This window comes from Lichenostomus cassidix, chromosome 10, assembly GCF_008360975.1.
Source record: "Lichenostomus cassidix isolate B80296 chromosome 10, HeHo_3.0, whole genome shotgun sequence".
NCBI lineage: Eukaryota > Metazoa > Chordata > Aves > Passeriformes > Meliphagidae > Lichenostomus > Lichenostomus cassidix.
This window is the reverse complement of record NC_139491.1, coordinates 16155486-16256449: the sequence shown is the minus strand read 5'-3', so window position 1 is coordinate 16256449 and position 100964 is coordinate 16155486. Positions and strand designations below refer to the sequence as shown.

Here is a 100964-nt window from a genome sequence, read left to right as displayed (position 1 = left end):
TCTGTTAAATCTAAATGGCTTTTCTACTTACCTTTCTCAGCCTCTTCAGTGCAAAGGAAACATTTGAAGGAGCACAAGATGAAAGGATGTCCTCTGAAAAACCTTAGAGTTGCTTCTTTTTAGTGGGAAGACCAGACATAATTGTGTCTTCATTACATTGCCATGATGAAGAAGCACTTATAGGGAAGCAAGTCGCAGCCTGTCTGTTTAAACTGTTGCTGTGAATTAGAGGAGGTCACGCAATTTTAGTTTTGTGATGCTTGCATCCCTATGTGCTGTGGATTTCATATGGCCATGTTCCTCAGTTGCCTGTAAAGAAGAGCTCTTCCCTGTCTTAAGAGGTGAGAAAGACATTGAGAAATGTCACTCAGGTAAGAGGCTTATACTAAAGGTGCTCATTTGCTCATGCCCAGAGGTGAAGGATGAGATGAAGTAGCTTAGTATGGCATTGTATGAATATTTGGGATAATTTCTATAAGCCCTTTATGAAAGTGCACTGTTCCAGAAGGTGAAACCCTTTAACTCCAATCTTTGTTCTGGTTTTGGTGGGGTGAATTTTTTTTGTTTTTTTTGTCAAATCTTCCTGTGCTAACCACTGGCTGTTTCCAGTGAGCAATAAACCTGACTTTACCGTACCAGTAAATATAATAGCAGTAACAGATGCCTTGAAATCCCAGAGCCAACTTCAGCTTGTCTCTAAGGTTTCTGTGATTCCACCAGATTATTTTATTTATGTAATTATGATTGTAGAAGATACCCTAGTTGTAAGACATGTTGCTGGATCCTTTCTGGCAGCCCAGTGCCTATAGCAGAGCTGTACCTGCCAGAATTGCTTTCTGTTGAGATCCCAACCCTTGCATTTTGCAGGAGTTGGGCATTGGGCACAGCTGCCTTTTGCAGTGCTGGATGGCAGAACTTCAGCTGAGCCACAGGCTCCAGCACTGCTCCTGCATGCACTTTAACAGCATGACAAAGCTTTGGTGTTAGACAGGCTCAGCACGACCTGCTGCCCAGCCTGCAGGGACTGCTGTGCTGAAGCTGACACTAAAGATGGAGTTGAAGTCGTGGAGAAGGGGGATCACCCAGTTAAGCTTGTTAAAGGCAAATAGCTCACGCTGAGTGTTGGCAAAAGCAATGTCACAAACAGTGAAAAAGTGACTGCAGTGGTAAATGCTGACTTTCACACCCCTAATTAGCTGCTGTCAAAGCTGATTCAAGACAGTAATTCAGCTGTGCAGTCTTGGATCAGCTGGTCTGTGGGGGAAGGAGGAGAGTCAAACCTCCACAGATGATTTCTAATGGATAGGAAAAATTCTCTAGAGCCCTAAGTGTTGTTTGTGTGCCACGTGTGCTCCACCAGTGATGGAGGATGGCTGGGTAGGGAGTGAGGGCATTGTCAGGTGGGGTTCTGTAAGAGAAAATATCCACCTTTCTCCTCAGGTAGGTGATTAATGCTGTGCCCTGACAGACAGCACAGTGCACCTGAGAAATAATTTTGCATTTTTAAGATAAAACTTCTGATTTCTCTTCGAAAAGGTCACAAAACTATCCTACAGCTTTGTTGCTTTTTAACCCAGCTGTCTTTTTAGCAGAATGTTTGCTGGGGTATTTCCTCTGGTATAATCCAGAGGAATCTGAAACAAAACCATTAGTATGAAAACACTGATCAAACTGAGAGCTATTCTTAACCCACTGGGAACACTGAACATTTTTCAAGTCTGCATAAATCCTAAGCACAAATCTAATTCAATAGTGTGTTTCCTAAGACTTGTCCTAAATAGATCTATTGGAAAGGAACAGACACATCTAGTAAATGTAGATAAAGAGGTATGGAAGCCAGTTGGAATATTTCTGTATGTGACTTTTTTTAGCCATCTGTTTTGAAGATATCTTGCTAGGAATGAATGAGTTGAGGTTGTTTCAGGATTGGGACTGGGTGGAAGTTACGGAACAACAAACATGTCCAGCTGACAGGAATGATTTGTCACCCTTGGAACTTACTACATGGGCAGAGGAGACGAGCAGAGCACTTGAGAATTGCATGAATATGAACAAAAACAAAGGGAGATTTAATCCGTAGGACTTTTGTAAAGGTCAAAATGCAGCATGTTCTCAGGAAAGTTACTGGAGAAAAACTGATAAGGTAGTAAACCTAAATGCAGGCTAGCACTACCAGTATGGAACTAATCTGCTCCCCTTATTTATATTTCCACTCAGTGTTTGTGTTGTAAAGAAATACTATTTGAAGACTGAGTACCACTCATATTTCACTTCTGCCTGATAAGAACTATTTTTTCTAAAGGAAAACAGTCCTTGTTATGGCTTTGGCACATGACTTTTTGTCAGCTTCAGAATCTTGGAAAAATCGATGCTGGCAGGGACCCAGAGATCCCCATGTCCAGCCCCTTGCTGAAAGCAGGGTCAGCTACAGCAGCCTGCTCAGGATCATGTTCAGTTGGATTTTGAGCATCTTTGAAGGATGGAGACTACAACCTCTCTGGGCACCCTGTTCTAGTGCTTCCCCACCCTCAGAGGAAAAAAGAGGCATTTTTTTCCTCTTCCTTCTCCTGTGTCATCTTTTGTTTAAATGGAATTTCCCATTTTCATTCAGTGCCCATTTCCTCTTGTTCATTCTGGTTGCACTGAGAAGAATTTGGCTCCATCTTTGCTTCCTCAAATCACACCTTTGTTCCTTTATTCACTTTCATCTTTCAAACACAGAAGATGACTTTTCTGTGCTTTGCTTATATGTTTTGCAAATACCAGAAATGTGGTAATATGTCTCGCCCATTTTGGCTTTTTTAAAACCTACTACAAATATCTGTGTTCTGATCCTGTTTTCATTACATGCCAAGGGAATCTCAGAATGTCATAAGTGCCAAGTTAAAAACTTTTGATACCCATGTGAGTTGTAATGTCATCAGGCATCAGAAAACTAAGCAAGAGTTAAAAGCTGAAAAGTATATTGACAAAAATAATTTGGCAAGGCTGAAGTCTTGCTTCTTTGATAGATTACCAGTGCACAATAAGGGATCCAGTCATGATCCATACCTCTGCTCATTACACCTAAATTAACAAGACTTTTGATTGCACAGTCTGCAGGACTAAAGGATGTCAAGTCAAAGGATGAAAAGATTTGCAGTACGTAATTCCAAATGCATCACCCAGACTGACCTCAGTTTAAAAGTGAAAACAGGAGTTGTTTAATGTTTTTCTGAAGAATGACCCTGAACCCTGTTTGCAAAACCATTTGCTAGATAAACATGTATTATCATACATGTGATACAGCAATGCTGAAGAGAAGTTTTTTCCCAGAATACATCAGAAGAGTAAATTCTTTTTACCATGATCTTGAATATACACACCCATGGTTAACACAGGCCTGTGCTACCAGAATTTCTGGAAACTACAAAAGGAGACATAATAGGATGCAAGGGGAAAGGAGCAATCCAGTACACCACATAGAACCCTAGTTCTACAGTTTTCTTCTGCACCACATCCACTTCAATGTTACTGCAATATAAACTTTAACAAAATCCACTGACAGAGCAGGACTTGCTCAGGTATATGAAGCAGAAGACATTTCATGAGGAAACTGGTGATACTAAAGTACATCATAAAATGCAATTATTGACCTCCTAATTTAATGAAGCATTGCACCTCATTGGAACAAGTAGTTTGTGCAATAGAATGGATTAGGAAATAAGATACCTATTTATATCTCCCAGGAGCTTATAATGGTTCTAGGGGTAAAAATAAAACAAAAGAGCGAGGCCAGAATGAAGTCAAACTAACCGGGTGAAGAACGATTTTGGATTTTCTAATTCATGATGTATCTTGACCATATGGGCTTTTTTCCTCCCTCCTTTCCCCCACCCTTTCCAGTTTCTGAGTCTCTCTATACAAGCACCAGTAAGTGTTGTCAATAATGTAACAGAATTCTACTCTGTACACGTGAGAGGGAAGCACACAGCCAGACTCTGTCCCTGCTCAGTGTGTATGAAAGCAGATTTATAATTTATGCTGCTGCTGAATAAGTCCAGGCACCAGTGCATTGCAATGATTAATTTAACAAAGCTTACTTAGAAATGACACCACAAGTGATAGCTAATGGCAGGTTGTTTTACTCTTGTAAGTGCATATCAACTGTTAGTTTCAAGACAGAACAAAGGACTGAAAGTCTCTTTTTCCTAGTCAGTCTGACAGATAAAATGGGAGGTTGCATATTTCCAACTTTTCCCACATAATTGCTCAGGTGTGTGTCAGCTGCTTGAAGCAGCTTTGGCCTGTAAAGCAGGCAGTAACAGCTTCCCCCACCATGCACTATCAGGGATCAGGACAATCTTTAATCAAGGTGAATGCTTATCCTATTCACGAGCCCCTGGTGGTTACAGATAGCACCCAGCCAGGCTGCCAGTACCACCAGGCTTACTTGGTTTGTTTTGGAATGAACCCCAGCTTCACCCGTGGGACACAGGAGCCAGCCTCCATGGGCACCCTGGACAAATGTTTTGGAGAGCACTTTGCAACTGTAACTATGTACCTGTCAGCCACTCAATGCTGGGAGCTGTTGATGTTTCTTGGTGTAGCTTGGACTTACCCAACAGGTTCTTGAGGGAGGATTGGCCAAACAGTTTGGTTCATCAGCTCTGCAATGAACATACTTCCCAGACTGCCTTAAAACTGTCAGATCACTGGACCTGCCATGAAAACAAATGAACTCAATATAAAAATACTTTTAACCTGCAATTGAATGTTTTTGTCAGGGAAATTGCCGAATCCTCATTTCACATGAACAGATATGTGAGTCATAACAATTGAGCATGTTTATTGTACATGGCAGTTCTTTTCAAAACACACATGTTTAAACAGATGGCTTATGTTGACTATTAATGCAGTTCCTGCAATTAAGTTCAGTCAGAACGAAGTCGACAGAGACTGACATTCTGTTGACATCAAAGCTGCTGTATTGCATCTTCTCCCAATGAATGTTCAAATTTGGATCTGCTACTACAGCCTTACTGAAATGTCAACTGTGATAAGTTATGATGCAACTGAAGAGGGGAGATAAGGTACCTGGCGTCTTGCTAAATTACTTTTTGACAGGAATTTACTATTTGCATATTCATGCTGCTGTGTTTCAATGGTGAAAGTCCATGTTTGAGCAAATTACGATAAATAAACAGCAGTAGGAAGAAACTTGTCCCTCTGTCTCTATAGATGTGGTGGGCTCAAAACACAGGCAAGTGAACTTGCCTTATAGGGAGTCCAAGCACACAGTGGTGCTGTGCTCTGCTCACCATATTACCCACAAATGCTGCTGTCAGGTTCATAGTCCTGCAGGTGAATAACACAAAACAGGAATAGCTACACACCTGGTGAAACCCAAAGCTCTTGTACTGTAGTACTGTGTTGAGGCAGGATATTGCAATAGTGACAGGCAGAGGAGCGTGAGAGCAGCTCAGGTGACACAGCCCAGACTACAGAGCTGAGGCTGCTTTGGGGTTTTATGATCTGCAGCCTATTTAGCTGTGTTCAAAAGTGCCAGACAGGTTTCTCCTTTAAGATTTTTTTGCAGAGTTTTTGGAATTAATATAAACATCCATTCCTTCAGCAAATTGCTTTGTACTTTATCTGTGCACGATGTGAAAAAGTGTCTTCCCTTCTTTTGAGCTAGTTACTATCTTCATTTGATAATCTGCAGGTCTTTCAATGGAAGAAACACTGAGCAATTGTTCCCTACTCACTGTCTTTTGTCACCAATGATTTTACAAGTCTATTCTATTGTCTGATGTGTTTTGCAGCCTGAGGAATTCTAGGCTATTTTTATCACCTTTTCCTGTATTAACTCGTCAGTGTTTTACTTACCTATCTCATTTCCAGTTATTTTCAGTCACATGTCTGCTGCAGGTAATGTTTTGGCCCTGAGGATGGATTTGTATGGCTGCAATTCAGCCAAGAGGGTATCCAGCCCCTTGTGATCTACGTAGGAGTTGTTGACTGTGGCTTCTGAAGTGACACAGAAGAACAGGTGTAGCTAGGTTTAGTGAAGTAAACAGGAACAGTTTAACACACATATCATGTCTCTTAGATGCTGTTTATCTTTTCTCCTTCCTTGGTACTCTCCAAAAGCAAATTCCATCTTTACCACTTCTTCTATTGTATTGTTCACTTCAATTTAGTTGTGGGAAAACATTCATTCTACTAGTATCTTTAGAAAGAGATGTTTTCAAATGTCCTTTCATTGTTCAGTAGCAACTCTCTAAACATGCAGGGGAGTAGCTTTCATACAACACAGAGCTGTGTAGTAGCTGTGCTGTTTTTCATATCTGCACTAGCAGGGCTTGTGACACACATTCTTGAAAGGCCTCCAAGTGTCTCTGCATGATGCTGGACAAGGCTGAGGTTGAAACAGAACAAGGTCCCTTGTATTTCCAAGTCTGGCACATGTTCAGCATTGCAGGGCTGGCACTGCTCAGCAGTGAAACTGCCTCCATGCTAGAACACCACTGTCTGTTGGAGCAGAGAGCTCCTTTTCAGTCCCTCTCATGCAAATACCCAGACAGCCATATTCAACAATCTAATTAAGCCTGAACATTGATACATACAACCTAAACCACGACTAATTATCATTCTTTGAGTGGAATTCATTGCTGGAATTAAAAAAACCCACTGTATTTCTGGGAAAGAAAGAGGGACAGCTGTATATCTCATTACATAAATTCTGACCATTCATTTAAGTGAATATATTATAATAGAAATGAACTTTACAGAGTTATTATTTCAGCACTTGTGGATAGTAATCTGTAAAAATCAAACTTCCAAAACCCCCACATCACAACCAACCCCCCGCAAAAAACCCCATGACTCCAAAATTCCCCAAACTCCCCAAAAATCTAACCCAAACAGCACTTCACTGTAAACCCCCGAAAACCCATATGCACACTTTCACAAAGCCAGTGAAGTATCCTGGCAATAGTAGATTTTCTCTCTAAAAAGCTCTAGTTAGCATTTTAGCTGACCCAGAGCTCTAGGAAGGAAGCCTCAAACCCAAAGGGAGAACAGCCTGGATGCTTCTTCAGTAAGATGTAACTACAGTAACCACGAAGCACAGCTATTTGTCTTTACAGAAAGAGAGGAGCAAAGTTGTGCTTGATTAAATATTTGTGAAGCTGATTTAACATCCTTTCACCAGCTGAATGTATCATGCTCTAAACAGCTGTGTAAAAATAACCTATGGAAACAGATTATTTTTGTAACTTCCATTAAAAAATGGCTTCAGGGAAGTAGAGGTAATGAACAGGTACCGGATACATTAGGAAGCTGGTTACAATTGTAGCTTGTAAATCTGATTATTTAGGTTGCTTGATACTTCTTGTCATTGGAGCTGGATTTCAGTTATTGGTAACTTGGTCTAATCACAAGTTTTTGGTCTCATGTTTTCTAGCCTGGATGTTAACCTCAGACCGTATTTTAGTGAGAAAATGGTTTAATTTTTCTTGTTTCTGATCAAGCTGTGTGTGCATGAACTCTAAAGAGTAATTAAGCCTGATTGAGCCCATGCATGCAAACAGAGTCAGACTTTGCCCATCAAAGCTGCTCTGGGCCCAGCACAGAGCTTGTATTTTTTGTACTTACATTGATCCTGTGCTAGAACATAATGGATGCATGATAAGAAGGAGGAGTGAAGACCAAGAGGAGGGAGGGGTCACCTCAGGGAGCTGGCAGGACATGGCAGCCCTCTGCAGGAGTGGGTAATGACACTGGGAAGACAGTGGTGGCTGGGGGGGGACCAGCCCAGCTGGCCAAGGACTCAGCAGGAAAACAGCTCATGGAACTGTGCCTCTGAGAAGACAAATGAGGGAAGAGAGTCATACTAGCAGAAGAGGTGAAGCAGTGGAGATTTGGGAGGGACTGTAGCTGCACTTGTCAAGGTAAGAAAACCAACAAGAGCAGCAGTTTCTCAAGCAGCAGAACCAGTTTTTGGTTTTGAGGATAAAATATCTCAGGTTAACAGAATTTATTTTTAATGTGTATTTTCTGAAAGTTAAGTTTTAAAACAATCTATTTCAAAAGAATAATATTAACACGATTGCTCCCGTCACAGGAAGCATCCAGATATTTGCTGGAGCAGAATCTTCCCAAGTTATTTCTGAAGGATGTTGTGAGTGGGAAATGGTTGGTCAAAGGGCAGGGGATGATGGGGGAAGGCAGCTCAGGTAGTCACTTGGAGTCAGAGGAAACCTGATGAACACTGCTGGTTAGCAGTGAATGTCTGCAGGTTACATGCATTCATTTAAGAATTTCTCAAATTCAAATAATGGAACAAAGTGAAAGAAAAACGATTACCTTATGGCCACCTGTATTTCTTGAATTTTACTCCCTACTGTGTTAAACAAATGATATAATTTTGCCAGTACCTTATTTTCAGCTTCCTGTTTTTAAGCTTACTGGCATTTCCTCCTGTTCCAAAAAGGTAAAACTAATTTACTGAGAGATTATAGAGTAGTTGGTTTGTGTTGGTTTAGGCAATGATTCAGATTCTGTCTGACAGTAAAGACTAATCTCTACTTCCGTTTGGCTTGTGGATAAATGCAACAAACTTTCCACAGTCACACAGGTAAATAAGGATCTTTACAGATAAAGAAAAAAAAAATTAGAGTACTCCTCTTTGAAAAGTTGTATCATACTTCAAAACAGCAGCTCTCATTGCAACCTTGCGTCTGCTGAGCATCAATAGGATTCCTGCTCTGGGCTTCCATGTTCTGTACTGCCACCTATGAGGAATGAAGGTCTTGGCAGTGGCCTTGATAAACTGGTAGGCTATAAATCTTGAAACTCAGATAGAAGAAGATGTGAATGATGATGAGGTGTTTATTTTGTAATTTGTATTTGTTTTGTGGTTTGGTTTCCCCCCTCCCAACATTTGCTGCAAGTGAACAGATTTTGCTTTTTCTATCTAGTGGCAATCTGTCTGCATGTAACAAAGCACCAAGATTTTCCTTGCTTGTATGCAGAGTATGAACCATCATTCAGGGAAAGACACCTTGTGAGGCATCCTGGCCATGCTGGCAGCTGTGCCATACTGGAGTTGTCCTTTCTTCTCTGTTATTTGGCCTTGTCAACTGAGTGTGTAGCAAGAGGTGGTGCAAACAGGATACACATGCTCTTAAGTTACAAAGCAGTTCTTTGTTGCCTTATGCACATAGTTGAGAGTGACAAGTTCCCAGGCTAAGGAGAGCTGGCAAGGACCTGACAGCAACAGGGGAAAACCAGTGTTCCCTTGCTCCCTGTTACAGGCTCACCCTCAGAGCTGCCATCCTCAAATCCCTGTTTTTGATTTAGGGCTTTATGTCTTTCCAGGAAGCGACATTCTCCATCTCAACCATCTTGCTTTGTCTGTAAGATTATCTTTGTCATTTTGTCCAGCCCCAGATGACATATGGTCTCACAGCTCTTGCTCACAATTCGGCAATTTTCTCGGAAGTCTGAGTGAGGATTTTGCTGCTGTTCCTCAAAACAGAACCTCAGATTACAGAGATCTGAAACAAAAGGAGGAGAAAGGTAACAGAGGAGGTGCTGCCATAAACTCTATGTATCTTGTGACTGTGTGCTGAGCAGGTTGGTTGTTGTGGGAAATCTGGCACACGCTCTGTGCTGGCACAGAGCTAAGAGCCCATAGCTTGGATTAGGTAAGACAGCAGGGAAACCATTTTGGAGCATCATTAGTGAAGAAAAGAATTAATTCTCTCAATTGTCTAATATTGAGACAAGACCTATTTATCAGGATCTAAAAGAACCACCCTGGTACTGGACAGTTTCAGTTTGCACTAGAAAAAGAGTCATTCATAAGCATCTTCCAGGAAAGTGCTCATCCAGCATTCCTGATGGAGCAGAGAACAGAAAATTTTCATGGCTAAGCACTGCAATTTAAGGACAAATTTGAGCTCACAGTGAAGAAAAGGCAACCAGAGGATGTTACAAGCCTGTTAAGGATTGATGAGCATGTAAGAAGTCTCTGCCAGATATTTAAAACTCTAGTCTTATGTTATAAAAATTGATAACTCTTGTGATTTCTTTTTGCTTCTGTTTTGTTTTTTTTTCCTATGTGTAATTTATTTTTTATTTCTTTTATTGCTAAGTATATGACAGCACTGAAAATCTATGAATTGAAATGCTGTGCTTGAAGCAAGAGCAGATGAAGTAAAATCATCTGTCATAAACCCCAAATGGTGACCATGAAATTATAACGGATGTGAGACTGAGAAACTCAAGCTGCCTGGACATATTGAGAAAATGCCATGCTGGGACACAAGGCAGGGTAATTGTTTGGTTCATCAAGTAGCCAAAGACCCACAGCATGGGAGATCAGTCCTGACAAACTCCTGACCAGTGTGCAAGATACATAACAGTGAATGAATAGTTGTGATTTGCAGTAAAGATCATCATGTGCTCAAATACCAACCTTGGAGGAAGGAAAACATGATTCACTACAGTATTATATAAAAGAAGACAAATGAAGTGCCTTCTGAAAGGAAATTTAATTTAAGCTGTGCAGAGAGGATTTAAAGAACCCTTATCAAAGGCTTGGATGTATGCACTGCTATGTAATGCATTTTCAGAAAGAGCAAATCACAAAGAAAGTGGTGTGGCTAAACAGGAATGGGAGCCTTGTAAAAGTAAAGAAACATTTTCCAGAATAAAAATCAGACCAATATCATAAAAATTGAGAAGAGCATAAGCTCTGGTTTTAGAATTAACTTCCCCCCAAAAAGGGAGCCATAAGAACTAAGCTGTCTTCCTATCATCCTTCAGTTTGCTAGCCAAGCTCTTCTATTGTTCTCCTGTAAAATATGTTCACTGGTCCTCTGATCATGCTAGTGGATAAATTTGAATTCTTCTTTCTTGACAAGGGGTGACCTACTTTAATGAAGGTCTTTGTTTTTAGAAGTCCTAACTTGTGTTTCATGAGAAACTTGCAAAGGGCTGTCAAATATGAAGGCATAATCTAGTTCTGTGTGCTTTTTCATATTTTATTATTTTAAATGATAAGGGTAAATATTGGCATCACAAGAAGCACATAACATAGGCTCAACTACTATAAGCTTAAAATGAGTAATATTATAATCAAACCAAAATGACAGTTCAGATTAGATCATGTGTTCACTACTTTATGAAGTCATAAAGTTAGTACAGTGTGTAATCAAAGTGTGTGCCCAACAAAGAGAAGAATTGCTATTTGTTAATATTGCATCAGGTGTTTGAAATGAGAGTTGTTTCCCGTTGGTAAAGGCCTGTCTGTAACAGAGGACTTCAGCAACCTGGGATTGCCAGGGCCAGGGCTCACTGGACAAAGGGTATTGCCTCCAAGAGAGGATAAAGCCTCTTTAGCCAGGCTTAAGGAACTATAGAGATCTGAGCAGGGCCTTTGCTGTTTTCTGCTTCAACACTTTCTCCTGAAAATCTCATTGCAGTTGCAGAGCTATTGTTTACCTTCCTTCATTATTTGTTGCCTTTACCTGTATGAGCACAAAGCTTGACAAGGGTTTTGCATAAAGGTTCATCTCTGGACCTGCTCCAGGGCTAGCAACAGTAGGTCAATATGGCCAACTTGCAGATCACTCTGTTTTGATCTCAATTTAAACAACAGGATTATGAGCTGAGGTTTCCTTTTCAGCTAATTATGGACTGTCTCCACATGCCAGTACTGTCTGATCTTCTGAACTGGCTGACAGTCAAGTTAATTGTGCACTTTGGACACAATCTATGGGGCTCAGTCTTCTTCAAGCGGGAAATCTTAAAACTGGTCTTCATCCCTCTGTGCTACAAAAGAAAATCTCAGGAAGAATCCAGCTATTTTAGGTTAAGTAACTGGAAATATTCTTTTTTTTTTATTTTTAGTTCATCTGAGAACACGTAATAATTTATGTGCCAAATGTATTTTTCAAGATTATTCTTCTGTGTCCACTGAAGTTTTTGAGTTTCTGTGTAATCTGAACACATTTTCTATTACTAAAAAAGTACAAATCTAAACTGCTATAAATGTACCTTTCTAAATTGCCATGTCTTTACAGTATGTAAATGTGTTGTATTTTGGAGTTTGATCTATTTAAATCCCAGTCTAACATTCTGTGGTTACATATTCTTAGTGCTTTTTACATATTCAGTAAAAGCTAGTGTTATACAAAATATTTTTTAAGTGAAAAAATCTATTTCTATACAGCTTATTAGCATTAACTATGGAAGACAAAAATTGGAAAAACCTTTTTTTCCAGTCACAGCCTGAAAACCCCCTATATGATTGCATTGACTGATGCCTTTATTAATTATGATATGCTTTTATCCTTTCCTGACTACACTGATTCCCAGAAATAGTGGTGCTTCTGCACACAGTTTAACTCCCTTGTAAACACACCCATCTGCTCAGTGTTTTCCTTCCTGCATAACTTTTACCTCGGTGGTAAAAGCAGCTGACTGAGGGCATTAGGTAAGAAATACATCTGTTCCTGCAGATCATCTTGTTAAAATGAAATGGGAAATCAGGCGATGGTGATTCTCTCGGACGATCCTTATATCGACAAACCCCAGCTAAAGGTTAAGAATGTGACTGACAGGACACTTCAGTGACTGTACCTTAAATGCTTCAGAGTCAAAGGACATTTTTTTTTTTTACTTCTTGATATCTCTGCCTTGGAGAGTGTTATAATTTAAAGTGGCTTTTCTCAAAATTGTATATTCTCAAAGTCACTAAAATTCAATGCGGTTATTGGTCAAATTGTTGTGTCATAGAAATCATTATTTCACTGACTTCAAATATTTTTCTTGGTCTCAAGAGAAGTAGTGTCATCTTCAGAGGTGACCATTTTAATGGCAGAAATGCACACAGAATGTTCCTATGGAGTTTAGTACAGTGGAAGGATTGTTCCGAACTCTGACAGAGACTAGGGGTGGGCTCCTTTCATGCTGGTGACAAGTTTCAGAAGTAGGGTCCCACAAAATGCAGCTCGCCAAAGATGTTACACTGACCGGCTCTGTACTTAGTACACAAAAACCTCATGCACCCACTTTTATTCCATGGAATTTTCCAAGAGCAGCTCACTATCAGTTTCACAGGTCCCAGAGCCTCTACAAGGAAGAAATCTCACTGCAGAGCAGACAATTTCAACAACACAGTCACAGCTCCCCTGTTATTCTTGTGCTGCCATGCTACAATGCTGAATATAGAATCTGCTCTGCTGGTTGCTGTAATGGCAAGTGTTTGTTGTGCTCCCTGTTCTCATGAAGTGAACACAGACAAACTGCATGGATTTTGTGTTTTGTGGGCAATTGTACCCTTAGGCATGCCCAGCTGCATTGATCCTCATAGGAGAGTACTGTCTCACCAGAGAGTTTGCTAGCTTGCAAGCTGAGTTTTACTTGGAGGCTGTGCATCTCCACACTGACTTCAGCTTCTTCTAGAGGATCAGGAGCTATCTTCCATGTTTGGCAGCCCTTGATTTTTAGAGTGAGGAGTGTCTGTTCTATTATTATTAATTTTAATTCTGTGTAGATCTTATCCTGTGCATTTTAGTGGAGAGAAAATAAAAATTGAAATGACACAGACTGTCTGTAGGAGAAATGCTTCATGTTGGGACAAAACACCTGGGTATCTACCCAGGTCAGAATGTGGTATTATACAGAGGGGAGTAAGTTGAATAAGGGCAGCATGGACAGGCAGGCTAGAAGATGTCTTGGAGACTATTATTTAGAGCTCTCAGCTGGATCAAAAACATTTAGTTTGGTATTTTAAAGGATTTTTAAACTGAGATTAAACTAAAGAAAGGTTTGAACATGAGTGGTTTCTGATCTAGCAGTGGAATCCAGATGGATCCCTATGTCCATGCAGTTAACCCCTTTATGTGACTAGGATTTGGTATAATGTGTAAGGTGACAGGCAACTTGACGTGTGTCTGTAGTTCAGGATTACTACTTTGTTTTCTTTAATGCATAAACCAAGATATTTTTCATTCAAATAATCTGATTTGCACGGACTCCTGTGGCACCACATGTGAGTGCCTAATTCAGGTACATGTTTATTATTTAACAGAGTACTTCTTTTTTTTAGTAACACCAGAAAAAAATACATTTTGTTCACTGCTGTCAAAAATAAAGATGTAGAAACATGGTAAGCAGAGGCTCCTAATTTCTTTCTCATCTGCCAAGTACAACCTTTCACTTAAAAAACCCAATGACCTGTAAAAGGTAGTTGTCAAGCTATTATTTTATTAGGTATTATTAAATGGCTTCCTCCTGATAAGGGACAGCTTGCAATATGGACAGCAACTTAGAATACAGTTCGTATCCATAGGCTTCAGCCTTTCCAAGTCACGTATGCTGACTGTGCAGAGGGTTAATGTTTCATGAGAAAGGCAAGCTTCTGAAATCAGGCTAATCTATAAACAGCTTCATTATTGAATATTGGCATTAGGGCTGTGGAATATGCTGAAAATTAAGGGTTTGTGTTTTCCACTATTTTCTACAAAGAGTTAACATATAGTCTAGGCCAGGTTGCCTTTACTGCTTTCTAAGCAGCGTGCAAGAGGCTGTGGGGACAACCCACTTTGTACCTAAGAGGTCACAAAGACTGGGATACAGCTAGAACTGTCAAAAAATCAACCTGAGTAGGATGTTGCCAAAGAACTTGATTCTTTGGCACATCTTCCTCTCTGTTTTTATAGAAAGCTTTTTATTCATAAAATATCAAGTGAAGGACAAGGAAAAGGACGTGGCACTGATTTGTAGGAGAGCAATAATAAGGAGCCTTTCTGCTCAGAAGGTGACCATAACATTCCAGTGCTGCTTTCTCATTTGGCACAGTTGTATTACAGCCTTGAAAACCATGGGTTGAGCACAATCTGAGTGTCAAACTTGGCATCTACAACCATGTTATGAACTATCACTATTAGAGGCTCCAATGAAAGTGAAGCCAGGATTTCACTAGAGCAGTATCAATATTTACATGAATCTGCTGTTTGGGTGGTGGCAGTGTTGCACTGTCACATTGCCTGTGGGGACAAAAGTTGCAACTCTTGGCTACAGCTTTAAGTATCTGAATGTTAGAGAAAGCCAAAGAATACTCAAGTTCCAGGGAAGATTGGAAGGCCAAATATAGGAGTGAAATTGGAGGCACACTTTTGCTCTTAACATCAGGCTTGAGCTGCTTAGTACCTCTTATCAGTTGAAAAGAACGAAAGAATAAAGAATTTAAAGGCAGATATTATGTGTGTGAGTTGAAGTACAGTATTCAAATATATGTTGTGACCTTCCAGTGTCTCACTTGTGGAATAACTAATAACTTGCTACTTACATTTGGCTACACATACCTACTTCTTATGTGAGAATCCTGGTGTAATAAATACCCAGATTATGCATATAAAACAATAAAGTTGGAATGGTAAGTGTACTTATCTTCGATTGAAATACAATAAACTCTGAATTTAGATAAGCTTTAAAAATGCCATTGGAAAGTTAGTTCCTCATATGAAAATTAATTTCAACAATTAAGTGGCAACATAGAGACTATGTTTCTCTATAATGAGAGATTCCAGTAACCCCCAGCCTTTGCAGTCTTGCTGAGGTGTGTGGAAAGATGTATCCCCAAACCCAGCAACTTACCCTCTCCTGAGAGTGGCCTTGCAGGGTCTGGTGAAGGCGTGACCCACTGAGGAGAAGCCTGCATGAATTCAGCTTTGAATAGCAGATGTTGCATCCCTTGAAGCACCCAGCCACTGTGCAAGAGGTTGAAGAAGAAAAAGAACATATTTGAATTAAAAAGCGGCTCAGAAGGTTCTATAATTCGCTCATTTATGACTTAATGGGTTTTGCTTGAGGAGTCCAAAGTCCAAGTGAAAGTGCTAAGAACTGAAATTTTTAGGAAGGCAAATGGCTTGGCTTTGGATTAATAGACATTTGTGTGTTCTTTCACAACAAACAAATTCAAGTTCTTATCCAGGAATGAAATTACACTTATGATTTAAGATGAATGTGTTTGGTCCAGACTGGACTGCTATTGCTTCCTTCCCCACTTAAAGGCAGCATATTCATTAAAATAAACACGTTTTTATTTCAACCAATTTTCTGCATAACTAGTGGCTTTTTCATCTTCACAGCATAATCACTGAAGCAAAAAGCTATGATTCTCAGAAGTTCTGTCAAATAAAGCCCTCATAAAAATTAAGTTTGATTCTTCTTATGATACAGCTTAGCTGTTTTTTGAAGATTCCCTGGCTCAGGATAAAATACAGCAATGTAATTTATATTCCAAACCTCAGCTGGTATGACATGCATGTGATCAATACTGATAAGATAGACTAAGCCTCTTGGCTTAGAAATTTCATGCAGAAATGCAGATTCTATAATAAATCTCTTAGATGCAGATAAGGTGCAGTAAATAAAGGAAATGATTCTTCAAATTCCCTTGAAAACCACCTGTCACAGTCAGATTGGCCATGGAGCTGTCCTCATCTGTGGATGCAGCATTATTTCATACCATGTGGTATTTGCACTTTGCTGTCCTTGTTTTTTCTAATCACATGAAAGCTGTAAACATCTTTGGATCTAGGCGTTTAACAAAGGTCAGTAGGAATTCCACTTTTTAAATCTAGATTTCTCTGAATGTTTGTTTCTAGAAGCCCGTGAGGATGATTTTATGCAAGGTTTGTCTTGGAGGATGATAGGAAAGGGTACATGTTTTGTTATTTATTTAGAAACCGATGTGGCATTTTTATAGGAGAAAAATGTAATCATTGTGCTTGGATTTAGACAACATATCTGGCTAAAAATTATTCTGAGAAACAGAACTGGGGTTTCTGCAGACGACTGAAGTTATTTTTATGAATAAGACAGGCTTCCATTTGCATATCATTTAGTTCTTACATATTTGTGCATGGCAAGTCTTTTATATTTAATTGTTTGATCACAGAGAGAAAGGACACACAGTGAAATAGGATCACAGCTTTTTGCAGATGTCAGTTCTTCTCCACTGAGAACTGAGACTCTCCAGCTGTCACAAGGGAAAAGGGAAAGCAGATTGCCATGTGCTGGCATCTTCTTAGTGCATCAGACATCTTAATTTATCTTAATCTGTTGGGTTTTCTTACTGCTAATAAGATTAAGTGCTGCAAAAATTTCTAAGAATTATCTTAATTTTTAGCAGTTTTTAAACTATTCTGCTACTCTAGTTCTTGTCATGTAATTTCGGTGTTTATTTTAGTACTTGATGTAATTGTTTAAGCACTTTTTGTTTTCACTTCTTGTCTACAAGTGTATTTAGTGCTAATGAAATCTCCTGTGCATTACTTAGAAACAAGATTAAAAACAGTGAAAAATGAATTTTAACAAAAATTTAAAATAAAAAGAGAATTAAGCCTAAATCCAGTAGCAAATACTACTATTTCTACACCATACAAAACTTTTATTTAGAAAAGGAAAAATGGCAAGATCATGAATATTGATTTTTTCCATCTGTTAGGTCCAAAAAATATGTGCTTTAAGTATATAGTTACTTCTGAGACTGTAGCAATCCAAAGCTGTGACAAGGGAAATCCTCAGTAGCTGGAAGGAATGAAGCATCCCTCATAATCAGAGTTGACAAGGAACTGGCTGCTCAGAGAGGCTGTGCCATAACTGGTTTTTGGAGTATTTCAGAAGTTGCCCAAACACTTTTGGCTTTTGGCAACCTGATCTAAGTCCACACAAAGTCCTCTTATCTCTGTCGACTCTGTGATGAGAGTTGATGCAACATTACCTGGCTGATTTCCCAACTGCTAATAGGCATACTTTCTGTCTAGTGAGGTACAGTGGATAAAATTTGCCATCTGTTCACTTGCCAACAGTCAGATGGTAGGAGCTGAGATTTTATAATATTAATGCAGTAAAAGAGGAGAAGAAAGCTTGGCTATTGAGCTATCAACCTAGGTAACCACCTCAGATTAACATTAGGACTGTTGTGACTATTATTTATTTATGCTTGCAAGATTGTGCAACAGGCAACTCTAAACAAATATTTGTTGTTGCAGTTATTCATAAAACTGGAGCTTTAACTGATAATTGCAATGCAGACTTCTTGTCTTTTTTTAGGCTCCATATTTTTGGTAAAGGTTTCCTTAAGAAGTTTGATCAAATCTTGCCACATAAAATAGCAAACCCCCAAAGTTAAATGTCACAATGTTGCATTTATATTTTCTTTTTAGTAAATTAGTGCAGTGATGGAATCATCTGATCCTCTTATTTAAGAAGGTGCTACAATAATACAAAAAAAGCCTTTATACATCAATGAAGATTTTTTAAATGACATTCAGCTGAATAAAACTAATTATTCTATTCATATTTTTCAAACCAATCATTAAGAAAAATTGAGTAGAATGCCTGGGGTTTTCCTCAGGGCGAATGAACATTATCTGTGTATTCAATGAATGGTAAGCAAATATCAATATTTCTGTTTGTCCTGGATCTGTTCTCCTAGATACAAAATTCACACGTCATGTAACTGTGGATGAGGGGGTTTTGGGGTTGTTTCCCTCCCCTCCATCCCATTTTGGACTGTTTACCTTTCTCATTGAGAACACACAAGGAATGGTACCTACCAACATACAGAGCTGCATTGATGTCATTTTTGAGTGGTATTCTATCTGCAGGGGAGGCTCAGGCAGATTAATGAAGAATTGTTGGTAATAGAGGTGCAAAACCATGTGTCTTTGTTTTAAAGTAGTATTGCACTACTTAAACCACACGTATGGTTGATAAAATACCTATTAAAACTGCCATGTGCACAGGTTTTCCATTCTTAATTCTGTTTATTTTTCCTTTTACTTTTTAAAATCGATGTAGGATTTACTGAAATGGAATATCTGATACAAATGTGACTGGCTGGTGTTCTTTTCCAGGTCAAATCAAATTCCTCCAGGAGCAATTCTTTGATCCACTACATCATATACTTATGTTTTCTAGGAAAGCATAGAACCATTTAGGTTGGAAAGGACCTTTAAGATGGAGTCAAACCTTTTGCCCTGCACTGCCCAGGCCACCACTAAACCACTCCCTAAGAGCCACATCTACAGGTATTTTGAATACCTCCAGGGATGGATACTCCACCACTTCCCTGGGCAGCCTATTCCAATTCTGCATAACCCTTAGGTGAAGAAATTTTTCCTAATATCAAACCAAGACCTCCTCTGGGGCAACTTGAGGCCATTTCCTCAAACAAGATGATTTTATAAATTCACAGAGTTCTTTAAGTTCTTTAGAACAATACTTTAGTCAATCAGGATATTATTTAATCACATACTATTTTTGTGGTTTTCAACACCCTTTGTAGTTGTGATTAACTTTCTTTGATTTATTTTTACTATGCAGAAATTATCACCATTATGAGAAACGAAGTAGAAAATAGATATATCATCCTGGCTCTATTGTATAATGGTTACACAGAATATTTACTACCATTGATTTACACAACTGTCCTTAAATTGCCATCCACTAAGTGCATGAACTGGCCCTGATTAGCCAGTACTTTTGCTTAAGCGTTAGTTATTCAGCTGTGGTTTTATATACAGAAATTAAAATCTTTCAAAACTTCATTTAAAAAATCACAAATGAAAATTCATTACCTATTAGAATGGCAGCAGGAGCTCTATTCACAGTTTCCTGACATGTTTTTTTCCAATACCTCTTCCCAATGATGGGAACAGCTAACACTGTACAAAAAAAGTGAAGAAATAAATTGAACATAAATGTAGGCATATACATGTATATATGTATAGTAATTGAGGTACAAGTGCAGCATTTGCCTCTTAACACTGTGAAAAGGTGATAAAACCTTTTGTGCTGCTTGCTTGCTCTGGACTGCACTCTGTGGTTTACCACATATGGTTTGATAAACTGAAAATGCATTTGACACATGTATTTAGATGAGGGTGAATGTCCACAATTCAAATAAAGCCAAAAGTGTTCCTAGCAAAGCTCTCTGGATTTACCTCAACTGCAGCAAGAGGGAGCTTGCAAGCCTGCAATACAGGCTGTAACAGAACCAGAATAGTAACAATTGCTGATGGATCTTTCCTTAGTCAAACTTAATTCTTCTCCTTCAGCTATTTGTGGTTTTGTAACCTCTTGCACTAAGCTCCACAATATATTTGAATGCTGTTTAAAGCAGTATTTTTCTCACAGCGATTATATTTATGTGGTGTTGATGTATTTTCACATACTTTCCAGGTTGAATCCTATTGCTAATATTGATTTCTGTTCTCTGGGATACATTTTTAGGCTGAATGTGCCATTTTGAGCTAACAAGTGCTGTGCTTCCATGAATAATTGAGCTCCTACGAGTTCAGAATGACTTTACAGAACCAGTTTGAGATTAGTACCCAGAGATTTAAACATTTGTTGACATTGCTACCTGCAGGTTCACCACACGGAGTACCATATTCTTACCTACTTCCTCTGCAGGGCTATTACCTCTAAGAAAATCTAGGATTGGTGATTTTTTGTCACTTGTGTTCCCTTCCTCCGTGAGCTTCCTGAACTGCTAGGTTAACAGTTTAAAGTTTTTAAATAATAAATAGTTTTCTTAGGCACTGCAAGCACAAGCCAGGTTCTGTCAATCCCAGGTGAACTGAGGGGAACAATTTGCCGCGGGACGCTATGAGCACGACAGGTCCCACACGGGAGAGCGGGCGGTACCGGAGCGGCTTTTGGCGGGAAGCGCCTGAGGGGAGCTGAGGGCCGCCGGGCTGGGCGCCTTCCCCGCACTGCCGCCGGCCTGTGGTCCGACCCACACGGCTCTGCGGGGCTGCTGAGCAGCCGGGGCGCCGTGCCGCTGAGGGGATGCTGCCGGTGTCGGGACGGCGCGCACAGGTGAGGAGCCGGGGCGCGGTGCCGGTGCCGGGACGGTGCCCGCGGGCGAGGAGCCGGGGCGCGGTGCCGGTGACAGGAGGTGCCCGCGGGCGAGGAGCCGGGGCGCGGTGCCGGTGTCAGGAGGTGCCCGCGGCTGCTACTCCCTCACGCGGTCTCTTCACTCCCCGAAGCGCCGCGTCTGCGGCCGCACTGCAGTGGCGAACCCGCGCCGCACGGGGGCGCCCTGTGCTGCCGCGCCCGCCCTTCCCCGCCCCGCCCGTTCGTTCGGCCCCGCGGCTTCAAGCGGCAGCGGCCGGCCCGGGCTCCCCCGTCTCGGCCCGGGGTCCGTCCGTGCCGGCACCGCCGCCCCTCCGAGCCCTCCCCACGCCCCCCGCCTCCGCACCCCGGCAGGCGCCGGGCCACGCCCCGCCCCGTCAGCTGACTGCCGGGGGCGCGCCCGCGCTGGGTCACGCCGCGCTCGCCGCCCCCTCCCCTGCGCTCCGCTCCGCTCCGCTCCCCTCCCAGCCGGCGGCCGCGGCTGAGGGGCCGCCTACGCCATGGTGCTGGAGTCGGTGGTGGCGGATCTGCTGAACCGCTTCCTGGGCGACTATGTGGAGAACCTGAACAAGTCTCAGCTCAAGCTGGGCATATGGGGGGGTAAGGAGCCCCTTCCCTCTGCCGCCCCGTGTCCGCCGGGCCGCCGGAGTCAGCGGGGACGGGGAGCGGGTCTGGCTGGCTGCGGTTCCCCTGTGAGGGCTGCGCGGGCCATGGGACCGCCGACCCCTCTGAGGGGCGGGCGGCGGATTTGCGGCCCCCTGTGAGCAGCGGGCGAGTTCCGGGGCCGCGGCCCTCGGTGAGGGCTGCTCGGTGTGTGGCCCTCGGTGAGGGCCGGCCGGTCAGTGCGGCCGCAGACGTCCCCGCTCCCCTGGAGGGCCGTGGGTGGTTGAGTGCCCGCGGTCCCTCACACCCCTTCCCTCGGGCCGGGCTGCGGGGCGGGCACGGGCGCCCGGCGCTGGCCCCGCAGCGCTCGGAGGCAGGAAACCGCCGGCATCGATAAAGCCCCTGTTTATTCTGCTGTTCTTGTCTCGGGTGCTGGGGGGAAGCACGAGGGTGCTGTTGGGTGTGTGGGCGGGCTCATGGCGCAGTGCCCCGGCGGCGGGAGCGCTGGGTGCCCGTGCAGCTGGTGAGGAGCGTCGGGAGCCGTGTCTTGGAGTTAGCGGTGTAAATAAAGCCTGTTAACCACGGGACAGCGCAGTAACGTGGAGTAGATGTTCTCGGTGAACGTATCAAAACATTTCAGTTCGCTGCCCCGTAGTCATGCAAAACACCAGCTGAAGTAGTGCTTAGGGAAGCTGGCTGGTTTAGGTGCCTTCCATAGGTAGGTCATCACCTTATTTTTGCTCTTGTCATGGTTGTACGTATTTTAACATTTATGCAATATTAATACGTACACTTCAAATGGAATATAGCTCTAAGGAATCTGGCATTAAAGCACTAAGAGGTATATTATATAGGCTTTTCTCGGGTATAATTTTGTTCCAGTGTTTCATTTAGAAATCCCATTATGTTGCCTGCGTCAGGAAAAAAAAGTTAATATGTTTGTGAAAGCAGGCATGTGGTTTTGTGGCTCTGATTCATGATTTTCTATTACGTGAAATCATGAAAAACAAGGCACCATTTTCCAAGTCTACCCTATGTTGATAGAACTGTCATCGTCATTCCCAGCTAAGTGAATTATAAGAAAGACTTCCTATTATTGTGGGTGTATTTAATAGAGTAGAAACATGTAGACATCTAAGTTGGTGATGTTTTTGTCATCTGTTCCAACTGAAATTTTAGGTCTATAACCTGTGTTTAGTGGCTCTTACAAATTACAAATCATTGTGCTATTCTGTAACTGGAATAAGGTTTTCAGGTTTTATTTATAAGTACTCAGGAGAGTTGTGATTGTGTTCCTTATTCCAACATAAATAATACTTGCAGTCATTTTTTTCTGTACTTCTCTCTTCTAAACAGGTAATGTGGCACTTGACAATTTACAGATAAAGGAGAATGCATTAGTAAGTATCCTAATAACTTCAAAATTGTTTTTATGTTTTTATGGATCTAAAGGCTGAGAGGTAGGATAAAATGTTGCTCACTGTAGTCTCACAAAAGGAGTGTTCTTTTTTACTGGTCATGGGACGTAAGTTCTTGGTTAACTGCTTCTAATTTTGCTCATGTTGCTGGGACAGCGAAAGAAAAGAAACTGTGGTTGAAAAACAAGAAGTAACTTGCAGTAAGTTCCCATACTCTTGTCTGGAAAAACAAATTACTTGGCTGATTTTCATGTTCTTTAATTTGGCTAATGAACATCTGTACCACTGAGAGAATCTTGCTCCAATATTGAGTGTGTTTCAAACTTCCCTAAAGAGAACTGTTACTCTCCTGTGCATTGAAAACACATTGGATCTTTGTATGACCTAATCATTGGCTTCTCTTCATTATTCTAAAGTTTCATATGTTACTTCCCCAATTCATCCATTTCTGATAGCTTTGTTGTACTTCAAATCTATTGTTACAAATATCTTCATATTGTAGTAGATAAGACAGGAAGGAAGTGTTGCTTTGCACACGCCTTTCCTTCTTATAGGATTGATTTAGACTCCAGCAGTTTTGATGTAGAAAAATGCATAGTCATGTGTGTGAGTGACCAGTCTGAGAGTGTGCCAAGACCTAGTCAAAAACATAAACCAAAGGATGGTTCTGACAGCCTTACATCTGCAATGTGTTAGATTTCCATGCAAAAGTAATTAGAGGAAAGTCAGTAGAAAACACCACTTTTAGAGAAGCAGCCTACACTTTCTTCAAAAAGAAGGGATCAAAGGAATATGATATGGTCCAATTTTTCTCTTTTTCCCCCTAGTTTGCCTGTCTGCTGCTGCTGTCTGGGTTGTTTTTGTTTTCCTTCTGGCATTTTCCACTAGAAAAGAAGTAGCTTTTAATTTCTGTATGTAAATACAGTACTTTGCAAATGTAATTAAAATTTATTTATTTGATTTCTACTACTTCCTCTGTGTAATGCTTTATTTTTTTAATTTGCAGAGTGAACTGGATGTACCTTTTAGAATAAAAGTTGGTCAGATAGGTAAGTTTTAGTTCCAATACAAGTATGGAAATGGAAATTTTAGTACAGGCTTTATGGTCAGTCCTGCCCCTGAATTTCTTTTATCAAGCTTTCTTAAGTGTAGTTATACTCACTGTTGGAACCAGCATAGAAATTCAACATGACTGCAGTGAATGTTATCTGGCAAGTCCTGTTTGTGTAACTTTGCAGGCTGGTATGAAAAACACGTCTGAGAGGTTCTTCCTGGGTGCATGCATGATCAAGGGAGCTGTTCAGTATGGACAGAATATGTGTTTTTCTTTAAAGGACTGACAGGGACCTCAAAGAATTTAAGTTAAATTGCTGGAATGGACAAATATGCCAAATGTTTAGGAGCTCTTAGATTTTTTTTTTAAATTCCTTTCCCTGGTAGTCAGCATTACTTTTTCACATGAAACATTTGTAGGAGATATATATGTATTGTATTTTTGCTTCTTCTTCCCTGGGAAAATCATGTTCCTCCCAGTGAATTGAACTTCAGTCGTGATCTCAGGTTTTGATTTGAAGTATTATGAGTTAGACTGCAACTTTTTGCTTAAAACTATGGCTTATGTCTCCTCTGCATATATTTTATCACTTCAAGGGCTTAATAAAATGTTAATGCCCACAGGGTTTCTCCTTACCTTCTAAGGTGTTTAAGCCTTCCAGGTATGGGACTAGTGCTCTTTAATGCCTGAGGTGTTCTTTGGAAGTGGAGATTTTTGTTTTGATGTAACTGTATCTGTTCTGTTTAGATAAACTTACTCTGAAGATTCCTTGGAAGAATCTCTATGGGGAGGCAGTTGTTGCAACTCTAGAAGGCTTGTATCTTCTGATAGTTCCTGGAGCAAGTATGTAAACTCTTCAGCAACAGTTAAATAATGGAAGAGAAAAATATCTAAGGCTACCCATGTATATGAGTGTATTTCATGTAGTTCATGTAAGCCACCATTTTCACATTCTGCTCCCTCAGGGAAATTTCTAGATAAATACTGGTAAGTTAGTGGAAGAAGGGTGGGAGAAAACAGCACCTGTTGCTTTTGTGGAGGTCCTTGGTTGTACCAATTCCAAGTTCAATTCAACAGCCAAGTTTCCTCCAAAACGTGCTCATCCTGAATCCAGCTTTGTGGTGTGGTGCAGATCTTTAGCTGTTTATCTGCTTCTAAATGATAACAGACAAAGGTAATAATTCCATTTGTGCTGTTTGTAGGGAGAGGGACAAGGGTCAGAGAACTTTGTGAGTTTTCTCTGAAATCAGAACCTCTGATATGATGAGAAAACTTGCAAGTTCCTAGAGCATCAAATACATGTGTAGTAGAACTTAAAAACCAGTTTTATACTGCACAGACCCCACTTCAGGGTCTGAATATCCACAGAAAGATTTTCCTGTGAATTAATGCATGTTTGTGTAAAAACAACAATTTTGGAGGCTGGCTGCGGTAGTCAGTAATGAAACCTAGAGTAACCTTTCTCTCAAACAAGGAGAGAAACATGATGTTATATATGGTGTGCATTGCTTGATAATGCATTTATATAACATGAGATTTAGGATTAAGGCTGTCCCAACTTTGCTTACAGGTGTTAAATATGATGCAGAAAAGGAAGAAAAGTACTTGCAGGATAATAAACAAAAGGAACTGGCAAGAATTGAGGAAGCCTTGCAGAAAGCGGCAGAAAAAGGTACTGAGTTAATAATGCAGATCTCCATTGGAATTTGAGGACTTAGGCTGTGCTATGAAAGAAAAGTCCTGATTTGTTATTGACTTAAATAAATTTTGTTTTTTCAAGTGTTTAACTAATCTTACTACAGTGCCTTGAAAAGCCTTCTTACTCTAAACCTTGAAAAAAATGTTATTTGTTTGTTTATAATTCATTTATCCAGTTAGCTTAATGGGAAATGGGAATTTGATCATCTGGTATATATTTTTTATTATTTTTTTCCCTTGGTGCTCTAGGGGAATAAAACCATGTAGTACAATAGAAGGTGCATTGCGTGAGGGTAACGTTATTTTGCTTTAGCACCTGGATAATAGATGTTTAACTGTGTGTTTTAGAGGTGCATGTGGTAGGTTGTTCTTTGCTGAAAGGAATCTTTAAGGGGAATGGTAAGGCTTGTAAATTTTTACAGCAATGATAATGCTTTTGTTTCAGTTTCTGCTGTGCCTTTATGATGTACTGAGTTTGGACTGGCTTGAGAAATGAAACTCTTGTGAGCAGGAAGTAATTCCCGACACAAAAAACAATTGAGCATGGACATAGGAAACTAAAACTTCTGCTCTAGGTCTTAAAAAGTGTTAAGCTCTCAATTATAGGTTAAAATTGATCATTCAAGTCCAGTTAACTTGATTTGTGATGGTGATTTTTTTTTTGCTGTTGTTTGCTTGTATTCTCATAACCAATACCCTTAATAAAATTATGGTATCAGTTAGGCTTGTTTGGACAGAAACCAAACTCAGAACCAATGACAGGTAACTGCATGTGTTAGTGGAAAAAGTTGTCACTGAAGTTTTTGTCTGAATTGGGACCTGCTTGTTGGCCTGTGTAATGGTTTTTAAGATGTATTTCTAGGATACTTGTAATGCTGCAGCTCGTGGAAAATTAAGTGAGAATGAAATGATGCTTTCAACACTTGGAAGAAGGATAATTAGTTTGTAATCCATTTGCTTATTTAATTCTCCAGTTACAGGAGAGTCTGTGGCCTTTTTCCTGCTTTGCTAGTTTGAGAGGCTCATGTGCAGTTTTATTCAAACAGAAATCTGACAGTCGGTCTGCAATGAAGAAAGGAGCTTTGCTTTATTTCTTGTCTTAAATATGCCAGCAACTGTACGAGGGCTAAGACAACTTCACTACATGAATTTTGCCACCATTACTTCATACTGGGGTGAAGGAATGTTTGTAGAGGTTTAACCTCAGTTAGATAGCACTTGGATCCTGTACAGCAGCAGTGTTTCAGCCAATGTTCTTTGCACCAGAAGCAATGGGATGAAAGGATAGTATAACAACATGAATTTAACCTAATGGATACTGCTTGAGGTATTCAGTTCTGGAACTTCATGTATTTAAGAGTGAGTCTGTGTACCTGCGGCAGTCTTCTTTTTCAAAAGAAACTTACTACATCCAGCATTTGTAAGGCTTTTGAAAAAAAATCATCACGGAAAAATGATACCTTAGTAGCTCAACTGATTATATAAAGAACAAGAATTAGATTTAGTTACATTTTGCAGTTTTAAACTTTAAGCCTTGAGAAGGAAAAGTGAGAGAAACATTTAAATTGGATTATTTTAAACCCTAACTTGAGATGTTCTGTTACCCTATGATCATATTTCTGTGGTAGCCATTTGTGTTTGTGGTGTTGTACTAGAATATTGGACTCAGGAGGAATTGTCTAAGTCCTGCATGAGCAGATCCTTTGCCTTTGCTAGATACAGAAATCTTGGAGGCCATGTTGCCCTACTGAACCGTAAAATTCTAAGAAATTCAGCTCTCGGTAGGCTTTTAGGAGAGCACAATAGCTGCTGAAAATCTGGGAAATATATTGAATAGAAAGTTGTCAGAGTTTATGAATTCTCAGCTGTATTTTCTTTTATGATTAACACTTTATTTATATTAACATGTTTAGAATCTTGATTCAGTCCTTGGATTTAACTGTATAAATAGTCCTGGAGGTACTTTCTTTCGACATGCTATTCAAATATTGAGCAAAATGGTCATGCCACTGTGGGGGTAACGTAGTGTGAGGGGGAAGTAGAAACTGCTGACACAAGCTGATGAAACTATTTTCTTTGTTTCTATCAAACCTCATATATGGAGACCAGATGCTGCAGGTCTTTTGCTAGTTACAAGAAAAAAATGAAAATTGCATGATATTCCTATGTAGGTAATCACTAAAACTAGATATCCTGAAGTGACTTTGGCTGTCAGATACTGTAATGGAAATTGTACTGTGTCATACAAATTCAGTGAACTTAATATTAAATTGGGAGTTGATTTCCTTCTTTTGAATCAAATGCATTTTTTTGGTTATTTGCTGCCATGTGGACCAAGGCACTCATTCACAAGATTCCTTGTATGGGTTGGAGAGTCTGGTTTACAAGGACACCAAGCCTGGTGGGTATGCATGGTCAGTTACATTTTGCACATGCATGATGGGCAGGCAGTTTAGATTTTTAAAAGTCCCCCCCTCTGAAGCAGCCAAATGTAGAAGTGAGAAAACAGTACTTGTTTGGTAAACATCCATATATTGGTTCTAGAAATAAGATTTTAATGCATGTGGATTCAAGTGGAATCTTGCAATGGCTTAGTCCTCTTTTAATTGAGTAGCTGTTTCAGAAGATTAAGAGACCACTTAGACTTCCATCAGTCATGTTGAGCTCAAGGATGTTATAAAATGCTGACAATATTCTACTATAATTTTACAACACCATCTTTGGCTGTTTGGAGAGTAATTACCCTTACTTAATGTGTCTGGGCTTAAGGTAATGGAAGTTCAGTCTGTCTTGAAACCATACACAGACAAAATGAACTATAGCAAATTTGAGGTATTAGCATGCTTTTCCCAGCTTCTCTTCTTTTCAATTGCTATTGAGTTAGGCAAGGAAACAGCTTCCATTGAAATTCAGAGGAAATATTGTTATGTTGTACCTGCTTTGTTTTTGACTTCTGAAACCTGATTTTCAGAAAGTTACAGTTAGCCAAAATTTCTTGCTTGAGCTGTTATCCAAGCACAGGTTTAAAATGGGCTTAAATACATTTAGTTCCTCCACAGTAATGGATATAGGTAAAGAAGAGGAATATCCTGCTGCTTTAGTTTAGTCACACATGGAACTTAAAGCGTGAGACCCACAAATTCATTAGTAAGTGAAGGAAGCTGACCTTTTAAAATAACATTGATAAACCTGTAGTGTTAAAAGGAACTATCCGAAATAAAATGTTTCTATTTGTCTAGTTTTTCCTTTTTATTATTTGTATAGTGACCACCCTATCACCTTACCTGCAAGACAGGTTGAAATCTTGGCAGGCAATTCCCCTCCTTTGTTTGAACAGGCCTGCAAATGATACCAAGTTGTTCCCCACAGTTAGGTTAGGTATGCTGTTGTTCTTGCTTCCTTCTTGCTTTAGTGGGATACACCCTTCTCATGCTACAGCCCCATAAAGATAAGCACCTGCAGCACTATTGCTGGGTTATTTTCCTCTAGGTGGCCAGACAGGGGAGGGAAACAGTGCAACTCACCAAACTGGTTTGCTTTAGAATTGTGGAAAACTACGCATATAATTTAATTAATAAAATTATTGTAATTGAGTGGGTTGTAATATGCATGTAAAAAATGGAATTTAATTTCATGTAAAGCTTTTAGAATCATCATTTTTGTATGTCTCTTTTGTTGTCCTGGATTTGTTCTTTTGGAGTGCTTTCATACCATGCTGTGGGTTATCATGAGCATCTTATTGAAAGTGCTCTTTTTGGTTTTCACATACACCTATGTCTTAGCTTGCAAGTTATGTCCTTGTATGGTAGAAACCTCTTCTGGATTTATATCCCATGCTATGAGAAGTAGCTGATTGTATCCTTTACACAGCTGAAATTCTTGAAAAGCTTTTAGTGAGACCTTACTAAGCCATTATGCTTTAAGACAGGCTAAACTTTCTTCCATATTTTCTTACGCTTTCTTACATTTCTGCTTTACTAACTTGAATTTTATCCTTTTCCCAAAAATTGCTTGCACTGCAAAAGGACGTAAGCGTAAAAAGTACAAAAAGCATTTTAAGAGACCCTTTAAAGGTCGTGATCACTCAAAAGGTGGGTAACAGTTACAGCTTTTAACTTTGAGACTTCTTTTTGCTTTCTGTTTGGAGTAGTTTTTCATAGGCTTGGCTATCCATCCAGTGAGACCTTTTTGCCCCTGCTTAAAAGAGAGGATATAAATTGGAGAGAGCTCTTTTTTGTTGTTTTTCCATTCTCTGGATCCAGTGAGACTGAAGAGAGGCCTTGTTTCTCTTTGCTTGGATAGTTGTGCCTGTTCCTTCAGCTTGAGCTATCTGTAGTATTTACAGCAGAACTGCACAAATTTGGGGCACTTCACTGTGACTGTTGGAAAAAATGCATGTGCAAGTTACATCTGTCTGATTTTTGTCAGATTCAAGTAACAGGTAAAGAAAACCTGATACTGAGGCTATAGCAGTCAACAGTCCTTTTCATTGCCTTTCAGCTCTGTTGTAAATAGTTAAATAGAGTGGTATGACATATTTAAACAGGGATGAAGTTGGTGTTTTCCCCCAAGAGGATAATCATTGTCTATAAACACCAAACTGTGCAGGTTTTCAGTATTTGCATATGACTAAGAATGGGTTGCAATGTCCTGTGTGGTTTGTTGTGTATTTGCTCTTAGAGGAAGCTGCAGCTGTGCACAGTCTTGCAGTTGGAGGGAAAACTTTGTGGGAACCCAAGATAAGCTTTGCAAGGTATCAAACTGAAACTGCAGCTGGTAGCTGCATCTGGCTGCAAAAGTGTTAATGGGTTCCTTGTGCTTTAAGGTCATGGAGCTTTGATAAGGACTTCTGCTTGGGGTTTTTTTTGTGGGGTTTTTTTTTTTTTTTAGTAAGTTAATAGGAGGAAATGTGTGTTGCATGTGAAAGTGATATAATGTTTTGGTTTCTTTGAGTTCATGACTTTTTTTTCAATTGAAATCAAGTGCTCTCTTGATAAAAACTGTGTTATATCATAGTAAAGTCTTTTCATTTTTAAGCAGATTTCCTGAACCTCTCAAAGCTTTTAAAAAATTGTACATCTTGCTAAAAGAATAGAATAAAGTTAGATACCTGTGGTGTTCAGTGTGCATTGCATATGTAAAATGTTAGAAACAGTAAAAGTAAGCTGAGTCAAAACCTCTAGTCATTTTTCTCTACTTGGATAGCCATGACTATTTCTTTAGCTTGAGCCATCTGTAGCATTTCCAACAAGAATGTATAAGCTTTGTGGGCTGATTAATGGCATGTGCTGTAAACAACCAGTTTTCAAAGAGGGTCTTGAACACAGCAGTGGAGCCTGTAAAGGCAGTGAGAGGCCAAGCAGCTCATCCAGCCATACTTCAGTAAAATGCTGAGACACAGCTTGAGATGATAGAGTTATATCACTGTAATGAAGTAATGAGGGATTATAAATATTACCCCTTGCCTTGGCATGCCAAGGGTATTTAGTGCTAAGTTACACTGTCTTACTTATTTGCTTTTTGAAACCCCTAGTCAGTCATTGAGGGACTTTTATGAGGGAACCTTTTACCTTGAAAGGAGCAGGGAGGAGTATATTAATCCAAAACTTGCTGTAAGCGAAACTGTTTTGACTGAAACTGAGACACATATTTTCTTGTGGTTAAATTGTGCACAGGGAGTTAGTATCACATCTTCAGAATATGGATGTGCAGAAAAAGAAAAAAATTCAAATATATAATCTGAATAAGTGAAAACTGAAATGTTAAGTTAGAGGAAATACTGAATTTGCATTGCTGTAATCGTTGATGTAATTAAGTTCAAGATGCAATTATTACACGGAATACTGACTTTTTAAAAATTCTTGTTCTAGACAAACCAAAGGAGGAGAAGAAGGATACTTTCTTAGAAAAGCTTGCAACTCAAGTAATAAAAAATGTGCAAGTCAAAATCACAGGCATTCATGTTAAATATGAAGATGATGTAAGTAACTGGAACATACTATTCTCATTTTAAATGTGATTTCAATGCAGTTCTGATTGTCTAGTCCATAGAAAAGCTGTATTGGCCACCTTGAAAAAGTTACTGTGGTTTCTTCTGCACCTCTTCAAATAAGTTGCCCCAGATATGACTGAATGCCAGAAATATAGATATGTGAAATAGATATTCTCTTTCCCCTTGTCCAGTGCTGCCTTGCTCAGTAAATATGGGTGGTGTGTGTTCTCACATATTGGTGTGTGCAGTTGATGTACAGAGTTTTTCAGTGTCCTGGGGACAGTCCAGAATGGCAGAAGCTGGGGGGCTTACGGATGGGTCTGAAGGCAAATTGCTGAAAACACTTAAGTGATAAACAAGAACATTTGTTTATATGAACCCAACTGGTATTTCTAGTTTCACCTCCCGTCAGGAAAATGATTAAGGAGTTTGTTTTGAGATAATTGAATTTAAAAGAAAAGCACTGGGTAATAGAGTATTTCTCAAACCTTTCTTCGGGGCTGTTTTGAGAGACACTAAAGTTAAAGAGGTCAGAGGACTGCATATCATAAAGTGATATAGCTGACTGAGATGTAGTACTCTGGTTCTTATTTTTCTTCCTGTATGACAATGTCAGAATCCAAAAGAAAATTTTCAGTTTGAAACTTTTTAGTTTCAAAGTCTTTACACTACAGAGTCTTTACACTACAGCCATGTTAGTTTTGGCTTATCTTAGTGGGTTTCAGTAATGTTTCCGTTGGAGTAACTAAGCAAAGGAAGTTGCTCAGGACAGTTAGGATTTCACTCAACTTTAAATGATACATCTTTAAATTAAATAAATACCTGTTGTTTTTCTGTTTTTGTAGATCACAGACCCACAGTGTCCGATTTCCTTGGGAATGACGTTGGGCGAGCTTAGTTTACTGGTAATGTGTGTGTGAATGTGTGTTCTTGTGTGCTCAGTTTGCTTGTCTTTGGTGTGGCAGAAAGGAAAAGGACCATATTAGGAAGATGCAGTGAGAGTGTGCATACAGCTGGAAGTGGAGGCAATTTTTTATTCATACAAATAGTGCTTGCAGTTTGAGCAAGCAGAAGGAGAGAGGATTGAGGAATGTCACACTTTCTGAGACTTAGTGGATTGTTCTAATGAACTATTCTGATGAAATTATCTGTGACCTTTAAAACTGGGCAGATTATTTCCAGGCATAGTAAATGAGGGCAAACATTACATCATGATGATAAAGAATTTGGTATTTTTCCAGGCCTTTTGAGAAATGGGGAGAGAAAATTTCAGCTAACCTCTCTTTACCTCAGGTGTTAAGAATTTTATGGCTAGGATGAAGAGTTGAATATCAAAATATGAAAGTAAACGGAGAGATTTTTGTGTGTTATTTTAACGTGTGTGTATGCAGAGAAACTGGATGCATTTGTTGCTTGAAAGCATAGGATAAAACCTCAAATGTGTTAGCTAAGATGCACAAAATTACTTTTATCACTTTGAACTTTTAGACAACAAATGAGAACTGGACACCTTCCATTCTGAATGAAGCTGCAAAAATAATATACAAGGTAATGTGGTTTGGGTTTTTTCCTATGCAAGTGAAGAATGCAACTGATCTTGGAAAGTAGCAACCTGGGGCTTTAAATAAAGTTGGAAAAATAGTTTGCTTTTTGAATTCTCCTGTTTTGGTTTATTTTTGATTTGTGGTTAAATACAAGTAGAGCACAAACAACTGTTTTTATGTAAGGCATAAATTTAAATAAACTCCATGGTTTAAATAATTTCTTTTAAATGTGAATGCTGATCCCCTCATTCAATGCATTGTACAGCAAGCCTGCATGGAAACTGTGATTTCAAAGAGGTTGTCAAATTGCCATTTCCTAATCTAATTTGTATTCCTAATGTAATTGGGATTCTGGGCGCTAAGCAGTCTCTCTGTTCTCCCTGCCCTCCTCCTGAACCACCCCCCTGAGCCTGTGCAGAAAGGAGTACACAGAGATCTAAGGAATTATAGGAACAATATAGGAAGGGTTTAATAGTCCTGGCTTCTTTATTAGGCCAAGTACCAGTTTTGTGCACCCTCGCCCCTGTAATCCAGGGTCATGTTTAACAGATGTGTATGAACTTGTGCTTTAAGAACTTGCAATTCAATTATCATTTGAAAATAGCGTTGTTAGATTAAACACGTCTCGATGCTAATGGTGGATTTGCTGTCTAGTCTGCTTTTGTGTGTTTTCTATTCTCACAAATGGAAAGCTTAGTTCATAGAATGGGTTGAATACAGAGTATGCAATTTGTTGTGTGTTTTCTTTCCTGTGCAGCTTTTGTGCCTGGACAGCCTTAGTGCTTATTGGAACATACGCAGTGAAATGTATTATCATGGCTCACGTGAACAAATACTGGTAATGTAGAACAAAATGCATTAAACAGGACTATATTCTCTAGCTGTTGCAGTATTGTAGATAAAACTACAGCACACTGATTCCTACCCCACTCCTCACACTTACGGTCACCTGTATTCAGGGTCATCCATTGCACTATTGTTAATAATATTTTGAGAATCTTACTTGTTATAAACCCTATAGGGTTTAGACATGATATATTTTTGACCCATTATGTCTGTAAAGGTCTTCTGTGTGTCCTTGTACAATACTACTTGTTTACTTTTTTCCTTTGTGCTCGTCTTTTATGGATATTTTTTTTTAATTATTTTGCCCTTAACAAAATATGCACTTAACCCAGTGAGCTTGGTTCTAGCATTGAAGATTGAATCAAAACTCTGAAGTGCTTAAAACCATCCAGTTGTTTAAGAATAGCCAAGTTACTTTGACATTGCCTGTCTGTGGAACTTTTTTCTCTGAATCTCAGTCTGAAGTGAAAACACAATTTGATACATAGCTTGAATTGACTACTGCAAAGGTGTGCAAAATACAGATGCACTTAAGTTGGTCTACTCAGAGCTTAGAGAACTCTAAACAAGTAATGCTCTTCAGCAATTGCCAGACAGTATCATATCTCTTTGCAGGATCAGCTGAAAAGAGGAATTCCCTGTAGTGGTAACCAGCCTGAAGACTACCAGTACAGTAAGTGAGCTAGGAATGAGTGAGTATAACCTGTCCTGAGCATGTTAGGGTACAACAGCCTGACCTGATCCTGCAGGCACACCCATACTAACTTCCAGTTTACAAAAGTCTGAATGTAATAGAATGTATTAGGGCTTGTATATTTTTTGACTATTGCTGGGCTATCTTAATTGTTGGTAAGAATTGCATCTTGATTCTGTGGGGCTTGAGCATGCACATTATCAGGAAAAAGTGGTTAATCTATTACATGCTATGCTTTAATTATAAGTACAAAATCCATTTCAATTTTTTTTATCTTTAAGTTTTCAGACCAGTGTCAGCCTCTGCAAGACTGTATATCAACCCATATGCAGAAGTAGAACTGAAAACTCCTAAGATTGATTGTAATGTAGAAGTACAGAGAATTGTCATTGAATTCACTAAGCCACAGGTAAGTTGGTTTGATATTTATCACCCATTTCAATTTGTGATGAACTATAATTTTTTTTCACTGGAAAACATTCTTCTTAGGCATTCTTGTGTGTATATGCCAGTAGAATTTCTAAACTGCTTGGCAGTACCTCTGGGGAAAAGTGTAGGATCTTTTTCCCTCTGTGTAACAATCACTTCCTGGTGCTAAATCCTTGTACTCTGACACTCTTATCTGTGGGCCCTCTGGGGACCACCTGATCTGTATTCAGCCCTTCCAGTAGCATTCTTTTCACATGGAGAATGGGATCATGTGTAGCCTTTATCTTATTAAACTGTAACCCTGTATTAAACTTCAGAGATGCCAAAGTACAAGGAAGGGTGGGAATAAATAGAGTGTGTTGGCTTTGGCCACAAAGCCTGCTGAAGTATCAGGGAACTAATTTATATAACTCCCCAGCAGTGTTGGTGTTATCACTTATTCAGACATAACTTGCAGTTAGTTGGCTAAAGAGCTTTTTAGCTCTTACTGATGTCGAAGTGTATATTGAGTTCAGAACTGTACCAGTAAGGTTCACTAGTGTAAAGGCAGTTCTAAAATGAGGGAAACTGCATTGACAAATGAATATGGTTGGTTTGAGAAAGCCTGAGAGTTTGTGCTGAATAGGCTGATAAATCTACACATTTTTGTTGTTCTTAAGGGGTCCCAGAGGTTCATATAGTGGTGTCCTTAGAGCACGATGGGTATAGTTGGTCCACTTAATGTACTTATGAAAATGTATGGACTTAAATACCTGTGTAGTCTGAGGAATGCTGAAGGCCATGGTATACATTCAGTTCAAGCACTGCCTGCAAACAAAACCTGAACCTGTGCTAAGAAATATTTTTTTCCTATGTTTTAGTACCTCAGCATGATAGACCTGCTGGAGTCCATAGATTACATGGTTCGCAATGCACCATACAGAAGGTTTAGGCCAAATGTATGTCTCCATAAAAATGCCCAGGAATGGTAAGCTGTGTACATTCATGCTTTCTTTGGGATATGCTGGAGTTCTTCCTCTCCACTATCTTCATTCTCTTTTGTAGTTTGAAGTAGTTTTGAAACTAGATTACATGTTGATACAGTAACTTTCACAGAGCTTTGTTTAGCCCTTAAATTCAAGGGATGAAAGATCCAGTTGATGAATATGTCACTTGCTAATGTGAAGTCCCTAAAATTTGCACAACATGCTTGTGCTGTCTTTAGAGGTTAGAATGTAATTTTAGAAAGGCTAAAGAAAAAACTTAGCAAATGTAATACAAGGGAAACATGTATGTCAACTGTAATTTTTAGAGGTTTGAACTGATATGCATTTTCTTGACCTTTTTCTAAGTACTAACTGATGCTGATTATCAGAGTGCTTAAGTGCACTTAATACTGTAACAGCCTAAATTTGTAAACATTCAGAAGTCAATAATGAAGGTTTGTAGTTCTTTAGGCATTACATGTAAGCCCTCAGTCCATTTTTCAAAAGTGATGTTGAAAACATTAAAATTTTTATAAGCCAAGTTACTTAAATCACAAGTGGTAAACAAAGTGTTTGCATACTAATAAACTACCTCTGCAACCTGTAATTTGTAATGCACAAATGAACTGGGAAGTTGTTCACAAGTGTGGGATTATTGTAGGTGGAAATATGCAGGTAACAGTGTTCTTGAAGTTCATATCAGAAGATACACTCGAATGTGGTCATGGAGTAACATAAAACAGCACAGACAGCTTCTGAAGAGTTACAAAAATGTGTACAAGAACAAGCTAACACAGAGTAAACTGTCAGAAGAGACACAGAGGCAAATTCAGGTATGAATCTTTTCTCTTTGGAGGAATTATGTTTTGGTACCTCTGTGAAATAATTATTTAGATATACTTGAATGTAATCCAGGTTGATGGTTTTACAAGAGCACAAGTGGTTTGTGGAAATGTGTTTTTACTCTGAAGTTCAGTGCAACCTGTTGTGGAAAGAAAAATAAAATATTAGTAAAATGCCATATAAAACCAACTGTCTTTGGTTGAGGATTAATGATTAATGGATGCATTTAATGAAGTGCAAGAGTAATGTGGTTAAGAAAAAGAATTAGGCTGCCTAACATCAGATTTTATCTTCTAGTGAACTTTGCAGCAGGGGGTGGGAGATATACCTGTGATGGAAACGAGCAGATCTAGAAATCAATTGGAGTGTAAATGTGAAGGAGCTGGTAGAAAATTTATAGTGGAGAGCCTTTCCTAAATGTGTTTAAGAGGCAAATAATTTAATCATACATTTTCATAGGATCTAGAAAGAAAACTTGACGTCTTCAATATAATCTTAGCAAGACAACAAGCCCAAGTTGAGGTAAGGAGTCATTTTTGTTCAGTAATATTGTAACATTTCAAACAGGATTGTTTTGTCATGATAGTGTTTTTAAAAAATTGTGCTGTTGTGTATGATAGGATAGGTAGGTAAGAAGACAAGTTTCCTATCCTTCCCTGATAAGAGGAAATTGATTTCCAAACTGGAAATCAGTTCCAAAAAAGTTGAAAGGTTTTTAAATGGTACAGGATCAGTCCTCAGGTTTATAACCTACTAGGTTTAAGGAATGTAATTGCTTTTTGTATTCTTTTAAATACTGTCTTTTTGTGTAGTTCCTACCTTTTGTAGTCTAAATGCTAGAGAAATGTGTAGAAAAAACTGTCAGAAGTAAAAGTAACATGTACTTGTTTCAGTGCATGCACACAAACACACAGCCATGCCCCTCACCCTGATCTTCTTTTTGCCTGTCTAGTGAGTCAAAGTGCTCTTAGTTCCTTGTGGTGTGGTATTGCTGTCCACTAATTAAATGCATGTTCAACATGCATACATATGTGCATTATTTACAGAAAAATAGTAATACTATTAATGGTGTATTTTGTCCAATGTGTTTTAATTTCTGGTTTGTAGACAATAAGATCAGGACAAAAATTACTGAAGAAGAAAAGCACTGAAGCAGAAAAGAAAAGTGGAGGATGGTTTGGTGGTTTCTGGGGTAAAAGAGAATCTAGGAAAAAAGAAGATGAAGAATCAGCTGTACCTGAAAGTAGGTGTAGATTGTAATGCACTAATGCTTAGAGAGATTTTAAGTCTTCTTACACATTAAAAAGAAAGGGTGTTTTTGCTTCCCTCTATGCAGAAGGAGAGAATATGGCATAAGCAGTGCAATGGAGTATTGATCATTTTATAGCACTGCTTACTGAATATTGAGCTAGCAAGTAAGGCATTCTTCTGCAATGGCCATAAGGATTTCAGAACCTTGGTGAGGAAGAGTATGGCACTTACAGCTGTAGTGATAATTGGCAACAATTGGAATACTCTTTTTCTGGTGATTTGTTGTCTGGATCAGAGATTTGATGTACTAAAATCCCTGAAATCTGTTTTCACCATTGGGAGCTCTGGATGCTCTTGTAATAAAAATCATATTGATTTCTGTGCTACATATGTAACACCATATATGAAGATTCTTGTGTGTATTACTTGACAATCTGGAACTTAGTGCAAATGAAGAATCAATGAAATGTATCAGCATGACTTAAGTATAGTAGGAGACAAATGTGAGGAAAATGGTAATTGTTATTTATTAAAGTGCACATTGTGTGGATTTTTGGTTTTTAGCTATTGATGAGCTAATGACACCGGAGGAGAAAGCTAAACTTTTTACTGCTATTGGATACAGTGACAGCTCCCATCACCTTTCACTGCCAAAGCAGGTAAGCAACCTATGGGGATCATTTTAAAAAACAAACCATATAACAAATTAAGTGTAAAGATGCCTTCGGGTCTCTCAGTACCCTGAAGAAAGATGAAGGCTTCAAATGTAGATGGGAAACGTTATTTGACTTTTCTGAAGTTGCTGATTGATGCAGTCATAAAATCCGTAGATATGTGAGGAAGTCAGAACCTTGACAAGGCCAAGACTTGACATTTAGCAGCAAGAACAATAAAGGCATGCATGCTGTGTCTTCCAAAATGTAGTTATTTAATGAGATTGTAATGATTTTGGTTGGTTTAGTGAGTTCTGTACTAAATGTAGTTTAGCTATGCTTGCTTCAGGGTTTAAAAATAATTTCCTGAATGCTGAAAAGGGACAGACTATATTTCCTCTACATTTGTTGAACTGCATTATTTTATGTTAAAGAAATGACTGGTAAACATTGAATAAAGTAAAGACTCTGTACTCTGCTTTCTGCATAGGGATGTGTTTCTAATCTTAGTTGACTGGAAGAACTTAGACACGTTTCAGTTCATTTAAATGAGGAGTTCTGAAAAATTATTCCTATTGGGATGACTAATTTCAGTTTCCTCTCTTCTTCTCACTAGTATGTTGCCCATGTTGTGACACTGAAGCTGTTAAGCACTTCTCTTACAATTAAAGAAGACAAGAATGTGGCAGAAACTCTTAAAGTGCAGATAATTGATCTGAGTACCAAAATATCACAGCGCCCAGGAGCACAAGCCATTAAGTAATTGGATTGGTATTTCCTTTTTGTAGAAGCATCTTTGCCCCTCCTCACCCCACTCCCCCCTGCCTCTCAAATTTTTTCTTGGGTAGTGTGTTATGTTGTATATTGTCTTGTAAATTTGTGGGTATTCTGTAGTTGTACTCTGTTGTAAATAATACAATTTGATGAATAACATAGAATGGAATGAAGAAGGAAGTGCTTCTTTCTTGAATCTGAGTGTTGAAGTGCTGAATGTGACTTTTGGGAATTAATAGGCAAGCAGTGTGAAATGGTGTGGCCAGCAGACTCCAGCCAAGCTACTGAATGTGTTACTACCTACAGGAATGAAAAATTATGTCTGTGTGCTGTGGGTGGGAGATCAGCCAGAATGTCAGACACTGAGACCTTCCTGTGTTTTAAGAGAGGGCACACCAGAAATATTAAACAAAAATTACTGGATTACACAGTCAATGAATAAGATTTCTAATGTCTGGAAAATGAGTCTGTATGCTTTTTGCTTTCATTTGCAGTTCCTTCAGTTCTAAGTTAATGCATAAAATCATCAGCTCAGCCACTGACTCTTAAAATATTTTTGCTAAAAAACATTATGGGGAGTTTTCAAGAAAACACAACAAGAAACAAAAAGAGCTTTGACATTATTTTACATAACTGTTTTCCATGTAAATTAGTTTGCAAGACTGAAGCAGTAGAACAGATACTCTTAGCAATGTTAGGTTTCTGTCACAAAGGTAATTAAGTTATCTCAATAGAGCCAGGCATGTGACGCTGATTATGGCCAATCTGTGTTGCTTCCCAAAGTCAGGGATTTCGTTGGTGGAGACACAGGCCTGATAAACTGAAAATCAGTTTTTCATCTAATAGCTACTCTAGGAATGAATGAAGTTGGTGTGGTTTGGTTCAATGGCTTTCTTCAGAGGTGTTTTCCTACAGACTCCACTTAAGACTATTGTTAGGGCAGCTGTCAATACAGAATTCCCATTTGCGCCAAAACAATTCTGTAACTGCTTTTAAATCTGTACGTAGTAGTTAACATTCCTACACTTTTTATTTATGTACCATAAATATTCTGCCTTTCTTTTCTCTTGCAGCTGATCCTAACACTAACCTAAGTATTTTTACTATTCATTGTCTTTAGGGTTGAAGCAAAGCTTGAAAACTGGTATGTTACAGGCCTGAGGCAAGACAACATTGTGCCATCTCTTGTGGCTTCCATAGGGGATAGCAGGTCTTCTCTGCTTCAGATAGAGTTTAATGTTAACCCAGAGGACAGTACAGCTGACCAGAGCCTTACTATTGAATCACAGCCTGTGGAAATCAAATATGATGCGGTGAGTAATAACCAAAACTCTCAGCTACTTCTGAGTCCTCTTTCTCTGCTGTTATTCTCTTTGCCCTGTCCAGATCTCATTTTGAGTTTTTATTGAGTGACTTATATGTATATTGCTAATTCTTTTCTTTTTTCCCCCTTTTTTTTTCTTTAAGAGAACAATAAATGCAATGGTAGAATTCTTTCAGACAAGTAAGGGAATGGATCTTGAAAGATTAACAACAGCCACATTAATGAAGCTGGAAGAAATCAAGGAAAGAACTGCCACAGGTAAGAGTAACAAAGGTCAATGAAGGTGAACTCTTGAATGTGTTAAAATGTTTCAATATGATTAACCAAACACTTGGCTTACTCTTTCATTAGCGGCCAAATAGTATGATTGAGAATTTTCCTTGCGTTGGTGCCCTTGTTTCAGCTGGGATTAAGTTAATTTCTTCTCACTTGGTTACTTGAAAATTCAGTGGATGTTTTGTTCGAAGGAGCATAGAGTTTAGTGAGAAATCAGTAGAATGCTACAAAAGTAAGTCTTGACTCAGGAGGCTTTATCTTTCAGATAATGTCTTTTTGTGCTGACTGGTACAGTTGTTCCACTTGTGAATAGCATTTGCATCTCAATGCCCTTTCCTTTTTGTTTAAGGATTGGTTCATATTATCGAAATGAGGAAAGTCCTTGACTTGAAGATTAATCTGAAACCTTCCTACCTTGTGATTCCACAGACGGGTTTCTACCATGAAAATTCAGATTTGCTGATTTTGGACTTTGGTACATTTCAGGTATGTAAATGACCTCTTATAAGCTCTGAGGGAGTAAATACTCTCTTTTAACAGCTGTCAGCTGGAACCATCTTGCTTTCAGAAGGCAAGGTGATCATCTGTGTAAATGTGTTATTAACTTACTGTATTTCTTGCCAAATAAATTTGGGTCATCAGTTTGATCAGAGTTGTTAGGTGATCTTTGACATCCTTGTACAAGTTAATCCTCCCCAGGAAACATGTTCATATTGTAATCATGATTGTAGCAACTTATCATTTGGTATCTTTCATTTCTTCAACAGAACACATGAATTTTTGTTTCCTTTTTTGTGAAATGATACCCTTTAATTAACAAAAAATAATATTTTTTTCTCTTGAAGTTTGAAAATTGATTCACTTGTTTCTATAAAATTGAAAGATTGCAATCATTTATCTTGATTTAATGACTGATTGATATTTATTTTAAAGTCCATAAGTAAAATTATAAACTAATGAAAAATTTTTTTTGCATAGCTTGAATTAAGCAGATTGATAGAATTAGCAACAAAAAAATCTACTTATCAAGAATAAGTGAAGTATGAAATTATTTAAGATATTTTCTCTGTATGAGTCCAAATGTCAATTATTAACTCCTATGAGTCATCTTTTCATCTTCACTAGAGCATGTCTGTTTTAAAGATTTAACTTTCTCTTGTTTGTGTTTAGTTGAACAGCATAAATCAAGGCAGTAGTGAAGCTTCTACCTTTTCATCTTTAGAGGAGATTATGGACAAAGCTTATGACAAATTTGATGTGAAAATTAAAAACGTGCAACTTCTTTTTGGAAGAACAGGTAAAAAAACCAACATAGCTGCTGCTTGTGCAAAAGATTGTCAAAGGCTACCTACCTATAACAAATGAATCATTAATTAAAAGAAAAAAAAGACAAACTAAAATCAGTAGTTAATGAAAAGATAGGTTATAATACACATGTTTGGTGTCAAACTTTGACAAAGTTGATTAGTTTCTCTTCAAACAGCTGCTCCCTTTTTTGTTTGGACTGGTGCACCACCTCTTTACTGTGATGATAGCAGGGAATGTAAATGAATAGAACTGTTATGTTTTCCATCATATGCAGGAAAAGCACAGCTAAAAATTTGCCTTAGTACTTCACTCGAACTTAAATTTGTGTAATAACAGAATGCTATGTTGCTGTTTTATCTTTATCTCTGTATCTGTCTATCCATCTGTTTCTCAAGGGTTCAGTGTAGATATATCTTGTAGTGTAGAATTGGGTTGAAGGCCATAAAGGCTGTAGTGTTTACAAATTGGATTAAAAGCTCTTGAAATACTTGACCCAAGTTGTTTTCATTTTCTCTGGTTGGTGAGTGGGTTTTTTTACTATCCTAGTGACAGCATTTTGGTTACTTTCCTGATGCCTTAATTAAAGCTAGCAAGTGATGGTTTTTTCATCTAAATTTGCTGGACATTTTCAGGTGAAGATTGGAAAAAGGCTCGTTTTCAACATCCATCAACTTTGCACATTTTGCAGCCTATGGATATTCATGTTCAGTTAGCAAAATCAATGGTGGAAAGAGATTCCAGGATGGCAAGGTAATACATTAACATTGAAAAGACTCATTTACAATTACTGTGTGCTTAAAGAAAAGAAAACTGTGTTTTCTCTAAAGGGTCAGTTTCACTTTGCAATTTAAAAGTATTAAATAAGAAACAGAAATAAGTTACTACTGTTGGCAAAATCTTTTGTGGGTAGTAGTTCCCTGGACCCTTTGCTGTTTACTAACTACTGCTTAAATTAAGTCCAAGCCCTCTTTTAATGCAGAATCCCTGGCTTTAGTGTGATGTGATCTTTATATATGAGTATCCATATTGGTAAGATTTAAATCAAGAATTGGTACCTTTTTGTATACTAGTTTAATCAGTTTGCTTTTTTAAAAAAAGATTTAAAGTGTCAGGAGGACTTCCTTTGGTGCATGTCAGACTCTCGGACCAGAAAATCAAGGCAATCTTTGATCTGATTGATAGCATTCCACTGCCTCAGAAATCATCTGTGTCAATTCCAAGCACAAAGGTAAGCTGACTGCAACTAAGACAACCTAAAAAAACCCCAAACAAACAAAAAAAACCCCAAAAATACAAAAAAACCCAAAACAACAAAAACAAAAAACCCAAACCAAAAAACATTGCTAGTGTCTTCACTGATTTACCATGAGAACATTCTGGGCTTCCGAACTGTGTTGACTATTTTTCTCTTTTCCTTCCCTCCAGGTACCAGCTATTCCCACAATTCCTGTTGTTGGTAAAGGGTTACTTAATACACCCCAGTTGCTAGCAGAAATGGTGTCAGGTAAGAAGCTACAGGTGTGTCTTTGTAAAGGTAGCTGGCCATGACTTAGAGAATAGCTAATATTTTCATGCTGTTACTGATGTTAAAACATAACAACAACAGAGATGAGCATGATAGGTCATGTCTACCCTCAAGTGCAAAAGAAGATTTGATTAAGATGCTGATGTTACCTCAGAATAATAAACTTCTACTAAAAAGCAAATCAGCTTTTTTTTGATAATTAATATTATGCATAAGCAGCGTCTTCAAATGAGTGAACTGTGAATACCAACTGTATCAGGTTGTTCTGACTGTTATGCATTAGCAAAGCTCTCCTATTCCTGAAAAGGCAGAACTAGAGTAACACAATTCTTGGAAATTACTGTATTGACACTGTGGATTTGAGCATTTATTTCCATGGCTGCTCTAGAGGAGAACTTTCCTGTCATGGAACCTGGGACATTTGTTTCCTGGAGCTTCCCTTATTACTTTCTTATGTGTACTTGAATGTCTAATGATGCCTCTAGACTCTAGTGCTGTCCTTAATAGGGCTTTAATTTTGTTCACTTCTCATCCGGTGGGTCGGAGAGCAGTATAGATCTAAAGTATACTTCGTCAGGTTATGTTTAAACTGCTCATGCAGTTAAAAATGCAATTGGAATGGGAAAGAGAAAGTGGGATATTGACCCCTGTTTCTGGGAAAAGTTTACTGAGGAAGTCATTTCACTTCTGTAGATTCTGAAGAAGAATATTTTGATTTTGATGAGTGCTCTGAACCAACTGAGAGTTCAGTAATTAAAGGAGAAGAAATAAGAAAAGAGGAGCCTGCTGAGGAGGAACTGACAGACCTTCAGCTGAAGTTTGAAATTAAAGAAGTATGTCTGTAATTCTATTTTCATCTACCTAAAGAATACTTAAAAAAAAATCCTATATTCATTTACCAGTGTTTTCCAGATTAGTGGATGCAAGAACATAATCACCAAAAAAAAAAAATACATAATATTTTTATGCATGAGTTACTTCTTACCTGTATGTGATGCATATAAAGAAAACATAATACGTACACACAGATAAGTATGTATAAAAAAAGAGGGAAAAATTTCCTTATTGGAGTATTTCAGTAGAAAAAAATAGTACCAAGTCATAACTAGGCGATAGGGAGTGGGAATTTTGCATGGAAGGACAAAGTCATTACTCAGGCGTCTCTCTTGCAAAGAGAAAATCCCTAAATATTTTTGATATCTATATTTTCCCCATCAAACAATCACTTTCCTTTCTATTTTTATGCTTTTAAGTCTGTAATAAAAATAATGCATCCAACAAAGCATAGAGGAAATTAATTTTGCACTTCTTTGGTTGTTGGTTTAAATGGTGAGAATACTACATGTGGAAAGATGGTATAACTGTATTTCTTGCTTATCCAGGTTTTAGTAGAACTCACCAGGCAAAAGAAAACTGAGGAAACAGTACTAGTATTTGATGTAATGCATCTTGGGACAGAAGCTACTGCCAAAACCTATAATTTAGCAGCTGTATCTTATTTGAAGAAAATAAGCTTGGATTACTATGGAAGTGGAGGTAATAAGCAATGGCAGAGAAGTAGACTTGTGTGTGTAGCAGTTGGTCTGAAACTGTGGCTCTCCTGTGCTTTGTGCTCCCTGAAATGCAAATGTTGTAGTTTCCCAGTCACTGTGCAGCTGTCCGTTGGCAGTGCTTGTGTCACTGGTGCAGCTGATAAACTCTGGACTCTCACCATAAAGCTTATGGGATAAATAAATAGCTTAGAGCTCAGTCTGTGGATGGAGAAGGGATTTGCCATTTTGAACTTAGCACAGAGGAACCAGTGACTCATATTTGATGGTGCAATGTGTTTTTAACAAATGGTATTGAAAGATAATCCATGCCTTCAAGGCACAAAGTGTTTGGTTTTATGAAAGAACAGAAATTATCTTAATTCTTGGTTATCTCATGTGGTATTTTACAGGTAAAAAAGCACCCATTCATCTAATTAGTTCCTCTGACAAGCCTGGCTTAGACCTTCTGAAGGTGGAATATGTCAAGGTATACACAATGTTTGCTAAAATTATTTTTAAAGCACTTCTACATATTCTTAATATATAGTCTGTAGTCTTAAACCTACTTTTCAGAGTTAGTTGAGTTGGTTTATATCTTCTGGTTGGAATTAATATTAACTTTCATGCAAATCATTATTTTCAGGCTGACAAAAATGGGCCACAGTTTCAGACAATTTTTGACAACACTGAACAGATGATTCAAGTGAGTGTGAGATTTTATTGCTTTTTTTCTTTTGGTTTGCTTGCTCAGAACAGAGGAATCAGTAAGAGTTGTTTTACTTTCCTGTTTTCCTGCCTTTCACCTTTTGGACTGCTTGGTGGATTTATTGAGGAATAACCTTATTCTAAATATCTACATGTCAGCCCCCTGCCATTTACCCATTCTGGTAGTACTGTTATTGCAGGAGCATTCAAGCCCAAGGCTGTGTTTGACAAAGTTAATTTTGTATCACTGTTTTTGTACTGAGGAGGTTATAGGTTGGCAGTTACAGCTGTAACAGCTGGGTTGTTGCTAGGTTTTCTTATTTTCTAAGCTTACCCCCTTTCTGCTTTACAGGAAGCTTTTTCCTTTATGATTTGTTTCTTCTCACACATGCAGCTTTTCTATTTCTAAGAAATGGTTCTGTTGCACTGGGTGCTTTGGCACCTCAGTCCAGCCCTTACACTTTAAAGTTATTGTTTGGTCATATGGAGTCTCATGTTTTCAACAGGTAACTTTTTCATCACTGAACCTCCTATTGCATACAGAGGCCCTTATGTCTGCTGTCAGTTTTCTAACAGCTGTTAGTCCATCAGGCAGTGAAAGAAGGGGGGAGACACCATCTAAAGAAGAAAAGCAAGAAGATGACAATAGATTGAAGAAAGGTACAGTTGTGATTGTCCAAACGATGGTGCTAGAAGGATGTGTTGCGTGCTGGCGGAGCAAATCCAGAGAAACATGATTCACTTTGTGAAATAAAGATGAAAGTGAAAACATGACTTGTGGATACCTTGAAAATCCCACCTTCTCTTATTTCTAGTGTCTAGACCTTCCAAGGATAAGGATGTGTTTGACTTCAAGCTTTTTGCCAAGCTGGATGCTTTCTGTTTAAATATTTGTGATGAAAAAAAGAACATTGCAGAGATCAAGATACAAGGTATTAAATTCTTTATTAGTAGTAACTGTTCTGATACTTTAGTTTCAAAGCAACTGCTAATAATTGGACTAAAATAGAAGGTGTAAATGTGCAGCATCTGCATCTGTTTACTTATTTATGTATTTATTGTCATCTGTGCAAAAGGGGCTTGTAATCTTGTTTTCAAAGTCAGCCTTCAAGTCTGTCATGATGTTTTGGCCTCCATCTAGAAATGTGTGCTGTGTTATTACTCAGGTAATTAGGTTGACGCTTTGAAGGAGTTTGATTATGGGTGGCTTTTCATGTTGTACTGAGCTTTGGATATTTTTCTGGTATACCTGAGTTATTTAGGATAAAAAGCTGCTTTAAAATGTTTTCTTTAGTTTTTAATATTGGGGTTTGTTTGGGTTCCTTGTTTTGGTTTTGTTTTTTTGATTGGTTTTACACCTCAGAAAGGCTATAAATAATTCTTTGGGAAAGATGGGAGTGGAGGGGAGTTTAACTTCTGACTAAAACTGCTGTCCTCATAGCTGCCAACACTCTCTTATTGTGAATATTTAAGCAAGTGTGATATACAAGATTATGTAGTGCAGTTCATAAAGTCTTTTTCTTGTGTCTGTCTAAATCATATAATGTATTCACAGAAGATTATGCAATAGTATTGTATTCAAATTATTATGGTTACTTCTTTCCTGATAGAAAAGCTCAATCAACTCACTCAATAGCTTGGTTATTAAGAATTATTGTTTGAGTATTTTTCTATGAATAGTAGCTCAGTTATTTCCAGAGATGATTGATAATGAGACAGTATCTGTATCAGAAATATTTCTGTTTTGTTTTGATCAAAGCTGTAGTACCATCACATTTTTAAAGCTTAGTAACTTTTCCTCACCTCCTCCACTGGTGTCCCCGCCCTGAAAATAAGTGTTACTTCTGCTATGCAAGATTCTGTTTCTATTTTTGTACTTTGCAGGTCTTGACTCATCTCTTTGCCTTCAGCCAAGTCACACTGTATTCTTTGCCCGACTTAAAGACATAGTTGTCACAGATGTTGATTCAAGGACCCTCCATAAAAAAGTACTCAACTACAAGATTTTAACTTTTACTTGATTCTTGGTTAGTTTGATGTGTATAAAAGTGAAATGTAATACATAGTCCACTCTTCTAAAAATATTGTCATGAATAAGTATTTTCAAATAAGATACATCTTAAAGAATAATTTTCATGTTGCAAGAATGGATGTCTAAAAGGATTAGAAAAAGTAGTAATTTAATTTGTAGTCTGATAGGCTGATGGTATCTTTAGTTCTTTGTGTTAAGTATCTTTCTAGAAGCTGCTGATGGCTGTAGGTGCTTTTTCTCTCTTTCTAGGCTGTGTCTATAGTGGGGGATGAGGTTTTCAGTTTCAATCTGACATTAAATCCTCATGCTACTGAGGGAGAAGCCTACACTGACATGTCCAAAGTGGATGGTACTGTATGTTTGAAAGTGGGCTGTATTCAGCTGGTGTACCTTCACAAGTTTCACATGTCTCTCCTGGTGAGTCTTACTTGCCTTTGTATGTTTCTGCAGCATTCTCAGATCAACCTTTCAGGCTGTGCCCTCAGTGCAAGTGGTAGCTTCAGTTTCTGAAAGAGAAGGGATATTAATTTTTCCTATATGGTAATGAAAAACTTGGCTAAGTAACTGGTTTAAATTTCAAGAAACTAATGCAATGAAAGTGGGTCACTTCCCACCCTCAGCTTTGGGAATAGAGCAAAACTTGGCTTACCCCAAATTGAGGTAGTTTGGGGATTTTATGTTTTCTGCCCTTTCTACCCTAGGAAAATTCTGAGTTCCTTGCAATCAGAGCTAACAGAAGAAGCAAATCTTTCTGCAATGTAGATGTCATGATGCCTGCAAATTAACTAGTGTAAATATTAGTGTGTTCAGGTACCCTAATGATGGCTTTGTCAATAGAGCACCAGTGGGTTTCCTCTCCTTCCATAGGTTCTTTAATAGGAATTCAATAATATTCACTGAGGGCAAGAGGGGCTTTCAAAATTGTGTCCCTAAAAGCTAATGAGCTAAGGAGCCTTGCAGCTAAGGAAAGAGGGAAAAATAGAGACAAGTTCAAAATAAATGGATTGTACTGGTTAGTACTTCTTTGACCCTCTCTTAGAGGTCATAGCAGAAGGCACTCAGTTGTCTTTACCCATGGAAAGTTCAACACAGTAGGCAGCATAATTGGTGGATGATGTTGGTTGCGGTTGATTTGAAAAACGAGGAAGTGACTTAGGAAAATGTCTATGAAAAGTTTTTTAATCATTTTGTCCAACTGCACTTCTAGACCTTCTTGAACAACTTCCAGACAGCTAAGGAGGCACTGAGTGCTGCTACAGTCCAAGCTGCAGAAAAGGCTGCTACAAGTGTGAAAGACCTGGCTGAAAGGAGTTTCCGGCTTGCAATGGACATTCACTTGAAAGCACCAGTTATAGTTATCCCCCAGTCCTCCATTTCCCCCAATGCAATAGTAATAGATCTTGGCTTGATTAAGGTTCAGAACCAGTTTGTCTTGGTGTCCCCAGAAGGCAATTCACTCCCTCCAGTCATTGACAAAATGGATGTGCAGCTGACAAAGCTGAAACTGTCAAGGTACAGTGCACTTTACTAAGTAATGCCTTACCTAATTGCTAATATTAATACTCTGTAGGACATTAACGTACTTGCCTAGAAACCATGGTTGGTGCTAGTGTCAAATATTTGGTGGTAAAATGCTAGCCCGTTATCTTAAGAGCAATTAAATCAGTAATAAAATCAGAAACTGTTCTGCTCAGGGAAGTGTTTAAGCCGTAAGATGTGTTACATTGGAGATTTTAAGATTTTACTTTGAGAATCTGACATGTGACTTCCAACTTCCCAACTGTTCTCTTTTTTATTCTTCCCTGTGTTTCAAGGACCACTGTGGAGACAGATTTATCACATCCAGATATTCAGATACTTCACCCTATTAATTTAAGCCTGTCTGTGAAACGAAATCTCTCTGCATCTTGGTTTCACAAATTACCAGTGTTGGAGGTCACAGGGTATCTGGATACAATGAATGTAAGTCTTGTGAGAAGGTGGTGATAATTCTTCCTGTGATGCTAACCCTTGTGTTATTTCTGGACACAAAAGGGCAACAAGCTGCAAATTTTTAGTAGGTGTGTAGTGGATTTCAGCAATGTAACAGGATGTAACTCCACCTAGATGAGTGTAGAGGTTAGAAAGGATTACATAAATGGTTTTGTGACTGGTTCTCTGAGCAAGTATTTTTAAAAGTTTTTTGGGTTTTTATTCTTTAAAAATGCAATCTTCTAGAGAGGAATTTAAATTAATGCAAATATTTGCTTTAGTAACTCCAGCTACATACCTTCCTATCAACCTTGAATAAGATACTTGTTTTTTGTGGCATTTTATGTACTGTGAAAGAAAGTACCAGTGACATCTTGGGTGAAACTGAAATTAAAATATCATGAGGGAGCATGTCATTGACAGGAGTGTATTAAAAGCACAGGTACATTAAATGGTGCAATATATATTGATATAGATTTGGAAGTCAAAACCGTTAGTCTCCTACTTTAGCAGTAAGTGCTTGAAAGAATTTAATTTTCTTATTGAAGGGATGATTCTGCTGACAAAATAGCTGTAAATAAGCACTCTCCTTGCCAGGAAACAATGTTCTGCTTTGTTAGCAGGTGATAAGTTCAAGGAACAATGTGTTTTTCCTGAGAATTGTGATCTGCAACTTTTTAGGTTGTGTTAAGCCAAGAGGATTTGAATGTCTTTCTCAAAGTTTTGACAGAAAACCTGGGCGAAGCAGAAGAAAATCAAACGGATGCAAAATCAGCACTACAAAAGGAAGGTCAGAGATAGAATTTGTTTGTCATGAATACTAAGTGTTTTCACTTTCAGGAGTAGGGAAAAGCATTTATTATCTGGAAAGCAAATTTAGATCTGAGAGTATGGTGTAAGTGATAACATCTTTTTAATTTTGCAAGGACAGTGTTCATACTTTGATACTTCAAAAAATTGGAAACATTACAAGACAAAAATTTGGTAATTGTGTTAGCTAACTTGTCAAGGAACTAACAAGGTATTGAGATGTCAGTCACCTTTTTGCCAGAACATGTTTCTATTTTCTTTTCACGCTCTGAAGTTAAAGGCTCTGCTTGTGGAAATGTTGGTAGCTTTTCTTAGGTGAATGTAAACCATCTAAATGAATAAAAGAATTGGATGTGTTTCTTGAGCTAATCAAGTGGTGGCAATTTTAAAAGTTAAGCAGTTTATTGAATGTTTCAGGTAAAACCAAGGAACTGGAGAGATCAATTTTGACACAGGATAAGGGTGCTCCAGAAGGAATGCTGTCTGAAAAGAGAAAAATAACATTAAATGAAGATGTAATCAATATGCTACTTAATTTTGAAATCAAGGAGGTATGTATCCATCTGTACAACTTATTCTATCTGAACCCAGTACTCAAGTCTGTTTCTTAGAAGTAGTGGGCTATAAAGTCCATTTTAACAGTTTGACTTGGCAACAGAAAGAAAACAAACAAGAAGAACAGACCAGGGGGCTGGGGAAAATCTTTAGCAAATTAGTCTTGTAGAATTTCTTTGTAAAAATGCAAAATGTCTAAGATGAATATTATGTTTCACATTTAGCTGAGGAGATAATGCCTGCTTGTAACTGCCTGCCATGTCTGAACAGCTTCACTGAAATATTGAACTTATTTCCCTTTCCATATTCAAGGTTGTAATAACCTTGATGAAGCAGGTTCAGAAGGAGAGATATCCATTACATATTCTAACTGTGCTACAGCTTGGAACAGAAACCAAAATTAGAAATCATGAATTGGCTGCAGCAGCATATCTGAAAAAAATTACAATGAGATGCACTGAAATAAATGGTAAGTCTTGTAGGAAGCTGGTACAGTCAGTAGGGTGTGCGCAATAGGATTTATAGCCAGAGGGTAACATGCTCAAAACCATAATGAGAGGAGGGCAAAAGGGTAATTTAGATGAAACTAGTATGTTTTACCTGAAACCAAGTTTTACAGCTGTTGCTAGAGTTAGTTTGAGTTAATGTATTTGAGTGAGTTGCCCACCTTGAGTAGCAATGATCATTCCTGAGAAGTATTCCAGCTGTTCATTGTGTTTTGATGAGATTCTGAATCTGTGCTTTATGACCACTTCTGACAGCCCTGGAATGCAAGTGCTTCCTTGGCTGGTCAGGTAACAACTCAAACTGACAGTGAAGTGATAACTGAAATAGCCATTTATGTGAAGTAGATAAGACAGATTTTGAATGTGAAAACCTGAAGATAAGTATGCGAAGAACTTTTCAATTCTTGTTTCAGAATCTTGTTTCAGGAGCAAGATAAGTTATTTTTCACTAGTTTAATTTAAAATAAAGTGAATGTAGCAAGAAATTCACAAGATAATGCTTAATGTGCAGCTTCTCAGTGAAAATAGTGGTTTACTTTCACTCTTTCAGCAAGAACAGTATATAATTAGCATGTAATTGAGAAGTAGCATGGAGACATTGCATAGGTGGAGTAAAGCTTGTGAGTGGAAACACTTTACATTTTTATTTTTTTGTTTGCAGATGCAAAAGGAGATCCTCTTTGCATTATTAATTCTTCAAGTGAGACAGATGAACATCTTCTGAAAATGGAATATATTAAGGTTTCAATACATTTTCAATAAGATTACATGGGGAGTAAAATAAAGCTTCCATACTTAGCCTGTAGATTTGTATCTAAAACTTACCCAGGCTTTCTCCCAAATACCTGCTTTTCAATTTAGCATTTCATTTAATTCTCCACTGCTTCCATATAGTGCTTGCCTAAGTCAGTGACACTACTGAAGTCAGTGGCAAGAGAAATGTTTGTGTTCTGTGTGTACAGCACAAATGAGTACCTTTATGGAACTTAATGGGTGAGATGATGCCTGCCTGTGGAAGTGAAGAGTGACTCTACAGGTGATAAAACAAGCATTTGAGGAGGCATAAGTTGGTAGCTAAAAAAAAGGCCTTCAAAAACTGAATGAATTCTGATGGGGAATCTAACAGGTTGTAGAACCAGTGGGTAACTCATTGCTCTTGTCTGTAGTGGCATCATTAACATAGTGAAAAAGAAATTAATTTGTGCTGGCCAAGTACTAAGCATAAATGTATCCAATTTAAATAGATTCTTGATGAAAGTTTTGTAACTGGCCAGTTGAAATTTCACAAAATACATGTAATGAAATGTCTCAGCTTTGTGAGTACAGTGTTCTGGTTGGCTTGCTTGTGCCTTATTTGGAGAACTTGTTTGTTCAGGCCCCATCACTTTCCTTTGTTTTCTTTTGCAATTGCAATAATCCTTGTGTGTGTGCTAAATTAAAATAATTCAGTTAATAAAATTATTAATAGTTATTATTACTTATTGGCTAATTCAATAGAGGCTGTCTGTGTCCTTTCCCTCTTTTTTTCCCTTTAGGCTGATCCTGATGGACCAGACTTTTTTACTACTTACCAAAGCACTAAGCAAAACATCAATGTAAGTACTGGATGTATTTATTTTTTCTTAAGCTTTTCAAATGGTAGCAACTGTGTTAGTTGCTCACTTTTTCTCTTTTCATTGAAGAGGAAAAAAAGGGAACAAAACCAACCTGAAAACTAAAACCCCGGCCCTCATCATTAAAACCTACCTCTTTATATTTAACTACTTCAACAACAGATCCAGGTGAAAAAAAGGATTTTTTTTCTTTTTTACAGAAGTATTTATGGTAGATTTTCAGCTAGTTAGAAAAATGTCCTTATAAAACTTAACTGAAGCCTTTAGGACATGTTTTAATTCTGGAGTGATACACTGAGCAGAGAGGAAAATGAAGGCCTTGTTTCAGAGCTTGAGAGTTTGTAATAGTGAAATTGAGATGTGAGCTGAAATGTCCAAGTAGCATTCTTAGGGGTCTTGTGTGCAATCAGTCCTTCTTTCACTTAGCCTGAAAGCAACTATTAATAGGGGGATTTCTGTGACTTCAGTGACTTCTGAAATGAGCATGCCATTCTGCTTTTAAAATGTTTCCTTTGCAATAGTAGTGGTGGATTCATCTGACTTGATAGCCATATGTGGAATTAGAGGTGGCTGCTGCTGGGTTTCACTAAGTAATACTGGCAAGGGTAGTTGCTGCTCACGTGCTTCCTGTTCTGATTGCAAATTTTGAATCTTGGTTGGTTTTTTTTGGTTTTGGGTTTTTGTTCTTTTTGGTTGTTGTTTTATCATATCTACTAAAATATCTTCATATGAGGTTCTGAAGTTGTGTGCTCAATAGTGCACAACGAAATGCAGCAGAATTAAAGAGAGTGTCCCAAAAAAGCATAACGAGATGAAGCATCCATCCATTTTTAGGTTGGCACATTTCCTCTGTAGCTGTTTTAAACTTTCCTTCCATAGCTCCCTTGTCTGTTCTGGAGCTTGTGTGGTGTGAGATTGAGGGGATTCAGATGGAAGAGTCAAACACTTGTGAAATTGATCAAGACACTTTTTCCGTGATTCTCTGACAGAACTCTGAGTTGTTAGGCAGTAGACTGCTACTAAATAACAGTATTACTTTGTCTCCTTGCCCTTGTTTTAGGTCATCTTTTCATGTTTGGATATAGTACTTCACACAGAGGCTCTGCTTTCCATCATGAGTTTTCTCACCTTCAGTGTTCCATCAGGTGGTCTTCCCAGTACTGATAAATCATCAGACCACAAGCCTCAAATAAAAGAACAAGAAAAAGGAAGTACTCTTAGACCAGGTAATGTCATATTAGAAAGGCTGGACTTCTGTTGCTTAACAGCATCTCACCTTGAGTTTCAAAGGGTACCATTTCAGATGACAGCGTTGCAGTCTATTTGGTGGAAAACAAAGCATGCACAGCTGTAAATGGGGAGAAAATAATCTTATTGAAAAAAAACCCCAAAAACTCCAGACATTTTTCCTGTTTAACTTTACAAATTCTCTTTACTCAATGTATCTTTTCCCTGCTGGATGGTCTGATTTTTATAATGAAAGTCAAAAAAAAACCTGTTGCAGTGTGCAGCCTTTCCAAACATTCAGTGTCACAACCATGTAGCTTTCCAATCTGAAGGCTCTAAAGAGTGCTTACATTGGTGAAAAGAAATACTCCTCTGGGGAAACAAAGAAAAGTTCTCAACTTAAGGGTGGGATGTTTATTTTAATTACAGTATTTGTAACCTTGAAATACTAAGTTTTTGTATGGAAGCTCCTGAATGTTTTCTCAGGTCCTGTGTTGTTGATTCTTGTGTTTGTAGTGTTTGTGAAATTCAAGGTTTTCTAATCCTAAAATTATTGGGATGGAGTCCAGTGGCTGTTACATTCTGTGTTTCTGCAGTGTTGCTGCAGTTAATGTACCTAAATTGGCCTTGCTACTTGATACAGAGAGGAGCATTTCTCATGTGAGACAGTGTTTCACATAATGTGTGTACACTGTATTCAGCAACTGTTGCATGAAAACTGGGTATTAATGAGGAGAAAAGACATCATCTTGATGGCTTTTTGCCTGTGTTGGTTGGTGACAGTTTGTGTGCCTGAAGGAAACTGTTAATAAATTACTTTTTTTACATTTTGACGAGTTGTTATCGTAACTTCTAGGGAATGACTGCAGGTTGCTTTTGAGTAGTTCATATATGTACAAAACAACTAATCTAATATTTGTTTGAAACAGTGAGCTTGTAATACTTGAACTCCTTGTGTCTCTTGTGTTTCCTATCCAGTGTCTAGTGATGCAGCCCACGATGATGTCTGTGAATTAAAACTGACTGCAAAGCTAAATGCATTCAGTATCACAGTGTGTGATCAGACCTGTAGAATTGCAGACATTAGAATACAAGGTAAGGTGCTTTTAATTTAAATATTAGATGAAACTAGCTTTAACCAGAAGTCATCTGTTTCCCTCCATTCACTTCTTAAAGGCCAGGGTGTGCACTGCAGATGTCTCTAACATGTTTTTACATGTATTTTGATTGTATGAGATGATCTGCATGGAAAAAGACATTTGACTCAGAAAAAGAAGACAATTTCTAAGTGTAGTAAAATTAAAATAAGTGAAGGCATTATGTTATAGATCACACAAACTTCCACTTTTTAATAGCTAGATCCTAGACAGTGTCGGGGAATTTTATTCTAATCTTACAATCAATTTATGTTGGCAAATTTGTCATATGTAGTAAGGTCCTGACTTCAGTCTCAGGCTCAGCATTCATTGTTACATAATTAATTCAGGGGTTTTTTGTTTGTTTTTCAGCAGAAGTATTTACTTAAGAATTTGTTGAAGTGCATTTATTGTCTTCTTTCTTTTGTTTTATTCAGGAATGGATGCATCTGTGGCTATGAAGCCTAAAAAGATTAAAGTGTTTTCCAGACTTGAGGACATTGTAATTACAAATGTTGATCAAAAAACAATCCATAAAAAGGTGATATATTGTGCAGCTTGTAAACAACTGAAGAGACCCAGTTCTTTAAGTGATTTAGTGACAGCACTGTAGGTGTATTTGCTGTTATAGAATGCAAAGTACAATGTAATATTAAGCAAAATTTATTGGTTATTTCCTTTACCTTAGAGAAGAAAAATATTCTTCCATTTAATATTTAGTTCTTTTAAATTATGTTTGCACTGGTATGTTTAATTCTGAGTAGCAGAATTTAAATATACAATGGGCTATAGATAAGCAAGTGACAAGAGGCATATACTAAAAAATAGATGATTCTGTTTCCTTTTGTGCCTACCATGTGTCCAAGTATTGCTGATAAGTTGTGTTTGATCTTTCTGGGCAAATATTTCTTGCTTCAGAAATACCTGGGAGTATTAACGATGTGTACTTAATCTCCTAGGCTGTCTCCATAATGGGAGATGAAGTGTTTCGATTTCACATGTCACTTTATCCAGATGCCACTGCAGGGGAAGCCTACTCTGATATGTCAAGGGTGGATGGTAAAATGTCTCTGAAAGTGGGCTGCATCCAAATAATTTACCTACATAAGTTCTTTATGTCTCTCTTGGTAAGACATTTGTTTAAGTTCTTTGCTTGATTTTAAACTGGTTTTTTTTAAAAAATAAAATAAAATGTAATCAGCTCTTTTGACCTGTACCTGGTGATGAGCTGATGTACAAGCATATAGAAGTATTTTGCTGAAAAATTGCAACTTAAGTTGCAGTGTTTTGTAGAAGATTGACAAATAAGGAGAAGAATGACAAAACAAGTAATGAGTGGAGTTGACAGCTTTTATAGTGTCTTAAAAATTAAGCAGTTAAGCAATGTCTTAGTTTGTTCATGATGTTAACCTTTTTCTCTTTTGAAACCAGTGTGGTTGAATTAGAAGTCCCATATTTATACCACAGCTGCAATCTTCTTAAATTTACATTTTGCCTGGGGTTTGCTTTCTTTTGAGAGGCTTATTTGTTTTCATGGAACTCTTACTTTTTTCACTGCCTCTGAATAGAACTTCCTAAACAATTTCCAAGCGGCACAAGAAGCCCTGACTGCAGTCACTGTCCAGGCAGCAGAAATGGCTGCTTCCAGCATGAAGGACTTTGCTAAGAAGAGCTTCCGCCTCCTAATGGATGTCAACTTGAAAGCTCCAGTCATAGTTGTTCCTGAATCTTCCACTTCATGTAATGCTTTGGTGGCTGATCTTGGCTTAATCAGAGTTCAGAATGAATTCAAGCTGGTGTCTTCAGATGAATCTCCTCTTCCTCCAGTCATTGACAACCTGGATGTGCAGCTGACTCACTTGAAATTATCAAGGTAAACATGGAGCTGTTTTCTGAGTTGAAAAGTCTTTGTGAAGAAGAGTGTGTCTGTGTTCTGTATGCAGTGGTTTTCTCTTATTTAAATGTGATAGACAATGAGAGCATGCTAAAACTAAGCAAAAAGCCTTCCCAAGCTAAGTTTAGGAGTGCTTTTAGATAGATCCACAGGTCTGCAATCTCTAAACCTTTTTGGAAAGAAAGGAATGATAACACAGTAACTGGAATTTGTTTAAAGTACATATTTAGGTGTAAGCACATGTGAGATTATTCTTTAATTATGCCTGTAATTCTGCTAGATCACTATGATATTATTTGGGATTCTGCAACTAGTTAATATTTTTCCTCTGCTGCTTCCACTGTGTTTTTTTAGGTGCATTATATCCACAGATTCTCAACCAGATTCTGAAATTCTGTGTCCTGTGAGTTTGACTTTATTGGTCCAGAGAAATTTAGCAGCAACATGGTATCATAAATGCCCAACAATTGGGATCAAAGGAGACCTAAAACCAATGCAGGTAATATCATGACTAATAAGAGCTAAATCAAAAGTCACACCTGTTCTCACAATAGTCCTCAGCTTAGTTAAGGAGGCTGTGAACTCATTTCAGTTTGTGTCCTCTACCATATGTTGAAAGACTTCCAGCTTGATTGTCTGGTTTATAGATCTGTTAGAATTTTGATTTTGTATAATGAGTAGTTTTGGTGTAGCTGGATGCAAATTGAATAAAACCTGGTTTTATTTTTCTGGTGGTCTGTTGGAGCTATCCATTGACTCAAAAATCACTAAGATCATTGAGGTTATCTGTTGAGTTAGCATTTAAACCCAAGATTTAATAATTCCAATTGTTTAAGCTGTAGCATTCAGGTTATTTCAATGTTTGGTAGATTTTTTAGAAATGAAAAGGTTATTTCTAATACACAACAATTGAAAATTGTCTTTGCAGAGGAAGAGCTGTACTTTTTCTTTTCCAGCATTAACTACAGGGATTTAAATGGGTAAAACCAAACTGGGGCACTTTTACTTGCTCCTGAGCCCTTTTACTTTTTCATTCCTGTGTCTCTGCTGTGGCCAAAGGTAGCACTGGTGAAGCACACAGAAATAAGAGATTTAAAGGAGTACCAGCAAAACTAGCTAAATATAGAGAAAATATTCTTATACTGTGTACTATGGCTAAGTGGCTGCATCCTGTCACTTAGCCCTGCTTGGTTTTTTCGTGGTTCTGTAATGTTATGATTGGATACATATTAATTAAGTCTTTGAAGGTCTACTGAAGGACAGTTGCTTTACTGTATGCAGCGCAAATCTTGGCTTTAATGTTATCTAGTCATGATTTTGGATTACTGAATTGTTGAGAAGTGCTTATGTTTATCAATTACTCATATTTTTAATATGCAAAGATCCTTTCCAATACTAGGAAGTGTTTATCATGTGGAGTGTTATTTCTTTTTGTAACTGCTGTTCATAGCAAGTAACAAATGATACTATAGGAAAAATGGGCAAATCATTTGGATTGTTTTGGACAGGATAATTCTGGCTACACAGCTTGTTTCTGGTGGAAGCAGCTCGTTGTTTCTCCTCAGTGTTTGCATACTGTGTTGGAAGAAATGCTATCACCAAAAATGAAATTATGGCTTTATCACTTTACAGATTGCACTCAGTCAAGATGATCTAACTGTTATCATGAAAATTTTACTTGAAAACCTTGGAGGGGCTTCTTCCCAGCCAAGTGCTGTGCAAGAGAGTATTGAGGATACACAGTTACCTAAAAAAGGGAAAGCTCCACATGAGTGTGGTGCCTCTGAGGGTATGTTCCATTCAAAGGCTGGATATGTGGAGGCAGAGGGCGGTTTGCAAATTCAAATATCATATTTTTCTGAAGCACTATAAATTGTTTTAATTGTTACACATGCATTGTGTGCATGAAAAGTTATAAATAAAAATGTATGCACTTACATGGAGTGGGAGCTCCTGATGGTCAGAAGTCTTTGTAGCATGTTTTTTGTGATTCATTTCTTACAGGATGGTATTCTTCAGTCTGTATCAATCACTCTTCTAAGTGCAGGTGGTTAAAAATGAAAGAAGCCAAATCATCTTCCCCAGCATGTTAATGCACAGTTCTAACAATTGCAGATAGTATTAGTATTCAAGTAGTGTGTTAATGTAAACGGTGCATGTCTCTGGATAAAATATTGTTAACACTTTGCCAAAATGTATTTTTATCCAAAACTTAACATTCTCAATGCCAAAAAATTTGCTGTTTAAGCAATACTTGAATTGCTCTAATATGAATAGAAACTGGAAGGATGAGTAGTGCAGACTCCTTGAGCAGACTTGGTACTTTGTGTAGTTCTTCATTAAAGTGAATGAGGAACTGCAGTAAACCTAATGACAGCCTCTTTTATGGTTCTAAACAACTCTGTGCTAGATAATTTTAGTATGCATTGGCTAGAATAAAAAAAAATTAAAAGTGTCAATTATTTTGAGTAGTCTTCTGGATTTTGAGCTTTTCCGCTTTTGTGATTTTCTGATCTTAATTTAAAAAAGGTCCAAACACCAAAGCAACCATCAATAAAAAAACCCAAGCACAGTGTTCCAAAGAAATGTAAAAATATCTTCTTTTCACTGACAGGTGCCCTTGTTGATTTTGGACAAAAAAGTGTTTCTGCTGTTCAGTCTTCTGCAGAATGTTACACAGCGCTTAAATTTGACTTCCATTTTGAATCCCTTTCTATAACCCTCTACAAGAGTGACACGACTCAGGTTTGTGACCAAGTTTTTCCATACAGCTGGGTTGGGCAGCCTAGGTACTCATATGGACAGAACTCAGGATAGTAGAAATTTCAGTGTTGGCTTTGTAATGTTTTCCTTACAGAGCTTTGAGCTTTCTTGGGCAAACAGTATCCTTAAGTTGAAGAATGTGTGTGCATTTCTAAAAGTCATGCTAAAAATATTACTAAACCAACCAAAACCACCCACCATTCGATCTGGTCGTTCAAGCTTTGATTCCAGTTATCCAAAATAAAAATGAATATTTGAAAAGCAGGGATTGTTAGCTCAGATGGTGCTGGTTCTATGTGTGGTGCCTCTAGAGTTAGTAAGCAGGTCCAAGGTGTGTATGGCCCATACTTTGCTCTTGCATATCCCTGAGTGTGAGCAACCATGGGCATCCTTTCTGTGCTGAAAATGAGAAATCTGTGAAATGTTGTCTTGTTTTTATGACTTAATAAAGTCTGCATGCTGTAGATGTGAAGGTGCTTGCTTTAAATGTCTTTGTATATAGTGAATGTTATTTGTGTATAACTTTTAAGATGTTCCTGTGCAATGAGCATCACAGGGAAAAAGGCACTGTAATGGGATTTTATTTTAATTTTACCTTCATATCATTTCCCCTTACTGCTGAGGGATGCTGATGAGAATGGAGGGATCCTCTGGTGAGGGGTCTAGAGTTCAGACAGATAATCCTTCAGCCATGGATTGTGAGCAATGGCAGTGTGGTGCAGAAACAGCTTTACTGCAGCCTAGCAGGTGTTTCTGTTTTCTCAGTGAGTTTCTTGAACTCATTTGTATGAGTGGAGGACTGGTGACAGCAAGAGGCTAATCAGATCCTTCAATTCATGGATCAAGATGCCCATGGCTAGCAGCAAGGGAAATGTCTCATTGCTTTGTCCTTCTGCAGGAGTCTCTGCTTTCAGTGCATAGTGACAAACTGCGCCTTGGTGAGCTCCGGCTGCATCTGATGGCATCAGCAGGGGAGATGTTTTCAGATGGCTCCATGGATATCAGTGTTAAACTCAAAGCGTGTACCTTGGATGATCTCAGAGAAGGGATTCAGAATGTGACTGCAAGGTAGGTTTGCATACATCAAAAATTAAAAACTCCAGCTTGAGAGGAAGACTTTTTCCTTGTTCCATACTTTGTTTCACATGGGATTGATAAAACTCACTTGTGCTGTCTATTCTGGCCTGCCATACTGTGTTTAAGCAATGAGCAATGTAATTTTAATGATGTTAAACAAGTTTCTGCCATTAGATGTTGATTTCCCAGGTTATCCAAAACAAAAAGAAATCTTGGAGGCTTGGATATTGCAGTGCACACCCGTCCTCAAATAGAGAGTTGTGTGCACTGAAACTTCAGTGTGATTGTTATGTGCTACATGCATAGTTTCAAGAGTGTAGCACACTAATTTCAAATTGAAATTACTCTTCTGTTAGAAAAGTCTGTACCCTCTTATTTCTGGAATAAACACTACTTGGTTGTATAGTAATTCTTCTTTATAAAATGGCATGGGGAGAAAAAAGGCGGTACTTACTCATCTTTGTTTTCCTAGATGTATGTGTTGTGATGTTTGAGTTGTTTCTTATTAAACTTGTTTTCCAGAATGATAGACAAGAAAGATGACACAAATGACAGTTCTATGATAGATATAAGATATAAGCAGGATAAAAATGGAACTGAAGTTGTTGCTGTCCTCGACAAGCTGTACATATGTGCTAGTATGGAGTTTTTGTTGACAGTAGCAGATTTTTTCATTAAGTCAATGCCATCATCCTCAACTGAAGGATCTGCACAGTTCCAATTAAAGCAAGTTGCTTCTGGGAAATCCAAGGCAGAAACAGGTCTGTACAACCAATTTCCATCCACCCCCATCCCCCTGCTTTGCAGATTTCATTCTGAAAATAACTCACCCAGTTGTTTTCACAATGCTGTCTTGGTATCTGACTTAAGAAATTAGTTAATTCTTCAGAATGTGTAAATTGGCCACTGACACAGTAGATTTCTTACCTCTTTCTGGTTTTTATATTCAAGGTAGATTTTTTACTTATTTCCACAGAAATATCAGTACGGCCAAACATGACAGTAAAAGCTGTGATTATGGATCCAGAAATTGTATTTGTTGCTAATTTGACCAATGCTGATGCCCCTGCCTTGAAAGCTTCCTTCCAATGTGACTTTTCTCTGACGTCGGGAAAGGATGCACAAAGGATGACTGCCCAAGTGCAGGCCTTCAAAGTGTTGGCCTGTGCCTTTCTCAAAGACAAACAAGACAAGAATGTTACTACGGTAAGGAAACCAGGGTTCCACAATGCAAAAAGTACAGAGAATTGTTGGCAGGCACGTCCTTTCATTGGCATATCATAGCACTCAAACCCCTCAGTTTTCATATCATTGATTATTTGGAAGAGAGGAAGGACCTGTGCATCATCTGTGCCATTTAAAGGTGAATCTTTTATCAGTAGGTGCAGGACCTGAGCACTTAGAGCTCTGTCTAAAACCTGAGCAGTGCATTTGTAAATTACATTAAAGCTTCCTTAGTGAAGAAAATGTCTGAGGGATTTTGAAGCCCAAGACCCCTTTGCAGTGTTTTTCATTGTATGTTGGTTTCCTTGTTGCAATACAGTCCGGAGCAGCCTTTTGTCTGGAGCTTCATCTGCACATTCCCTCCAAGGAGCACTGAGCCACAAAGGTGGCCTGTGTGTTCATCTTGCATGTGGTATCTTCCCATATGCATTTAGGTTTTTTAAGGATTCAGGGTGTTTTTACTGTATTATCACTCTGTCTGTGTGTTGGGTTTTTGTTTTGTCTGGTTTTAAGCATCACGTCAAAAGCTTTTATTTCACTAACTTTGAACCTTCTGTTACACAAAGCTTCTTGTGCAAATTTCGATATGGGATTGTTGCAGTATATGGAAAGAATGTTGTTACTCTGAAACTTGTTACTTTGTGGGATCCGTGCCCCTTTGGCCCCCGGGGTGAAAAAAATACAAGACCTTATGAAAAGGTCAAATTCAAGGTGTCACCTTAATAATCAAATGATGTTTTTCACTCAGGTGTTACGGCCATGTTCTTTGGTCATGGAAAACATGGTGCACACTTCAGGGTTGCAGAGTATGGCAGTAACAATAGAAGAACTCACTATTAAGGTAAGATTATTAAAACTGGCTTTGGAAGAACACCTGTGTTTCTCAGGCTGTAGCTTGGTTTTTGTTGGTTTGTGTTTTGTTTCCTTTTTATAAACTTGCATATTGCTATTTACATTTTTCATTTTCCCTGTTAGTTTAATTTCAGAATTAGGCATTTTTAGAGCTGCTCTGTGTTGCAAAAAGTCATTGCATATTCTTTGCTTTTACAGTCCCTTGACCAAAAAGGACTAATTTAAATGCTTCAGATTCTATGATTCCTCCTACCACTTCCTTCCAAAGTTAGGAAATAACTCTTCCTCCTGCTGCTGCCACCACTATTTTTGGGATATTATTTAGGAAAGGAAAACAAGAAGAGATCCATGAATGGATTATCTTCCTTGAAATTAAGTTGCATCTCTTAAAAGCACTTTCATGTTTGCTATTTCCATTTATAATAGATATTGTATTTTAATAAAAGATGTTTTTCTTTGTTCAAGGTATCACCAATAATTTTGAATACTGTCGTGACCATCATGGCTGCCATAAAACCCAAAACAACAGAGGAGGATTCTAGAGGAGCAGCTGAAGTTTCTGAGAATTTGTGGCAAGTGAAGCCTATAGACGAGTGCAATGCTTGGTTTCTTGGTGTTGACATAGCCACAGAAGCAACAGAAAGTTTTAGGGAACATGAACAAATTCTGAAGGAAGAGAAATTTGACATTGTAGTGAAATCAATTCAGCTGACCTTGGAATGTGGTCTGGGACATCGAACTGTCCCTTTGTTGTTGGCAGAATCTACGTTTTCAGGTGTCCTTAAAAACTGGTCCTCGCTGAGGGAAGTCACTGCTGATATGTCATTGGAGGTATGTGGGGTCAAATTGTTAGCAGTTTAAAACACTCTGCATGTTTCCTGATGTTGAAGTAACTTTTTAATACACTTTGTATGTGCTGAATTAATAATAGGTTTAAATTGAATGCTCTTACGAGTTCTTCAGTCAGGCAACTAAGCATAAATGCATTGTACAGAAAGTTTGCAATCAATTGATTTGAATGGCAGTTGCTATGTGAAATAATCTAGTCCTCTCTGTTTCTCTATAATTTTTACATATTCAAGTTTTGCTGTATGAACAATGAATTTGGCTTGCTTGAATATTAACATTTAATTCTTATTGCCCCATTTTGTTTGTTTCTCCAGCATTGTATTTGTTGGTAAGATAGAAGTTATACTCTTTTCTCAAAATGAGATACCATTCCAAGGGGTTTCAAATCTCTTAGGAGGCAGCAAGTTAAAATTTCATACAGCCAGGTGTGCAGCTGTTCTATGCAATATATTAACTACCCGTGGTCAGTTGACCAAATTACCTCAAACTTCCTTCTGTTCTTGGATATCCAAGTAGCCTATTTCCATTGCCAGGTGTGCATATCATGGTGGAGTTTGGGTGCCTAATCACATCCCTCTGGGGGAAGTCACTGTGGATCCACAAGGGATGAGCAGAATAGCTGAAAGGGAGCATCCAGAACTATGTAGTCCACAGCTTCTATTCAGATTTGTAGTGATGGAAGCAAATTTAAAACTTGGTGTTGGCTTTGGGTTAGAGAAATCATTCCAGTGGACCACATTCAGGCTATAGTTTGCTCAAAGTAATTATATCATATTACAATAAAGTACTTGTGGTATTGAAGTTTCTGGTCTCAAAGTAGTTCTCTCAAACCATGTGGGAAAAGATAAGAGACTTGTTTATGTTAATTGAAGGTGGTAAAAAGGTATGGTGTTACCAGGATGTTTGATTGCTCTCAAGGCAAGCTGGGAAATGAACTGTTTAAAAATGGCATAATTTATGAACAATATATGACATATTACTCTTCTATGTATTAGTTTTTAAAACCAGTAAAAGTTAATGGTAGACCTCCGAAACATGAAATGAAGATTTATTGTTTCCTTATTAATGTATTTTTGTAATAATGGCTTTGGTTTTAGATACCTTATTGAATTTTGATTATTTCTTTAGATTCATTATTACAATGAAACCTATGCAGTGTGGGAGCCACTTATTGAACGAGTTGAAGGAGGAAAGAAACAGTGGAATTTAAAGGTGGAGGTATGTAAAGGTACTTGACGCTACGTGAAATGGTTTGAATAGGTGGCTATGTTTTTAATTTCTTACAAGTTTTATGGGGCAGAACATTGACCTTTTGAATGCTGTTGCTTGAAGGAGCTATGCAGTTTCACCTGAGAAAAAAATTAATCTGTAGAGATCTTAAGGTTTTTCTGAATAACGTTAATTGTCCAATGCATGGACACAATGGAGCATGTAACCATGCAGAGAAGAGAAACTAACTTGCCTTCTATGTTGGTATAAAATTTCCATGTTTGTTTAAAGCACTTGAGGTTTGCAAGGCAAAGTAGGTTTTACTTTCCTTGGCAAAATTGTCAAGTGTAAATCAAGTTTCTTTCCTGTTTTAACGTAGGAGAAAGTAACTCCTTGTTTGTAATTGTTTAACGAAATTTTTCTTTTAGATGAAGACTAATCCTGTCCAAGAGAGAAGTCTGATGCCTGGGGATGATTTCATTGTTATTCCTGAGCCACAAACAGCAATTAACATCTCTTCAATGGATACAATGAATATAACAATATCCAAATGTTGTCTTGCTGTTTTCAGTAACCTAGCCAAGGTAACCCCAACAGGCAGAAGGTGCTCAATTATGTGCCTCTGTAGGAAATTCTGATTTTTTTTTTTTTAAGAACTTCATTGGCTGCCAGTCAATGGCTGTTCCGAAGCTCTGACAGATTTTGCCTAGAGAGGCTGGGGAGTTTTACTCAGATGACTCTTTTAGGGTCAGCCAGAAAGTGGTATGGTGTTAGCTTTTGAAAGAAGCAACTTCTGTGTTGGAACAACAAATGTGCTTATGCAGGACTTAAGGAAGTGCCATACATGCAGGTTAAATGAACATGGAATGCTCTAATAAACATAACTATTTCCTACAATACTCCTTCTGAAATATTAAAAAAGAATTTTGCTTCCCTTCCATTTTTTTCTCCTTAATTGAATACTAAGAAAAGAGTTCATTTTAGGGTTGGCCTTTAAACTGTAGGAGTAGAAGGTCCAGTGGGTTAAAAATACTTATTTTCGCCTATTTTTCTTGTGATAGGAGGTGTGCTTATGAATGTTCTAGGTTGCTTTTCCCCCTTTTCTTTTTTAGATGTGAAGATATTTTGGTAATGAAATCAATCTGTTTTTACAGAATGTGACTTATGCCTACTTATTTTTTAGTTCTAAGTGAACAGCAGTTCTCTAAGTGCTTGCTTACACTGCAAGTCTGTATTGGCAGTCACTTGCCATGGCTTCTGTGTAACCAAACAAAAGTTTGTAAGAACAAGTTCTTGATTGAATTTGGAGCTTGTACATATTCCATGTCCTTGTGACTTCTGTGTCCCAGATCTTATGTTTCTCTTACAATCTAAGATTTGGAAAAAATTCCCTGTGAGGAGAATGAATGCCTGTTGTAGCATCGTTAGCTGCAAATCATAGAATAAAATTAAATTCTCTGGAAGTAACATTTACTTGCCTGAAATACTACTATACAAAGCACAGGTCTTGCAATATATAAGTTTTCCCCCTTTTTAAAAAGGTAGTTGCTGGGAACTGTCTTTTAAAGCCTTTCTAGGTATGTTATTGTGGCTATTTATGTATGACATATTGTATATGTTGTTATTTACAGGCATTTTCAGAAGCAACTGCATCCACCTTTGACTATTCCTTTAAAGAGACAGCACCTTTCATAGTGAAAAACGCCCTGGGTGCTCCTCTCAAAGTGCTTCCTAGCTCCAATTTTCGGATAGTGGGTGAAACAGAAAACATGAATGAAATAGAAACTGGGCAGAGCATGGAACTGGAATACTCTAGTTTTGAAGCACCGCAGCGAGGAAGGTTGTCTGCATTGCACCGACAGGAAAGCTCTGCCTTCTCTTTAAATTTAGGTATTATGCTGAGGAGCACTGTTTGTTATGACACGCTGTGTATAGGAGGGTGGAGTTAAATTCAATGTGATAGAAATTCAGCTCAAGTACATCGTGTTTGAATTACCTTTGAATATCGATGCCAATTAAAAAGCCCCACAAAACAGGTACAGGTGTTCTTAAAAAGATGGAAAATACTGTCTTTCCAATTTTTCAGAATGAAAAACTACCCCTTGGGAGAAATGGAAGACATTCTAGTGGAGTCATTGACAGACCATTTTAGAGACCCCTGTGACATTGGGCTATGTGTTCCAGCTCCTGTTAAGTAGGGTTTACATTTCTCCTATCACTACTTTTATTTGGCTTTCTGTAGTTTCCCAGGTACTTGAGACCAGTTATGATGCTTCTGTGTTTTTACATTTGCTGGAAAATATTCCTAAGAAAACAGGTTACAATAGCTACTAATATGTAATCATCTGAGTTTTTCCCTTTCCATCACATCCTATATGAAGGTACTTGGCCATGATACAAAGATTGTTCTGTGTTCATTAACTTGCCCAACAAATACCTTTGTTTACTACTTGGGGGATTTGCCATGCTGTGTGGGATTTAATGATAATCTAAAGTTATGATATTGAGTCTTTGGACCCTAAAGCTTTCCTTCAGTGCTACTCAAGGGTCAGTTAAGGTGCTTCTGCCAGAGAGTACTTTGATCCTGGTGGTTGCTGAGTTTAGAGAAGCTTAAGTACTCTTCAGATAGAAAATGGCAGTGTGATTTGTTTTACTTAATAAAGACTTCTGTGTGTTTTTATGGATCAGAACTCCAGGGATATAGAGGGACGTTCAGCATTCCTGTGGCCAAGCCAGGCCGCCGCCTGTACACCGTCAGAGATGTTGCTGATCGTTCAGACTCCATCGTGGTGCAGATCGATGCTACAGAGGGAAATAAGGTCATCACTGTGAGGTCCCCTCTGCAGGTAAAGAACCAGCCAAAGAAACCAAGCAGCTGAAAGCCGTGCTCTTCAATGAATCACCTTCCTTTTCTTCCTTAATGCATATGGTTCAGATCCTGCTTTTCCAAAATGTTACTCAAAGGCTAATGACTAAGTATTTTGCTGTATTTGTTACGTGATTTTTGATCTGTACCTTATGGGTTTGTGTCTTCCTGGTAAATGAAAAATTTAGTTTTCCTTTTCCTTTTGGCTTTCTAATGTCCTCAGCATTGGGAATACTTTTTATGCATCTTGACATTTTAAGCATGTTTTTCATTTCATGAGACTTAAATAAGAGTTTTCTCATATGCTTGTGTATTGTCTCCTTTAGAATTGTGTTTTGTATTAAGACAGATAAAGTCTGTTTTCTAGAGGAATTTGTTTAAATCCACTAATGATGTTTTTCCTTGTTGAAACATTTTTCTTTAGAAATTTGTACCATAGAAATGTAATGAAAATTATGCATTTTGATTCTAGATCAAGAACCATTTCTCAATCCCATTTATGATCTATAAACTGGCTAAAGGCTCCAAGCTGCTGGAGGCAATTGGCATATCCAAACCAGAAGAAGAGTTTCATGTTCCTTTGCATTCATACAGGTATGTTTTTCCTTCTCCACAGAACTGATCTCTGAGAGACTGATGCACACACACTGCATAAGTGTGGAAACGTAAATTTGCACTTGGAAGTCTTCCTGTCTGGGCTAAAACTCAAAAATGCTGTCTTTATTAAGTTGTTAGTGTGCTGCAGAAGTGCTTCAGAATGTTAGCCATGACTTTAAAATGGATGAAGTTATGTGTGAGTCAAAACCATTGTGTACAACTCCTGCTGTTTCCCTCCAGGTGTCACCTGTATGTTCGGCCGACAGGAGTGTTCGAGGGTCAGTACAAGGAATCTACAACTTACATTGCCTGGAGGGAAGAGCTACACAGGAGCAATGAAGTCAAGTGCTTGTTACAGTGCCCAGCCACTGAGACCAATTTCTTGCCTCTAGTAATCAGCTCAACAGCTGTACCTGATGAACTAAATTTTGTTTCAAGTTCTGGAGAGGATTTGGATCCTGCCTACATTATCCACCTGCACCCTACACTGACTGTGAGGAATCTTCTACCATACTCCTTGAGATATTTACTTGAGGTAAGTTACTTTGTGGTTTTATTTGTAAATGCTTTGCTTGATTTTAAGTAAGAATACATTTACTTAGAAGTGGAGGTGAATGTAGCATGGAAGATACTGAATGTTGGGGTTTGTATTTTCTATTGCAAATGAATGAGGCAGATAATTGATTCTGGATGTTCTGGGAATTGTTTTTAATTTGTGTCTACCTGGCCAGCTCTGCCTTGCTCCTTAAACAGGAATCCTATACTGGATTAGTCTTTTTCTTTTACATTCTCCTAAGATTCTGATTTTGCAAGCTGTCTTTAGCTTCACAAGAAGAGGTATAAGAAAAGGCATCTGTAATTTCTAGAGCTTCTTTCTCCTATGTAGAAAATGCAAATTCTTTCCGTTCTGACACTGATACTTTACTGATGACTATTGTGAGGTCTCCCTTGCAGAAATTGGAAGTCTGGAGATGTTATACTGACTATTTTCTTGTCTGTTCAGTATTTTCAGTAACTATTATTTCTTAATGAAAGCTGAATGATTTTAGTAAATACAACAGGTGTGAGCATTTAGAACCACCGTACTTGTTTTTCTGTTTTGTCCTACTTGCATTCTGTGTTGTGGCATTCATTTAGATCTTTTTTTTACTTCTGTCCAACATCCCAATGGCACTATCCCCAGTTTTCCTTACTTACATTGTACTTCAGTACTCAGAGTAACACAATGTAGAGCATAGGGCAATTGCCTTGACTGAGGAGCTAAAAACCAGTAATTCAAATCTATTTCTGAAGTCACTGTACCTGTGGAGGGGTTTACACTTACTGTCTTCGCATCTCTGGGCTAATAAAGCCTGGCCACTATTCCATACAGTAAAACATGCATATCAGTAAAAATCAGGAAAGCTCTTGTTGGATGCTACTGCCTGAGCAAAATTGTGCTACCAGATAGTATGGCAGAGCTGTCAGCTTTCTGCCTTGGGGGTTCTTTAGTGTGAAAAATCCTGCCTGTCCATCTGCAGCACAGTCTAGTGCAGTGTTACACCCAGTATTGTAAGACTATGAATAAGAACTCATTGCCAAAATCCTTTGGAAATCATGGAGGAGAGAGGGAGGGAGTGGACACAAGAGATACATTAGAACTGGTTTGCCTTCCTGAAATCCAGAAATAAGCAGTCTTTACTGCCCTGCAAGTGAAGTGCAGTTGGTATCAAATTATTAATAGAATCATTCTCAAGTGAAAGTGATAGGAGATTAGGACGTGTGTTACTGAGAAATCTGAAATGTGCGTCCTGCAAGAGAATTAAACACTGATTTCTGAACACCTAAATTCTATGTGTTGAAAACTTAATTTGCTTTATCTAATTTTGCTACAGGGAACAGCAGAAACTCGTGAATTAACTGAAGGGAGCGCTGCAGATGTTTTTCATTCAAGAATCAGTGGAGAAATAATGGAGCTTGTGTTGTTAAAATATCAAGGCAAAGACTGGAATGGGCATCTTAAAATTTGTGATGGGATGTCTGAATTCTTTCCTGTGCGTTTCACATCTCATTCTGCCACAGAGATGACAGTGGATGTTTACATCCATACGAGGCGTGTTGGGAGCCGTATGGTCTTGTCAGTGTTCAGTCCCTACTGGATTATCAACAAGACTTCCCGTGTTCTCCAGTACCAAGCTGAAGACATTCATGTGAAGCATCCAGCTGACTACAGAGATATTGTTTTGTTTTCGTTTAAAAAGAAAAATATCTTCAGTAAGAATAAGGTGAGTTTACTTTAGATGGTGGTTTTTAGGCCATGCTTTGAGAGAGGAAACATACACATGTTATATGAAGAATATTTCTATATAGCTTTTAAGTCTAAAGGCTTTAATTTGAGTACTACTTTTTTTGGTACTTTGACATTTAAAATGCTCACTGTTAATCTTCTGTTTTGTGTTAAACAAATTTATTTTGTTTTGATTTTGGTTCAATGAGGTGTTTACATGGTCAGATGAAGAGTACTGCAGTAAAAGATTTTTTTGGAAGTGGCTCTTTGTTCCTTTTAAATAACTTTTTTACCCAAAAATAGTTAAAGAAATGGTTGAAAAAAGTATTCATTTGATTATTTCCTCCCATCTCTTCAAGCTTGTGAAGCACCACAAAGTTGTGGGCTTTTTTCCCATATATGTGTGTGCTGTCATGAACATAAGTCAATGAGAACTACTCTGTTTTGATGCCTTTTATTGTAATATCTTTTCTAGAACTCAGGCACAGACTAAGAAATCAGAATATGAATAGTGATACTACATTCTTAGGTTATCCTAATTTATGGAAAGTCTTAAAAGCAGTGAAGTGTTGTCTTTATACTTCTGTATGTAATATAATTGTACTTCATAATGCATGATCTGCAGAATGAAAATGAGTTTACTGAATTACTTTGCGTGTTGTTGTTTTTTGTGTGTAGATCCAGCTCTGTATTTCAACTAGCACTTGGTCCAGTGGCTTTTCCCTTGATACTGTGGGGAGCTATGGATGTGTCAGGTGTTCAGCTAATAACATGGACTATCTGGTAAGATCTGTTTCTGTGATTTGTGAAGCTCTCTTTGGGTTCTTTTGGTTGATTTCTTTTCTACAAATGCGTAGTACTTGGCTGTTTGAAAACACAATGCTGAATGTTCAGAATGTTCAGAGTGGAGATAGTAGTTTATAATTGTTTGCAAGTGTTTAGATCTTCACTCCTTATCCAAGACTACATTTACACAAATAAGCAGAATAAAGATATGTGGGGAGTTGTGTTTCTGTGTACTATTTAGCTGTTTTCTAATGATAAAGGTTATTTTAGACCAAATCATTGTCTTGATTTACTCTAGAAGTATTCCTGTTGGATTTTCCCCTCAAGAGTAGCAAAATGCTACTGCTAAAACTGTTGCTTTGCTCTTGTGTTAGTTGTGTTGCATAATCTGCTGATTTTACTGCATGTTTGGTGCTTTTACTTCAGGTGGTGAGAACAGGAGTGTTGTGTGTTAGGCTTTGTAGTTACAGTGATGCTGGCTTTTCTTTTTTTCTCCATTCTGACTTTTCTTTAAATCTTGTTATTGATCATTGGCTCAAATTCTCCTTGTTCAACAGGTTGGAGTTAGCATCAAAATGAGCAGTTTCAACCTTACCAGAATAGTTACCTTCACTCCATTCTACACAATAGCAAACAAATCTTCTCTGGAACTTGAAGTTGGTGAAATTGGTCCTAATGGTTCTCTTCCAACTAATAAATGGAATTATATCTCAGCTTCAGAGGTAATGTTTCATGTGTTTTCCTTTTGATGTCATGGTAGACAAACAACTGGTCTCTAGGTGTCACTTAAGGAAAGAGAAATTCTCCTATGGAAGGTATCACTTTTTGGTGGGATGACATAGATACTTCACATCCCAAGGGAACTTGAACAGCACAGATTGCATATGTTGGTGCATTAATCGAGTCCTTCAGTTTAGGTAACTTAGTAAATCTGGGTGAGAAGTTCATCAGTAGATACTTGGGTAAGAACTAAGACATGTGAAATAGTCATCCAAGCCTGTTTTTTTTACTGCTGGCTTATAATGAACATATATAAACTGTTCAAGTCATGTATATTTCTTGTCTTATAGTGTCTTCCATTTTGGCCTGAAAGCTCGTCTGGTGAACTTTGTGTAAGAGTAGTTGGCTATGAAAGCTCATCCAAACCATTCCTATTTAAAGCCCAGGATAATGGTACTCTGCTGAAACTGGAAGAATTGGTGAGACTGACTTTGTGTGTCTGTTTTTAATACTCTGTTTTAGCCTGATGGTAGCTTGACTCGCTGAAATCATCAAGATCAAAACCTTGTGCCTTAAGGTGTGGGTACACTGCACTTCATTCAGTTCTGTTGTATAAAAAAGGCTATGAAGGAAGTTTGTACTGCTGATGTTTTCATAGCTGTGTAGTCAGGTTGATGTACTTGTGACAAGATTTTAGGAAACTGAACAGCTGTATTGCTATTAAATTAAAACTAAATACTGCACCTCTGATATCTGGGCTTTTTGCAGAAGGTATGTCTTGGGTGCCTTCAGTTTTTTTAAATAGTTAGCAAAAATACATTCTATTTTAGGCTTTTTTATGAGCTGTTACGTGTTGGGGACACACAGTTCATGGCTAAATTAACTTATGACTCAAATAAACAGCTTTAATAGTTTCAGAACGCACCCTAGCCTAGCATTGGGAATGTATAGGGAATAATATACAAATGTACCATGTTCAGCCAAGTCTTTGGAGATAATGCTTATCATAGTTCTAACTTGAATTAATTCATAGAACAAATACTGGACTTTGTCTAACTTCCTCTCCAGAATGGGGGCTTGCTGGTAGATGTGAATGTGTCTGAGCATTCTACTGTGATCAGCTTCACGGATTACCATGAAGGAGCTGCCCCAGCTCTGATTGTTAACCACACTCCCTGGGACTCTCTCAGATATAAACAGAGGTATGTCAAAGAAACAATTCACCATTGACTGTTTAACCAGGGGGTATCTTTTGTGGAGGAAATAGTTCTCTTTTACCATTATGGTACCTTGAAATGTAGAAACCCCTCCCTCTCCCTGCCTTTTCTCTATTTCATTTTTTTAATGAGTTATTTTGTCTACTTTTAAGCAGTCTTCATAGTTTGAGAAAGTGGAGAGAAGGAAGTGGGAGTATAAATCTTGGTCCACCAGCAGCTGATGAACCTACAGCTGAACTTGTCTGGAGTGGACAGCTTAGGTCCTTCATGCCTCCCCCCTGGAGGCTGGAGGGGTGGAGAACTGAGCACTGTGGCTTGCTTGCACCACTTCCATCAGTGCTTTTGACCAGTGCATGCTGTTATTTTGCTCCTTTTCTTTTAACCTGCAGTGGATTGCAAGAGGAAATGGAGTTGAAACCAAGGCAAGTATGCCTGTTTGCCTGGACAGATCCAACCAAACCAAGAAAACTGACCTGGGGCTACTCCCAAAGTTTTGGTGAACATGACCTACTTAAGGTAAATTTCATCAGGGGAGAAGGAAATGCTGAACCAATCTAGGACTAGTCCAAGATTAAAATTGTCTGGGAGAGAGCTTCCTTGGTAACTTTACATCTGCTTCATCCTGTAAGAGACTTTTTAGCTACTGTCAAGCAGCAAGATTTTAGATGTTTAGATTAAATCAAGTCCAGTGTGTCTGTCTCTAAGTAGCTGCCCACGTGCACCTTACACTAAACTGAATTCTTCACGGGTGGCTTGGTTTTTCTGTTGAGTAGTACAGAGCTGAGAAAACGGACAAGTATTAGTAGTGAAAAGAGGGGACAGGAAAGGAAGTTGGAGTTTCAGTTGTAGTGGAAATGGGTTTGATTTCACACACCTGAACTCAGACAGAACCGATTACCGTGTGCTTTACAAGCACTTTCTTGGGTCAAAATTTTCATGTTTAAAAATGGATTTAGTTTGAAACGAATTTCCTTACCATATAATTATGGTTACATTCAAGATTCTTTGGGGCTTTTGAGAAAAGGGCTTTAATTATCACAATTTTGCCTCACAAAGTGAAAAATAAGGAGTATCTGCTTTTGAAGAGCAGAGATCTTAAATATTGTGTGGTTTTACTGTTTGATGATATATGATTTATTGCCTTCTTCTCCCATCACCTAAGATTCCAAGCCTTTTGCTTTGCTGTGAAGACCCTTTTTTCCTAATAATTTCCAATATTATTCTAAACCACAAATATTGCTGGAATGTTTAGTTTACAAAAGGGGAAAAAAATATCCCAACCTCCAACTTCTTGCCAGTGTTAGGATACAAGATACCACCAAGTCAGCATGATGCAGTGAGCTGAACAAACAGGAAAAATACTGAGTTCTGGTTTGTGTGTGTCTGTAAATCTACTTATAAACACAGAGCAACATCAGGGATTTACTCATGTAATACACTTTTTTTTCCCTCAATACAGGATGACTGTGGCCAATTCCCTTACAATGCAAATACTCAAATTCACTGGGTGTCTTTCCTGGATGGACGCCAGCGAGTGCTGCTGTTCACAGATGATGTGGCTTTGGTTTCTAAAGCACGACAAGCAGAGGAGCTGGAGCAACCTGATCAAGAAATAAACTTGTCAATCCATAGTCTTGGACTTTCTCTAGTTAACAACGAAAACAAAAAAGAAATCTCTTACATAGGAATTACTAGGTACTGCACATGGAATTGTAAATACTCCTTTGAACAATCAAAATTGGACAGTATGTTATAATTTTAGTAATAGAATTGAAAGGGATGTGTTTCAAATTTAAATGAAGTGAAACCTTTTAAATTAAACTTAAGTTTTGCCTTTATTACTTTTGTAGAACTAGATCCAATAGGATTAAACTGCCTCCTTTATTACCTTCTGTAAAAAAAGACCTAATAGTTTTTTGTTTGAGCCTGAGAAATTAGAATACTATATTTTACATGTTTTGTGTGTGTAAGAAAGGTATAAGGACTCTGAAATTGTTAACCTTGTTATTTGTTTTGCAGTTCTGATGTTGTTTGGGAACGGAAACCAAGGCAAAAATGGAAACCATTTAATCAAAAGCAAATAAACCTATTGGAACAAGCCTATCAAAAGTATCTCTCCAAGAGTGCTTTTCAGGGTCCTGGTTGGCATAAACTAGACAGCAATACTGAGGTGTGTTTTGAGTTTCAGTTTCAGTGTTTAAATGTTTGCAGGACCTGTGCAAGAGTTAGAACAGTTCTCTGTTTTGCTAAGTTGGGATAGATGCTGTGTGAAGAGAAACAGAAACAAGAGGCCAGATTTTTGTTTAAATAGTTACATGTTTTACACAGTAAAATGTTTTTGTATTGTGGTGATATTGAGGCAGTATTGAGATATTATCCAGTCTTGAAGTAAGAATTTCAAAGGATTTTTCTTTTGTGTGGTAGAAAAGATTGCTTGGTATCTGCATGTTAGTTGTGAACCTGTATTTGCATTATATACCTTAAATTCTTTACAGAAATTTAGGTTTTTAGCTTCTTGATGAGGTGCAGTTCCCATTACTTGATATGGTAAAGGAGTCTGCAGTGTTCAAGGACTCTTGAAATTATTCCACTTACCTGAGCTTTTTCAGACATTAATTATGCATACCTGTATTCCATGCATAAACAGTGTATTCAAATGGCTTAGCCCAATGCAGCCATTATATAGTACCACAGTCAGGCTTGTTTTCTGTATCATCCTTTCATTTGAAAAACATGAATATACCCTCAACTCTTGAATACTTGAGTTTGGCCATTGCAGTAGTGCCTTTATAATACATGGTATCAAATCTTGTATATCTGTAGGTCATTTGACTCTCAATAAAGGAGAGCTTTCTGCTTCTCATATCTTAAAGGTTTCTGGATCAGGGGAAAAGCATCTGGAAAGTACTTCTACTGGGAAAGTAGTCAGCTGCATGTAAATATCTTTAATTATGACAATGTAATGTACAACTCAGGAAGAAATAGCTACTAAGATGACACAGAGGTTCCTGCTTGGGACAGCTAAAGCTGTGGTGTAATGTCCTTGTCAGACAAACTTGTGATTTTTGCTACTTTCCATGCAGATCATTACATGGAATAATTCAATAACCTTGTAATCTGATCATGAAATGACAAAGGTTTTATTTGCCAGTCTGTTTACTAGTAACATAACATTTTATTATTTTCCAAATGAAACTGCTTTCTTATATTTGCAGGTGAATTTCAGTAAGTTTCCAATGGAAATGCGTCTCCCAGTCAGATGCAGCATCCGCCGTAGCTTCCTGTCGGGAATTCAGGTTGAATTCAAGCAGTCACCTCACCAAAGAAGCTTACGAGCTCAGCTGTACTGGCTGCAGGTACCAGCCTTCCTCATGGTCTAGAAACTAAACAGACACATTCAAGCTTTGATTTTATTCATGTATATGAAAAAGTAGCTCCATATATTATGCATGTGGTGCTCTGCTTGCTACATCAGAGTAGCAGGAGTGCTGTGATGGAAAAGTACTGCAGAACTGTCATCCCACGGTTTTGCAAGTAGTAGGGAAAGAATTCCACAAAACTGTGGGCTCATGTAAAGCAGGGTGCTATGATGGAGAGTTTGTTTCTAAAGAGCTGTGTTTTGGTGTTTTAAAGCAAGGACCTCAACCATTTTCCAAGTTTGTTTACTATAGTTTTTATACAGAGATGTAACACTATTCTACAAAGTGTGCCTAGAGGTTTAAAGATCTTTAGTACAAAAACTGCCTATCTTATGGGAAGTAGAGAATAGACATTTAAATACTCTAAACCACTATGCAATAATATATCTACATGCAATATTAACACTGAATTAATGTGCAACACTTGCACCAGATCAGCATACTCCAGTCAGTACTAATAGTGTTAAATTTGCCAGTAAAGCACTTTAGCAGCTATTAGTGAGCAGTGTTCAGTACTAGAGGGAAATAATGGTGAGTCACCATCATTGTCATCTTCATCTCCATTTGCTCCAAAAGCATCTCTGATGCTTTTGCTGACCAGCTGGTGGGGAAGTTTGCTCTTTCCTTTTACCTTTCATTTTGTTTTTACTTTGGCCTGAAGGTAGTTTTCACTATACAGTCAATGTATGCCATCAGCTGCAGACCTTGTTAGTGAATCTTTGTGGGGATGAACCTCTCTAAGCATCCCTTGTGCAGCACTTGCAATCTTCTGATCTTTTATAACTAAGTAAGAAAATTCCACAAAGATACCAGGGTCATCCTTTTGCATTCTTCTTGAACACAATTTATAAACAAGTTTCTCAAGCCTTCTAGAATGGGAGTGGTGTTTGTCTGTCATGTCACTAAAATATTCCTGTAATTATGCAATAATTTTTTAGGTTGATAATCAGTTACCTGGGTCGATGTTTCCTGTTGTATTTCACCCTGTAGCCCCTCCCAAGTCAATTGCTTTGGATTCAGGTAAGAGAAAGCCTATAGTAATATCAGATTCATTCAGCCTTTGAAGTAAGAGCTTTTATTTTTAATAAAATAATTTTGGCAATTTATTTTTAAGTGTTTTTTTTTCTCTTTAGAACCAAAACCCTTCATTGACATCAGCATCATCACGAGATTCAATGAATACAGCCAAGTCCTGCAATTCAAGTGAGTGTGATAGTGTGCTGTAATTTGATTTTAGAGATGTAATATATTTTAGAAGGGAACTTCGTTCTAAAGTTTGATCTCCTATCCAAACTAATCTTGATTTCAGATTGAGTTCTGAAATGTCTCTAGTGGAAAAAAACATGAGTCTGAAAGGAATTTACTTCTATAAAATAAGGACTGACCACATGAAGGGACTGTTACTCAAATTCTTTAGTAATCAGAATTCTTTCCTTCTTGTACTACAATAACAGAGTTGTGTGTCTGATTGCTGTGCAGTGCTGGCCAGTAAACTCTTTTAACTATAAATTGACAGTTGATATTGTGGATGTTAATCTGTGACATTGTGTAGCAAAACTTCACTTGTGTAGGGGAAGCATGTAAAATTTCAGTTAAGCTTCTACAAGTATACACTTTGTTTCCCCCATTTTAGATACTTCATGGTTCTTATCCAGGAAATGGCACTGAAAATTGATCAAGGATTTTTAGGAGCACTTAGTGAACTTTTCACTCCATCTACAGACCCAGAAGCTGAAAGACAAAGGGTACTGTATGAGAAAAAGTGATTTTTGCTCAAATGGGACCTTAAATGATTGAGAAATTGAAGTGAATATCAATATAACGTAAAACTGAAAAATCACCCATAAATTTTGTGTATGTTGTGGGGTTTTTTGGTGGGTTTTGTTGTTGGTTTTTTTGTAAATTTTTTTTTAATCCCTGGATTCATTAGTATACTTATATTTAAGTAGTTTGTTAACTGTATTTGACTATGATTATTTTTTTACTGTTTATTTATATATATTAAGACGTATTTAGATATGATTAATTGCATTACATGTATGCAGATGAGATTAACTTCTTTTTTTTTTCTTTTTAAATAATGAAACCAGTCTAAATTAATTCAGCAAGATGTGGATGCACTTAACACTGAGCTAATGGAGTCTTCCCTAACAGACATGTCAATGCTCAGCTTCTTTGAACATTTCCATATTTCTCCAATTAAGGTATGCAATAGACAGATTATTGGTTAATAAAACACCCAATTAATTATTTAGAGCAAATGCATCCCTAGTGGAGATTTTATGTTCTCTAGAATTTGATACTTGGTTGGAAAACTTTCTTTGTTGCCCATGAGTATTAACAGACCTTTTACCATTACTAAGGGTGGAATCAATGGGTATAATATTGCTGAAAGCCAGATAAAATATTGCCCTGAAGGTATCATAAATGGCAATAAAATGCTCTTCTGTGGGATTATCTTCATGTCTTCTCTTGAAGCAGTTAGATTTTTTGGAGCAAGGGAAGAAAAATCATCAGTAGTAGAAATAATAGCTTTCCTCAGAGACAGTCAAAATACACTTAGCACTTTCACCGCTGGTTAGTTTACATGTGCCCCACACAGCTGTCTGCTCTGGTTTGGCTTTTCTTTGGTCTTGATTTGTCTTGTTTTACTAATTCTGCCTTGACAGTTACATTTGAGTTTGTCTCTGTCTTCTGGTGGAGAAGCCTCAGATAAGGGAGAAGAAATGATAGCCATCCATTCTCTGAATTTACTGTTGAAAAGTATTGGAGCTACTCTAACAGATGTGGATGATCTTATTTTCAAGTAAGCTAATAAAATTGGCTGGGGTTGTTTGTTTGGTTTTTTTTGTTTAATACTTTGACCAAAACTGCTGTACACTTAATAACTAGATCCATTGTAAACTTTGCTGACTGACTCTAGTATGGTGTATACAGCCTTGGAGGAAAGGAGGGAAAATGGGGTTTGGGATCCTTTTTAAGGCAATAAGTCTTCAGGGTTATCTGTAGGAAAGCAGAGAAGTATTTGAATGAGGAAGGGTATCTTTAACTAATGCATGATTACTTGTCTTTCAGACTTGCTTTCTTTGAAATCAAATACCAGTTCTACAAGAGAGATCAACTGACAAAGAGAGTTATCAGACATTATAGTGAACAAGTAAGCTCATTTAGTCAAATGAGGGTAAAATTTTGTGTGTGTATCTTAAAGAATGCAGTAAATAGGAGAGAAAAGGTGAATACCTCTGAAAGCTCCTAGTTTTTTATTTCCTGATGCTGAAGTAGCAATCTAGTGGCATGCTGTGAAAATGTAAACACAGAAGTGTCCTGAAAATGTATTTTTAAACTTTTTAAAGGATTCCTTCCTTTTTATTTCTTCATTTTTTCTTCACCAAGGTAGTCTATTAGTTGTCTGTACATACAATTCATCATTTGTCTGGACCTATCTTCATTCTAGTTGGAATACTTAGTTGGGTACTCTAAAGCCTTACTTGAGTAGTAAATTAAAAACTGTACCAGCCTTGGATTCTGATGTGTGTGGTAACAGCTTGTAACACTGCTTTTGTTTTTTGCCTTTTTTCTTCCCTCTCATTATTTAGTTCCTGAAACAGATGTATGTTCTTGTACTTGGATTAGATGTTCTTGGAAATCCATTTGGTTTAATCAGAGGTTTGTCTGAGGGAGTTGAAGCTTTCTTCTATGAGCCATTCCAGGTATGACTTCCTGATTCTTCAGCTGTGTCTTTATAGAAGGCTGATGGATTATATTGCTGAGGTTATAGTTTTGTTGTCATTGTACTCCACACCCTGAACAGACAGGCAGCAGGAATTTTTTACTGTGAATTTCAAAGAAATAACCTATTCAGATGCCTTAGTTGCATCAGTGTAAAGGAATTGCTAGGTTTTATTGAAACAATATGCATCTTTGTATAGTTTTCTGCTGTCTGTAATAAATGTAATTTTCAGGGTGCTGTTCAAGGACCTGAAGAATTTGCTGAAGGCTTTGTAATTGGTGTTAGAAGTCTTCTTGGGCACACAGTGGGTATGTGTCATACTGTTCTCTTTTGGTAAATTGCCATGTTATTGTTCTAGTGAGTATTTAAGGTTGTCATACTGTTGCCAGTATTTGTGATACAGATCATTCACACATAATTTACCTGAGACCATCTAAATATCTGTTTTGTAGACTGAGCAACAAAAGCAAGAAACATTGCATATATAGCTGGATTAGTAACATGCTGTGGATGAAGGAGAAACATAATTTTAATGATCCTAAAATGTCTGGAGAAGCCTGACAAGTGTTCTATTACAATTACCTTAGGTTTTTATTTAGTTATGTCTTAACAGTAACTAGAGGAAACACTGATTCAATGTGCTGTGTAACATGTAATGAAGTAGTGTAAGTGTTTCCTTTTGCTGTATGTATGGATATCAGATCAGATTCTACAATCTTCTCATGGACAACATGTTGTATTTGCTCTATGTAAATTCATCATACCTAAACTGAATATGAAGGGGAATTGCTATGAACTTGTGTGTTGTCTGGTCTTAAGCTGGGAAAGCACAGTAAGTTTTGCTGTTTGCCCTGTTCCCTCAGGTGGGGCAGCAGGGGTGGTGTCCAGGATCACTGGCACTGTTGGCAAAGGCTTGGCTGCCATTACTCTGGATGAAGAATTTCAGCAGAAAAGGAGGGAGGAAATGGGTCGGCAGCCAAAAGACTTTGGGGAGAGCCTGGCCAAAGGAGGAAAAGGCCTGTTACGGGTATGGATTTGGAGATGAGTGCTTGATGTGCCAACTTGGGATCCATGCTTGAAAATTACCTGCAAGTTTGAGACCTTTGTCCATTCATTAACTAAGCAGAAAACACAAACAGGCAGTGGGTTTATAGGAGACTCAGTGTAGAGCACCACCTGTAGAGTTTGAGGTCATGTTTCTGTCAGCCTGAGGAAATCAGTTTTATAAAGGAAATAACATCAATTTCTCCTGTGAATTGCATAAATAAACAATTAGTCACTCATGTTCAACAACTATGTTAGGTAATTAAAGTAACTGGGCCCTTACTTGACCTTGAAGTCAATTCTGTCATTAAAGTCTTTCCCTCAGTTATAGTTTTCTTAAAAATACGAAGTAAGAGAAAAAAACAAAGACAAAACCCCCAGTCAAATAGTGTTTCTGATACTGAACTTGACATTATCAAGCTTTAAAATAAGGATGTGAGAAAAGTGGTTGCCCAGTTGGACTGACAGCATTCCAGTTTCTCAGTGGGGATTTAATTATCTTCTTTGTTTTAGGGTGTTGTTGGAGGTGTGACAGGCATCATCACTAAACCAGTGGAAGGTAAGCACTAAGGCTGCACTGCACTGCTTAAATGGTTTCTCAATAGTTTACAATTTATTTTGTAATGTTAAGAAATATCAATCTAAGTGTAGTGATGCTAAGGCATAGCAAGATTATTTTTATATTTCTCATTCAAATGTAAATTTAGATGATGATTTCCTTAAATATCTTTATTAGCTTCCACTCTTAACCATTGTATGAATCAAGACATGGCTGTCTCCATGATGTGTTTTGTTATGCCTATGATAGTACCCCATTCATTGTTTAAAGCCAGAATAAAGATAGTAAAAATAATAAGGTAAAAATCACCAGTTGACAAAGGTTTTTGGGACTCCAAAGATTGGAGAAATCTTAAAAAGCGAATTTGCTTTTATGCCTGAAGTCACAATTCATTCCTGTTACTTCATCAATACGATAGATGGTGAACAATATCCAAGATAAAATGCCTTTTACTAATCTTCAAGTTCCAGTGATTTAAATGTTGGGAGTCAATTGTTTCTGTGTTATATTTTATTGCTTTTGGTTGATACTCTGATATGTGGTCCTTGTCCCTTTCATGGATGGACACACCTACTTTCTGAACTCTTTTGGCTTTTCCATAGTTATGTATAACCAGAACCATGTAATTTTGAGATAGAAATAGTTAACTTCTATCACACTTGTGCATCTTAGTGTCTTCAGAATATTTTGTTATTACTGTCAATCTATAAAAAACTGATCTATGGCCTATAATCCAGACTGAAAGTGTGAGGAGAATCTTGATACCATCACAGTTCTGGCCCCTTTTGGAGGCTGATAAGGTAACAAGTGAACAGTGATGTGTTTGAGCAGACCAAGAAGCAATGGGTGACTTTCCACAAACAGCTCTTTGTACAATAGGACTCCATGCAATCAATGGCTGTGGGTTGTTTCTGGTAGAAAACATTTGCTGTGTAGCAGTAATGGTTTAATTCCGTGGTCAATGTCTTCAAGTAGGTTATGAAAACATGTATTCTTCTGTTTCTTTTCTTCCAAAGGGGCCAAAAAAGAAGGTGCAGCTGGATTCTTTAAAGGAATTGGCAAGGGGCTGGTGGGAGTGGTAGCTCGCCCAACGGGAGGCATTGTAGATATGGCGAGCAGTACCTTCCAGGGAATTCAAAGGTACAGTGCCAAGAGGAGGGTTTGAAGCATTTCCCCTATGTTGGATACCCGGTGGTAAAGTGCTCCAGTAGTCCCACAGAATTATTTGTTAAATACAATAAGCAGGATGATACATGTGGTTGAGAAATGTCCAGTAGCCTGTAACGAACATATTTTAAGGTGATGTGGAAATTGCTGCTTCAGAGAACACCTTGCAGTGTTGTAGTTCAGGCAGACAATAGCTAATCAGATTTTTCCTTTTGCTCCTTGCCCTGATGAGAAATGTCAGTTAAATTTGCTATGAAAAATATACTACCGAAGTTTCCAGAGTAAAACTTCCCAGTCTGAAATTTGGTTAGCAGTGCACATCAGGGGCTCTTTGTGTTTTAAGGAGACCTTTGGGATAGTGTGCTAATAAACTTGAGAACCCTCAGTCAATGGTCTGCCTTTGGGAATAAACTTCAGCTTATTCTGTAGCTGCTTAATTGGCTATTGCTACTTTGGATTTGTTACCAGCAGTGTTTCTACTATTCACATCTGCAGAGTACCCAGGATGGGTAAGTGGGATATGTGGCAAGTAAAAGGATGACTTTTTAAAGATACATTGGTGAAACTCAGGGTTGTATTAAGCTTACCAGAATGCTGTTGCTGTGTCCATGGCAGGGTGGCAGAATCAACTGAAGAAGTGTCAAATCTGCGTCCCCCACGCCTCATCCGTGAAGATGGCATCATCCGGCCCTACAACAGGGTGGAAGCTGAGGGCTATGATTTATTTGAGGTATGTTTTGCATTGTATACACGGTTAAACTTCTCTAACCTGCAGGGTTCCATAAAGGATTAAGTTGCAAACAAGCTGCCAGGGACCTGTAGCAGTCATTATCCAAAAGAAAAATTTGCCCCAGCCTATGTTGTACGGCTATGTTGTAAGCCTGCATAGCAGGGACGGTCCAGTGCTTGGAATAAGCTGAATGCAAAAAGGAAGCTGCAGCATTGCTACTCTTGGGTCTTCTCCATTTTATGTTCTGTAATCATCTCTCATGCTCTGGAAGTAGGAAGTAGGATTAAGAATTACTAGAATTAAGATTTGAGTATGTGGAAACAAAAACATTTTGATACTCAGTTCTAAATTTTTGTCTTTATAGCAAAGCTGAGGTTGGTTTACAAACTAAGCAACTTTTTAACAAGATTAATAGAGCTTGAATTGTTTGGTTGTATCAGCAGTTGAAAAAACTGCATAAATTTTCAAAATACCACAGTTTGTTTTTTCCTTATGTTGTTCATAATAGCAATCTGTCATAGCTACAGGCACTGTGTGGACATTTAGCCTGCTTTCTCGTAGGGATGTGGCTAACATATGGAGGATGAATAACATGAGTTTTCAAGTTCTAGATAGTCAGAATCTGGTTAATTTGTATTTCAGAGTTTGTGTTCTTCAAAGCTGTCTTGAAATACTTATTTTGTTGTTAAAAAGTTAGAGTAAAATAACTGTCTGCATGAACATTTTAAGATCAAAACTTGGATATTTGCTACTTGCTTGTAGATGGTCTTTTAATCCTTATTCCCTGTTCTATTTCTAACGTTTGTTTTCTTTCTCCTTCTCTCCTGGCATGCAGCAAGAACTGGAATAATGGAGTAAACATTTTCCATATTTCTTGTCTATTTCTGTCACGGTTTTTTACCTGCCTTAAGTATTTAGATGAAGGGCATGATTGAATTTACCATGTCCTCTCCCATTCATTTGTATCTTTTCTGTGCAGCAGTTGAATAAAACAGTGTTTGATGTTGTCCAGGCTAAGAATACAAACTTGAATAACCATCTTCAGTAAGATTAGATGACTGAGTCAGATGGGAGAGACAGGGAGGGTTTGTCTCCTATAAATTTGTTTTTCTAAGGATGTTTAGCTCCTTATGAATGGCAACAACAGAAGGCACTTGGAAAAAAGAACCATGGTAGGTTAGATCCTGAGTTCATTTATGTATTGATGTTCTCCTAGAGCTAGGGCTGTGGACAGAGTGGGACAGCAACATCTTGAGCACAATTTAAAATAGTGATATTGAATGGAATTTACTTCTGGGAAAATGCTGATAATTTCATGACCTGGAATTACTGTTTTCACAGAAATGCTGAGAAAACTTGTACTTGTGGTTTTTGTACTATGCCATAGGCCTGTCAGCTACACATCTGATGAGCCACTATGCCTTCGAGTTACTATTACTGATTCTTTATGAACATTTGTCAGTTAAAACATGTAGCCAGCTTAAGTGACTCTGCTTTTCATTCACAGAACCTTCAGGGGCTTAGCTGTTCAACATAATTAAATAAGTGTAAACTTGAAGCTGTTAATAGGAATTTACACATGCACACACACATATATAGATATAAAATATATATCTATTTCTAAACTAAGTGCTGCCATAAATTTCATTACTAATACAGCATCTTAAAAATTAGCAAGCTAAGCTTAACAAGCTGTTGTCAGAGCAAATTTTTTGCCTGTCATATGGGAAAAATGTTGAACAGAGGCATCTTTGCTGCTAATGCCTTTTTAGAATTTAATGGTCAATTTAAAATTGTTTCAAAAATAATTTAGTATTTTTTTTTAGCTGACTAAATTAAATTAAGTTATGATATACTAAGCAGGTCGTATTTTTTCTTCTTGTTTTTTTTACTGTATTTTTTACATCTGGCAAAGAGGAAAAGGCGACACAGTCAACACGGAAAATTCAATATCATGCAGTTACTCCACATCTAGTATTTGTATTTTTCTTAGATCTAAATGGTGTAGATTGGAATTGGATACAAACCAGGAATGAATCCTCTGTATAGTTCCATCAATACAGTTTGTTTCTTTCAAGAAGTAACTTAATGGAATCAGGGGAGGTTTATTTAACTGATTTTGGTTTTTATGCTAGAGGTCAGTATTGGGAAGGCTTTGTTTTCTAATGTAAATTAGAAGCAAGAGGGGACAGTGTCTTTACATGAAATTGGATATTTAATGAAAAAGATGAGTCAGTCAGTTCCATGTGCATTTACAAATTTAACTACAATGGGTACAAGTGCTGTTTATATTTGGATTCAGTTTTGATCCTATGTCACAAGTAGTTTTACCAGAACCCACACCTTCTCATCTACTGTAACTGCATTTAATGCATATATCCCTTTAAAATAAATACATGCTCGCAGGGTGGAAACCTTGTAAGTTTACCTTAAGGAACAGTTGCCTCAATACCATCCAGTGATGGGATGGAAAAATATTTCACCTTAATTCTTATGTGTGAAATGTAGGCATTAGAGCTTGTCTTAGGAGGAACAAACATGTAGTTTTGAAAGACAAGGTCTTTTTTTCCACAGGGAAGTGGGGCTTCTGGTGCAAACTGAGGACAGTAGCCAGGTGGAGTAGATCAGTTCACTTGTGTAAATGTGTTTATGCAGTTCTTTCTCCCAGCAGTGCTGGATCTAAAGTGTGTGGGCTGTGTAGGGATGTGCTCAGTCAGTTCTGATCTGGCAGTCAGATGTGAGTGGTGCAGACCTTGCCTCAGCTCAGGGGTGAGAGGAGTAGTACACGGTGTGCTTTGTTAAATGCAAATGCACAGCGTAGCTGGGGAACTCAAAGGATGAATAGGGCAGCTCTAGGAGAATGGTTTTCCAAGGAATCAGTTCTCGAGTTTTCATCACGGTCTGAGCAGTGGAGTTTTGCTGGAGCAGGTGCTAGAGGCCTTTGGGGTGGCAGGGCTGTGCCCAGTGAGGGGCTGCTGCTCACCCAGCTCCTCAGGGCTGGCATGATGGCACTCATACATTATTCAGTGCCTGTGGCATTACTTTGTTTCATTTCCCAGTTAAAGCATGGAGCTTTATAAAGAATGCAGAACACCTCATGAATAATTGAGGCAGGGTGGTGAGACAGTGTTGTGTGGCAGAGCATAGACTGTGCTGGAAACTGCAGATTCTATTTCTGGTTGACTCACTGTTCTGCTGTGTAAATTTGCACTGGTTCTTTCATTTCCATGTAAAATAAGAATGAGTTAACTTCTTCAAAGTGCTCTAGTATGCTCATAAAAATAACAGCTTTTGATAAAGATGTCTGAATTTTAAGTTTGCAGATCATGGAGTAATTTACATCAAGTGCAACCCCCTTTTTACATAATGCCACCACCATTGTGCTGGCACCTATCAGGTGTATTGAGAATAGCTCTGAGAAATACTGCATCTCTTAGGCACAGACCTCAGTGGGAACTCTTACTTTAGTAACATATTGCATGTAAAATCTAAAAATACTATCGGGATTGTTTCTGAAGTTATGAGAAATAGGCTTTCTCTCCAAAGCTTTGAGTTTGAATAGAGAAACATGCTTATGAATAAATCTGTTTAAATATGTGGCATGTCTAATTTCTTCATATTCAACAAAAGGATTCAGAATATGGATTGCAGCCTTTGAATTACAGTCTTCACATGGTGGTGGGTTTTCTATTTCTTAAATTTTTTACTTGTTTTTGAAACAGCTTTGGTTCAGGCATAAAATGTGAGTTCATATTTTCATTTTAGTCATATCCATGTTTCTTCAAGTATTTTGAAGACACTTTGAGATAAACAGTCTTTCTGGCATCTTTGCTTTCATGTACATTGTACAGTTTCAGAAATTTTTAAGATGGTCAGAAAGGGATATTTTTTTATAGAAGATGTTGGTTGACTCTGTGGTTTTGGTTGCTGAAAAATGCTGAATTAAAATGTATTTCAAAACATAACATCACTAGAGAGCAAGTCCAGGAAAACATTATGCTGTTGATTTCAGCTCTTGAATATTCATCCACTTTTGAGATTAAAGGATGTTTTGGAGTCAGTTGTGATGTATGCTGATGCTTTAAGATATTTGTTGAACTTTTGAATATATGAAAATAAAATGCAAATATAAAAAACGTTGAACTTTCTTGTAATTGATTCTTATGGAAGCTGATCTTTCAATTTTGATTACTAAAACTGCATAGAGTTAAACCTGGTAATCATAGATAACTGTGGAGTCAAGTGGAGCTGCTATTGCCATCTTATTGGTTTTATGGGTCCATTTATGGAAATACAAAAGGAAATGTCCATTTACAAGAAATAAAAACACAGTGAATTTTTAGTCCTTCCTTTTGGTTGTTCCTAGTTTGTCAGAAACAAGTTGAGGAATTGACTGTTATAGAGGGTGAGTTCCACAGTAACAGCTGTAAAATAAACTGAATTTCATCTTATTTTACTCGTGAAAATATCAAACCAATTTTGGGGCACCCATTTGCAAGGCACTTGTCAAAGGTTGATCTGAAGTGTGTGCATTCTGCATCCAGGCATTCTTCCTTATGTTTGCCCATGTTCCTCCACTGGAGCTGCCCATTTTCCCTTAAAACAGATTGGATGATAAAAAGGTGGTTGTATTGACCTAGAGGGTACAAAGCTTATATGCATTGACTATATGCTCATATAACTGTCTTGCTAATTTTTACTAATTAGACACTATTTATAATTGTCTTTTGTAAAGACTTTTTGCATGTTAGGAAAACCAGTAGTTGACACAGATTTATTCTCATACCCACTTTGAGGCTGTGTTCCCACTGGTAGCATATTATTAATTTCATGCTTCTGTCTTTTTCTGCATGATGTTTTGATGTGTATTCCTTTCCCACAAATACTCTCAGGTGTCACTCTGTGAGTCTTGCTGCCTTTAATCCAGTGTTACTGAGAGCTTGATGTAGTGATGACTGTGAGCCTGTGTTCTGTGCTGATCTATGTTGTTGATGGAATTTGTAATCCTGGTGACACTCTCTGAGAAACTTTACACTTCAGTCAAAGAGTATGTACAGAATGGGAAATCTGAAAAAAACCAGTGCATGATTGCAAAAAAAAAAAAAAAAAAAAATCCTAGGAGCACTTTAGTACTTTGTTGCTAAACTTTTTCTGTACTTGTAGGTTGTCACTTGAGTTGTAGTTGTCTAATCAAAACATGATGAGTAATTTAATGTTGCAGTTTCATACACCTCTGTATTTTGGGTGTTGAATAGTCATACCTGCTAAGTGCTTCAGAAGCCTGATCTGGAGGTGCATTGGGAATTTGTATCTGGATGGTTTCTTTCTGAGGGTCTGGGTCATGTACCTCATAAAGGTCCGTGACCTTTGCAGGATTTTCACTCCTGAATGAAGCCTGCAGCATGGGGTATAGCAGAATGAACATTATTAAACAATGAGTAGCACAGAAGGGAAATTAAAGGTGAAGAAATACTCTGATACAGCAGTGTCAGTATTCCACCTCTGAGTGGAACAGATCAGACTTTTCAGTGACTCAGCTTCAGGACTGAGAGCTCTGTGACATTCTGCCTTTAAAGAGCTAACAATGAGGTAACTTTTCAGAAGGTTTTTGAATTTAAGACACCAATTTGATTTATTTTTGGTTTTTTTTTTTTTGTTGTAAAGCCCCAAAATAATTTTGTGTTTCTGTTTCAGAAATTGCACATCAGGAAGTTGGAAAAGGAGGTGTATCAATACCACTGTGCAATTCCAAGAGGCAGAAGAGCAAACCTTATTATTACCAACAGGTATTAAATTTTGCATGCTTTCTAAGGGCTTGACATGGTTTCAACTTGGGGATTAGACATCTGGCTAAGACTGAGTTGATTGCTATTGTCTGCCTATTTTCCTATTTTCTTCTTGATTTTTTTAATAGTTTATTTTGTTTCCTTAATGGAAAATGTAATCTAGTTGTGATGTCAGTGCTGGATAATTTGGGAAGACAGTTTACTCTGAAATCAGTGATCCTTTCATTATACCAGAAGTAAATATTCCAGTTTTTTTCTCTTTGTTTTTGATTTTTCAAATTAGCTTGTGGTAAAAGTTTGCAGTCAAGCCAACAGTTTGATTATACATGTTTACAATCTTGTTAATTAAAGGATATTCTAAACTAAGTCTTAAGTTTTTGTACCAGCATGAAAATTGATATTAAACTCATCAGACCACTTTTAGAATTAAAGATGATACCAGTCCCGAGTTTGAGGACTCAAAACCTTCTAAATAAATTTAGATAATGAAAAAGATTATGATCTCCACATCCCATATGTCACCAGTTTCCACCTTGCCTTAATGTATGAGAGATGCTCATCCATAACAAGACCATGGAGGCTCCCCAGTGTGTTTTTTTAATAATGACCAGCACACCTCAGCATTCAGGCTACAGATGGCCAAGCTTTGTCAAGACACTCACCAAGTCCATGAATGATAATTGGGCAATTCAGTTGCTTCCAGCCTTAGATAAATGTGCACTTCTCTCCTTACGCCAGTTCTTGGCCTGCTCATACTGTGGGGTATCTTAGATCATCTCTGAATTTTAAAGACCAAGTGACTGTCTCAGAATGTATTAAGGAAATACAGGTCCACTGTGACTGAGTGGATACCTTTAATCCACATTGAAAATTCTGCCTTAAACAAATGTTTTCATTTTTTTTAGTTTTTCTCGCAAAATTCTAGTCCCTGGGAGAAATTGAATATTAACTTTTCTTTTTCTTGAATAGGAGAGTGATATATGTGAAAGAAGTGGAAATCTTAGGCCATTTAACAACAGAGTGGGATTACTTATTTGAAGAGTTTACACGTTATCCCTCCTATGAAGCAAATATTTTAAAAATTACTGTTTGGGTAAGAAAAGCATGCAAACTTTCTTCTGTTTAACACTCATCAGAGCTCCATACATGCTTTTAACTTATTGGTGGTTCAAACTGCTAACTAAGAGGCTGTATGGCAGGATTTACTGAGAGCTTCTTGCAAGTATGACAGCTGGATTGGACAGAGACCATGTTGAAATTTAACCTGAAGTTGACATTCAAGCCATTTAAGTACCAGATTGTGCATTCTTGTTTTGTGAGTCATCTGAAGCACATTTTTGTTCTCCTCTGCAGCAGGATCAAAAGATGTTCCAAATAAAGGACAGTACAGGTCATGAATGTGTAAAGACAGTTCAGCTTCGGGATGAAGCTACAGCAAGGGTATATATATATTTTTTTTAATCTTCTTTTCTTATGATATTGTTAACAGTTGTTGAAACTCAGTGTGTAAAAAAGATGGTAATGTTCAGAGACTTGTTTAGAGAATAGGCTGCCGTGCCTGAGGACCATTTACCATAGTTTCATATTGAAGAATTAGTTTATCAAGGAGTATGATGACACCAGGTAGGCCAAAGCCTTCAAGAGAGTTTATGCAATAATAATTTAATGTTGAAGTTACATAGTCTTAGGGTTTGTATGTTAAAGCTCATTAAAGGAAAAGAATTCCAATATCTAAAGTACTAGGTCGTGTTATATTCCCTGTAGTCTCTAGGATTCAACATACTCCTCATTATTTCAAGATCACCTGACTAAGCCAGTAAGTGGACCTTGTGTGAAAAGGCTTACTTAGATTCCTCCCTCCTCCCTCCCCACACCTTGTTTTTCTACCATTTATCTCTAAATCTTTGTTCCTGTTGGTGCTGGGGAGGCTGGGGAGCTTTTGTTCTGTGGGTGGTTGGATCTTGTAGGTAACTTACATAATCTGCTCTATCAAATTTGGATAAATTCCAGGGTACTTCAACAACAGAAACATTTACCTAGGAAACCATGTGTGTTACTGAAGTGTTGTATCAGGTGATGAGGGAGGTCCTGTTCTCCCAGATACCAAAAGTGAAATCAATTAGCTGCAGTGTCTTGGGAGCAGGCTTGAAATTGTAGCTCCAGTAAATGGCAAGTCAGCAGATGGAATCAGAACCGGGGCCAAATTGCTGCTATTACATTGATTGAGCCTTTGAAAAGAGCGGGTTAGACTGGGAAGGAAAAAAATTGCTATAATTTTGAGGCACTTTATCTACTGGAAGAGTCTGTATTAGTTCTTTACTGTGTCTTGTTTAAAAATGTTCCTTCAGCTTTCTCTTAAAGCATGTCTTCCAAATCACACTTGGAATTAAGTAATTTAAATCCTTTTAGTTTGTCTCTATCTTAGTGGCATGGCCGAAGCTGGAGCATTGCACAAAACACACAGGCCACACTAGAAGGATGATTCCTTGTATTTATTTACCTGTTTTTTGTATTATTTCCTAACTGCACATTCCTTTATTAATGTTTATGCTAGTATCTATATATGAAAAATAGATTGTTCTGTTCTCAAGTGCAACCCTACCCATTTACTTTTAATGGTTTTCTGTTTCTGTTCATCAGTTGAGTGCTGTGCACGTGAATCAGGAGGTATCTAAGTTAAACTAGCCTATGTCTATGTGGGTTTCCATGTGTGTTGAATTAGCTATGTTTTAGTAACATCTTATGGAAGAAAACTGCTGCTTGCTTTAATTAGTTTTTGCTTTCACTGTGTTGTTTTACAGTGGGCTTGTTGTGCCATTCAGGAAGCCCAGACAGCACAAAAACAGCAGAAGCTGGTGAAGAGAGCATCCCTGCACCTGAGGAAGTCTTAAATGCTGTCTTGATAATGAGAGGATTTGTTGGGTTTGACCTTTGGTATGCCATTTTCTCCCTAAAATTGATTAGAAGCAACATGGAAACATTGGGCGAAAAGAAGATCTGAGGTCTTCTTTCAAAGTTAACAGCCATTAACACTTTTGTTTTAGAAGTTATGCATCTTTTGGAAACAATGGATTTCTAAAATGTGCATATCAGTTTAAAAATTATGATTTTTGATAAAATGCTTTCCCACTCTGGAATTTTATTTTCTGCCTTTTTTAATGTCAGAGCTTCTAAAATGAAGGGGTTATCTTGTTTGCACTCTATGGTTTACAGGCTGGTGGTAGTAGTTGTGGTTCTGGTGTTTTGCAAAATGAAGTACTTATGTTAATGACTGAAATGAATTAAAAACTCTTTTTTAGACATTCTTCTCCTTAAATTAAGAAAATGTACACAATTTAGCTAATACAGTTTTATCCCTGAAAATACTGCATTGAAGCAATGTAAGAATGAGTATATATGAAAGAAATATGCTATTGTTGTCTGGCACTGTTACATTTGGAATGCTGTCACACTGTAAATGAAAATCTGCACTTTAAAAGTGGAAAATATTCACCTGTCATGTGCATGTTTATGGTTTTGGTTGTATCACTGTAGCTTAAAGACTTCTCCAGGAGGAACAGCACACTGGGTTTAGCACTGTTTGTCTAAAGCTTAAATCTCAGTAATTAACTTGCCATATTTCAGTGTACAGTTACTCCACTGGAAGAATGCCATCTCATTAAGTTAAAAGTCACTTCTGATACAACGTTTTTGTTGCAGTTTCTCTTCCTGAAGAGTGTTAGCATTCAGTATAACACGACATTTAAACACAAAGGGTATGCCTGGTACGAATAATCCCACGATCTTCCTCGAGACAAGTTCTGTTCTTAACACGAGCCACATCCATAAGTAACCGAGTCAAGGACTGTATGAGCAAAAAGACTTGAGTTCAGTGATCAGTGAACTGACAGCTTTTGCTGTCACTCTTTGGCTCTTGAATAGGATAATCAGTGTCCTTGCGAAAACTCACCAAAATGTGCCCTTTCCAACTTACTTCACTTGGAAAGAATAATTTCTGTCTCTTACTTTAATTTTGTGCTAGGTAATAGCTGTAGATACAGACTTGATGAACTAAAATCGCAATATTTTTCTACAGATCCATGCAGTGAACCAGGCCTCGGTTTTTAAGCTTTATCCTTAAGGGCTGCTGCATTGTCTAAATGCACTCTTAACCTGTACCTGTGAGCTCACCAAAGTTACAAAGCTTGAGACATTTGAAACTAAGCTGCCAAACAGAACTTTTAGAGAGTATTGCACATACGATTTTATTGCTGTTGTATGCACATGGCTATTAATCCACTTTGCTACAGGGGAAAAAATGTGGCACAACCTTTACTTCTGTGCTATCACCTCTTTTCTAGAAAGCTCTGCTCAAGCAATAAATAAATGAGCTGTCTAGGTTGTATGTATTTAAGTTCTTGTTTAAAAAAAATGACAATAAATTTTTATATGCAAGTATTTGTGCTATGATTTTAAGTGTTGTTGGTTCCAAAGTGCATTAAATACTGTTGGTTTGCCTCATGTCGCTGACACCATATGAAAACAATGGTTGGAATATGATGGTACTGCAGAATACCATCTTTTGGAGATTTTATTGGAAAGCTCCAATACTGTGGAGCTTTCCACAGCTCAGCAGCTCTTGTATTTTGATTTCTGGCATTTAGGGATAGTTGTATGTGTTCTGCCTCTTAATTCATACTTGAAAATAGATGTCACTTTGGTCTATTTGGTGCGGGTTCAGACAGTACCATGTGCTGGCTTTTAGGTGGAGAATTGGAGCTTAAAATGGTCCTGGAGACACGTTTTTGACTCCAGTCATCTGCTTGATTCAGTTATATACTTCCTCATTTTTTGGTAAACTTTCTGGCTTGAATGTAAACAGTAGATATTTTCTCACTGTACGTATGATTAGGTTCAATGAAGAAACTCTGTCTTTAAAAGTACTGAAGAAGCAGAAGTTTTTATTATGAAATGTGTATCTTCTCAGTTGGGGTTGTTAGCTGAATTTGAACTGATAGATAACCTCCAGCTGGATGGATGAACAGCCATCTTTACCACTTGGATCAAGAGGACATGAGAGAGGAATTCTATTTCTTGGTTAAATGAAAAAAGGTGTTTGGGATGAATGGGTTTGCAGTGCTTGTCCTGTGCTTTGCTGAAGTGTTCCATTCCATTTTAGAATGTGTCCTTCTGTCTTTGCTTTTGTTGCTTTGAGATCTTCCTAGCCCTTTCTTGACAATGAGCTTCCAAAAGTGTTTTGCTGTCTCAGTAATTTTTTATGGAATGTTAAGACAGTAAAATTAGTGTTAATTAGAACTCCCAAGCATTTATGTCAGGCCTGGGTCCTTGCCTTGCTTCAGTTACTCCTTTGTTTTCTGGCTCATCATAGTTTCTCCAGCTCTTCAAAAGCATTTTTTTTGGCAAGCTGTGGATGAATGTTTAGTCCTTGTGATTATTTCTCAGCCTCTTGGTTCAGCTGTAGCCTCCTCAAACCCTTCTGAAACTTCTCAGTCCTTTGTGCTCTGCCCTCTGTGCCCCCAGCTTGCTCACTGCTCCCTAGGTGAAGAACAGCACAGCCTTCCTCAGTGTACATCTGTGACCTAGTAACCACTTTAACAGGACAATTGCAGAAAAATGATAATACAATCAAGCTGTTTCGTTGAAAAATACATTAATATGCTTTCACTTACATTATTAGAACCACTTAATTCTTTAAAAAATAGAGAATAAATGAGAACTTTTCGAATAAGTAATAACTATATGTGCTTCTTCACAGGATAGTGCTATCAGTTCCACTTAACTGTGAGCTTTCTTTAGGGAGCATTTTACTTTGATAATTTTCCTTGTATTTCTGCCCAATCTGGAGATGAACAAAAACTCACATACTAGAATGTTATATTTTGAAAATGCAGTTTCTTTACTGATTTCTTACATGAGCTTGGTCCATTTCGCCGTTAACTGTTCAAGGGGATTTTAGGCTCTCTTTACATGAGATTTTTCATTGGATTTTACTGCCACATTTTCCTCTTAAAATGACCTTACATTCATTGACTACTGCCAGTCATTCTCTACAGAATTACAGTAAGCCAACCACTTTAAAGTGCTTAAGTGAAACTGTAAAGAAACAAATAGCATCTCACTATTCTTAAAACCCCTCAGGTTGTGGAATATCCATCTCTGCAGATACTTGCAACTTAAGTCCACATAGTCCTGGACAACACTCTCTGTCTGGCTCAGCCTGGACTGGGCAGTCTCAGCCTTCCAAGCCCAGCTGATCTGGGATTCTATTGCAGCAGGAAATCTGAAATATCCCCCTCTCCCCCAAAAACCAAAGAAAATCACCCAAGATATGAGGTTTTGGGTTTCCTGTGCTAAAGTATATGCATCAAAAAAAACTTCATACCTCTCACCATCACATTTAACCATTTTCTCAAAATTTGCAGAGCCTGGAAGATTGTTTGGTGTATTATAAGCACAGAATAGGGAGTGGTTTAATAGCAAGAGAATAAATAATTTTGGAGGGAATAAATTGTGAAGTTGAAGGAGGGGATAAAATAAGTAATTCAGCTTAACAACCAAGTGCCAATGTTCTTACTTCATTGCTGGCAGTAAATAAGCTTTTGTTGTAGTGGAGTAACACAGAGATTACAGTTAGGTATATCCTAATCTTGGGCTTTGGTTGGCAACAAGGATTATTTATATAAGGGTACCTTAGGTCACTCAGAATATTTAAAAATAAAATTAAAAGGATTTAATTTTAAAAGTGTAAACTGACTTGTGAAACCTTTGGAAAGTAGCTAGCATCTGCTTGACAAAGTAATTCTTTCAACAGCTTATAAAGTCGCATTTAGTCAAACCTGAGTGGGAAGACTTAATTTGGAATAGATGCCAGTGGACTGGCCAGAGAAGTTCTAATGTAAGAAACAAGTGGAGGGATTTGAGAATCAACATATACAACTTCAAGTTTCCCTGGAAAAATCCAAGCTTTAATCTGTTTATTAAGATTTCCTGGACACAGGTACGCTTTGGAGGGAGAGGGCAGTTCCAGATAAAACGTGATGCGACATAGCAGGAGGACAGATTGGAGTGGGGGGGAGAAGTTATTTTACAACTAGATGTCTAATTAAAATTTGTTCCAGGTATGTGGAATATGCTTTAGTTTACTAATGATCCTAATGCAATTCCATCCTTTGGATTATGGATTTTATTTGCATAATCACTAAGTAACACTGAGGCAAATACACAGATCTCCAGACTTTAGCATTTATTATCTCTGCGCTGCAATTTGCTTCTGTTTTGAATTTTTCCAGATATTTTTCATCAACTAAGGTGGTAGCTTAATCTAGTTACCTCAGTAGTCTGAGGGACAAAAGCTGAAATATGAAAGGAGAAATAACTAAAAAGGAAAAAATTGACGTATTGAAAGGAACATGTGAATTTAAAACTTGATTCAGTTCTCTGGATCCTCACCCTTCCTGTAAGTCAACAAGTAAATCTCTAGTTTGACTACATTTTTTATTATTTATTATGAAATGAGATTGTTTATTGTCTATCCTGATCTAGTCTTCAGATTGCATTGGGCCCAGGGGAACAAGGGAGATGGGAGGAATCCCCATAATATTGATGTGGTAGGTTGGAAGTGAAGCAAGGTGAAAGCAGGATAGGGATAAATCCATAAAATGGCTAAGTCTTTAGAGGTAAAAACAAATTATTAATAAGCTTATTTGGTATCCTGCTACAAATTCCTTTTACATCAGTAATTGGGAAAATACCTAGTTATGAAGACAAACTGCAGTACTTGAGAACAGTAAATTCTTTAGATTTTAACAGGGAAAAGAAATTTTTGTTTGGATTTCAGTCAGAGAGACAGAGCCTTTCCCAGATTCTTGAGTGGAGTCAGCAGATGGAGCACTGAAAATGCTCTTTATTTCAAGAATGACAACACTCAGATTCCAGTGCTGATCTTCTGTGTTTGTCCATGTTGTTTCCAGACTCTCCTGTTTATCAGAGGTAAGTACAGTAAAGATGTTCAAGTCTGCAAAAAGCTTGTCTGAAACAAAGGCTTGAAAAATTGGGAAGCAGTTTGTGCACTAAATGATGTAGAGTTTGCAGGGGTTTGAAACGTCTCCCCATCAGGTGTGACATACATTCCTCTCACATGTAATAAAAGCTTTATAGGTAAATAACAGCTATGCAGGTCTAGTCTCTGCTCTGATAAATGTGGCCCTGAGTCTGCCCTTGCCTTAGGTGATGTATGAGGACTGGATTGTGTTTATGGAGCTTCCTCTTGTGTTTGTCATCTTCACCTCTGGCTGTGCTTTTCCTTTTCCTGCTGGGAAGAAACTTGCTGTTGACTTTTCAAGGTCTATGACAGTAGACTAAGATGCTCACAAGGGATCCAAAAAGACTTCTGCAACTGATCTCATAGAATTGTTGCAGCTTAACTATGAGTAAAAGCACAAAGGTATATAATCAAGTAACAGGAGAAAATGCAAGTTTAGTATAATAAGAAACTTTAAACAGCTTAATAGCTAACTTTTTAGGACCTTCTGCACACTTATAACAGTGTACCAGCCTTCAAAAAGTGATACTGATAAACATCAAGAGTAGACATTTTCTAAGTTGCTGTGGAAATTAAAAAATAAAACAGCATGTTACTTAAATAAACTTGGAGTTAATTGCAAAGATGTTTTCAAGTTGGACTCACTGTAGCACAGCAGCAATCTGTGTGGAATGCCATAGATGAATGTGTCAAGGCTGCAAATGAGGGGATGCTGCTCTAAGCTGTTGTTCCAGTAGTTACCCACAAGGTGGGGGAATGAACCTTTGTATTTTACTGCTGGTGTCACACATTTCCTGCCCACCCTCCTCCTGCCTGGATACCACACTTTAAAAATCACCTTCTTGATGTGGTCAGTGCAGAGCATGGAGCTGTAAATCAGAACCTGTCAGAAACTTTTAAAGCTTTAGATCCAAACCTTGAATTTTGGATCTAAAAAAACATACAATGATAATTCACTTGTTATTTCTTATTTGTACACATTGTAATAAATAATCTGACTTGGTGCAGATTTCCATGGGTACAGACTTTAGTGGGGAATGTTTTAGAGTAAAAGTGTTTCTGTGTGGTTTTTAGTTAAGTGTTCATTCTGTTAATGGTATTGTAGATCTGGAGGTGGCTGTGTAGCAGACAATGTCCTGGTTTTCCTCTCTGTATCTGATAAATTTAGAGAGATCTAAGGCAGCCCAAGAAGCCATCAGAGAACTCTTTAACAGGGTTGTGTACCTTGTGCTGTTTAGCTAAAGTTAATAAAAATTAATTTTTCTTAGGACTTTATGATAGATACTACACCTATTTCAAATACATTTAAAAATCTAAGAGCAATACTTGCAAACAAAACAAAAATTAAAAATCAGCAATATTATTTTGTATTTGGGTCATGACTGCTGCTTCTTGCTTTAGAGACTTGCACTACAAGCTGCTGGTAAAGAGAACAAGTCCTCCCTCAGCTTGTGTGGTTCAGTTGCAGGAGCCATCCTCACACCTCTGAGCTTCCAGGGCTCAGAGTATCATGGATGTTCCTTTGCAGCATGCAAGAATTGAAGATACATAAGCCCATTTGCTCTTTTTGTGTCTGTATTGTTTGTTGCAAGTCTCTTTCTTTGTCTGTTTTTAGGATCCTTTCCAGTTCCTTCTTTCTAATGATTCTCTCCCCAGTTCTTTGCAAAGTAAGGCTCCCTAAATGTTTAATAATTTGGCTGGATCTTATTATTGGCAAAAAAATATTTAATGAGCAGAAATATTCCTGGAAGGGCATATGGGAGAAAAGACAGTTTTGATTGTAGGGGAATTACACATTTAAAACCAGGGTATTTCTAGTATTGTCAGGCAAAGAGTGCTTTCCTTCTGTGCTGGATTCTGAGGGCTGCTCAGATCCTCCTGCCATTGCTCACAATGTCCTAACCTTGTAGCATTTAGGGCTTGCAGGCAAGGGCTGAGAACTGAGGAGATGGCAGG

At 37.9% G+C, this 100964-nt stretch overlaps 1 protein-coding gene and 1 long non-coding RNA gene across 3 annotated transcripts; one reads left to right on the top strand and one right to left on the bottom strand.

The window, feature by feature from the left end:
- Positions 1–8136: 8136 nt before the first annotated feature.
- LOC146432821 (uncharacterized) lies at positions 8137–21234 on the bottom strand. The gene is made up of 3 exons (XR_014854337.1): positions 19647–21234; positions 15655–15767; positions 8137–9542 (listed from the first exon to the last, which is right to left on the bottom strand). It is a non-coding gene; the product is annotated as an uncharacterized LOC146432821 (long non-coding RNA).
- Positions 21235–21305: 71 nt separating this feature from the next.
- Positions 21306–95404, top strand: VPS13C (vacuolar protein sorting 13 homolog C). 2 transcript variants are annotated; one of them, XM_085070850.1, is made up of 83 exons: positions 21316–21528; positions 22888–22931; positions 23956–23998; positions 24751–24846; positions 25574–25675; positions 31572–31681; positions 32539–32598; positions 33182–33241; positions 33995–34075; positions 34699–34756; positions 35059–35186; positions 36067–36173; positions 36833–37004; positions 37474–37536; positions 38122–38257; positions 38830–38924; positions 39535–39677; positions 40813–41005; positions 41160–41274; positions 41642–41778; positions 42463–42589; positions 43233–43350; positions 43699–43828; positions 44026–44104; positions 44819–44958; positions 45508–45661; positions 46068–46144; positions 46301–46360; positions 46869–47022; positions 47178–47294; positions 48247–48350; positions 48644–48811; positions 49602–49906; positions 50209–50356; positions 51047–51155; positions 51593–51726; positions 52043–52199; positions 52898–52977; positions 53772–53831; positions 54910–55075; positions 56055–56171; positions 56650–56753; positions 57172–57339; positions 57781–58085; positions 58461–58605; positions 59739–59895; positions 60721–60851; positions 61768–61937; positions 62469–62707; positions 62923–63152; positions 63919–64011; positions 64488–64853; positions 66000–66089; positions 66509–66664; positions 67712–67970; positions 68769–68926; positions 69419–69540; positions 69784–70078; positions 71418–71807; positions 72488–72592; positions 73153–73317; positions 73666–73794; positions 74384–74517; positions 74922–75048; positions 75992–76227; positions 76552–76702; positions 77748–77888; positions 78890–78971; positions 79085–79154; positions 79585–79696; positions 80042–80155; positions 80621–80757; positions 81027–81108; positions 81548–81661; positions 81914–81989; positions 82545–82708; positions 83239–83284; positions 84301–84424; positions 85067–85181; positions 90876–90967; positions 91937–92060; positions 92321–92407; positions 93769–95404. In XM_085070850.1, exons 1-83 carry the CDS (start codon positions 21429–21431, stop codon positions 93856–93858), a joined length of 11142 nt encoding a protein of 3713 aa, XP_084926976.1. In that variant the 5' UTR covers positions 21316–21428; the 3' UTR covers positions 93859–95404. The 2 variants fall into 2 exon arrangements, with proteins under 2 accessions (XP_084926977.1, XP_084926976.1); XM_085070851.1 differs by lacking the exons at positions 90876–90967; positions 91937–92060; positions 92321–92407; positions 93769–95404 and adding an exon at positions 86017–89331 and having other exon boundaries at positions 21306–21528.
- Positions 95405–100964: the final 5560 nt, after the last annotated feature.

What these genes read in the sequence shown, in the direction of transcription:
- VPS13C (XM_085070850.1), top strand. Translation starts at nt 21,429, where the DNA reads ATGGTGCTGGAGTCGGTGGTGGCGGATCTGCTGAACCGCTTCCTGGGC. An exon ending in TGCAGAGATCAAGATACAAG is followed by an intron (nt 47,295 to 48,246) that starts GTATTAAATTCT and finishes TGTACTTTGCAG; the next exon opens with GTCTTGACTCATCTCTTTGC. An exon ending in TCTCTCAGATATAAACAGAG is followed by an intron (nt 74,518 to 74,921) that starts GTATGTCAAAGA and finishes TTTAACCTGCAG; the next exon opens with TGGATTGCAAGAGGAAATGG.